This window comes from Triticum urartu, chromosome 1A (assembly GCF_056163025.1).
Source record: "Triticum urartu cultivar PI428250 chromosome 1A, HENAU_Tu73, whole genome shotgun sequence".
Lineage (NCBI taxonomy): Eukaryota > Viridiplantae > Streptophyta > Magnoliopsida > Poales > Poaceae > Triticum > Triticum urartu.
In genome coordinates this window covers 25,989,187-26,133,365 of record NC_141873.1, presented here as the reverse complement: position 1 = coordinate 26,133,365, position 144,179 = coordinate 25,989,187, and the positions used below count along the sequence as shown (strand labels likewise).

Below are 144,179 nucleotides of genomic sequence, written 5' to 3'. Positions count from 1 at the left end.
GACAGAGCAATGCTTGCAACGATGGTGGGACACCGGTGACATTGCTCTTCTCAATGTGAGTCATGGAGGGGAGGCGTGTGGGGGAGATGTTTGGTGTCTTTTTCGTTGTGTCACAGGGGTGTACCCAGTCTGCAACTCATCCAAGGACAACACCTGTGGTCATTCAACAACTCGGTAGGATGCTGGTCAATGCTTCCCATCACCCGGCCCGCCCCTAGCATCGGCAAAACAAGAGTCACAGACCTAGGCTTGAGAATAATACCATTCTCTCCATGAGCTTATTTTTTTAGATTTGGATGTACTTATTTTTTTAGTTCAATGGCAACAATGGTGTCATTTTGCGGCGATTCAAATGTGCAAATGCCCTTTGGCATGATTTTCAACATACTTTTATTTTCAGTACTAAAAAATGCCATTTTACCTTACTCAAAACCTTCTTCATAAATCATATTTTTAACGGCAACAACGGTGTAATTTTGTGATGATTCGAATGTGCAAATGGCCTTTGACATGATTTTCAACATATTATGATTTTCACTTCTAAAAAAAGTCATTTTATATAATTCAAAATTGTCATCGTAGATAATATTTTGAACCTTTGTGAGTTCATACAACATTGGTAATAGGGTTGCAAAAAAAATTGGACGTAGCAGCAAAAACCATATGGTGCAATTTACAAGGCTAACAAGTAGTAAAAAGTGTGTCGCGATTTGTGGATAGAGGTTTAAATTGCACTATGTTTGTATATATTGTTTTTATAATGGTTATATGCCAAGTGCAAATAGGGTCAATGGCGAGCGATAGTTGGGGATAGCTCAAGTTTGGGAGAGGGAATAAGTTTGTGGAGAGAGAAAATCCTGATAGCGGATACATCACCTTTATATGCATCATCGTGGCCCTATCTAATAGCCTATTCCCGTGCTGCCTTCTGACAGTGGGATCCACCTTAGCCTGATGGCACCATATGTGTCGCAATGCGTGCGGCTCACTCACCGGCCTTCCAAACTGAGCTATTTGGTTTCATGGTTGAAGCAACGACATCATCCATCACGTACGCAACAAGGTATCACGCCCACAACTTCTACGCTTATGTTCTATTGTATATGCACTAATGTCTTGCTTGGAGATGAGGAACTTGAAAGCTCAACTGTTGAGATGCTTCTGGATGTCCTTCCTGACATGTATTTGATTGCACTAGACCGGCTGAAATGTATGTCTGTCCAAATGTTATAGGACAATTTGTCGGTAGATGCAGTATCCCTAGAGTTGAAAAAAGTGCATTTTCCCAGCAAAATAAGAAAATGAAAAGGTGCATTGAATTCTTGGTTGGGGAGAAGAATTCAAGATGGTTGTCTCCGGGCACGAGTCATCGATGCGGCTCACTCACACCAAGTACACACACAGACACGACGCTCATGCACTGATTACGAGGAGTTTAGCGCCTCAGCGGGAGAAAACGTTTCGTTTGCGCACGGGTGGATGGGCATGTCCGCGACTTTTTTGCGTGCGCGTGGAGCCGGATTTCAGAGGTATATTCCAAGCATATGGCTATCATTATCTCATCTCATCCCAGTTCGCCCACAAACCAAACGGCTGCTATCCAGTAAAAAAATGGCTATCCCTGTCCCTTGGATGGCTATCTCGTGAACCAAACGCACCCTAAAAGAACCGGCATTTTTTAGGACTTCTTCTAGACCCTAGTTAGAATGGACATAACAACAAGAGTTAGCTCGCGAGAGGGGGGTAACCTATCACAGTGGAGGTTCTTCATAGATATCTAATCCATATAATTCTCTACATGCATGTGTTTTCAAATATTTCTACAGTTTTTAAGGTTCATAGTTATTTCAATTAAAGAAAATAGATGCATAAGATCCAATAGCATAAAATCACTATGTCACGGAACACAAAAGATAATAACTACGTATGAAAGATAACACAAGCAATAACTATGAGACTTGTATGTTAATTTTCCTCAGTATTACCTATTGCATGCCACAGAACACAAATGGCAATACTCCTTTACCTTTATCAGTTTTGCCAGATTTTTGGGAACCGAGCCAACCGAGGTGGGGGGGGGGGGGGCATGTTGTGCTAACAGGAAAGTTTCATGTACAAGAAGTTAAGACGGAAGAGTTGCTTCGGATTTTTATGATACCCCACTAGTTTCACATTGGAATTTCTTATCTACTATTTCGTTTTAACTGGCGGGGTGGGTTTTATGGGAATCCGCTAGAACTACCATTATAAAATAAACTCCTAGCCACTTTTATTACAAAAAATGTGTATGCAAATATAATTACTTCTCTATCCATTTGAGTTTCCGTCGGTCAGTCGATGTCGAATGTGATGAGTTGAAGAGTTCTTTTGTACCTATGCGTTGCCTAAGAGCGAGGCTTTACTGAAAGAACTAGCATATTTGGTACTTAATCTGGACACTAATTAAAATTGATTAATTGACTCACCGGAGGTCATGTGCTGAAATTGTCTCAATAAAGTACACAAATATTGTTTCAGTGAAACTATCAGCTAACTGCCTGCAAAGTATTCAACATGTCCACACGGTATGCTTGTCATTTAATTTTTCTTCACAACAAATAGTATGTATACTAAGATACTCTAGTGGAAAGCGCATATCCTAGATACCTTATTGTTTTCCTAATACTACAACAGAAACCATGGTAGTATTCATTTCTACGTCTCATTTATCCCTTCCATTTCTCCTGTCTATTTCTTCAACCCTTTGCCCCAGCAAATTTCTGCTGCTCATTCCCCTCCCCCTATTATCCCAGCCGATTTCTCCCTCATTTGTCACGCCTTTTCCCCATAGATTTACCCTCTCATTCCTCTCACAATTTTTTTCGTTCTGATATCTCCCACCCTATTTTCTCAGAATTTCTCCCATCCTATCTTCTCACAAATTTCTCCCGCTCATTACTTGTTCCCTATTTTCCCTCAAAATTCTTCCTCTCATTTTCCCTTCCCATTTCCCTGCTCCTTTCTCGCCCCTTTTTCCCGCCAATTTGTTACCCTCATTTCTCCTTCCCTATTTTCTCTACCAATTTTCTCGCTATTTATAATACCATATTTTACAGTCATACTTCTAGTCATTCTCCTGCCCTTTTCATCACGCCGTTTTGCCCCACCCTTTTTTCCCGCTCATTTTTATTGCCGTATTTTCTCGCCGATTTCTCCCGCTCATTTCTCCTAGCCATCTTTTCCTTCGATGTATCCGGTTCTTTTTCCTGACCCAATTCACCGGCTAGATTTTCCCACCAATTATCCCGTTAACTTATCATACCCTATTTTTTTGGTCGACTTCCACACTTAATTTTGCTCGGACATTTTCCTATCGTTTTTCTTTTCATTTTTTCCACCCTTTCTTTTTCATTTGTCTTCCTCTATTTTACCGCCAGTATATCACTCTTGTTTCTACGACCCTTTTATTCATGTCTATTCTTCAACAATTTTCCCCACCTATTTCTCCCGCTAATTTATTCAAACCTAGTCTCTCGCCAATTTCTCCCAGTCATTTGCCACCCTCATTTTCACGCCAAATTTTCCTCCTCATTTCTGCCACATTTTCATCGGCAAGACAATCAACATAAGAAATTCATTGATTTATCCAATGCATGTAGTTAAGAATATTATTCCTAAGTCCAATCCATTGCAAATGCAACAGCTGGGATGTGGGCTATTTTAATAGCCATAGCTAGATTAGCAGTATTAATTAGCTAGATGTGTATCATAAACATCTCATAAGCATCATATTTAATTAATGTTAGTTTCAAAATAAGAATAATTCTAACCCTCATCTTTTAAAGGGGTTGAAACCTGATATTTTTGGCCTAAACTTTGCATATGTGCATATGACTCAGCCAAAAGATCACATAGGTTGGAATGGTGGAAATCCTCAAACAATATTTAAAAGTCCCAGTTAAATTAAAATATAGATATTTGATCTATTTATATTGAGGGACTTTCACTTGGCGGAATATCTTGAAAGACTATATTTAGCCTTCCAATATTATTAGGAAGGAACCAAAACTATTCCAAGATCTTTGGAACCATCTATCACAGATTGGTATATTCAACCCTATTAAATAAATAATTGTGTTTATATTTCTACAAAATATAAATATAAAACTTAAAATGTTGAATATTTTGTGTGGCTTGGATCTCGAACTTTTTTGAATAATTTGGATTGGGTAGCACATATGTCACCAACTAATTTCAAACATGATCCATATTTTTTAGTGGGAGAGATAGAGAACTAGAGAGAGAGAGAGAGTACTAGGAGAGAGAGAGAGCACTGCGTGGGCCAGCCCAACAAGCTATAGGTGGCAGATGACCATCCAACGCCTAGTAGAGACACTGATCCTATTTATGGCGCACCACGACTGATACACAAGAGACACACACCCTCCTCAAACGCTGGGTGCATATCAGCAATGTAGGTCCGCAAAGCTGCATATCAACGATGGAGCCACGCCGAGCTCGGATGCGTAGGTGATTTTTCATTCTTTTCTTCGGTGGTTGTTGTGGTGGTGCTAGAGGCAGGTGATGGGCGTTGATGTCAAGCTTAGATATGTTCTTCTATCTTTTCAGTTTTGTCATGTCGGTGTTTACGTGACTTATACTTTGATCTTATGGTTTCTCCTGTATGAGCTTCCCGCCGTTCTTGGTAAGCTTCTCGAACCTTCCTTGATTCGGGTTTCTTTTCTTCTATGTTTCTTTCTATTGGTTTTTTTCCCAGTTTTTCTGGCATTTTTATTTTCTATATTCTTTCTTTATTTTTTCCTTCCGTTGTTTATTTTAAATTCTTGAAGATTTTTTTAGATTCATATTTCATTAACTTTTATTTGATTCTTGAATATTTTCTCAAATTCGTCAACATTTTTAAAATTTGCAGAAGAAATTGAGTCCATGAACATTTCAAATATTCATAACATTCTTTTGAGTTGTGAACACTTTCTAAAATTCAGGAATATCTTCTAATCTCAGATTCATTAATACTTTTCAAATTCATGATTATTTTTAGAATTCAGGAACATTTTTTCAAATTCATGATTTTTGTTGAATTCACGAACATTTTCCTCTATCCATGAACATTTTTGCAAATTCATGAACAACCTTTCAATAAAGGAACACTTTCTGAATTCAAATATATATATTTGAATTCACCGATATTTCCTGAAATTCACGAAGATTTTCTTGCAGAGCATTCTTTCAACTTCAAAACATATTTTAAATGTAGATACAGTAGCGATCAGAAACAGTCGAACGAGGACCAAAGAAAAATGAAACCGTCGAGTGAAACGTTAGCTCTAGAGCGTCTACTAGTGAGGGAATATGGGCCATCGCGCGTGTGCGATAGAGGTGCTGCCGGGAAGTAAGTAGAGTGAGAGCGACTAATGAAGGGGTAGTAGAGTGAGTACAGAGTAGCACATCAGCTAGTGGGCAGCAAGTCGGCCCAACTCAGGAGCCATCCCGCCTCTGCATGTGCCGCTCATCCCACGTGCGTGTGCGCTGCTAGCCACTGGATGGCTGCCGTACCGCCGCCCCAGCCGAATAAAGTTGTCGCCCGATGCCCTAGGGTTTCCGCCCTCGCCCCCAACCCTAGTCCCCCGCCTCCAACATCTCTCCCGCTCTCTACCTACCCACTCTTGCCTTCGGCCACCCACCTTCCTAAGCCAATGCATGATTATAGTTGATTTTTTTGGCAAGATTTGATTTGATTTGGGTATAAGTAATGGAAGGCATGGAAAGTTTGGATTTAGTTGATATTTTATTAAGATTTGATTCAAATGAATTAATGCATGATGTTCTTTTTATTAAATGTCCATTTTTTTTAAGATTTTCTTAAGATTTGATTTGAATGAGTCAATGCCTAGCATTACTTTGGGAAAGTGTCGCTTGATTTGAATGAGTTAATGATTATGTTGTTTTTTCTAATTGTACATTTGATTGAGAATTTCTTAAGATTTGATTTTGAATGAGTTAATGCATGACCTTTGTTTTGCGAAAGTGCCAATTTGATTAAGTTCATGCATGCGTCAAATGGGCCAGCCCAGATTGGTTGCGCTTGAGCGAAATGTCGCATGTAAGACGCTCACAGACAAAATATAAGGATGGTTGAAAGTGAGGCGAGACTAGTAACTCCTCCTTTAGGAGTAGAGATTTTGTCGTTCGAAAATTAGCTTTTGCGTTTATAAAATTCTTGAACATTCAAATTCATCAATAATTTTTTAATTCAGAATATTTTCATAATTCATGATGTTTTTTCTATTGGGGAACGTAGCATGCAATTTCTAAAAAATTCCTACTATCACCCAAGATCTATCTAGGAGATGCATATCAACGAGATGGGGAGAGTGTGTCCACATACCCTCGTAGACTGAAAGTGGAAGCATTAGTTTAACACGGTCGATGTAGTCGAACATCTTCTTGATTTAAGCGATCAAGTATCGAACGTACGGCACCTCTGAGTTATGCACACGTTTAGCTCGATGACTTCGCTCGAACTCTTGACCCAGCAAAGTGTCGAGGGAGAGTTTCGTCCGCACGACAGCACCCTGCCACCGTATATAAAGGAGGGAGAGGGGAGGAGGCCGGCCTAGGGGCGTGCGAAGTGGGGGGAGTCCCACTTGGACTTGGGACTCCTAGTCCAATTCGCCCCCCCTTTCCTTTTACTGGAAGGGGAAAGGGGGAAGGAGAAGGAGGAGGAGAAGCAAAGGTGGGCTCCTGATACGTCCCCGTCGTATCTATAATTTTTGTTTTTTCCATGCCAATATTATACGACTTTCATATACTTTTGGCAACTTTTTATACTATTTTCGGGGACTAACATATTGATCCAGTGCCCAGTGCCAGTTCCAGTTAGTTGCATGTTTTTTGTTTCACAGTAAATCCATATCAAACGGTGTCCAAATGGGATAAAAATTGAGAGAGATTTTTTTGGAATATATGTGATTTTTGGGAAGAAAATTCAACGCGAGACAATGCCCGTGTGGGCCACGAGGCAGGGGGCATGCCACAGGGGTCAGGCGCGCCCTGGGCCCTTGTGGCCACCCCGTAAGGCAGTTAACGCCCTTCTTTCGACACAAGAAATCTAATACCCGGATAGAGATCATGTTAAAATTTCAGCCCAATCGGAGTTACGTATCTCCTGGAATATAAGAAACGGTAAAAGAGCAGAATCTGAGAACGCAGAAACAGAGAGAGACAGATCCAATCTCGAAGGGGCTCTCGCCCCTCCGCCTCCATGGAGACCATGGACCAGAGGGGAAACCCTTCTCCCACCTAGGGAGAAGGTCCAGGAAGAAGAAGAAGAAGAAGGGGGGCTCTCTTCCCCTCGCTTTCGGTGGTGCCGGAACGCCGCCAGGGGCCATCATCATCACCGCAATCTACACCAACACCTCCGCCAACTTCACCAACATCTCCATCACCTTCCCCCCTCTATCTACAGCGGTCCACTCTCCCGCAACCCGCTGTACCCTCTACTTGAACATGGTGCTTTATGCTTCATATTATTATCCAATGATGTGTTGCCATCCTATGTTGTCAGAGTAGATTTTCGTTGTCCTATCAGTGGTTGATGAATTACTATGATTGATTTAATTTGCTTGTGTTTATGTTGCTGTCCTTTGGTGCCCATCATATGAGCGCGCGCGTGGATCCCACCATAGGGTTAGTTGTATGTTGATAGGACTATGTATTGGAGGGCAAGAGTGACAGAAGCTTCAACCCAGCACAGAAATTGATGCATACGGGATTGAAGGGGGACCAGTATATCTTAATGCTATGGTTGGGTTTACCTTAATGAATGTTAGTAGTTGTGGACGCTTGCTAATAGTTCCAATCATAAGTGTATAGAATTCCAAGTCAGGGATGACAAGCTAGCAGTGGCCTCTCCCACATAAAACTTGCTATCGGTCTAGTAACGTTGTCAATTTCTCAAGGACAATTTCGCAACTCCTACCACCACTTTTCCATACTCGTTATACTAACTTTATTGCTTCTTTACCTAAACAACCCCTTGCTTTTATTTACTTGAATTTCCTCTTCCTACCGTCAAGAAGAAATATGATATTCTTATTGTTGGGGATGTGCATATCCCCGTTGAGGTAACCTAGTGTCCTTCGAAAATTCTCCGGTTCCATGTTAGTCAGAATGAATTTGTTAACAAGACTTGATCAATCTTGTTAGTGGATTCCTTTTGATGATCATGAGATGGATGAATTTAGAAAACACAACTCTCCGTACCCTCCTTTTACTTTCTGTTATTTATATTAAATAAAATAAAAAATATTTGCTGTCTCTTATCTGAATTATCCGTGCAATATAAAAATACCCCAAAAAATAAAAGTTCTCCAAATGCCCTGAAATTTAATTTTTTTTCTGGAATATTTGAGAATATTTGGCACTGAGAACACATCACGAGGGGCATCCACCTGGCCACGAGGGTGGAGGGTGCGCCCTACCCCCCTGGGCGCGTCCGCCTGCCCACGGTGGCCCTCCTCCACTTATTCCTGCACCCACACACTCCTTCTTCCTCCCACAAACACCATTATCCAGCTCAAACCCGAGTCCAAGCTCATTTTGCTGCCATTTTCGATCTCCTTGCTCAAAGCACCTCCCACAAAACTGCTTGGGGGATTGTTCCTTGGTATGTGACTCCTCCATTGGTCCAATTAGTTTTTGTTCTAGTGCTTTATTCATTGCAAATTTTTGCTACCTAGGTGACCCTGTTCTTGAGCTTGGATGTCAAATTTATATGGTTCCAAGTAGTTTTGATGCATGATATAGGCTCCAGGCACTTGTAGGAGTGGTTGCTATCAATATTGTTGAGTTTGGTTTACTTTTATTTGAAGTTGCTTCTGCTACTGTCACCTCCTTTGATGCTGCAGGTACTTATGGCACTTCCACGCACCTTTGGTCTCTTGCTGACACTGAAGCTCTCAATGTTCAGGCCAACACTGTCACAATTACTGAGCTCAATGATGATCTGGTGGCACCTTCTGATGCTTTAGCGCTGACTGGTTCAGATTCGGTGCCTGGGACCTCCTCTGCTGGAGTGCCTAAGGGCAAGCGTGGTAAAAACAAAGCCCCAATCTCTGTCATGCAGGTTCACCGCAGCAACCGCTCGAACAAGTACGACGGCTTCAGGGTGCCTCTCATCTCTGATAGCAAGGCCAAGACCTCCAAAGTGAAGTCAAGAGTGATCCCAAATATGGCCTCTGCAGTTGTCATAACTGAATTATCTGACGACCACGATGCTGAAGTGCCCCCACCACTGTCTATCCAGGAGATACAGCAGATTGGATCCACTTGGTGTGCCATTCCCCCTGAAGAACTCACTGAAGAGGTGCTTCTCGCTGATCAGGAGGGTGGCCCATCCAATGCTTAATTTCCTCTTGTTTCTTATCTAGCTTTTAAATGGTACTTCTTTCGAACTGGAATGTGCTTTGTTGGAACGTCAGGGGCCTGAACTCCGACCCTAAGCTTTTGGCCTTATCGAATGCTGTTTCCTCTAGTGGATGTGCCGTGATTTTCATGCAAGAAACCAAAAAGCCCTCTTTTGATAATATGTTCCTTAAGTCTTGCTGTCCTAAAAGATTCGATAAATATGCCTATATTCCCTCTCAAGGAGCCTCTGGAGGTATTGCAACCATTTGGAACAGCTCTATTTTTCACAGGTACGGTACTTATGGAGGAAGAATTCGCTCTAGTAATTAAATTCAAATCCACACAATCGGCCCAAGAATGGACCCTAGTGAACATTTATGGACCCTGTCAAGGTGATCTCAGAGTGGATTGCACAAATTGGCTTCTGAACTTAAACATTCCTTCTTCTGAAGATTCGCTCCTACTTGGCGATTTTAATTACATACGAAGCCCTTCTAATCGCAATAAACCAGGTGGTAACATTAATGACATGATCACATTCAATGACTTTATACGGTCTCAGGGACTTATTGAACTACCAATTAAGGGCAGGGCATATACATGGAGTAACATGCAACAACAACCTTTACTTGAACAATTGGATTGGTTTCTAACTTCCACTAATTGGACTATCACATATCCAAAGACTTTGGTTAAACCCCTCGGGAAGCCAGTCTCTGATCACATTCCCTGTGTAGTGACCATTGAAACTACTATTCCAAAAAGCAATATATTCAGGTTCGAATCCTTCTGGGTGCAGCACCCGGGGTTTATGGAGCTAGTCTCAGAGGTTTGGAATAGACCAGTTAACTCTACAAATGCTGCCACTGTGCTCTGCCGCAAGTTTAAAATGCTAAGATATGAACTCAAGCACTGGAGTAAAAGGATATCTAAACTTAGCATTGCAATCGAAAATTCAAACTCCACTCTGGCAGATCTAGATGCTCGAGAAAATAAAAGGGTTTTGACAATTCCAGAACGCAACTTTAGGACAATCCTTAAAAAACACATTCTTCGTCTATTAAACTATCAGCAACAATACTGGAAGAAAAGTTGCACAATTCGATGGGTTCAGTTTGGTGATGAGGACCCTAAATTTCTCAAAGCCCTTGCTTCTGAAAGGTATAGAAGGAATAATATAACAAATCTTCGCCATGACAATGGCACATCTGTGTAAGACCATGCTGGTAAAGAAGACCTTATTTACCATACATACAAGAACAGGCTAGGCTCCTCTCGAGGCTACTCTATGAAATTTGATCTCCCTAATATCATCAAATGATCAGATGACTTGGACCTGCTTACTGCTCCTTTCTCCAAACAAGAAATTGATGATGTTGTGAAAGAAATGCCGGCTGATAGAGCTCCGGGCCCTGATGGATTCACGGGTAACTTCATTAAATCTTGCTGGCATATAATCAAAGAAGATTTCTACAATCTTTGTGAACCGTTTCATGAAGGGACCATCAACCTGGAAAGTATAAATGAGGGTTTCATCACACTAATTCCAAAAGTCCCCTCGCCTGAGACCCTCAATGACTTTCGGCCTATCACATTACTAAATTGTTGTCTCAAAATAATCACCAAACTTTTGGCCAATCGACTGCAAAAGATCATCCTCAAGTAGGTTCATCGCAATCAATACGGTTTCATCAAGCGAAGAACTATACAAGACTGCCTTGCTTGGGCATTCAAGTACATCCATCAATGCCAAGTGTCCAAGAAGGAAATAATTCTACTGAAGCTTGATTTCGCCAAGGCATTCGACACAATTGAACATGGTGCTATGCTTGAGATTATGAGGCATATGGGATTCAATGACAGGTGGCTTTCATGGATCAGTTCTATCTTTTCTTCTGGTAAATCCTTTGTGCTTCTAAATGGTGTTCCAGGCAGACAATTCCAATGCAAAAGTGGTGTTCGGCAAGGAGACCCCTTGTCCCCACTCCTGTTTGTTATTGCAGCCGATCTCCTTCAAGCTGCAATTAATGACGCCTTCCGACAAGGAAAGATCCGCCTACCCTTTGAAAGACAACGACAGCTTGATTACCCTGTTATTCAATATGCGGATGACACAATAATTATCATGCCAGCATGCCCAGCTCAAGCACATACTATGAAAGGGATCCTTAATGATTTCGCCACTTCCATTAGTCTTAAGATAAATTTCCACAAGTCCACACTCATACCGATGAACTATGACGATGCCCTTACAAATGAACTTGCTGACATCTTTGAATGCAAAGTTGGCACTATGCCTTTCACTTACCTTGGTCTTCCCTTGGGGACCGGTAAGCCCTCTGTTCAAGACCTAATGCCGATGGTATGCTCTGTGGAAAGAAGATTATCCTCTACTCTATCTATGATGTCGTATGGGGCCAAACTTTCACTGCTAAACACTGTCATCACCTCTCTCATCATCTTTGCTCTATGCACACTCAAATTTCCTCCAAAAATCTTGGAACTACTGGACAAGCTTCGGCGGAGATGTCTTTGGACAAAAAAGACGGAGCAGGGGGAGAAATGCAACTCTTTGGCTGCCTGGGACAGGATCTGTCGCCCAAAAGAAAGTGGAGGCCTCGGGATCATCAATTTAAAACATCAAAGTGACGCTCTTCTCATTAAATATTTGCACAAATTCTATAATTAGCATGACCTCCCCTGGGTTGATCTCATTTGGTCCACATACTACACAGACAAGATTCCGCATGCTTCTGATCCATGTGGCTCATTTTGGTGGAGGGATGTCCTCAAACTAACTCCAATCTATCGTGGCATCTCCAAAGTTGAGGTTAACCGGGGTGATAAAGTACTCATGTGGAAAGATCTCTGGCTTGATCAGCCCCTAGCAGACTCACACCCGCGGGCCTTCTCATTTGCCAATAACGAGGATGTCTCAGTCCAAAATTTTCTGCGCATCTCTTCCTTAGATGAGGCGTTTCATCTACCCCTCTCCATTGAGGCCCATGCAGAAGTTCGTGACATCCAGCGTCTTGTGGCCAATATTGTCTTAAATGATGACCCGACCACTAAAGACTTCTGGTCTTATTCCTGGGGCTCTACAAAATATACTGCACGAAGATTTTATAAGTTCTGCTTCAGAGATGTCAAAGCTCACAAGACATACCATTGGCTGTGGAAATCCAAAGTTACAATCAAGATAAAAGTTTTCGGTTGGCTTCTCCTCTCAGATCGCCTCAATGCAAGAGAAATGCTCAAGAGAAGACACTATAATGTGGGAGATGACCTAACCTGCCTCCTTTGCGGGCAAACAGAAGAAGATGTGGACCACATGATCCTGAACTACCCGTTCAGCAAGTACTGTTGGACAAAACTTGGGATGAACCCCGAACATCATACCACTCGACTGACATGGTTGGAAACAGAAAAACGTAATTGGCACAAACCCATGTTCATGGAGGCCTTTCTACAAGCATCTTGGAGTATATGGAAGGAGAGGAATGACAAGCTTTTCAGAAATATCAGCCCCTCCTACAACTCCTGGCTAACTAGATTCAAAACAGACTTTGGCTTACTTCAGTATAGAGTGAAAGATAACATGAAGGATTTCATCTTCCTACTCCTAGACTCTCTACCTTCTGACTAGTTTTGTTTTCTAATTTTTTCTCCCCCCCAATAACCACAAAAGTGGTAGGGGGTGCTCTATGTAAATTTTGAAAAGTAATATATCATAGTGGGAGCCTCTCCCACTGTCACAGGTTTCAAAAAAAAGTTACTAAAAAATTTAGAAATTTTTCAGAGGAAGAAATATGTTTAGGAAAATGTACCAAGGTTGCTCTTCAAGGAAACAAGAACCCAGGCTTGCAATGCGTGATGCTGATGATGAGCCACCAAAGGACGCTCCAGTGCGGCCCTGTGAATGGCCTTCATAGGACTTTATGGATCGAGCGGAAATCAAGGAAGAATTTAACGCATATTTGCGTAATGCTGATCTTGTGAGCTTCGAGGAGGAAAAGTGCCGCCAGTACCATTATCTCACTAGTTCCTTTGTGAGGAGGTTTGAATTTTCATCTTCACGCAATTCTCGAACTGTCCTGTTTGATCTTTATGAAAAATCTAATACGATGGACTTAGAGGATTTTACCACTGCTTGCAAACTTCCACAACGGAGTAGTGTTAGGGAACCTTGCAAATCTGAATTTAGAGATTTTCTTGCTAGTATAACTGTGGGGGAATCTAGAGATATAATACAAGCTACCATAGGGAGCATTCACTTTCCTGCTATACATTATTTTGCTCTCTTCATAGGTAGATGCATTAATGGTAAAGATGAGGCATGTCATATGTGTGTCCCTGACCTCAGTATTCTTAGGAGTGCTGTGTTATGAGATAAATCTTATAATTTGGGAGCCATTGTTGCACGTAGGTCGCATCTTAATAGATTTAATGGAGATTTTTTTATTGGAATTTATGTAACCCGCATAGCTAATTTTCTTGGTATAACCATACGTGAGGATGATATTGAGTTGCCTCCTGCTTATTTGGATTATGAGGCTATGGTTCGTCATCAGTTTGTTGAGAGGAACGACCAGTTCCTCCAGTACGGACTAATCTTTGACAGACGATGCACCTATCACGTCGCTCTCCCTGCCTCTACTTTCTTTGACTTTCAGGCAAAAGGGAGATATTTTATAACCAGAGAGGAGGCAGAAGAGTATAAGAGGAGAGCTGAGATAGCTCGCCTCCAAGCTGCAGCCCACGATGCAATGACTGCTGCATCACAGTACGACCCCAACTATTATTATGGATATCCGCCAGGCCAACCGTGGCCATAGACCAACTTAGGCTAACAGCCTAAGCATGGGGGAGTACGTATTTCTCACGGACATTACATTTATGTTCACACACTCATTGCTAGATGTCGGTGCTCATAATTTTTCATTGTATCATCCATGCTAATTTATTTTCTATTTTTATGCTTTCTTTTTGTGTGTTTAATAAACCTTAAGAAAAACCAAAAAAATTAGTGGTAGCTTTTAGCTAGTTTTAATTTACATGCTTGTAGTAGTAATTAAAAAGAAAACCCAAAAAGATTTCCTATTCTTCTTTTGCTTGTTGGGAGCTTTCCCGTGTAAATAGTTTTATTTCTTTTCTTTTCTTTGGGGGTCGATAGGAGAAGATCATGATTAAATTGTTGAGGGGGCTCTTATATGCATTATTGTTAATCTGACAAAAGAGCCCATATTGCCTTGTCTTCTCTTGTTTACTGAATGCTTGCAGATTCCAGTTTAGTCCAATGCACGTGCACTATTATTATTATCCACATCGTTCGGTCGTGCAAATGAAAGGCAATTATGACGATATATGATGGACTGACTGAGATGAGAAAAGCTGGTATGAACTCGACCTCTCTTGCTTTTGTAAATATGATTAGTTCATTGTTCCTGATTCAGCCTATTATGAATAAACCTGTTTGCAATGACAACTAGAGATCATAGTTTCTTGTGCCATGCTTGATTAGCTAGGAGCTTATAATGGCTTACCTTGCATGCAAACATGCTATTAAAATGATTGTGATGTGGTATGATAGGGTGGTATCCTCCTCTGAATGATTTAAGTGACTTGACTTGGCACATGTTCACGCATGTAGTTGAAACAAAATCAACATAGCCTTCACGATATTTACGTTCATGGTGGATTATATTGTACTCATGCTTGCATTCGGTGTTGATTAATTTTAATGCATGTTCATGACTGTTGTCGCTCTCTAGCTGGTCGCTTCCCAGTCTTTTTCTAGCCTTCACCTGTACTAAGCGGGAATACTACTTGTGCATCCAATCCCATAAACCCCAAAGTTATTCCATATGAGTCCACCATACCTACCTATATACGGTATCTACCTGCCGTTCCAAGTAAATTTGTATGTGCCAAATTCTAAACCTTCAAATAAACATTCTGTTTTGTATGCTCGAATAGCTCATGTATCAACTAGGGCTGTCCGTATCTTCCATGTTAGGCGGGTTATTCTCAAGAGGAGTGGACTCCGCTCCTCACTCACGAGAAAATGGCTGGTCACCGGGATGCGCAGTCCCATGCTTTATGCAAATCAAATCAAAATAATTGCAAACAAAACTCCCCCTCGGACTATTGTTTGTTGGAGGCACTCGTTGTTTCGAGGAAGCCATGGATTGATGTTTGTTGGTGGAGGGGGAGTATAAACTTTACCATTCTGTTTGGGAACCGCCTATAATGTGTGTAGCATGGAAGATATCTCCATCTCTCGGTTGTTATGTTGACAATGAAATTATACCGCTCAAAATATTATTCATATCTGTTTCAAAACCGAGCTCTGGCACCTCTACAAATCCCTGCTTCTCTCTACGAAGGGCCTATCTATTTACTTTTATGTTGAGTCATCATCCTCTTATTAAAAAGCACCTGTTGGAGAGCACTTTTGTCATTTCCATTACTGTTAGTTTACATTGAGTATGACTTGACTGGATCTCTTTTACCATGAATTACAATGTCTAGTTAGTCCTTGATCTTTAAAGGTGCTATGCATTTATGTTTTGCGGTCTCAGAAAGGGCTAGCGAGATATCATCTTGTTATATCATATTATGATTGTTTTGAGAAAGTGTTGTCATCCGAGATTTATTATTATTCCTTGATAGTTGATTATACCATTGATATGAGTAAACATGAGACCTATGCGTTATTGTGAATATGGTTAGTTCATAATCTTTGCTGAAAACCTGAATGCTAGCTTTACATATTTATAACAACAAGAGCAAACAGGGTTTGTAAAAGTTTTTCTTTATCACTTTCAGTTTGTCAACTGAATTGGTTGAGGACAAGCAAAGGTTTAAGCTTGGGGGAGTTGATACGTCTCCGTCGTATCTACTTTTCCAAACACTTTTGCCCTTTTGGACTCTAACTTGCATGATTTGAATGGAACTAACCCGGACTAATGCTATTTTCAGCAGAATTGCTATGGTGTTATTTATGTGCATTAACAAAAGTTCTCTGAATGACCTGAAACTTCACGGAACGTATTTTTGCAAATAATAAAAAATCCTGGCAAAAGATCAAGACCAGGGGGCCCACACCCTAGCCACGAGGGTGGGGGCGCGCCTCCTACCTCGTGGGCCCCCTGGAGCTCCTCTGACCTCAACTCCAACTCTATATATTTGCTTTAGGGGAGAAAAAATAGAGAAGAAGGATTCATCACGTTTTACCATACGGAGCCGCCGCCAAGCCCTAAAACCTCTCGGGAGAGGTGATCTGGAGTCCGTTCGGGGCTCCGGAGAGGGGAATCCGTCGCCATCATCATCATCAACCTTCCTACATCACCAATTCATGATGCTCACCGCCGTGCGTGAGTAATTCCATCGTAGGCTTGCTGGACGGTGATGGGTTGGATGAGATTTATCATGTAATCGAGTTAGTTTTGTTAGGGTTTGATCCCTAGTATCCACTATGTTCTGAGATTGATGTTGCTATGACTTTGCTATGCTTAATGCTTGTCACTAGGGCCCGAGTGCCATGATTTCAGATCCAAACCTATTATGTTTTCATGAATATATGTGAGTTCTTGATCCTATCTTGCAAGTCTATAGTCACCTACTATGTGTTATGATCCGGCAACCCCGAAGTGACAATAATCGGGACCACTCCCGGTGATGACCGTAGTTTGAGGAGTTCATGTATTCACTATGTGTTAATGCTTTGGTCCGGTACTCTACTAAAGGGAGGCCTTAATCCCTTAGTTTCTGCTAGGACCCCGCTGCCATGGGAGGGTAGGACAAAAGATCTCATGCAAGTTCTTTTCCATAAGCACGTATGACTATATTCGGAATACATGCCTACATTACATTGATGAATTGGAGCTAGTTCTGTGTCACCCTCGCTTATTTACTTTCCCGTTGCTATTGTTACAATCACTACAAAATACCAAAAACATTACTTTTGCTATCGTTACCTTTTTCCACCATTACCACTACTATCATATTACTTTGCTACTAAATACCTTGCTGCAAATATTAAGTTTCCAGGTGTGGTTGAATTGACAACTCAGCTGCTAATACTTGAGAATATTCTTTGGCTCCCCTTGTTTCGAATCAATAAATTTGGGTTGAATACTCTACCCTCGAAAACTGTTGTGATACCCTATACTTGTGGGTTATCAGTTGCGGGGGAGCCATAGTGTGGGGTGAATATTCTCGTGTGTGCTTGTTTGCTTTATCACTAAGTAATTTTTATTTGCTGTTCTAAGTGTTTTTCTATCTTTAGTTATGGATAGGAAATGCAAAATACCAAAAAAATTAGTTGTACCTGCTACACCAATGGTTGAAGAACCACTCAAAATCTATCACACAACTAAAGCTTTTTACTTGTATCATCTTCGATCACTTTGTGCTCGTGTTGAAACCCCAACTAGCTTAGTTGAGGGCAAATCTTTAGATGAGCATGCTTGTTATGTGTGACACCGCTTATCTCAAAAAGGGAAACTTTACTGGATCAAATTCATCATTTGGAGTGTTATGCTTGGAATTATGTGAAATATATGATGTTACTTGTTGTTCTGAAAACCCTAAGAAACACCTTCCCTACCAATGTGAGTTTAGCGATAATGGAATCGTATCTTCGTATGCTACGGGTATTTATAATTACTATGATGTTCAACAAATTAAAGAATTTGATGCTTTTAAGGGTGCTTATGAAATTGCTTCTTTGATTGAAAAGTATGATGCTACTCTTTACAAATCTGAAAATTTTGCCATACTTAAATATTGTTATGATAATTATGCTTCTAATGCCTATGTTAAACCATATATTGAGGACTCCTCCGCTGTCCAAGAAGAGACTAATATTTTGCATGAGTTTATGGAAGAAGAAATTAATGAAACTGTGAGCTCATTGGATGAAAAAGATGAGGAGGAGAGTGAAGAACAAAAGCAGGAAGAGCGGATTGATCACCCGTGCCCACCTTCTAATGAGAGTAACTCTTTATCCCATACAATGTTTAATTTCCCTTCATTCTTACCGAAGGATGAATGCTATGATGATTGTTTTGATCTCGTTGATTCTCTTGAAATATCCCTTTTTGATGATGCTTGCTATGCTTGTGGCCAAGATGCCAATATGAATTATGCTTATGGAGATGAACTTGCTATAGTTCCTTATGTTAAACATGAAATTGTTGCTATTGCACCCACGCATGATAGTCCTATTATCTTTTTGAATTGTTCAAACTACACTATATTGGAGAAGTCTACCCTTATTAAGGATTATATTGATGGGTTGCGTTTTACTATTACACATGATGATTTCGATAGATATAATATGCATGTGCTTGATGCTCCTACTTGCAATTATCATGAGAGAGGAACTATATCTCCACCTCTCTATGTTGCCCACACGAAAAAATTGGAAGAAACTGTTTATACTATGCATTGGCCTTTACTATGTGTGCATGAATTGTTCTTTTATGACATGCCTATGCATAGGAAGAGAGTTAGACTTTGTTGTTGCATGATATATGTTACTTTGTGCTCACTACTAAATTACAAATCATTGTTGATTCAAATTGGCTTTGATATACCTTGGGATCTGGGTGGATCCATTACTTGAGCACTATATGCCTAGCTTAATGGCTTTAAAGAAAGCGCAGCCAGGGAGACAACCCGGCAGTTTTAGAGAGTCATTTATTTCTGTTGTGTGCTTTTATAAAGTTTAAAAATAAAAATAATGTTCCAAGGTTTTCCTTTAGGATGTTTTAGATTACTTGTTGGTTTGTACGGTGCAGGACAAAAACTTTGGCTGTAGTGCGCGATTTTACATTTTTTACTGGAACGTCAAACGGTTCTGAAACTTTTTGCACTGTCTTTCTATATAAACTGTTTATTTTTCCTAATTTTGGTAGAATTGTTGGAGTATCAGAGGTATGGTGAATGTTCAGATTATTACAGACTCTTCTGTTTTAGACAGATTCTGATTTTGATGCATAGTTTGCTTGTTCAAATGAAACTATCAATTTATATTAGTGGATTAAGCCATGGAAAAGTTATATTAAAGTAGATACAATGCAAAAAGAAAATATGAATTGGTTTTCAACAGTACTTAGTGTAGTAATTTGCTTTATTATACTAACGGATCTTACCGAGCTTTCTGTTGAGTTTTGTGTGGATGAAGTGTTCGAAGATCGAGGAGGTCTCGATGTGAGAAGAAGGAAGAGAGGCAAGAGCTCAAGCTTGAGGATGCCCGAGGCACCCCAAGTAAATATTCAAGGAGACTCAAGTGTCTAAGCTTGGGGATTCCCCGGAAGGCATCCCATCTTTCTTCAACAAGTATCGGTATGTTTTCGGATTCGTTTCGTTCATGCGATATGTTCAATCTTGGAGCGTCTTTTGCATTTAGTTTTCATTTTTATTTTATGCACCATGCTGGTATGAGATAGTCCTTGGTTGGTTCATAGAATTCTCTTTGCACTTCACTTAAATCTTTTGAGTATGGCTTTATAGAATGATTCATGTGCTTCACTTATATCATTTGAAGTTTGGATTGCCTGTTTCTCTTCACATAGAAAACCGCCATTTATAGAATGCTCTTTTGCTTCACTTATATTTGTTAGAGCGTGGGCATATCTTTTGTAGAAAGAATTAAACTCTCTTGCTTCACTTATATCTATTTAGAGAGATGACAGGAATTGGTCATTCACATGGTTAGTCATAAAATCCTACATAAAACTTGTAGATCACTCAATATGATATGTTTGATTCCTTGCAATAGTTTTACGATATGAAGATGGTGATATTAGAGTCATGCTAGTGAGTAGTTGTGGATTGTAGAAATACTTGTGTTGAAGTTTGTGATTCCCATAGCATGCACGTATGGTGAACTGTTATGTGATGAAGTCAGAGCATGATTTATTTATTGATTGTCTTCCTTATGAGTGGCGGTCGGGGACGAGCGATGGTCTTTTCCTACCAATCTATCCCCCTAGGAGCATGCGTGTAGTACTTTGTTTCGAAGACTAATAGATTTTTGCAATAAGTATGTGAGTTCTTTATGACTAATGTTGAGTCCATGGATTATATGCAGTCTCACCCTTCCATCATTGCTAGCCTCTTCGGTACCGTGCATTGCCCTTTCTCGCCTCGAGAATTGGTGCAAACTTCGTTGGTGCATCCAAACCCGATGATATCATACGCTCTATCACACATAAGACTCCTTATATCTTCCTCAAAACAACCACTATACCTACCTATCATGGCATTCCCATAGCCATTCTGAGATATATTGCCATGCAACTTCCATCATCATCTTATACATGACTTGAGCATTTATTGTCATATTGTTTTGCATGATCGTAAGATAGCTAGCATGATGTTTTCATGGCTTGTCCGTTTTTTGATGTCATTGCTATGCTAGATCATTACACATCCTGGTACAACACCATAGGCATTCATATAGAGTCATATCTTTGTTCTAGCATCGAGTTGTAATATTGAGTTGTAAGTAAATAAAAGTGTGATCATCATTATTAGAGCATTGTCCTAGTGAGGAAAGGATGATGGAGACTATGATTCCCCCACAAGTCGGGATGAGGCTCCGGAGGAAAAAAATAAAAAAAGAAAAAAAAGAAAAAGAAAAAAGGAGAAAGTCCACAAAAAAAGAGAAGGCCCAAAAAATGAGAGAAAAAGGGAGAAGGGACAATGTTACTATCCTTTTACCACACTTGTGCTTCAGAGTAGCACCATGTTCTTCATATAGAGAGTCTCTTGAGTTATCACTTTCATATAGTAGTGGAAATTTTCATTATAGAACTTGGCTTGTATATTCCGATGATGGGCTTCCTCAAATGCCCGAGATCTTCATGAGCAAGCAAGTTGGATGCACACCCACTTAGTTTCAGTTTGAGCTTTCATACATTTATAGCTCTTAGTGCATCCGTTCCATGGTAATCCCTACTCCTCATATTGACATCAATTGATGGGCATCTCCATAGCCCGTTGATTAGCCGCGTCGATGTGAGACATTCTTCCTTTTTGTCTTCTCCACACAACCTCCATCATCATATTCTATTCCATCTATAGTGCTATATCCATGGCTCATGCTCATGTATTGCGTGAAGTTGAAAAGGTTTGAGAACATCAAAAGTATGAAACAATTGCTTGGCTTGTCATCGGGGTTGTGCATGATTTGAATATTTTGTGTGGTGAAGATGGAGTATAGCCAGACCATATGATTTTGTAGGGATAACTCTCTTTGGCCATGTTATTTTGAAAAGACATGATTGCTTTATTAGTATGCTTGAAGTATTATTGTCTTAATGTCAAATGATAGACTATTGCTTTGAATCACTCGTGTCTTAATATGCATGCCATGATTAGATATATTGTCAAGATTATGCTAGGTAGCATTCCACATCAAAAATTATCTTTTTTATCATTTACCTACTCGAGGACGAGCATGAATTAAGCTTGGGGGTGCTGATACGTCTCTCTATAATTTTTTATTGTTCCATGCCAATATTATACAACTTTCATATACTTTTGGCAACTTTTTATACTATTTTTGGGCACTAACGTATTGATCCAGTGCCAAGTGCCAGTTCATGTTTGTTGCATGTTTTTTGTTTCGCAGTAAATCCATATCAAACGGAGTCCAAACGGGATAAAAACTGACGGATATTTTTTTTGGAATATATGTGATTTTCGGGAAGAAAAATCAGCGCGAGACGATGCCTGAGGGGGCCACGAGGCAGGGGGCGCACCCCAGGGGGTCAGGCACGCCCTGGGCCCTCATGGCCACCCCGTAAGGTGATTGATGCCCTTCGTTCGCCGCAAAAAAGCTAATATCCGGATAGAGATCATGTTAAAATTTCAGCCCAATCGGAGTTACAGATCTTCGAGAATATAAGAAACGGTGAAAAGGCAGAATCTGAGAACGCAGAAACAGAGAGACATATCCAATCTCGGAGGGGCTCTCACCCCTCCGCCTCCATGGAGGCCATGGACCAGAGGGGAAACCCTTCTCCCACCTAGGGAGAAGGTCAAGGAAGAAGAAGAAGAAGGGTGGCTCTCTCCCCCTCGCTTCCGGTGGCGCCGGAACGCCGCCGGGGGCCATCATCATCACCACAATCTACACCAACACCTCCGCCATCTTACCAACATCTCCATCACCTTCCCCCCTCTATCTACAACGGTCCACTCTCCCGCAACCCGTTGTACCCTCTACTTGAACATGGTGCTTTATGCTTCATATTATTATCCAATGATGTGTTGCCATCCAATGATGTCTGAGTAGATTTTCGTTGTCCTATCGGTGGTTGATGAATTACTATGATTCATTTAATTTGCTTGTGTTTATGTTGCTGTCCTTTGGTGCCCATCATATGAGCGCGTGCATGGATCACACCATAGGGTTAGTTGTATGTTGATAGGACTATGTATTGGAGGGCAAGAGTGACAGAAGCTTCAACCTAGCATAGAAATTGATGCATATGGGATTGAAGGGGGACCAATATATCTTAATGCTATGGTTGGGTTTTACCTTAATGAACGTTAGTATTTGCGGACGCTTGCTAATAGTTCCAATCATAAGTGCATAGAATTCGAAGTCAGGGATGACATGCTAGCAGTGGCCTCTCCCACATAAAACTTGCTATCGGTCTAGTAACGTAGTCAATTGCTTAGGGACAATTTCGTAACTCCTACCACCACTTTTCCACACTCGTTATACTGACTATATTGCTTCTTTACCTAAACAGCCCCTAACTTTTATTTACTTGCTCTTTATTATCTTGCAAACCTATCCAAAAACACCTACAAAGTACTTCTAGTTTCATACTTGTTCTAGGTAAAGCAAACATCAAGTGTGCGTAGAGTTGTATCGGTGGTCGATAGAACTTGAGGGAATATTTGTTCTACCTTTAGCTCCTCGTTGGGTTCGACACTCTTACTTATCGAAAACTGTTGCGATCCCCTATACTTGTGGGTTATCAGCGCCGCCCCCTCCTCTAGTCCAATACAAACTACGAAGCATCTTCAGTCAACAAAACACATAACTCATAATACAAATCGTCATCGAACGTTAAGCGTGCGGACCCTACGGGTTTGAGAACCATGTAGACATGACCGAGACACCTCTCCGGTCAATAACCAACAGTGGAACCTCGATGCTCATATTGGTTCTCACATATTATACAAAGATATTTATCGGTCAAACCGTAATGACAACATACGTCATTCCCTTTGTCATTGGTATGTTACTTGCCCGAGATTAGATCATTGGTATCTTCATACCTAGTTCAATCTCGTTACCGGGAAGTCTCTTCACTCATTCCATAATGCATCTTCCCGTGACTAACTCATTAGGCACATTGCTTGCAAGTCTTATCATGATGTGCATTACCGAGAGGGCCCAGAGATACCTCTTCGATACTTAGAGTGACAAATCCTAATCTCGATCTATGCCAACCCAACAAACACCTTCAGACATACCTGTAGAGCATCTTTATAATCACCCATTTACATTGTGACGTTTGATAGCACACAAGGTATTCCTATGGTATTCGGGAGTTGTATAATCTCATAGTCAAAGGAATATGTATAAGTCATGAAGAAAGCAATAGCAATAAAACTTAACAATCATTATGCTAAACTAACAGATGTATCTTGTCCATCACATCATTCTCCTAATGATGTGATCTCGTTCATCAAATGAGAACATATGTCTATGGTTAGGAAACTTAACCATCTTTGATTAACGAGCTAGTCTAATAAAGGCATTCTAGGGACACTTTGTTTTGTCTATGTATTCACACATGTATCAAGTTTCCGGTTAATACAATTCTAGCGTGTATAATAAAAATTTATCATGATATAAGGAAATATAAATAACAACTTTATTGTTGCCTCTAGGGCATATTTACTTCATTTTCAAATTCATGATTTTTGTTGGATCCACAAACATTTTCTAGTACTCGTAAACATGGTTGCAAATTCATGAACACTTTTTCAATTCACGAACACCTTTTGAATTAATTTTTTAATTCACGGACATTCTTCGAATCTGCGATCATTTTTTGTAATTCACAAGCATTTTATGAAATTTGTGAACATTCTTTAAACTTCAGAAGATATTTTGAGACATAGAAAAAACAGCGATCCGAAAACACTAGCGATCAGAAAAATAGTAGACTAGAAATAGTCGGACAGAAAAGCGATTGTTTTCTTCCTTCATGTGGAAGAGGACCCTTTTGGCTAGAGTTTCTCGTGCCTCCCGCTGGAACTGCCGCCAGTCTACCTCGTCTCATGTGGTGTTAGGGCCATGGAGGCGTGGTGTAGCGCCCCGTGACCGATGTGACAGGTGTCCTCTAGTTATTCGTTGTTGTTGGCCTTGTCTTTGCTTGCGTGTCATGCATTGCATATCATGTCATCATGTGCATTTCATTTGCATACATGTTCGTCTCATGCATCCGAGCATTTTCCCCGTTGTCCGTTTTGCAATCCAGCGCTCCTATGTCATCCGGTGTCCCTTTCTACCTCTTTTCGTGTGTGGGTGTTAAACGTTTTCAGATTGGACCAAGACTTGTCATATGGCCTTGGTTTACTACTGGTAGACCGCCTGTCAAGTTTCGTTTCATTTGGACTTCGTTTGATACTCCAACGGTTAACCGAGGGACCGATAAGGCCTCATTTGTGTTGCAGCCCAACACCCTTCCAATTTGGCCCAAAACCCACCTAAACCTCCTCCATCATCTCGGTCGTTCGATCACGATCGCGTGGCCGAAAACCGCACCTCATTTGGACTCTCCTAGCTCCCTTTACCTATAAATATCTGCTCCCCCCGAAATTTCTCGCAGTACAAACCCTAGATCCAACTCCCTCCGCGCCGCTGGACATGTCCGCTCGCCGGCGGACGCGTCCATCTTGCCGGCCACATCACTGCAGCCAATCGTGAGGCGCCACGTCGTCACCGCCGCCTCCCTCCTCCACTCAGGCGCCGCCACCTGGCCCTGCCTCGTCGCCTCTCCCGCACGGGCCCGGGAGGCCCAGATCCGCCCCCCCGGCCTGGTGCGCCGCCGCCGCCCGAGGCCCTCGCCTCCCCGTGCGCCTCCTCGCTTCAAGCCGCCCGCCGCCCTTCGCCGCACTTGCGCCGGCCGCCGCGCCTCCTCCTGCCGGCGACTTCCGCCGGATCTGCGCCGCCGCCCGCCGCCTCTCTACCGCGCCGCCGCTCCGGTTCCTCGCCGGTGCCGCCATCCGCATCGCCGCGCCGGTCGCCTTCCGCCGCTGCCCACGGACCTCCTCGCCGGCGTCGTCCAACGGCGCCGCCCCCTGCCCCATGCTCGCTGGAGCTCCACCGCCTCCACGCGCCTCGCCGGAGTTCGAAGTCCGGCCGGATCCGCGGAGTGGGATGAGATCCACCACTCCCCCGAACCAAACGCACCCTCGCCCGATCCGGATCTCGTCGTCTCGGATCCCTCCATACCGTTGACTTTTCGCGGAGGTAGAATTTCACTAAGTCCCCCAAATTTCCAGATTCATATGCCCATATTCATCATGCCCTAACTCCGCATCCGTATCTCCGTTTTGGGCGTGTAGCATATCAAAATGTTCGTCTCGAAGAGTACGTCATTTCATCTCATTGCATCATTTTCATTTGAGCTCATCTTGATGCCCGAAATGCTGTTGGAAGAGGGCTATGTGATAAAATTGCCAGATCTGTTTCATCAAATAGATATTTGTCATTTTTTGCCATGATTATTGTGTGCATGATATGATCCTGAGCTCTACATGAGTTTTGTTATATGCCATGCCATCTTTACAGAGGTGCTTACCATGTATTTTTGTGATATGTGTGGTGACTAGCACAAGCTTGCAAAGTAGCGTAATCGGTAATGCTGATTTCAGGGACTTATAATTTCTCTAAAGTCCTTGTCCTGATTTTGTCGTTATGCCATATGTTCTTATTGTTTCCTAGTGATCCATGCCTCTTTTGAGGTTGATCAGTAATGATGTTTTGTTAATATTGTGGTGCTCTATCCATCCATGTCTTTGTTTGCATTATGGAGCACCCTAGCTTGAGCCAATCGAGCTCTACTTTTGCTATTTCGTGAATCTTGTCAGATTGTTGACTTGTTAGCGATTTTACTGAGGATGTTGCTATTGATCCGTGCATGCTATGTTGTTGTTCTTGCCATGTCTAGCTTTTATACCATGTCTTCTTGATGGGTGTATGCTTAGTTTGTCATGCCATGCTCTGTAGTGAGTGCATCGAGGTCGTAAACATGCCTACTCGTTAACTGTTTTGCATGCTCCAGTTTTTCACTAAGTCTGAATCTGTTTATGTTTTTTTGCCATGTTCACATGCTTGCAATTGTACTTTCTGATCCCTTTTGGCTCAAGGTCACTAAGGGACTTTTGTTAAGTGCTTTGAGTAGCTTCATTCCATGCCTTGCTTTGCCATGTTAAGTTCCTGTAGCATGTAGTTTGCATGCTCTAAAGTGTGCTTCCTGATGATAAATTCCAGACTTGTGTTAATTTTACTAAGTCTGAAACCTATTATCTTTTGCACTTTTGCCATGCTTGTTTGAACCTGTTAATGGATTAATTAGCCGTAGCTCAGTGTTCATCTTTTGTCGAGCATCTTGAGTGGATCCCTGCCATGTATTTTTTTGCCATGTTTAACTGTTGTAGCATATTTATCTTGTTGCATTTAGTTGGTTACTTGCTGTTTATCGCAGACCGGTGCCATATTTGTTTTGCTTGCCATTTCCAAACCGTGCATCCGATTCCGGTGATCTTTATATCGATTTCAACCGAAATCACCTCACCTTTCCAGTGGCACTCTTGGATTTCCAAGTTGAGGCCAGGTTCAATCTTTCCTTTGCAAATCATGCATATCCATCACATACCGCATCCCGCATATCATATCATGTTCATGTGTTGGTTGTTTACTATTGTTGTGTGCTTCTTTCCGGTGTTGCTTCTTCGGGTCGGTTCCGATGACGTCGCATTTGTGAGGACCCGTTCATCTACGTCCGTTTGTCTTCTTAGTGGACTCATTCTTCTTCCTTGCGGGTTTTCAGGCAAGATGACCATACCCTCGAAATCACTTCTATCTTTGCTTGCTAGTTGCTCGCTCTTTTGATATGCCTATGCTGCGATACCTACCACTTGCGTATCATGCCTTGTATATTGTTGAACCAAGCCTCTAACCCACCTTGTCCTAGCAAACCGTTGTTTGGCTATGTTACCGATTTGCTCAACCCCTCTTATAGCGTTGTTAGTTGTAGGTGAAGATTGAAGTTTGTTCCTTGTTGGAACATGGAGATGTTGTTCCTTGTTGGAACATGTTTACTTGTTGGGATAGCACAATATATCTTATTTAATTAATGCATCCATATACTTGGTAAAGGGTGGAAGGATCGGCCTTATGCCTGGTGTTTTGTTCCACTCTTGCCGCCCTAGTTTCCGTCATATCGGTGTTATGTTCCCGGATTTTGCGTTCCTTACGCGGTTGGGTTATAATGGGAACCCCTTGACAGTTTGCCTTGAATAAAACTCCTCCAGCAATGCCCAACATTGGTTTTACCATTCGCCACCTAGCCTCTTTTTCCCTTGGGTTCTATAGACTGAAGGGTCATCTTTATTTTTAACCCCCCCCCCCCGGGCCAGTGCTCCTCTGAGTGTTGGTCCGAACTGGGCAGCCTGCGGGGCCACCTCGGGGCAACTTGATGGTTGGTTTTACTTGTAGCTTGACCTATCTGAGTGTGCCCTGAGAACGAGATATGTGCAGCTCCTATCGGGATTTGTCGGCACGTTCGGGCGGTGTTGCTGGACTTGTTTTACCATTGTCGAGGATGTCTTGTAACCGGGATTCCGAGTCTGATCGGGTCTTCCCGCTAGAAGGAATATCGTTCGTTGACCATGAGAGCTTGTGATGGGCTAAGTTGGGACACCCCTGCAGGGATTTGAACTTCCGAAAGCCGTGCCCGCGGTTATGGGCAGATGGGAATTTGTTAATGTCTGGTTGTAGAAAACCTGAAGTTGACCTTAATTAAAATGCACCAACCGCGTGTGTTACCGTGATGGTCTCTTCTCGGCGGGGTCCAGGAAGTGAACACGGTGTTGGAGTTATGCTTGACGTAGGTTGTTCTAGGATCACTTCTTGATCATAGATGTTCGACTGTGCTTTTGCCTTCCCTTCTCGCTTTCTTTTGCGTATGTTAGCCACAATATATGCTAGTCGCTTGCTGCAGCCCCACCTCATACCTTTTACCCTTCCTATAAGCTTAAATAGTCTTGATCGCGAGGGTGTGAGATTGCTGAGTCCCCGTGACTCACAGATACTTCCAAAACCAGTTTGCAGGTGCCGATGTTACCGAGCAGGTGACGCAACCAAGCTCAAGGAGGAGCTCGATGAAGATCTTGTCCTTTATGTTGTTCCGTTTCCAGTTGATCAGTAGTGGAGCCTAGTCAGGACGATCGGGGATCTATGTAGCTTTTGGGGTAGCCTTCTTTTATTTTGGTTCCGTAGTCGGACCTTGATTGTATCTGGTTGATGTAATGCTTTATTCATGTAATTGTGTGAAGTGGCGATTGTAAGCCAACTATGTATCTTTTTCCCTTATGTATTACATGGGTGGTGTGAAGATTACCTCACTTGCGACATTGCTTTCAATGCGGTTATGCCTCTAAGTCGTGCTTCGACACGTGGGAGATATAGCCGCATCGAGGGCGTTTCACGTGGTGGATCTCGGCCCTTGCCTGTGGAAGGGCTCCGTTTTTCATGCTCTTTTGAGTTTTGCTAGGGTCTGTGTCCTGCTCAGAGAGCGTGAGGTGGCGCGCGGCTCTCTGAAGCTGGAATAAGGTTTTCCCCGCCTAGTCCCCGTCCCTGTGGTGTTTCTAGCATCGTCGGAGGGCGTGTTGAGGTTTGTCTCTAGCAGATCTCGCAGGATTCGGTCGACGTGTGTATTCGATGGATCCACGTGGATCCTGTCTTCGTTCGTCTGTGTTTGCGTGTCTACATGTTTGATCCTTCCGATCTACGCTTCTTTTCATCGGCGGCGGTTGCTGTTCTACCACACTGGTCCTATGGATCTTAGCACCACGACTTGCTGACGGTCAAGTACAACAAGGTTTGCCCGTCACCGATGAGGGAGGGGTGAAGAAGGCGGCACGCCTTCGGCTCACTCCAGTGCTAGTAGTCGTCGCTAGGTGGTCTATAGACATAGATGTAGTTTTACTTCTGCTTAACTAGTCCCTGTCCCTGTGGTGTTTCTAACATCGTCGGAGGACGTGTTCAGGTTTGCCTCCAGCAGATCTCGTGGGTTTCGGTCAGCCTTTGTCTTTGGTGGATGCTGTCTTCATTCGTCTGTGTTCGTGTGTCCTGTGGCAGAGCCAGAAACTCAATATAGAGGGGGCCAAACATGTCATATGATGTTAGAGAGGGCCAAATCACCTAAATCTAGCTAATTTTGCTTGACAAATGAAGGATCTGGAGCACATATAGTTGTGTTTATGAGAGCATGGGGGGGGAGGGGGGGCAGGGCCCCTGCCAGCACCTCTGCCTCCGCCACTGTGTGTGTCTACATGCTGGATCCTTCCAATCTGCGCTTTTCTTTATCGGCGATGCTTGTTGTTCTAGTGCCCTGGTGCTATGGGGTCTTAGCACCATGACTTTCCGACGGTCAATTTTCAAACCTAAGGGTGGATCAAAAGGCACCGGTATTCTCTAATCTAACTTGAATTCAGATCAATAATGAAGGGGCACAAGAAGAAGGCAAGAGCGTGGTCCCGACTAAAACCAACTCCAGTGCTGGTAGTCATCGCTAGGTGGTCTACGGACATAGATATGTTATTTACTTATGTTTACTTCTGGTGTTCTTTGTACTATCTTGTCAGTTGATTATATTTCGAAAGGTATCCCAAGAAAAATAGTCGAAAGAGAAAAAAAAAGAAACAGTCGAATGAAACGTTAGCGCCTAAAAAAAACACTCTAATAGCGAGCGGAATATGGGCCGTAGACTGAGTCGAGTGAAAGCAACTAAAACAAAGGCAGTAGAGTGATTAGACAGCAGCACAGCAGCTAGTGGGCAGCAAGTCGGCCCAACCCAGGAGCCATCCCGCCTCTGCACGTGGCGCTCATCCCACGGGCGCGCGCGCGGCCACCCACCGGATGGCCGCCGTACCCGCCGCTCCGGCCGGATAAAGCCGTCGCCCCGACGCCCTAGGGTTTCCGCCCTCGCCCCCAACCCTAGCCGCCCGCCTCCGACCTCTCCCCCCCCCCCCCCCCCCTCTCCACTCCCGCCGTCGGCCCTCGTCCGCGCGGCCACCCACCTTCCCGATCCCCACCGGCATGCCGTCGAACTCCGCCTGCCTCCCCTGACCCTCCACGCCGGACAAATCGCCTCCTGTCGTCCCCTTGGCCCTGCTTTCCCCCGCCTCCGGCGATTCGTCGCCGTCGCTGCCCCCCTCCCCAAGCTCCTGCGCCCCTCCTCCTTGACTCGTCCGTCCTCGTGTGTTCCCCATCCCATGGCGGACATGTCGTCGCCGACTGGCCAGGCCCGGCCGGCGGCGCCGATGGCGACGGCTGACCTGGAGGCCGCCATCGCGGCGCTCCCCGTCAGGAAGCAGCGCCTGCGGGAGACCTTCGACCGCCTCGTCGCCTGCGCGCCGCCCCATTACCATCTCCCCTTCACCTGGGACGACATCGACGCCCATGTCTCCTCCCTCCACGCCTCCCTCTCCCTCCGCTTCCGCCAGATGCAGCAGCAGCCCCACCCCGGCGCCCCCGTGTCCGCAACCGCGATCCACGACGCCGAGCAGCCCCACCCCTGCGTGCCCGTGCCCGCAACCGCAACCCCCGCCGACGGGCAGCCCGACCCTTGCGTCCCCGTGTCCGCAACCCACGGCGAGTCCATCCAGGAGGACGAGGAGATGGTTATGGAGGATGAGGACGCCTCTCCTGTTCAAGAGGATGATAGAGTGGAGGACGCAGGCATGGGCTTTGTGGGGGCGCCATGGCGCCAGGCCGGAGGAACTCGTGATCAAGAGTTTCCGGTTCCGGCGCGGGCTCACGCCCTGGACGCCGGCAGCCCTATGCTTCGGCAGCCATACACGGCGTTCCCGCCTGAAGTGCATAGCCAGCTGAATCTTCCTATGCTCCAGCGACAACAACCATACATGCGGTACCAGCAGCAGGAGTTTCCTGCCATGGCGGTGGCCAGGAATACCTACAATATTCCTCCGATGGTCCAGCAGCCGTACCCGTACCACAATATTCCTCCGATGGTGCAGCGGCCGTACGTGCCGTACTTCAGGCAAGAATTCTCCCCTGATTTCAGGCAAGAATTCTTCCCTGATGATGATGTGACGAGGCAGCCCTTCAGACAAGAATTCTCCCCTGGTTTCAGGCAAGACTTCTTCCCTGATGATGATGTGACGAGGCAGCCCTTCAGGCAAGAATTCTCCTTCAGGCAAGAATTCTTCCCTGATGTGACGAGGCAGGCCCGGATGGGCATTGACCATGTGCTCCAGGAGCAGTACATGGCAATGGCGCACCATCGACCGTACTCCCCACAGCAGCAGTACATGGCGCACCACCAGCCACACTTCCCTGTTGCACAGGCTCCTAGTGCTCATGGTCAGGGATCAAACACTAAGCGTCGACCACCGAGCAAGACTACCGATACGGACAACATCAATGTTCGTAGTAGCAAGCCAAGTAAGAAGAGCAGGAGGAATTTCCACAAGCACCATGGCAAACCAAAGCCAAACAATGAGCCATTTCAAAAGAAGACCATATATGATTATTTTTGATAGACAGCAGGAGCATTGCCATGATTCCGGGAGACCTCCGTTGATTTAGAGAAACAAGTGAATACCATTACAGATGAAAAAACAAGTGAAGACCATTACAGACGGATTCCCAAACTAGCAAACACAAGTCCAAAGGCACCACCGTGTGGGCAACATCCGCAAGGGCAACATTTGTAAAATTTGCTGTGTTATGACGGTCGGCAGTGGCGGCAGGTCACTACGGAGCAATGCAAGCGTCCACGAAAGTGTGATGCCGACGACATGCTCTTCTGGATGTGAGCCGTGGAGGGGACGTATGCGGGGAAATTGCAGTGGCATCTTTTCCTTCACAAGGATGTGTGGGTGAGAAGGATGACCCACTCTGCATATCATTCTACGCATACACGTGCTTCAATTTGATGGCTTGGTAGGCTGCCGGTCAGTGCCTCGCTTTGCTGGGCCGACACATAGCAATCAAATATGAATCACATGCCTAGCATTGAGAATAATACTATCCTCTCCCTAGGCTTTATCATTATATGTTGACATATGTTTTTAGTTCAACACAAAAAATGGTGTCGTTTTGTGACCATTTGCCTTTTGACATGATTTTCATCATACTATTATTTTCACTATTAAAAAAGTATTTTTTTATAATTGTAAACCGTCATTATAGATGATTCCATGAGCTCATTCGACTGAGGTAATAGGGTTGCAAAAAAATTCGGAGGCAGTAGCAAAAACCATATGTTTTAAATGGCAAACAAGCAGTAGAAATTTGTCGGCCATTTGTGGATAGAGGTTTAAATTGCACTACCCTTGCATGCATTGTTATTACAAGGGTTGTTGCAAGTGGGATCTACTAGAGTACTGCTTCATCAAAGGTGATTAGAGCGATGATTGGGGTTGTGACGAGTTTGCGGAGAGGGAATAAGTTGCTGGAGAGAGAAAAGTACCTTTATATGCACCATCCTAGGCCTATCTGATAGCCTTATTCCCTTGCCACATTTTGACAGTGAGATACATCTCGGCTACCAGCTAGATCAGCGACTGATATGTCATTCATCATCAATGGACAAATGTTCTTAGCATTCCGAGCAATGCATGCGGCTCACTCATCAGCCTTCAAAGCTGAGCTTCTTACTCCATGGTTGAGGCAGATGCATTATACATAACACCCACAACTTTTACACTTGTGTTTTATTTTATATACAATAATGCCTTGCCTAGAGATGACCAACTTGAAGACTCCGTAGTTGAATGCTTCTGATCCCACTAGTAGAAAAAGGGGGCTTTGGTCCAGGCCGGGTAACCCCATTAGTCCCGGTTCGTGCGGCTAAGGCATTAGTCTCGGTTCACCTGGGCCCTTTAGTCCCGGTTCATGCCACGAACCGGGACTAAAGGGTGCGATGCCCATTAGTCCCGGTTGGTGGCACCAACCGGGACTAAAGGTCTAACCTTTAGTACCGGTTGGTGCCACCAACCGGGACTAATGGCCTTTGAGGCATTAGTACCGATTCATGGCACGAACCGGTACTAAAGATCCAATTTTCAAACCCCCCCCCCCCCCCCCGGACCGCCTTTTCAGTTTTAGAAAAAACAAAAGAAAATGATGGAAATGTCAATAAAATAAAATAAAATAAGTTTCCCATGTGATATGTGGTCTAGTTGTTGGGAAAATTTACAAATATGAATTTCGACTTTATTTACAAAATCTCTCTGGAATTTGTAAAATGGGCATAACTTTTGCATACGAACTCGGATTAAAAAGTTTTTTATATGAAAAATCATCTACTCGAAAAGTTACATCCGATGGAGACGGCCTATGGCCTGTTTGCCAATTTGTAGAATCCTCAAATTCCAAAAGGAAAAAAAGTTATTCTCAAATTTTAGTTTTTTTTAATTTTCATTAAATCTGGTCAAACTATGGTCAAACTACTTATTCAAGAAGTATTAGTGTTACTAAATAATTATTCAAGAATATTAGTGTTATTAAATAATTATTTCAGTTTTTTTGAATTTTGGTCAAATCTGGTCAAACTATGGTCAAACTATGGTCAAATAATGGTCAAACTACTTATTCAAGAAATATTAGTGTTACTAAATAATTATTGTTTTTTAGAACAATAGTTTCAAACTCAAACAGTGAAATGTGTGACTTCATGCTCAAGCTAAAATCCTGAGGCTTAATAGGATTAACATCTTACTATTGTCAGGAAAACAACGAGTGCAGACTTGGAAACGAGGGAGAATAGAACCTGGAAGTTAAGCGTGCTCAGGCTGGGGGAGTGGGAGGATGGGTGACCGTCCGGGAAGTTAGATGATTTGGAATGATGAGGGGTGATTAGAGATTAAATTGAGCAGTAATGAGAGGGGTGATTAGAGATTAGAGGTTAAAAAAAAATCAGAAATTTGAAAATAAAAAAGTTTCAAAAAAAATTAAAAAAAATTTCAAAAAAATTTTCAAAAAAAAAATCAGAAAATTACCTTTAGTACCGTTGGTGTTGCCAACCGGGACCAAAGGTGGACCTCCAGGCAGCGGCCACGTGGAGGGCCTTTAGTCCCGGTTCTTGAACCGGGACTAAAGGCCCTTATGAACCGGGACTGCAGGCCCTTTTTCTACTAGTGTCCCCTTTGCTGCCGCAGATTTGTTTGCACCAGACTGGCTGAAATGTATGTGTGTCCAAATGTTATGTGTGTGTTGGTAGATGCAGTATATTTTAGCTTGTGCTAAAATGTACAAATGCCTAGAGTTAATAGAAAAGGTACATTCCCCCGCAAAAAAGATAAAGAAAAGGTGCATTGACATCTTGGTCGAAGAGAGATTTCAAGATGAATGTGCTAACCAAGGGTTTCACGCTGTTAAGGCCATGTTTGGTTCATAAGTCCTATGACTTTTTTAGTCCCAACTTATAAGTCCCAAGTCCCTAAAAAGTCTCTACCTGTTTGGTTCCTGGGACTTATAAGTCTCTATAAGACCATATTACAACTATAAGTTTCTATAAGTCCCTTCTTGAGAGTCTTATTTCATAAGTCCCAAATGCCCACTTTAAGTCCCTATAAGTCCCTCCTGTTTGGTTTAGATGGGACTTATGGGGACTTATTTAAGTCCCTAGACCAATAAGTCCCTGGAAACAAACACCCTCTAAGAAAGAAATTCCCCATGTGTTATTGCTGAATTAGAGAGAGAAGGTTCATGCATAAAATAGTACTGGAGACATCTTTGCATTTTACAGTTTCAAACATTCAAAGATAGGCATGGTGTTCTGATAATTTGTACTTTCGGCGAGTGTCATATCTATTTGCAGTATTGCGAAGTTTTTAGGCTTCTTCAAAAAATAGAGACTCCCAAATCTAAAACAAACTCTCCTGGCCGCGTGAACAACACCTCTGCTTCTGATGAAGTAGGGACGATGGTTCAGAGAAGGAAAACTGATGGTGGCGGCATGAATTTGTTGTCTAGTTTGAGAGAGAGATAGATTTGTTTTCCATGGAGGAGAAAGAGTGAAAGTAGAGATTTCCATGCCGTAATTTTAGATTGATTTTTCTTACTAGAAGAGGATGGGATGCTGGAGCAGAATTGTGGGCTTTATCTCTTTAGGTTTCTTGGTTATAGTATTTGATTTCCTATAGTCGTGGAAAGGATGGTGCTTTTAATCAAAGAATCCAATTGATCTTGCGGCCTCTCTTGCCGTTGGACGGAACATGATGTGCCGTCAACCCTCGGCTGGACGTCTCTTCTTGCGTCGTTGCTGGCATCGTTCGCCATTGTTGCCGGACAAGGACCGACAGACTCAATTTCTGACCAGATCAATGCTCTCCGCCTACCCAGTTGTTGTGGCCACTCTCCCATGGCAGATGATCACAATGCTCGCTGGACACCGCTTCTTCTCGCAACATCCAATGACGAGATGTACAAGTAAGCTGTCAGCACTATCGTTCAATTTCTAGAGCAATCTTGAATCTTCCTCTCCCTGAACACGTGTTATGTTGCTGTTGGTGTATACACCTTTAGTGTGTTAGACGAAATTCCAAACCATGATGGTATATAAACAGGACACCACAACCGTCCTATCTACTTTCCATACATAGCTATGTGCAGTTCACATTGTTGTTAATATATTGTTTCTCTTTTTGTTTATAATTAATATATAAAAATAGGAGCCTCTCTTGCTGTTTTTACTGGTAAAAAAATGTTTCTCTTTTAAAATTAAGCTTGGTCACTCATGCAACCAGTAGTATAGTAAACAGATTGCTTATTAGAAAGGACATCATTGTCCTTAGTGATTACCATGGTAGTTTAGTCAGCTAGAAATAACATCCTGACTATAGGTGCATACATATGCATGTTTCCGAGTTCCACACACTGACATGAAAAGATAATACTCATCCACTCGATCTCCGGAAAAGATGCCAAAATAAAGTGGTGGATGGGATGCATCGAGAATTAACGTGATGTATGTAGTGATGGCAAATCTACAATGCTTCCCTTTTTATGTGTCCCTGCTTAATTAGCATATCTAGTATGTACTGTCTCACATGAATCAATAATAAATGAAAATTCTTGCTTTTATGACAACTTCAGTTTCCTTTACTAGGTCAGCCCACTACTCGGTGCATTCAGCAATATACAGTTCACTTCATAGTCAAGCATGTCACTCCTGTTAAAGTTAAGCTTGGTCTTTATGTAATGCAACTGGCACCATGCTGATTACTTAGAGAGGGAAACTTAGTCTTTTTGTAATTACCGTGGTAGTCTAGTCCATCGGATACCATATTTTACAAATGCACACATAATGTTTAAGGTGTGTATATACAAAGATGGCAACATAATACACATGTTGTAACCGACAAAGTTGTCAAATATTCATTGGTGACGGTACATATATACACGATTATTCTGTCCTTTTAGTATGTGGTGGAAAAGTAGCAATGATTCTGTATCTTGGTGGTACCTTTTCTTTTATCTTAACTAACATATCTCCCATGATTGGTCCAACATGAATCAGTGAAATACAGAAATTAATGCCCACCCCCGCCGAATGATCGGTATATAACTTTTACTCTTTCTAAGCTTTTCTGGAAATTGTGTGCCGTTCATATTTCAACATTTTTCTTCATTTTTGAAAGGTAGTTGTGAGTACGTGATTGTGGTTCAAATAGTTCTTTCACTGGAGATGCCCGGCCACTATAGTTTGCCTGAGAGGCAAAACTATTTCAGTGAATAAAATTCTTGATGGTCATGAAGAAAAGTTCTAATCAAAGTTATTTTCTTATCTGAGCACATTCAGTTTTTTGGTTGCATTCAATATTACTTGCTACACCATTTTCCATTATCAAGTATCATCTACTAATCAGTAATCACCCATGATCAGATCACTTCGACAGTCCAATCTCAACCATCTATTTGATGGGGCTGATTTTAACTATGTTATAAGATATCTTTAGCAAAGTGTACACACAGGATAAATGAGTTGTGCACATGGGAAGAAATTGCAAGTGTTAATAGTTTCTCTAATGATATTCCTATATTTGTTCCAATTGTGTAAAATACAATCGTGCTTACAAAAGATGAAGATTTATCTCAACCTTATAGCTCAGTGAAACTTTTACTCTCAGCAACCGGTTGAAGGAAACAAACTGTGCTGATGCATGGTTTTGGAACTTGCACCCAGCTGCAGCTTATTAACAACAAAAGGAAGTTCATAAGATATATCTGTGGTTAGAAATGAGGTTTACATTGATGCTGTCGTGTGTTTTGTGTAACTGAAATTGGGCTGAATGTTACAATTTGTTTGGTCATCGTACTGTGTTTACTCAATTTAGGATAGTCAAGTTTTGGTTCTTTGTTTTTTCATCAACAATTGTGGGTTGGCAAAACATGTTCAATTGTTTTATGCTACATTGGTTTCCTCAGTTTCAATGAAATTTTCAATCTAGGCTGTCGTGCTTGTGGTGGTGTATTTTCCTAAACAATAGTGGTCTTATATGACCCTTTGCTGTCCATGATAAGCACGGCCATAGATGTTGAGTTACATGATAGCTATTCCTTAGCCATCCAGTGGTTGGCGGTCCTTTGATAGTAATTTCGAAGGTCAAGCGTGAACTGCATCAGGAAGTATATGGTAAAATAGTAATATAAATTTATGCGCGACAGCTTTTGTTTTTGCACACCATGGTGCTGTCTAGCTAAGAATATTTCATAATACACTAATGATTTCTCTTGCGGGTTATTTTTTGTTGTTTTAATTTCTACCATTGGAGATGTTATGATATTTTTTCATTTCGATTGTACCATATATTTAGGAAAGCAAGAATATCAATTTTGACTGGATCAGCTAATGATGTTTTATTACTTCAGCTGTGTCATTTGTGAAAGAATGTCATTTTTTTCAGGCTGCACAACTAATGATAAATACTCCCTCCGTTCCAAAATAGATGACCCAACTTTATAGGGTCATCTTTTTGGAACGGAGGGAGTAAGTATTTCATCGAACTCAGGTTTGTCCTGTATTAGTAAATCAATATTTCCTTCCTGTTGCTGTCAGTTTGTTCTCCACACACTGGTAGAAAAAGGGCCTATAGTCCCGGTTCGTAAGGGCCTTTAGTCCCGGTTCAGGAACCGGGACTAAAGTGTCGGTACTAATACCTCCACCCTTTAGTCCCGGTTCAATCCAGAACCGGGACTAAAGGCCCTCCACGTGGGCAGTGCGCAGAGCCCAGTCAGGAGACCCTTTGGTCCCGGTTGGTGGCACCAACCGGGACCAAAGGGTCTCCTGACTGGGCTCTGCGCACTGCCCACGTGGAGACCCTTTGGTCCCGGTTGGTGGCACCAACCGGGACCAATAGGCATCCACGCGTCAGCACTTCTGTGGCTGGGGTTTTTGTTTTTTTTTTGGGGGGGGGGGGGGGGGGGGTTGGGGGTTTTAGGGGGTTAATTTAGGTGTTTCATATATTGTGTTAGCTAGTTATAATTAATAGAGAGAAGTGTCCTCTGTTATGTCTGTGCTTGGTCGATGCTACGTACTATACATACGTATATAGAGAGGACTAGACACGCTAGCTAGCTAGTAAGCAAACGAAGGAAACAGAAGATCGTCATGAACATATATGCATATATACAGAGAGAAGTGATATCGACCACCTCTCCTTCTCCGAGAGATTGGTCGAACAACAAGTTCTCGTATATCTATCTGACACTACCGGCTACATATATACAGTAATTATCTCTTACAAATATAATCATACGAACTCAGGGTTAACATAGAGTTCTCCGTCTTCAGGGATCACGTGGTCAAGAAAGAATACCGCCAATTCCTCTTGAATTCCTCGCATGCGAGCTGGTGCTAGGAGTTCATCCCGCTTTCGAAACATCTAATTTAAAGAAGGGGGTCAATACATATATATATGAATGAATGAAACTCAACACAAATGATGGTAATAAAATAAAATTGTGAATGTTGTTATTTACGTACTTCATATTGTTCGTCAGTATAGCCCCGCTCACAGGTCGTGTGGCGGATGGACTCGCAAACATAGTAACCACAGAAATCATTCCCTTGTTGCTGCCACAACCACTTTACAAGAAATACAGGTTAATCAAACTGATAAGCAAGAATGCCAAATGGTATTGATGAAACTAGCACTTGAATGACTAGTAGATGCGCTTAAAATGCTACTATAGCTAGTACTTACTTTCGGGTGTCTAAATTGCAGCTCCTTCGGCAGTCCCGGAGCTTTTCTGGTGAATTTTCTCCAAACCCTGCCGGACAAAGAAAACAATTACTTGATATATCAGGAAATGAACAAAGTTGCTGATATGGTGGATAATGATCGATTTAACTTACTTCTCGAGTATTTGAGTCATGTCGGCATAGTCCTTGGGATCTTTTCGTCTTGAGTCTAAGACGGTTACTAGTCCCTGCTCAAGCTTAATATGTAGGAGAATATAGTGGAAACTGCACACGCATGCATAACTCATCAATTACATTACTATAACCTTGACTAATATATAAGGGAAACCGAATACGCACAAGACAGTAACACTCACTTGAAGTTGTAAGGAAAGAGTATTATATCTTTGTTTTGATTTATTATCAACGATTCTAGCATGCTGGCCTCGGTTTCTGCGGCATGAAATTTAACCTGAGTTGCATCTATGAGATTTGTGTTAATGAACCCAATATCACCGACTTGTCTTTTCTTCAATTCGATGATCTTCAATCTGCATAATATAGTGAGGATGATTATAAATACATGCAATGAAAGAGTTAAGCTATATAGAGAAACTTAATGACAGAAGTAGTACTACTTACAGACAGTAGCAGGTGACAGTTGCTTTATCGAGGGCCAATTGATTGAAGAACTGATAGAACTCCTCAAATGGAACAGGCAACAGATCAATTCCAACGAGGTCATGCTCCGGTTTAACTCTCGCATACAAAGTACTCCTCCCCACAGAGTCTCTGCAGATTTTCAAGTACCAATCATGCAATCTTCGCATCATCGTTGATAGAGATCTTTCATCTTTGACGAGAGGCTTCCCATACTCGTATCTTTGTATCTGCACGTCCATGGGGTCATAATGTACTTCGTCGGGCAGGTAATCTGCAGGATTGCTATAACCGGGCACCATCCTCGGATCATTATCGACGTTGTGGCTAGGCACCTTGAGCGGGGGCACGATTGCTTCGCTTGTTTGCCGAGCTGGGCAATTTGTTTCCCAGCTCGTCGTTGTTTCAGCCTTTGATCACTGACAGTAATTCCCGACCGCTCTGCTTCGGCAAATTCCTTTCCAATAATGCGGTCATATTTTCCTTTCGGCGAATCAGACTTCGGTGGTTTTGTCAGGGCAGCCAGAGTGCGCTTCACTTTCACCCGATCTACCTTCTCCTCTGGAGGTGGATGTTTCTTTGCTTTCACCCCTTCAAAGAATTTCTTCACTTCTTCTCGCGCGATCTCGGCGTTCTCCTCCTGGGTCCTCTCGTATGGTAACTTCTCTGGAGTCTTCAGAGAAGGACCGAATCTGTATGTCCTCCCGCCTCTGGTTGTACTGCTAGACGCCGACCGAGCAGACGTAGCGGTTGTCTTCTTTACTTGTTTAAGCGGCGGAGGAGAAGGACTACGACGCGCCGGAGCAGCTGGAGCGGCGGCAGGTCTCTTCCGCCCTTGCTGACGAGGCGGAGAAGGAGGAGGCGGGCTGCTCGGGCGCGTCGGCGCAGGCGGAGAAGGAGGCGGAGTGCCGCCACGCGCCGGAGAAGGAGCCAGCCGAGGGCCCTGATCGTCACTCGCCGGAGGAGGAGGAGGCGGTGGAGGCGGAGTGCCCTGACTCGCCGGAGGAGGAGGAGGAGGCGGTGGCGTCCAGTTCGGAAGGTTGATGAGGTCCTTCCGCCATAGGCATGGAGTCTTCAGAGCAGACCCCAGCTGAGTCTCCCCTTCACCGGTAGGGTGGTCAAGCTGGAGGTCCTCAAATCCCTCCGTTATCTCATCCACCATCACCCTAGCATATCCTTCTGGAATCGGCTGGCAGTGAAAAGTTGCGCCGGGTTCAGTAGGATAAACAGAGCCAACAGCCGCCTTGACCTTCAAATTCATCCATTGCGTCATAAGGTGGCAATTTTGAGACTCCGTGATAGCATCCACGGGATAGCTGGCAGGAGCCGTCAAGGCATGCTCTAGCTGAAGCAGCTCGGTGGAAGCCACGCTGCTTCTGCGCTGAGATGGCGGGGTAGCTTCGGGGGAGGTTTCGGTAGTACGTTTGCTGCGATTTGCTTCTCGTTCCTCTATCGCGTCCACCCTTGCTTGCAGCGCTTGCATTTGGGTCTGCTGCACTTTTTTCCTCCTCTCATGGGATTTGTAACTGCCTGCGTCCGGAAACCCAACCTTCCACAGAACGGAGCCTGGCGTGCCTCGTGTCCGTCCAGGGTGCTCAGGATTCCCGAGGGCCACTGTGAGCTCGTCGTTCTCTCTGTCTGGAAAGAACGTCCCTTCCTGCGCTGCTTCGATATACTGCTTAAGCTTACTGACTGGTATGTCCATTTGATCGTTCGTCCAAATGCACTTCCCTGTTTCAGGGTCCAGGGTTCCGCCAGCCCCGAAGAACCAAGTCCGGCAACGGTCTGGCCAGTTAATTGTCTCTGGTTCGATCCGTATTCAGGGGGCACATAGTTGTCATCGTACTCTTCTTCTTCGCCGTCTTCCATCATAACCCCTATTTCTCCGTGCCTTGTCCAAACATTATAGTGTGGCATGAAACCCTTGTAAAGTAGGTGGGAGTGAAGGATTTTCCGGTTAGAGTAAGACCTCGTATTCCCACATTCAGTGCATGGACATCACATAAAACCATTCTGCTTGTTTGCCTCAGCCGCATCGAGAAACTCATGCACGCCCTTAATGTACTCGCGGGTGTGTCTGTCACCGTACATCCATTGCCGGTTCATCTGCGTGCATTATATATAATTAAGTGTCCAAATTAATAGAAGTTCATCATCACATTAAAACCAAAGTGCATACATAGTTCTCATCTAACAACATATAGCTCTCCAGAGCATCTAATTAATTAAACCATACATTGAAACTATGTAAAACATTTCAATGCGAAAACAAATGCGATCATAATCGCAACCAAGGTAACAATTGATCCAACGGCATAATGATACCAAGCCTCGGTATGAATGGCATATTTTCTAATCTTTCTAATCTTCAAGCGCATTGCATCCATCTTGATCTTGTGATCATCGACGACATCCGCAACATGCAACTCCAATATCATCTTCTCCTCCTCAATTTTTTTTATTTTTTCCTTCAACAAATTGTTTTCTTCTTCAACTAAATTTAACCTTTCGACAATAGGGTCGGTTGGCATTTCCGATTCGCATACATCCTAGATAAATAAAATCTGTCACGTTGGTCGGCATAATTTTCATAAACAATAAATGAACCAATAGTTATGAAGATAATATACATACCAAATCCGAATCATAGACAGGACGAGGGCCGACGGGGGCGGATACCAAAACCATCGCACTATATAAGATGCAATAATAAATGTAAGAAAATGATACAAGTATCTATCTAAACAGACAAGTAAGAATATTTTTCCTTTCAGAAAGAAGATAAGAACAAGAGGCTCACCACGGTGGTGTCGGTGATGAGATCAGCGCGGGTGATCGACGGCGGTGAAGACGGGGACGGGGCGTGACGGACCGCTAAATCTAGAAAAATCTCGAGGAAAATGGAGCTTGGAGGTCGAGCTTCGAGAGGAGAAAGTTTAAGTAGTGTGGCTCGGACATTCCATCGAACACCTCATGTGCATAGGAGGTGAGCTAGAGCACCACAAACCCCTCCCCTCGCCGGCCAGAGAAAAACAGAGCGCTGGAGTGCTCTGCTCGCGGGCGAGGGTATATATAGGCACCTCATTGGTCCCGGTTTGTGGCAAGAACCGGGACTAAAGGGGAGCCTTTGGTCCCGGTTCAGGCCACCAACCGGGACCAATGGTGGTGGGCCAGGAGCGAGGCCCATTGGTCCCGGTTCGTCCCACCAACCGGGACCAAAAGGTCCAGACGAACCGGGACCAATGGCCCACGTGGTACGGCCGCCCCCCTGGGCTCACGAACCGGGACCAATGCCCACATTAGTCCCGGTTCAACACTGAACCGGGACTAATGGGCTGAGCCGGCCTGGACCATAGCCCTGTTTTCTACTAGTGACATCGGATAAATATGTAATACATTTTATATTGATTATAGGAACAAAGCGTATCTTGGACTATGCATCCATGTAAAAACCCATCTTGCCGTTTCCTCAAATTTTGTAAAGTATACATTTTGCATGCATTCAGACTAACCACCAAATTCCCTCATTTATGTATAAACATTGATATCTGAGTTTATTTTCATCATTCCTAAGTCTAACATATATTTATAAGATAATTTATTTCTGATTAATGCACACATGTCTATATGCTTCCTTGATGAATTTCCTTCTATATTAGCTATCCATGCAAGAATCAATCTATCAGTTGTAGGTAAAAGCCACTTTATGGCATTTATATTTTCCATCGGCCCGTCATATGAGTCCAAGTTGATTACTAATTTTCCCCTAATATGTTTATTATGTGCATATGAGGTAAGTACTTCTTTAACAACACGGGAACTTAAATATTGTTTGCAATAAAAAAGCATGTGATGACTTGAGAGTCGACTAGCTGAAGTTGAGTCCAGAGGTGATAACAAGTACCGGGCAAGTATGCCTCCGGATGCCTCTACATAAAATGTCACCCGGTGTAAGTTATCATCATGAAGATATGGTTCATGCACGTGCTAAACCTGTTTTTTTTATTTTCTACATGCACTTTAATTATTTGATATACGATACGATCTCTTACAATTTGCATGATACATGAGCGGTGGATTCTACTGATTGTTTGCAAAAGTGTGGTGGTGGTGATAATTGCTGGCATATATAGCATGTTTATGTTCTCTTTGTGGTCTTCTAAACAGAATAAAACAACACCTAAAAAATATGATTAAGTGCAGAAAATCACATACTAATAAAAACCTGAGTGCATCAGAAGTCATAAATTGATACAGATAAGAGCAAAAATTCTCCACGTCAATCATGAAAGCAAACATCTAGCAGTTTCATGACTAGAAAATTAACTTATGTTCAATTAATTTATCCCACTTAAGGCATCAAAATAATATATAATAACCCTTCTGATGTTCTATGTGCATAGAATATGACATGTTACTGACAGAGCGCCTTGCATAGTTCTTCTATTTTATACACATGTTTTAATCCAATGAAAATGGATGCTATTCTCGGTTGTATATTAGTTGATACTCCATCTGTAAAGAAATATAAGATCGTTCAGATCACTACTTTAGTTCTAAATGATCTTATATTTTTTTTACAGAGGGAGTACTAATCTGCAAATGTACGATTATTACTTCTCCATATTTTAAGCTCAAATTAACTCTGACAAACTCCACCAGGTTTTTATGCCAAAAAGGAAACATATGCTAAAATAGATCATTTGATTTTAGGACATTCCATAGACTATTAGACATAATGTGCATAAACAATATAAGCACAAATTGGACGGAGGCGTGTAACTCCACGCATATGCCTAATTTAAAAACGCTGTTTACATGCATATAAAATCTGATTCCTTATGATCTTTCTAATTCATACAACCTCTCCTCCAACAAATATTAATAGTGCTAGCCCGTGCAGTTGCACGGATTGATCTTAATACAAAATGAGACGTTCAATTCGGTGAGCGTTTGAGGGAAAAAATGCCAAGTTGATGGCGTAGACGATTACTTTAAAAATCAGTTGTAAATTTTCATCTATGAGTGTAACTTTTTATTATTAACATGTTTATTCATAATACAACTAATCTTACTCAGTAAGAAATCCTCTACTAAACTAGAAATTGTCGTTGCTGATCGGCAACTCCCTCACGCTCACAGAGGTGGAAGAGCAAGAACGATACACGCACACACGCTCAGGTTTTTCTTTTGCGTTCTGCCCAAACTGGCTCACAACTTTTCTGTTTTCTCTTCATCTTATTTAGGGCTTACAACGCGGATCGCCGGCTGACCCGGCTCCATCGCCACGCCGCGCTATGATCGCGTTATCCCACGATCTCCACGGCGTGGCCTAACAAACCTAGCGCTAAACCCTTGGTCACAGCGTGAACGCAGCACGCCTCTGACCCAAAGCAAATCTTAATGAATAAGCAAACTTGATGGGCCTACTAACTAATGTAGTCCACTTAACAGAAAAAACAAATAAACTGGCCACGTGATTAACACAACAAATCACCCCCTTAAGCACGTCGCTTCCTCTTGAGCTCGATGATCCCCATCTTCTGTCGCAGCTCCAAGAACCTGACTCGCCCCAATGGCTTTGTTAGAATATCCGCCACCTGCTCACTTGTGCTCACGTGCTCCACCTCAACTTGCCCGTTTTCAACACACTCTCGAATATAATGATATCTGATATCTATGTGTTTAGTGCGCTCATGGAACACTGGATTCTTACTCAAAGCTATGGCAGACTTGTTGTCAATCAGCAGCCTCCATCTGTCAGATTCAGTCTCTTGTAGATCAGCCAACAATCTGCTCAACCAAACTCCCTGGGATGCTGCAAGTGCGGCTGCAATATTGTAACACCCCGGATATGATTTACCTAATATGTAATCCAACTCTTGCCGTTTCCGGCGTTAAGTTATTTCATTTTCTCGGGTTCGGGTTTTTTTGTCTTCGTGTGTTGTTGTTGTTGTCATGCATCTCATATCATGTCATCATGTGCATTGCATTTGCATACGTGTTCGTCTCATGCATCCGAGCATTTTCCCCGTTGTCTGTTTTGCATTCCGGCGTTCCGTTCTCCTCCGATGGTCATTTCTACTTTTCTTTCGTGTGTGGGGGTTAAACATTTCTAGATTGGACCGAGACTTGCCAAGCGGCCTTGGTTTACTACCGGTAGACCGCCTGCCAAGTTTCGTACCATTTGGACTTCGTTTGATGCTCCAACGGTTAACCGAGGGAACGAGAAGGCCTCGTGTGTGTTGCAGCCCAACACCCCTCCAATTTGGCCCAAAACCCACCAAAACCCTCTCCATCATCTAGAGCATTCGATCATGATCGCGTGGCCGAAAATTGCACCTCATTTGGACACTCCTAGCTCCTCCTATGCCTATAAGTAGGTCCTCCTTCGAATTCCCGGATCTCCTTCGTCCCCAAACCCTAAAAATCGCCTGTCGCTAGCCGGACATGTCAGCCGCGACGGACACCGCGTCCGCCGCCGCCCATCGCCACTGAGGCTCTGCCACGTGGCACGCCGGGCTCCTCCCGCAGCCGGCCCGTCCCGGCCCGAAGCCGGCCCTCCGCCGCTCCCGCCTGGGCCAGAGTCGCCGCGCCCCGCCGCCCGGCTTCTTCCCCGCGCCCCGCCGCCACTTCGCCGCCCGGCGCCATCTCCGGCGAACTCCGGCGCCGCCCGGCTGCCTCATCGCTCCGCCGCGCCGCCCCGGCCTCGCGCCGCCCGCCTCCTCCTCCCGCAGCGGCGAGCGCCGCCACCGGACGCCACCACGCCGCCGCAGGCCTCCGGCGCCGACCCTATTGGAAATATGCCCTAGAGGCAATAATAAATTGGTTATTATTATATTTCCTTGTTCATGATAATCGTTTATTATCCATGCTAGAATTGTATTGATAGGAAACTCAGATACATGTGTGGATACATAGACAACACCATGTCCCTAGTAAGCCTCTAGTTAACTAGCTCGTTGTTCAATAGATGGTTACGGTTTCCTGACCATGGACATTGGATGTCGTTGATAACGGGATCACATCATTAGGAGAATGATGTGATGGACAAGACCCAATCCTAAGCCTAGCTCAAAGATCGTGTAGTTCGTATGCTAAAGCTTTTCTAATGTCAAGTATCATTTCCTTAGACCATGAGATTGTGCGACTCCCGGATACCGTAGGAGTGCTTTGGGTGTGCCAAACGTCACAACGTAACTGGGTGGCTATAAAGGTACACTACAGGTATCTCCGAAAGTATCTGTTGGGTTGGCACGAATCGAGACTGGGATTTGTCACTCCGTGTAATGGAGAGGTATATCTGGGCCCACTCAGTAGGACATCATCGTAATGTGCAAAATGTGACCAAGGAGTTGATCACGGGATGATGTGTTACGGAACGAGTAAAGAGACTTGCCGGTAACGAGATTGAACAAGGTATCGGGATACCGATGATCAAATCTCGGGCAAGTATCGTACTGCTAGACAAAGGGAATTGTATACGGGATTGATTAAGTCCTTGACATCGCGGTTCATCCGATGAGATCATCGTGGAACATGTGGGAGCCAACATGGGTATCCAGATCCCGCTGTTGGTTATTGACCGGAGAGTTGTCCCGGCCATGTCTGCATGACTGCCGAGCCCGTAGGGTCTACACACTTAAGGTTCAATGACGCTAGGGTTATAGGGAAAGTATGTACGCGGTTAACGAATGTTGTTCGGAGTCTCGGATGAGATCCCGGACATCACGAGGAGTTCCGGAATGGTTCGGAGGTAAAGATTTATATATGGGAAGTCCTGTTTTGGTCACCGGAAAAGTTTCGGGTGCTATCGGTAACGTACCGCGACCACCGGGAGGGTCCCGGGGGTCCACCAGGTGGGGCTACCTGCCCCAGAGGGTTGTGTGGGCCAAGTGTGAGAGGGGACCAGCCCCAGGTGGGCTGGTGCGCCCCCCCACCAGGGCCCAAGGCGAAGAGAGAAGGGAAAAAGGGGAAACCCTAGCCTCAGATGGGCCTAAGGCCCACCTAGTGGTGTGCCCCCCTCTCTCCCCCCTTGGCCGCCCCCTAGATGGGATCTAGGGCTGGCCGCCACCCCTAGGGGTGGAAACCTAGGTGGGGGCGCAGCCCCTCCCTTTCCCCTATATATAGTGGGTGTTTTGGGCTGCCATACACACGAGTCAATCTCCCTGTTGGCGCAGCCCTACCCCTCTTCCTCCTCGTCTCTCGTAGTGCTTGGCGAAGCCCTGCTGGAGTCCCGCGCTCCTCCACCACCACCACGCCGTCGTGCTGCTGCTGGATGGAGTCTTCCCCAACCTCTCCTTCTCCCCTTGCTAGATCAAGGCATAGGAGACGTCACCAGGCTGTACGTGTGTTGAACGTGGAGGTTCCGTCCGTTCGGCACTAGGATCATCGGTGATTTGGATCACGACGAGTACAACTCCATCAACCCCGTTCACTTGAACTCTTCCACTTAGCGATCAACAAGGGTATGTAGATGCACTCTCCTTCCCCTCGTTGCTAGATTACTCCATAGATTGATCTTGGTGATGCGTAGAAAGTTTTGAATTTCTGCTACGATCCCCAACAGTGGCATCATGAGCTAGGTCTATGCGTAGTTTCTATGCACGAGTAGAACACAAAGTAGTTGTGGGCGTTGATTTTGTCAATTTACTTGCCGTTACTAGTCTTATCTTGATTCGGCGGCATCGTGGGATGAAGCGGCCTAGACCAACCTTACACGTACTCTTACGTGAGACTAGTTCCACCGACTGACATGCACTAGTTGCATAAGGTGGCTAGCGGGTGTCTGTCCCTCCCACTTTAGTCGGATCGGATTCGATGAAAAGGGTCCTTATGAAGGGTAAATAGAAATTGGCAAATCACGTTGTGGTTTTGGCGTTGGTAAGAAACGTCCTTGCTAGAAACCTATAGCAGCCACGTAAAAACTTGCAACAACAATTAGAGGACGTCTAACTTGTTTTTGGAGCATATGCCTTGTGATGTGATATGGCCAAAAGGATGTGATGAATGATATATGTGATGTATGAGATTGATCATGTTCTTGTAATAGGCACGACTTGCATGTCGATGAGTATGACAACCGGCAGGAGCCATAGGAGTTGTCTTAATTTATTCATGACCTGCGTGTCAACATAAACGTCATGTAATTACTTTACGTTATTGCTAAAGCATTAGCCATAGTAGTAGAAGTAATAGATGACGAGACAACTTCAAGAAGACACGATGATGGAGATCATGGTGTCATGCCGGTGACAACGATGATCATGGAGCCCCGAAGATGGAGATCAAAAGGAGCAAAATGATATTGGCCATATCATGTCACTATTTGATTGCATGTGATGTTTATCATGTTTTACATCTTATTTGCTTAGAACGACGGTAGCTTAAATAAGATGATCCCTCACTAAAATTTCAAGAAAGGTGTTCCCCCTAACTATGCACCGTTGAGAAAGTTCGTTTTTTCGAAGCACCACGTGATGATCGGATGTGATAGATTCTAACGTTCGAATACAACGGGTGTAAGCCAGATTTACACAGCCAAAACACTTAGGTTGACTTGACGAGCCTAGCATGTACAGACATGGCCTCGAAACACGGAAGACCGAAAGGTCGAGCATGAGTCGTATAGAAGATACGATCAACATGAAGATGTTCACCGATGTTGACTAGTCCGTCTCACGTGATGATTGGACACGGCCTAGTTGACTCGGATCATGTTTCACTTAGATGACTAGAGGGATGTCTATCTGAGTGGGAGTTCATTAGATGAACTCAATTATCATGAACATAGTATGAATTGTCTTCGCAAATATGTTGTAGATAAATAGCTCACATTGTAGCTCCCTGTTTCAATACGTTCCTAGAGAAAGATTAACTTGAAAGATATTGTAAGCAATGATGCGGACTAGGTTCGTAGTCCGAGGAGTGTCCTCACTACTACACAGAAGGCTTACGTCTTTGATGCACCGCTCGATGTGCAAACCCCTACAACGTCGTCTGTGGATGTTGTGAAGACCTGACAGATACATCCTGATGACTACTTGATAGTTTAGTGCACCATACTTTACGGCTTAGAATCGGGATTCCAATGACGTTTTGAACGCCATAAGACATATGGGATCTTCCAAGAGCTGAAATTGGGATTTCAGGCTCATGCCCGTGTTGAGAGGCGTGAGACCTCTGACAAGTTCTTTTGCCAACAAGATGGAGGAGAATAGCTCAGCTAGTGAGCATGTGCTCAGAATGTCTGGGTGCTACAATCACTTAAATCAAGTGGGAGTTAAACTTCCAGATAAGATAGTGATTGATAGAGTTCTCTAGCCACTATCACTAAGCTACTAGATCTTCGTGATGAACTATGACATGCAAGGGATGGAGTTGATCCCGGAGCTGTTCGCGGTGCTTAAGACCGCAAAAGGTAGAAATCAAAGAAGGAGCATCAAGTGTTGATGGTTTAACAAGACCACTGGTTTCAAGAATGGCAAGGGCTAGAAGGGAAACTTCATGGATGGCAAACCAGTTGCCGCTCCAGTGAATGAACCCGAGGTTGAACCCAAAGCCGAGACTAAGTGCTTCTATTGTAAGGGGAACGGTCACTGGTAGCGGAATTACCCCAAATGCATGGTAGATAAGAAGGCTGGCAACTTCAACAAAGTATATACGTGTTATTAATGTGTACCTCGCTAGTACTCCTGGTAGCACCTGGGTATTGGATACTGGTTCAGTTGCTATTACTGGTGACTTGAAGCAAAAGCTACGGACTAAACGGAGACTGGCTAAGGGCGAGATGACGATGTGTGTTGGAAGTGTTTCCAAAGTTGATGAGATCACCATCGCATGCTCCATCTGCCTTCGGGATTAGTATTGAACCTAGATAAATGTTATCAGGTGTCTACGTTGAGCATGAATATGATCAGATCATGTTCATTGCAATACGGTCATTCATTTAAGTTAGAGAATAATGGTTATTCTGTTTACATGAATGATACCTTTCATGGTCATGCACCCTATGTGAATGGTTCATTGAATCTCGGTCGTGGTAATACACATGTTCATGCCAAAAGATGTAGAGTTAATAATGATAGTACCACTTTCTCGTGGCACTGCCGCTTAGGTCATATTGGCGTAAGATGCATGAAGAAACTCCATGTCGATGGATGTTTGGACTCACTTGATTTTGAATCGCTTGACACATGCGAGCCATGCCTCATAGGCAGGATGACTAAGACCCCGCTTTCAGGTACAATGAAACGGGTAAGTGACTTGTTGGAAATCATACATGCTAATGCGTGTGATCCAATGAGAATTGAAGCGTGCGGTGGATATCGCTATTTTCTCATCTTCACTGACGATTTGAGTAGATATAGGTATATTGACTTGATGAAGCACAAGTCTGAAACGTTTGAAAAGTTCAAGCGATTTCAGAGTGAAGTTAAGAATCATCATAACAAGAAGATCAAATTCCTACGATCTGATCAATGAGAATATCTGAGTTATGAGTTTGGAAAACACTTAAGACATTGTGGAATTGTTTCACAGTTGAAGCCACCTGGAACACCACTGGGTTATGGTGTGTCCAGACGTCGTAATCGAACCTTATGAGATATGGTGCGATCTATGATGTCTCTTATCAATCTACCGTTTTCATTTCGAGGTTATGCGTTAGAGACAGCTGCATTCACTTTAGATAGGACACCATTTAAGTCCGTTGGGACGGCGTCGTATGAACATTAGTTTGCCAAGAAACCAAAGTTGTCGTTTCTTAATGTTTGGGGCTGCGATGCTTAAGGCTTCAGCCGGAGAAGCTCGAACCCAAAGCGGACAAACACATCTTCATAGGATACCCAAAGGTGACAGTTGGGTATACCTTCTATCTCAGATCCGAGGGCAAATTGTTTGTCGCTAAGAACGGGTCCTTTCTCGAGAAGGAGTTTCTCTCGAAAGAATTGAGTGGGAGGAAGATAGAACTTGATGAGGTTGTCGAACCATTATTTCAACCAGAGAATGATGCAACACAGAAAGATGTTTTCTGTGGCACCTACGCCTGTTGAATAGGAAGTTAATGATAGTGATCATGAAGCTTCGGATCAAGTTGCTATCGAACCTCGTAGGTCGACAAGGATATGTACTACTCCTAAGTGGTACGGTAATCCTGTCTTAGACATCATGTTGTTAGACAACAATGAACCTACGATCTATGGAGAAGTGATGGTGGGCCGGTATTCCGACAAATAGTTAGAAGCCATGAAATCCGAGATAGGATTCATATATCAGAACAAAGTATGGACTTTGGTGGACTTGCCCGATGATCGGCAAGCTATTGAGATAAATGGGTCTTTAAGAAGAAGACGGACGTGGGTGGTAATGTTACCGTCTATGAAGCTCGACTTGTGGGAAAGAGTTTCTTCACAAGTTCAAGGAGTTGACTACGATGAGAATTTCTCACCTGTAGTGATGCTTAAGTCCGTCGGAATCATGTTAGCATTAGCTGTATTTTTCGATTATGAAATCTTACAGACGGATGTCAAAACAAGTTTTCTTACCAGTTTTCGTAAGAAAAGTTGTATGTGATACAATAAAAGGTTTTGACGATCCTAAGAATGCTAAAAGGTATGCTAGCTCCAGCAATCCTTCTATGGACTAGAGCAGGCATCTCGGAATCGGAATATATGTTTTGATGGAGTGATCAAAGCTTTTAGGTTTATACAATGTTTGCTAGAAACTTGTATTTACAAGAAAGTGAGTGGGAGCACTACAACATTTCTGATAAGTATATGTGGATGACATATTGTTGACCCGAAATAATGTAGAATTTCTGGAAAGCACAAACGGTTGTTTGAAGAGTGATTTTCAAAGGAAGACCTGGATAAAGCTGCTTACATATTGGGCATCAGGATCTATAGAAATAGATCAAGACGCCTGATGATACTTTCAAAGGACGCACACCTTGACATGTTTTTGAAGGAGTTCAAAATAGATCAGTCAAAGAAGGGGTTCTTACCTGAGTTGTAAGGTGTCAAGTTGAGTAAGACTCAAAGATTGACCACCGCAGAAGAAAGAGGAAGGACGAAGGTCGTCCCCTATGCTTTTGTCATAGGCTCTGTACAGTATGCCATGCTAAGTGCCGCACCTGATGTGTGCCTTGCCACATGTCTAGCAAGAGGGTACAAAGGTGATCTAGGAGTGGATCACCAGATAGCGGTCAAAATTATCCTTAGAGGAATAAGGAAATGTTTCTCGGTTATGGAGGTGATAAAGAGTTTGACATAAAGAGTTACGTCGATGCAAGCTTAACACCTATCCGGATAGCTCTTAGTAGAGATACCGGATACGTATAATGGAGCAACAATTTGGAATAGCTCCAAGTGGAACGTGGTAGCAGCATCTACGATATAAAGTTTTGCGAAATACATAGGGATCTGAATATGGCAAGACCCGTTGACTACAACCTCTCTCACAAGCATAACATGATCAAACCCAGAACTCTTTGAGTGTTTATCACATAGTGATGAGAACTAGATCATTGAGTCTAGTAAACTCTTGGATGTTGGTCACATGGCGATGTGACCTATGAGTGTTAATCACATGGCGATGTGAACTAGATTATTGACTCTAGTGCAAGTGGGAGACTGTTGGAAATATGCCCTAGAGGCAATAATAAATTGGTTATTATTATATTTCCTTGTTCATGATAATCGTTTATTATCCATGCTAGAATTGTATTGATAGGAAACTCAGATACATGTGTGGATACATAGACAACACCATGTCCCCAGTAAGCCTCTAGTTGACTAGCTCGTTGATCAATAGATGGTTACGGTTTCCTGACCATGGACATTGGATGTCGTTGATAATGGGATCACATCATTAGGAGAATGATGTGATGGACAAGACCCAATCCTAAGCCTAGCTCAAAGATCGTGTAGTTCGTATGCTAAAGCTTTTCTAATGTCAAGTATCATTTCCTTAGACCATGAGATTGTGCGACTCCCGGATACTGTAGGAGTGCTTTGGGTGTGCCAAACATCACAACATAACTGGGTGGCTATAAAGGTACACTATAGGTATCTCCGAAAGTATTTGTTGGGTTGGCACGAATCGAGACTGGGATTTGTCACTCCATGTAACGGAGAGGTATCTCTGGGCCCACTCGGTAGGACATCATCATAATGTGCACAATGTGACCAAGGAGTTGATCACGGGATGATGTGTTACGGAACGAGTAAAGAGACTTGCCGGTAACGAGATTGAACAAGGTATCGGGATACCGACGATCGAATCTCGGGCAAGTATCGTACCGCTAGACAAAGGGAATTGTATACGGGATTGATTAAGTCCTTGACATCGCGGTTCATCCGATGAGATCATCGTGGAACATGTGGGAGCCAACATGGGTATCCAGATCCCGCTGTTGGTTATTGACCGGAGAGTTGTCCCGGCCATGTCTGCATGACTGCCGAGCCCGTAGGGTCTACACACTTAAGGTTCAATGACGCTAGGGTTATAGGGAAAGTATGTACGCGGTTAACGAATGTTGTTCGGAGTCTCGGATGAGATCCCGGACATCACGAGGAGTTCCGGAATGGTTCGGAGGTAAAGATTTATATATGGGAAGTCCTGTTTTGGTCACCGGAAAAGTTTCGGGTGCTATCGGTAACGTACCGGGACCACCGGGAGGGTCCCGGGGGTCCACCAGGTGGGGCTACCTGCTCCAGAGGGTTGCGTGGGCCAAGTGCGAGAGGGGACCAGCCCCAGGTGGGCTGGTGCGCCCCCCCCACCAGGGCCCATGGCGAAGAGAGAAGGGAAAAAGGGGAAACCCTAGCCTCAGATGGGCCTAAGGCCCACCTAGTGGTGCGCCCCCCTCTCTCCCCCCTTGGCCGCCCCCTAGATGGGATCTAGGGCTGGCCGCCACCCCTAGGGGTGGAAACCTAGGTGGGGGCGCAGCCCCTCCCTTTCCCCTATATATAGTGGGTGTTTTGGGCTGCCATACACACGATTCAATCTCCCTGTTGGCGCAGCCCTACCCCTCTTCCTCCTCGTCTCTCGTAGTGCTTGGAGAAGCCCTGCTGGAGTCCCGCGCTCCTCCACCACCACCAGGCCGTCATGCTGCTGCTGGATGGAGTCTTCCCCAACCTCTCCTTCTTCCCTTGCTGGATCAAGGCATAGGAGACGTCACCGGGCTGTACGTGTGTTGAACGCGGAGGTGCCGTCCGTTCGGCACTAGGATCATCAGTTATTTGGATCACGATGAGTACGACTCCATCAACCCCGTTCACTTGAACGCTTCCGCTTAGTGATCTACAAGGGTATGTAGATGCACTCTCCTTTCCCTCGTTGCTAGATTACTCCATAGATTAATCTTGGTGATGCGTAGAAAATTTTGAATTTCTGCTACGATCCCCAACAGACCCCCTCACTCCGGCCGCCCCCGACAACTCCGGTGCCGACCTCCCCGGCGATCCTCGGGAACCGTGCTGCTACAGTACCCCCCAGATCCAGATCTGCATCTTGGGTTGACTTTTATCCCCAACCCTAATTATTTTGCTATGTTCATCATGTCGTAACTTTGCATCCGTAGATCCGTTTTGGGCATATAGCATATCGAAATGTTCGTCTCAGAGAGCACATCATTTCATCTCATTGCATCATTTTCATTTGAGTTCATCGTGATGCCCGAAATGCTTTTGGAAGAGTGCTAATTGAGATAATTATCAGATCTGCTGCTCCAAATAGCTATTTGTCATTTTTGCCATGATTATTGTGTGCATGATATGCCCCTGAGCTCTACATGTGTTTTGTTATATGCTTTGTCATCTTTCCAGTGGTGCTATCCATGTATTTTTGTGATGTGTGTGGTGACTAGCACAAGCTTGCAAAGTGGTGCATTCGTTAATGCTGATTTCAGGGACTTAGCAATTCCACCAAGTCCTTGATCTGTTTTTATCAATATGCCATATGTTCATGTTGTTTCCTAGTGATCCGTGCCTCTTTTGAGGATGATCAGTAAGGATGTTTTATAAATATTGTAGTGCTCTATCCATCCATGTCTTTGTTTGCAATTATTGATCACCCTAGCATGAGTCAATCGAGCTCTACTTTTGCTATTTCGTGAATCTGGGCAGATTGTCTACTTGTTAGCGATTTTGCCGAGGATGTTGTAGTTGATCCGTGCATGCTATGTTATTGTTCTTGCCATGTCTAGCTTGTATAATATGTATTCTTGATGTGTGCATGCTTAGATTGTCATGACATGCTCTGTAGTGAGTGCATCGAGCTCGTAAACATGCCTACTTGATATCTGATTTGCATGTTCCAGTTTTTCACTAAGTCTGTGATCTGATTATGTTTTTCCATGTTCACATGCTTGCAATTGTATTTTCTGATCCCTTTTGTCTCAAGGTCACTAAGGGACTTTTGTTAAGCTCTTTGAGTAGCTCCATGCCATACTTTACTTTGCCATGTTAAGTTCCTGTAGCATCTAGTTTTCATGCTCCAAAGTGTGCTACCTGATCTGAAATTCCAAACAAGTGTTAATTTCACTAAGTCTGAAATATGTTTACCAATTGCTCTTTTGCCATGATTGTTTGAACCTGTTAATGGATGAATTGGCCGTAGCTCAGTGTTTATCTTTTGTCAAGCATCATGAGTGGATCCCTGCCATGTATTTTGTGTCATGTGTGAGTGCTGTAGCATATTTATCTTGTTGCATTTAGTTGGCTACTTGCTGTTTATCACAGACTGGTGCCATACTTGTTTTGCTTGCCATTTCCATGTTGAGGCCAGGTTCAGTCATTCCTTGCCAAATCTTGCATATGCATCACATATCGCATCCTGCATAGCATACCATATTTGCATCATGTTGTTCGAGCATTTGCACGTGGTTGATTGTGTTCCTCTTGCTTGTTTGTCTTGTTTGGGTAGAGCCGAGATACGAGTTCGCTAACGAGGAGCTCGTTGAGTTTGCTTTCGAGGATCCAATCAACTCTGACAACTTTGCAGGCAAGATGATCATACCCTCGAAATCACTTCTATCTTTGCTTTGCTAGATGGTCGCTCTTTTGCTATGCCTATGCTACGATGCCTACCACTTGCTTATCATGCCTCTCAAATTGCCTTGTCAAACCTCTAACCCACCATGTCCTAGCAACTCGTTGATTGGCTATGTTACCGCTTTGCTCAGCCCCTCTTATAGCGTTGCTAGTTGCAGGTGAAGATTGGAGATCGTTCCTTGTTGGAACATTATTTTCTTGTTGGGATATCACTATATTATCTTGTTATCTTAATGCATCTATATACTTGGTAAAGGGTGGAAGGCTCGGCCTTTTGCCTAGTGTTTTGTTCCACTCTTGCCGCCCTAGTTTCCGTCATATCGGTGTTATGTTCCCAGATTTTGCGTTCCTTACGCGGCTGGGTAATAATGGGAACCCCTTGACAGTTCGCCTTGAATAAAACTCTTCCAGCAATGCCCAACCTTGGTTTTACCATTTTCCACCTAGCCTCTTTTTCCCTTGGGTTTCCGGAGCCCGAGGGTCATCTTATTTAAACCCCCCCGGGCCAGTGCTCCTCTGAGTGTTGGTCCGATCTAGAGTCCTGTGTAGCGCCCCCTCGGGGAAACTCAAGGTTTGGTTTTAGTTGTATGGAGAGCTCATCTGAGTGTGTCCTGAGAACGAGATATGTGCAGCTCCTATCAGGATTTGTCGGCACATTCGGGCGGTGTTGCTGGATTTGTTTTGACTTGTCGAAGTGTCTTGTAGAACCGGGATACCGAGTCTGATCGGAATGTCCCGGGAGAAGGTATATCCTTCATTGACCATGAGAGCTTGTCATGGGCTAAGTTGGGACTCCCATGCAGGGATTTGAAATTTCGAAAGCCGTGCCCGCGGTTATGGGCAGATGGGAATTTTTTAATGTCCGGTTGTAGATAACTTGAACCTTAACTTAATTAAAATGAATCAACTGTGTGTGTTACCGTGATGGTCTCTTATCGTCGGAGTCTAGGAAGTGAACACGGTGTTGGACTAATGTTTGCCGTAGTTGGTTCTCTAGTTCTTCGTTCGTGCTTTGCCTTCTCTTCTCGCTCTCTTTTGCGAACAGGTTAGCCACCATATATGCTAGTCGCTTGCTGCAGCTCCACATATTACCTTACCTTACCTATAAGCTTAAATAGTCTTGATCGCGAGGGTGCGAGATTGCTGAGTCCCTGTGGCTCACATATTACTTCCAAACCAGATGCAGGGCCTGATGACTCCGTTCCAGATGATGCGCTTGAGCTCAAGTGGGAGTTCGATGAAGCCTCCCGTCGTTACTATGTGTCTTTCCCTGATGATCAGTAGTGGTGCCCAGTTGGGGCGATCGGGACCGTGTCGCATGTTGGGTTGGTCTTTTATTTTGGCACCGTAGTCGGGCCATGAGTGATTGGATGATGTAATGCTATTTATGTACTTTGTTTGACGTGACGAGTGTAAGCCAACTATGTTCCTTCCCCTTTTATTATTTATATTACATGGGATGTTCTGAAGATTGCCTAATTTGCGACATTGCTTTCAATGCGGTTATGCCTCTAAGTCGTGCTTCTACACGTAGGAGATATAGCCGCATCGAGGGCGTTACAAATATACTCAGCCTCGCAAGATGACTGTGCAACTATCCTTTGCTTCTGTGATGCCCAAGAAATCGGACTGCACCCGAGGAAGAAGAAGATCCCCGACGTGCTCTTCCGATCATCGACGTCACCGGCATGATCACTGTCACTGTACCCCATCAATTCAGGCTCTCCGTCAGTATGTTTCTCATATCTCAGCCCATAGTCCGCCGTCCCGCTGATGTACCGAAGTATATGCCTGATAGCCGCCATGTGCTGTGTGGTGGGTGATTCCATGTACCTACTGACGATGCCCACTGCGTAGGCAATATCCGGCCTTGTGTTGACAAGGTATCTGAGGCTGCCCACCACGCTACGATACGCAGTGGCATCCTCCGGCGAGCTGCCATCTTCCTTTGACAGGCTGAGCCGATTCTCCATGGGCGTAGAGCGCGGATTGCACCCCTTCAAGCCAAAATCCTCGACGATCTTGCAGGCGTAGCTGCTCTGACAGATCGTGACCGCCGTCCTGGACTGCTCCACCTCGACACCAAGGTAGTACGACAGCAAGCCAACATCGCTCATGCTGAACTTCTCCATCATCTGGGCCTTGAAATCTTTGATCTTGTCAACACGGCTGCCGGTGATGATCAGGTCATCTACGTACACCCCCACAAGCAGAGATGCATCTCCGGCCAGCTTGCGGTAGACGTCGTGCTCGTATGGGCTGCACTCGAACCCCAGATCTAGAAGGGTGGCGTCCAGCTTGGAATTCCAAGCCCTCGGTGCCTGTCGCAGACCGTAGAGCGCCTTGCGCAGATGGAGCACGCTCCGGCCGCGATCCGCACCGTCGTACCCCGGTGGCTGCTGCACGTACACCTCCTCGGCGAGATCTCCATTGAGAAACGCCGACTTCACATCCATGTGATGTACTTCCCAGCCGTTGTGCGCCGTTAGTGCGAGCAGAACACGCACCGTCTCCATCCGCGCGACCGGCGCGAACACCTCATCATAGTTGATGCCCTGCCTCTGTGCATAACCCTTTGCCACTAAGCAAGCTTTGTACTTGATAATGTTACCTTGGGGATCTTTCTTCACCTTGTAGACCCATTTAAGGCCTATGGCGTGGTAGCCACTCGGGAGCTCGACAAACTCCTAGGTCCGGTTCTCCGTGATCGCCTTCATCTCGGCGTCCATGGCCTCCTTCCAGCACGCCTCGCCCAGGGCCTGCTCGATATTGGCTGGCTCCTCCGCCGCAACGAGGCACAACCCACTGTACTCCAACGTGACAGGCTGGGCGTGCTCGACAGCGTCCTCCACGGTGCGGTACCGAAGAGGGGCACCGTCCTCCACGTACGTCTCGCCCGTGGTTGGTGTGACAAACTGCACCGGCGAGGGCGTGGCTGGTTCTCCTGGTGTCGGTGGTGAGGGCGTCGGCGGTGCAGGCGTGGGTGGAGGTGAGCCTCGAGTGTGCAGCTCCCCGCCGTCGCAGTGGACGGCAGTGGTGTCGATGTGGTACTCCACCGTGAATGTGCTGACCGCTGCACCCGTGGTCACCGCGTCAGGCGCACCGCTCGAAACCCAGGGAACGTGTTCCTCGAACACCACATCCCTGGTGATGTGCAGCTTGCGGGTGGCCGGGTCATACACGCGGTACGCCTTGCTGCCATCCTCATAGCCAAGAAACATCATTGGAGCCGACCGATCAGAGAGCTTGCTAGTACCTGAGCCGAGATGCTTGACATGTACTCTACAGCCAAATGTGCGGAAGTAGCTGACGTTTGGTCGTCGCCCATGCCACGCCTCATATGGCGTGACTCCGTCCAGTGCGCGCGTCGGCGATCGATTTGAGTATGTGGACCGCCGACTTCACCGCCTCTGCCCAGAAGACAGAGGGCACGTTCATCACCTTAAGGAGACAACACGCCATCTCCACCACCGACTGGTTGCGCCTCTCGACGACGCCATTTTGTTGCGGAGAGTAGGGCGCCGTCGTGTAACGCTTCACACCAGACTCATTGCAGAAGCTTGCGAACGCCATGGAGTTAAACTCGCCGCCACGGTGGCTCCCGAAGGCCATTAGCTTCAGGCCAGGCTCATTTTCAGAGATCGCCTTGATCTTGCGGAAGTACTCCAGGGCCTGACCCTTTGTCCGTAACATCTCCACCCACATGAACCTGCTATGGTCATCCACGATGAGCAAAAAATATCGGTTACCGGCTACAGTCGCTGGTGAGATTGGCCCGCAGAGATCTCCATGAAACAGCTCTAGAGGCTGCTCCGCCCTGTACGCCGAGGCTGATGGGAATGGCTTCCTGTGCATCTTGCTAATAGTGCAGCCGGAGCAGACCTGATGCACTTGATCCACTGCAGGCATGCCACTGACCATGCCCTTCGTGCCCAGATCATGGAGAGCACAAAAATGCAGATGCCCGAACCTCGCGTGCCATTGCCACGCAGTGTCACCTGATCTTGCTAGCATGCAGACGGGTTCAGTGATGTTCAGTTTCATTACATAGAGCCTGTTCCTGTCCGCTTGACACGCACCAGTAGGATCCTTTCCTGATCATACACACACATCTCGCCGTCCTCGACAACAGTCTTACAGCCAATCTCATCAAGTTGTCCAATGCTTATGATGTTGCTACAAAGGCTGGGGATATAATATACCTTGGACAGTACACGGTGTGAGCTATTTCTGCATTTGAATAGCACGGAGCCTCTGCCTTTGATCTGTACTGACGAGCCATTGCCAAACTTTACGACGCCGGTCACTGACTCATCTAGAGTGGCAAACGCGACGTGATCGTCTGTCATGTGATTGCTCGCCCCTGTGTCCAGGTACCAGCCATTGCGCGGCGCCTCTTTGGGAACCACTTTCTTCTCGTTGAGGTAGACAAACTGGTTCGCCGGCTCGTCCGGCGTGAGTGTCAGGCCACAGCAGACAGCCAAGAGTAGTCCTGGATCCTCCTCCTGCACTTGCGCCACGTTCGCCTCCTCTTGCCGTGCTTGCGCGGCTTGCGGCAGTCCTTGGACATGTGTCCTTGAATCCCACAATTGTAGCAGGTCCCTTTGAAATGGTTACCGCCACTGGCCGCGTTGCCGTTGGGCGCGGCATCTTTGCCTTTTCTGCCGCGCTGACCTCGGCCACGGCCGCCACCGCGGCCTGCGGCCTTCATGCGAGATGACTCGCCTTGCCCCTTCTCCTTCGTGCGTGCCGCCCATTCTTCGGCAGTGTACAACAGGCTGCCGCCGGCATGCGAGTCGTTGTCATTCCTGTACCGCTCCTCGGCAGCCTTAAGGCGCCCCGTCAGGTCCTCAATGCTCAGTGTGCTGAGGTCAACGAGCCTCTCAATCGCGAGAGCGATCTGCGAGTAGCGCGGCGGCACGACTCGCAGAAACTTGTGGACGGCCCTCTCCTCAGTGACCTTGTCACCAAGGATGTTGAGGCTGGTGATCATGGATCCCAACCGCATCGCGAAATCATCCACGGACTCGCCACCGCGAAACTCGATGGTCTCAAAGTCCCGCGCCAACGACTGAGCCTTAGCCGCGCGCACGCGGTCACCACCGATGCGCATGGTGGCGATCGCGTCCTACGCCGCCTTCGCCGTCGGCTTGATGGCCAGCGTGCCCACCATCTCGGGTGGCACCGCTCCAAGGATGGCCTCCAGCGCCATACAATCCTCGTGGAAGTCGAAGTCGCCGTGCTTGATGGCGTCCCAGTAGCCCCGCGCCTCCAGCTTCACCTTCATCAAGAGCGACCAATCGTTGTAGTTCGTCTTGGTTAGCATCGGCCAGTTCCCCGATCCAGACTCCCGGATCACCTTCTGCACCACCGGCGCCGCCAGCTCGCGGCCGCGGATCGTGCGGCTCCGTCCACGTTGCGGGGGAGAACGGGATGGTGATCGTGAACGGCGCGGCGGCGACTTCGAGGGTGACTTCGACCCTGACCTGTCACCCTTGTCCGTTTGCATCGGCTCCTTGCCGCCGGCCATGTCAATAGGATCTCCGACGAGACTCTGATGCCAGTTGTCGTTGCAGATCGGCAACTCGCTCGTGCTCATAGAGGTGGAAGAGCAAGAACGATACACGCACGCACGCTCAGGTTTTTCTTTTGCGCTGTGCCCAAACTGGCTCACAGCTTTTCTGTTTTCTCTTCAACTTATTCAGTGCTTACAATGCGGATCGGCGGCTGACCCGGCTCCATCGCCACGCCGCGCTACGATCGCGCCATCCCACGATCTCCACGGCGTGCCCTAACAAACCCAGCACTAACCCCTTGGTCGCAGCGTGAACGCAGCACGCCTCTGACCCAAAGCAAATCTCAATGAATAAGCAAACTTGATGGGCCTACTAACTAATGTAGCCCACTTAACAGAAAAAACAAATAAACTGGCGACGTGATTAACACAACAGAAATCATACCTAGTATAGGAATTTAGGAACCAGAAAAGAAATAAATCCCTGATACGCCTTTTCTAAAATCATATCTAGTATAGTGTTATCCTTTGTAGTAGGAAAGGCATTGGTGTATCTGAACTGAAGAATATGTTTGAATTTTGAAGGTCTTATATCGTCCGGTGTGATCCATGACCCAAAAATCTTTGCCTTGAAGACTGGCATGGGAGCTGCAACCATTGCTCAGTTTGCGGGGAAAATCTCGCCGTTGACGATAAATGACGCGTCCGTCCAATATGCCTGATCAAGTAAGTAGACGACACGGTTCTTGGTATCGGAAGGCGACACAGTCGCAGGGGTATAACGCCTGATGATGGCGGTGCATAAGAATGTGGTGTGCCCGTCAATAACATAGTTATCCTCAAGGACCGTTGTGGCCACAAACGGATTCCATCCCTAATCATCAAGGTATCTAGGGTCGCCCATGATGAACTCTTTAAGATCAGTCTTTACTCGTATTTTGGATGGTTTGTCTTCTCTATCCTTTATGAAGGCCACAAAGTTGGTGCGTATGGTTCTGGAGTCACTCATGTGCCCAAGGTAGATAGAAACATGATTTAACATGTCATCCTTGTAGTACCTTGCCGGTCCCCACGGGTAATGTTGATCCTCCACAAGTGTTTGCCGATGGAGAGGACCTGAGAAGAGACGACCTCGTCGATGCTAAGGTGTTTGACTTGTTCATAATCTACCCTGAAGTGCAGGGAAGCAGAATCCAACAAAGTGGTCGTCATCAATGCTGGAAGTGCTGTGATTCTTGTGTGTGCTTTACCCACGGTACTATCAAATCAAACAACAGTTAAGTACACCAGTCCTCAAACCAGAAAATAAAAAGAAACGTTTACACACAGGACGATCCAAATGAGAGTCAATCCACTAGTTGGCTGCTGGCTAGCCACTGGAGGTGGATGCGGGGACGTTTAGTGGTGAGGCTGCTCGCTCCGATCCTTGCCGAAGCCATCGCACATCAGGTGTGTTCGCCTCTTGTGCTCTACTCTCTCTTTGGCTTGCTCCTTTGGTGGCTAGGGTTCGATCTATAGCTGTCCCCAACGTATTGCTCCTGTTCTCCAGAGTCCTATTGTGCTGTTTGTTGTTGATTACTATGCAATAATTATCGTTCAGAATGCTTGGGTTTGTTCCGATGTATATCTGCCGCAAGGAAAAAATAGTGTGCCATGACAAAATAGTAAACCCTTAAAATTTACTATAGCGAAGCTATATCATACTTTAGCGAACGATTGTACGCTAATTTCATTAAGCAAGATATTGCTCAGAATGCTATACGTACCGTGCCATTAGCGGTGCTATAGTGAGCTATTTTTTCTGTGATCTCTTGTAATCTACCATATATACGAGATAAGAGGAACATCACATGTGTGGTGAATTTCCTGAGAGTAGTTTTCCCATACTTATACGAATACCCGAGGCCTATCAAAAGTTCGGAACTAGTTTAAGATTCATACATGTAGGTTTGGCATTTTGAGCCTTGAATAGCAACCTAAGCTCCGGGGCAACCATCCAAGCCTGGGGACCGTTGAGCGAGGGACCCTGGTGAGCGAGATCGTGACACATGGTAGCTCGCGCGGCGGAGGGGGGGGGGGGGGGGGGGGGTGAGTGCACGGACATGTCTACCGTATTTCTGTCTCTTGTTTTACTGTTTCACTAGAACATAGAGGCATGCGTTGCCGCGCCCATCAATTTTAAGAAAAGAAACAATAGAAGTATATGCCAAATGGAGACCACAGTTACAACATATTTATAATGGTTACAATAAATAACACAAATCAGGATCTTTTCTGTCAACAAATCAAAATAATGACTTGAAAAGGACCGACATTGTGAAGTCAAGAAAATCCTTCCATTTTATTGACAAAACATATTATCTTGCTATTGTGCATGATCAGAAAGTAAAAAAAAAAGTGAGAGGCCTTTGTCAGTAATGACAAAAAGATGTGGTTGCTATAACATTTAGTAACTAAAATTGAGGCAATAAATTGACCATGGACCACTCTCTAGGAGTGTGTAGAAAGCATAAAATAACCATTTACGAGCTAATAACAGACATTGTATTCAAGAAATCATAATCAACTCCTAAGATTCTTTTTCTCAAAGACATCATAATGAACTCCTAAGATTATTTTTCTCAAACAAAACCAACTATCATAGGGAAGCATCAATTTATCAGAAAAATATGATCCACATAGTGATGCACATGGAAGGGGAACAACCACTTGAAGCCGAGAAGCATAAATGATCTCTCGTGATAAAAATAATGGAGGGTGCATATGTCACCGGTGTTCAGTGGGAATTGCAGCTGGTTTCCTTGAAAAATTGGTTTATTCTTAAATAATTTTAGCAGTTGTCAGTGTCAAATTTGTTAATCTACATACAAAAAGGAATGAAGCATGACTCGAAATCTGCAATAAATAATTGTGGCTGTAATTATATTAATGAATAGCCACTGCTATTGTTTACAACCAGGTGCTCACTTAACTTTACTATACAAGCTAAACTGAGATTACACACAATGTACCCATTTATTAGTTACTTCATACAACTTAGAAAATAGGCAACAGAAAACAAAGATACAATAGCCAGCTTAGTCCTTGCAGGGTACATAGAGAATATGAGATAAACAGCTTATGCTACCTCTTTTCCCAACCAAATTGTCACAAAACTATGAATATGACATTGGAATTAAAAAAATCCCTTACCAAGAATACCTAAACAATTGATGACTGAGCAAGTTATAAAAAAGAATATCTTCAATCTGCATGCCACTATGATACAATGACACAAATATAGGTTTTCATCAAACACCGAAACTGTACCAGCAAATGGATGCATTCAGGTTCCTAGTTTTCAACCAATCTTTGTACATGTTGTCGCTCCAAATCATGGACACCTGAGACAGGCATTCTGAATAGCAGGTGTTCACTAGTTAATTTTGCTCTAAGTAAGTTGATTAATGGAATATAACCGAGACAGGAAAAATTATGCAAATTCGTACATTGTTTCTTGCAAGGAAAACAAAATAAAATGTGAGGCACACCCAAATGCATGTAGGACAGTACAATTTGCTATGACGTGCAAAACTGGATCTGATATGCGGACGCTGCCGTTCATGCGAAGGTGAGAAGACAACCTGCAGCCTCCCCTCGGTACCCAAGGTGACTTTGGCTGAAGGACTGCCCTTGCTAGGTTTTTGTGAGATGGTACAGACGAACTACATGTCGCCTATTCCATTGGTCGTTTGTGGGACAAGCATGCCGGGTGGCGCATGAGAAGCACCCAATCCCGATGGAGAGTGATGAATTCATAGAAGGAGCACCAACCTTAGCAAGCAGATCTGATGAGTGGTGACATTCACATTGGAACCCCCTCGTCTGGATAGGGGGAAACTCTAGCCACCGCCGGCCGTCTCTCCCCCGCCTCCCTCACCCTCGCCGCCGCCAGCAGTGCCACCCGGCGAAGCCTGGCCGGCAGGGGCGGCGGTGGGGCATCTCTCCCCTACGCGTGATTCGGCTGGCGCGGGACGGTCTGTCCGTGAAGAGGTGCCGAACTACCGTGGGGTTATGCGGCGCTGCAGGCGAATGATGATGGTGGCGTGTGCGATGCGCCGACGGCTGGAGTCCTTGCTTGCGGCGCGGATTAGAGGCTGCGGGAGCGCTAGGAGCTGGTGGCTGCATGAGTCGTCACGTTTGGGTCAGATCCTTCGTGATCTGGCGCTAGGACGCCGGCAGCCTATGCCGGCGGTGGTCTGTTGGGAGGGTTGGGTGTTCGGGGTGAGTTAGTGTGGGTGGTGGACTCTGCGTGGTAGCTGCAGCAGCGGTGACGGTGTGGAGGTTGTCAGTAGGAGCGGCGTTGGATCTACCGCGTCGGCGATGACGTGTATTGGAGGCACGGTGCAGCTGAATCTCTACGATGAATGTGTCTGGCTGGATGAGCGGAGGGCGGCGGCGCTGTTTGGCGCTGTGGTGGCGTCGATAGCACGTCTAGCAAGGTCGTTATATCAGTACCTGCTCTGAAGATGAATAGGTGAAAGACGGTGGCGACGACCCATGAGAGTGCGTCAGACCCGGTATGAGGCTTGGTTGGGGCCTCCGGTTTTAGATATTAGGCTTAGATGATAGGTCTAGGTATCCGGCTCATTATTTCTGCAGCCCTTCATCAAGTGGATATGTGTAGCGACAGATGTTGCCAAGATGGCGGATTCAGACATATTGATGTACTCCTTTGTAATGTCTTTATGAATAATTAATAAAATGGCTGCCTGCATCTCATAATGCAGATGCTGGGGGTCATCCTTCTTTTCTTAAAGAAAATCCCAATGCAAAGAGTACCAGTCGTGGAGGCTCTGCTGCCCTCGGCGGCATTGATGCGAAGGAGGGATGAGCGGATAGGGGAGGCAAGGCGTCCCTCTCGTCAGGCTACTTTAATTAAAGACTAGGTATATGCCCATGTTGCCGCGGGAGCCAACAAATTTTTTAAAATGCAAAAAGTGGATCAAATGGAACAACTCTTATGCAAATCAAAAAGGGAAGAGAAGATTATGTTTTGGTTATAAAGCATATAATTTCTGACAACTTTGTCATAAGACATATTGAGGGCCAACAAACATTAGAGTGAAATCTAATAATCTAAATGACCTGATGTAAGGCATTGGTGCAAATAGATGAGCACACTTGCAGATTAAGACAATTTGAGTATCGCTAATTAATCTAAAATTCTTCTTTAAGTAATTACAGATTTAAGGTATCTTAGTATTTTAATTTGTCAGGCAGCCACCGATCCTGTTCCAGGCCTCTCTCTCCACATTGCCTCCTGCACAGCTAGTCACCACCACCCCCTAATTCCTTGACGGCATCATCACCATTGCTAAGGGCCTCCCGTGAAGAGAGATTGGAGGAGTCATGATGACCGAGCTTGCCTTCACCTGCACATCGCCGCTACCATTGCGGCTGTGATATCATGCATGCTCCTCTCATGTGTAAGTTTTCATACGATAAAGTAAATTGCAACCTATGTGAAGCATCATAGAGAATCAGAAAGCCATATCAGACCAACTTTAAAATGTTTTTTTTCTAGAAAATGGAAATCCTATTACCCCCAACTTCAGGGATTGGAAAATAGAGAGAGACAATCATCTCATAACTATTTCTCAGAAAATAAAATTAAAGCATAATTCATGTGAAGAGATGGGTCAATGAGGAGGGGATGGCAAAGGACAATCAAAACGTTTAGAGGTCAAATAGGGAACCTTTCGTATTTTTTAGACCTGTTACACCACTTTGGATATTTCTGATGTTAAATTTTAGATTCATTTCCTCTAGTCTTCCCACCTTCTAATCTTCAGCATGAACCTCACAACAATTGAGCTAGTCAGCTAGTCAGTAATAAAATTCTCTTGTTAACACAAAAAAAGTAATAAAATTCTCTTGGACTAATTTTCTACAATAATTGATTTCTCCTTTATCATTGGGTTTCCGTAATAAAATAATTATAGCACAAGTCAACCATGAAAAGCCTGGAGTGCAGGTATCATGATGAATCTAATCAAATGCATTATTTTTATGCATATCAGTTTAGAATATACAAGTACTGTTTTGGCTGCAAAGTCCAGAAATGGACATTTACAAGAAACATGGTAATGATGTTATTAACATATCAAACCGAAATTAAAACTTCATAATGTATCAAGTGCATCAAATAGTGATCCATCATTGACCATTGGCTGAACATGCATTTTAATCATAATGTATATTCAAGTATCAACAATACCAGGACATAATTTTGATCTGCTGAAACTCCAGTGGCATTTTTAAAAACTAAAAATACTAATACCATGCCATTCCAGTTCTACTTTTATTCTTTGCATCAGAGAATAGCGACTGTTATTTGCTGGTCTGTCTAAAAATTAGCAACTAAACTTTTATTCTAGTTATTTATTTCCTTTTTGACTACATCTATTCAATGATTTTCCATATTCTCTTTATCCTTGTTGTATATTCAACTCTACAAAGAAGCTGGCAATAACTAGGATACTGCATGTTGCTACCTTCAAAATTAGCCCTTGCGTAAAAATTAGCTTAGGCATATTTTTCATGGAAGTTGCATCATCATGGAAGTTAGATAAGTTAAGAAAAAATAGATGTAGGTGTTGCTGTTAAGCACAAAAAGAAGTAACATAGATACACATAGAAAATTGGAGAATTATGTGAATGATTGGCTGAAGAACAAGCAATAGTATAGTGCATCTCATGTGAATTTCTACACTGCCGACGCGGAAATAAGTCTTATTCATGTTTTGCAAACAATTAAATATCGTCCATGATTTAGAAACAAATTTCAAAATGTAAAGATCCATCCGAGATGATAAGTAACATTGACTAAAAAAAATGCATTTCAATGAAAGCACCTCCACTGTCAAAACTACAAAGTGAAATTTGATGCGTCTTCGTTGAATCATTTATGCTTATTTTCACTTATCATCAGGTTTGTCTTCATCATCTTGATACAGCGGGTTGTTTGCACGTGGCAGAGAATATGCTGCCAAGTCATGTAAACATGCGTCAGCTAATTATATCCAATAAACCATTTTCCTCTTGTCCTTTATATCCAATAAACATGCGTTAGCTTATTAATCCCTACTTTTCCTAACCGAGGCGGTTGCCTCGTGTCCCTTTGGACGCACCCTTCAGAGGCTATATATATGTGTAATCCCATCATCAACGAGGACTACTGGTTCACTTTACATCTATGTCTATTGTCTCTCTCGCTTTACATTACAACACGCTTATCAGCACATAGACTCTATCAAAGACACCGGCTCGCAACGCATGGAAACATGCCATACTACGGACTTCAACCATGAAGCCGCTGCTCCCGGCGGAGGGAGCGCCCAGCAGGCGTGGCGTACTCTGCCGCGACTCCCATGGCACAGCCTACTAACCCACAAGGCGGAGAAAGCAAAGACGGGCATGCATTTGCATGCATGCATCCCTACAGGAAAATCGACCAGGGAGACATTAATTTATTTGTCTTCTTGTGATTAAGATCAACAATCTAACGATTGTGTTCTCACTACGTGAATCTTGCATTTAATCGGATAGTAGCACCTTGATTCTTGTACGTAGCAATTAGATCAAGGCCTTGGTATTTGCTTTGGTTGCTTCAAAGGTTGTCGTTGCTCCATGGCCGTGGTCGTCCCGTCCGTAACCACCTCGTCGGGATGGCCTAGTGGCTCTCGGCAGAGATACTTGTGCGGTTACCAATTCCCCTTTGCAATTAACATTCACTATTTACATTACATAGGTCCACAATTAACATTCAGTTTACATCTGTGTCTATTTCTCTCTCGCTTTACATTACAACACTTTGGTTTCAGCATTGCGTCCCCTGAAATACTTCTTTTGCTTGTTCCGACTTCCAAATCGTCTGTCCTTCGGTTGAAATTGTCGCTTGCTTAAAAAGGTTAGGATTGCAAACAAGATGGACTTCACAACAGGCTTTCCAAAAGCTAACAATTGGTATTCAAGGATGTCGACATGCACAAGATGCAGATGCTGCCAGTGCTGCCCTCATTTAAGTGGTCCAAGCAAGTGTGTCAGTCATTTCTTTTACAACCACCAAACCGAAGCATGCAACTGGAACAAACAATATTCTCTTGTATTTAAATGGCATCCTACTATCCAGTCTAGCTAAACTCACTCTGCCATTAACAATTTTTATGAATACCTAGATAGAGTCTTTCTTTCTTTTCTTGGCAGAGGATCCAAGTATATCGAATCAAGTAACAACTTAGAGGTTTGAGTGGAGCTGACTAGCTCAGGTACGCACACCTAGGTTTGTAGCTATGATCATCAGACACACGCAACGGTGGGCCAACCGGCGGCATCCTTGCAAGGAGGTTCGGCAGCGGAGCCTCGAAGCTTGCGCTGATGGCCTGCCTAATGGAAGGTCTCAGTTTCCGGTCATGGGCAGTGCACCAGAGCCCGACGACAATCACACGCTCCATTTCCACGAAGTCGAACTCCCCAATCAGTCATGGGTCGGTAGCGTCAAGGACTCTTCCCTTGCTATACAGATCCAACACACGTTGAGCCAGGTGGATTACAGTGTCATCCGGAAGGGCCACGACAGGTCTGCTTTCACACGCTATGTCAAGTAGGACAACACTGCATGTGTCGTCTCGAAGGGCAATGACGTCTCCATGGGAACAGTAGAAGCACGCTCCACATGAAGGCTACGTCACGTGAGCTATGTTCGCCAACCTCGCAGGATTACTACAAAAAATCTATCAACTTGCGACCACTAATATTGGTCACTGAATGGTCATTGTTTTTTATTTGCGACATTTTTGTGACCAAAAAGAGTTGGTTAAAAGCTAACCGTCTTTAATAAAACTTGACGACCTTTGTTGTGAAATGGTCGTAGAAGGCAACGACCAAAATAAAAGGTCGTTGGTTCAACGACCAATTGTTTTGGTTGCTGGTTGTCTCTTCGGGCCACGTCGGATCCAACATGACAAGCTGACGTGGCAAAATTGCGACCAGTTGAATTGGCCGTTGATAAGAATCAGACCAGTCCAATTCTGTGTCTATATGGGCCAAACCCATTAATCCATCCCATTTATATATTTTCCTACCAATTTTGGTCAACTACACGGGCCAAGACCTACAATTCGGCCTTTTTATTTTCTGGGCCATGACATTTTAGTACCAACAATTTTAGTTTTCTTTTTTTTATAAAATGGGTCCACTAGTCAAACGGGTCCCACTTGTCAGGTTGTGATAAGTGGGTCCCAGCTATTAGGCTCAGATTCTTCATATTTTAATATGACGGTAAGAAAATAACCAATATTTAAATTGGCAAGGAGAAAACACACACAATACTTCAAATAACAATAGCCAGATTCAGTACAAGCTCTACAAAGGACTCGTAATACAAGCTGTAACATATACAAGCTCTACAAGTGTAATAACTAGATACAAGCTCTACAATTACGGGAATCACAGTTACAAGCTCCACAAGTGTTTCGTTCTTTACCGTGGAACTGCTTCAACATGGACGGCCATAGTCAGGACTGGGCTAACAGAACGACAACATGCCTTCCACGGTTGCCCTGTTACATGAATCAGCTGAGGAGAACTAGAAAAGGTGGTGCCAATATATTATGAACGTTCCATTCAAAAAAATGAGTAAAGGACCATTCTTTATAGAATCACTACTAGGTAAAACTCTAGCAGTAGCGCTGGTTTTAGAGCTAGTAGTAGCGCTTGTACAAGCGCTACCAGTAAGGCGCTACAGCTAACTGGTAGCAGTAGCGCTGGTTAGCCAATGCTACTGCGACACCTAGTTAGCAGTGGCGCTCTTGTTGGAAAAGCGTTGCTGATAGAGGTAAGTAGCAGTAGCATTTCTTCTGAAAAGCATTACTACTTAGTTTTCCTGTTTTTAGTTGCAGCTTATTTTCGTTGTATTTGTATATGTTTTATATACAATACTTTCATCATATGATTTTATGACCACGATTAGTTAGTATATACAACAGTGTGTGAAATGAAGGTGGATTAGGTTCAAGTGGAGGCAACATGTGGTGCACCACATGTTGCCTCCACTTGAATGAAATCCGCCTACACAAGCTATTTAATCATCATCATAGTTATTATGACTAACACTAGCTATTTAATCATCATAGCCATGGTGTAGCACATGATCATCTTCAAACTCATTCATTCTAGCTAGCTAATCACCACCAACCCTAGCTACGGTAGCTATCTAATCACCACAAACACTATCTAATAATAATCATCATAGTCATTACCACCAACACTAGCTATTTAATCACCAGTCATAGTGTAGCACATCATCATCTTCAAACTCATTCTAGCTAGCTAATCACTCCTGCTGCTCTCTCTCAGGTAAAATATCATAGAACATGTGTAGCACTGTTGCTTCATCATATTGAAGCATGCAGATGAATCTGTCTCCTAATTGTGGGCTACGCTTTTGATTGCTGCCCTCTAGTACTTCTCTGCCCTTCACAATTTTGCTCCAGTCTTTGACTATTAAGACTTGGTCGCTTTTAGAAATCCTGAATGCACTCATGTGCAATGTAGGATGTCTTGGCCGTAAGCTAACCATTTTCATGTGACCTTTAGCCTCGATCCAATGAGGCACAACTATCATCGGGAGTCCATATTGAAGAACATCGTAGTAACATACTTAGCAATGAAGTTTAGCTTAAAAAATAATGTGACCGTAGTTCAATACGCAAGCTATTAGTGAAGATATTCTACCTTACTTCTGAGGAAGATAACCGAAGCATCTATGTTGCAGTTCGGATCTGAGCCCTTCTCAGTGGAGCTCGTCTTCGGGGGATCTTCTTCCGGAGATGATGGAGAGCGAAACGCCTCCCCCGGACTCCCCGGCTCAAGAAGCGGGCGACCTTGAAGTGTCATCACGGAGACTTTCTCCGGACCAGAAGGTAATCCCATGGTCACCCAAAACCCTCAGTATCCGGCTCTTGAAGAGAGCAACCAAAAGAATCCGGCACCGTCTGGTATGCGGTTGGATGCACTGAGGGATCTGCTAGGGCGAGCCACTATCTCAGAAGAGCACCGTACATTAATGTGTACGGTGATTGAAAGGATTTCGTCCGCCAAAAACGGGTTGCATGAAGCCTTTATGAGTCTACTAACGGGCTTTGAGGTACGTGGAATGATATGCGTTTGTGGTAGTACCGCACATTTTTAGGTGCACCCTGTGTAGATAGTAGCCCCTGAGGCTCTGGTTGTCGTCGAGAACGGCGGCGAACAGAGGATCGTAGTCCCAGGTAATAACCAGACTTCCGTTATGTGTAGGTGTCTGAAGCTCCGGTGGCTAGCCGGACTGATGGGGTTGCCGAACTAAAACGGCGACTGGATGCGGCGGATGCCGACATCAAGCTTGTTAACAAGCATCTTGACAAGGCACAGGGTAGGTGATATTTATAGTGAATGTCACATAGTAAGAGTAGCGTAATGCCATATCTTTAATATGTTGTGACTGCAGATGGAGCTGCCACCGTGGAGGCCCTGCGGGCAGAGCTTGCCCGAGCCAAGGAGCAAGCAAGGAGTAGTAATGCGGCCGCTTTGAAGGTGGCCGAAGAGTTGAAAGCCGAGAAGGCCTCTCATAGCGAGAGCAAAGAGAAAATGGCCAAAATGGATGAGAAGTTAAAAGACACTGCCGACCACTGCCAGTTTCTTGAAGAAGAAAACCGGGTGAAGGCTACGGACCTTGAAAAGGCCACAATGGCGACCAAAGACACCCGCTCTGCAATGAGAGCGAAGAAGGAGGAATTGCGTGAAGCCGGGGACATTGTGGCTGGGAAGCCCTTTATGCTGCGGAGGAAGTTCGGCGATCCGCGGTATGCCCCTCTAGATCGGCTATGGAGGTCGTCCGACGCATATCTGGACTTAGCGGCGAGCGCTGTCGATGCGGTCGAATACTTCCGAGATCAGACAGACCGTGAAGTGGACAAGCTGTTCTGGTCGCAATTTAACGTTCCAGAGTGTCCGCTTCCATTGACTGATCAGCTTGCCGAATGGGCCGGACTCAATACATTGTCCGGACTCGCCATGAGGTCTGTCGTGGATCATCTGTGGTCGGAAAGGCCAAAGCCGAACAACTATTTTAGCTTGGTGCAGCAGTTCCTTGGTGCGGTGCCGCGCATTAATGCGATGAAGGGGTCGGCGTGCATAGAAGGCTCGCGGATGGCTCTTGCCCGTGTCAAAACATATTGGGCAGAGATGGATGCCACGACTGTCGCGACGCAGGGTTCGTCCATAGGCCGAGTGGCTGCCGAGCACTATTTTGAAGAAGTTCTTGAGGGCGCTCATACGATAGAGGCCGAGTGCTCGAAGAATATTATTTTTGAGTGACATGTATAACCATTGTAAAAACAATGTTTTATTGAATTTATCAAGGCTGTATTTATACTTTTGCCCGAAAGTATTGTGATGCCTCATGTGCGGCCGTTTATCTATACATGTATATAACCTAAAAGATTGCAGTCGTCGGCTTCAGCCCCCACGCATGTAATGCGGGGGTGTTCGTGGAAGACGCGTATTCACACTTAATCCAACGTCTTGGTCCTAATAAGGAGGTGATAGCACAGTGAACTAGGCAACCGGACTATAATGCTTTAACACTTTCACTTAGCCATAGGAGTTTGACGGTGGGGCTACTATATAGCCCCTGGTGGCTCCGCATTCGTCCGGATTCGGGGTGCGTACATGCCTGGCCGGGAAACGGCCCTTCGTTAATGCAGAGGAATCCTGAATATTCCAATAGGTCATCAAGTGGTTGACCAGTCTCATGCTATATCATGACAGTCAGTTTTCGGCTTTCTCTACTGAGGTGCTCGTCCGGATGAACCAGGGCACAATCGCAGTAGTTATACTAGTGCCGCCTTAGCCGATAGAGCGGAACGTAAGGCAGCAAAATACAGCAGCCGGGCAAACCCAACATTTCACCAAAGACATGATTCGGAGCTGATGCATATAAGGACAAACTCGTGACGCCGAACACTCCCTAAGGTATTCGGTCTTTATGGTGTAAACCGGGTATAAACAGTACCCTTTGTAATAAGCCCCTGTTGTCCAGGTACGTGCATTATTCTGGCGTGGCCACATGCCAAGACGTTAGCATCCTTCTCGGTTGTACTGAGAATCCGAGGGATGTAAATCAACAAGAGACGGTAAAAAAGGTTTACGCAGGGTCTTAATCTACAAAGAATCCTTGGAACGGGTCCCTGTTGCACGTCTGTGCCTGTGTCTCCGTTGGGCCGTATCCTAGACGGGTTTAGCACGATGGTCATCTGAAAAGAGAGGAACTTAATTGAAAAGTTGCCGTGCAAAAGTTAAGTTATACTAAATAAACAATATATAGTTGAAAATGAGTAAAGCTGAGCCTTATTGCCACTTTTGCGCGCGCGTTGAGCCACTTGTATTGTAATAGGGGTGTAGCCATGAAACCTATATCAATTACATATAGCTGAGCCGGACTCGTCTAGCCGTGTCTGTGGTCTTAACGACCTGTCAAATGCTTGAGTTGGTGAGGCCGTTTAGTGTGCGACGGCGAAGGCGGCCGCACCGTCTTCGGTGCGCAAGGAGCGCTCAATATTTCCATTTACTGTAATGATGTCGCATGGACCGGGCATCTTGAGCATGAGGGAAGCGTAATGCGGTATTGCGTTAAAGCGAGTGAAAGCTTCGCGTCTGAGTAGTGCTTGATAGCCACTTTGGAACGGAGCGACGTGGAAAGTTAAATTTTCGCTGCGGAAGTTATCGGGGAAGCCGAATATAACCTCTAGTAGCAGGGAGCCCCTGTAGTGAGACTCTGGGCCTGGCGTTACTCCTTCAAAGGTAGCATTGCTGCAGCAAATTTTTGTTGGGTCTATCCCCATTTTGCGGACTGTGTCCTGATATATCAGATTTAAACTGTTGCCGCCGTCCATTAGGACTCGGGTGAAGTGGTATCCGTCAATTATTGGATCTAATACCAAGGTAGCCCATCCTGCGCGCCGGATACTTGCCGAGTAATCCCGATGGTCGAAGGTGATCGGTTGGGACGACCGGTGGCGGAGCTCCGTGGTGATAGGCCCTAGGGCATGTTCCTCTAAAGGTGCTGCTTTGTTTCTCCCTTTTATCACGTGTAACACGTTGACTGTTTTGACTTCTGGTGGGAATTTCTTCTGTTCCCCTGTGCTTAGCTTGTGAGGCTCGTCCTCGTGTTCACTTAGTGTATCCTGCCCCTTGTGTTCGGCGTTGAGCTTGCCGGACTGTTTGAAGACCCAACATTCTCTGTGGGTATGATTTGCAGGTTTAGCAGGGGTGCTATGGATCTGATATATTTGGTCCAGAATTTTGTTTAGGCTGGACAATTCGTCTCTGTTGCCTTTGGAGGGCGGCTTCTGCTGCCCTGGCCGAGAGCTTCTAAATCCGGCGTTTACCGCCATGCTCTTCGGGCTGTCTTCTTTATTCCGACGCTTATTCTTGCTGCGTCATGATTTCCCATTTCCATCCCTGACTTCGGATGTGCTTGGGTCGCTGGTGCTGCATCGGGCTAACCAGCTGTCCTCGCCCATGCAAAAGCTGGTCATGAGGCTTGTTAATGCTGCCATTGTTCTCGGCTTTTCTTGACCGAGGTGTCTGGCAAGCCATTCGTCTCGAACGCTATGCTTGAAGGCTGCTAAGGCTTCGGCATACGGACAGTCAACTATTTGTTTCTTTTTAGTGAGGAACCTGTTCCAAAGTTTTCGGGCTGACTCACCGGGCTGTTGAGTTATATGACTTAAATCGTCTGCATCCGGTGGTCGGACATATGTCCCTTGAAAAATTGCCTGAAAGGCGTCTTCGAGCTCTTCCCAGCTTCCGATGGAGTTTTCAGGGAGGCTTTTAAGCCAGTGCCGAGCTAGCCCTTTGAGCTTGAGGGGTAAGTACTTGATGGCGTGGAGATCATCTCCTCGAGCCGTATGGATATGGAGGATGTAGTCCTCAATCCAGACCCCAGGGTCTGTTGTTCCATCGTACGCCTCTATGTTTACGGGTTTGAATCCCTCTGGAAATTCATGATCCAGCACCTCGTCGGTGAAACATAGAGGGTGTGCGGCACCCCTGTATTTGGGTGTACCGTGGTGTTCGGATGTTTGTTGTGTTGCTTTGTATGTTGGAGCGCGCCTGCGTGGTCCAAAGATGGATCTGGTTGCGCCGTCCTTTTGATGCGAGCCCTTACGCGGATCGCGTACTGGTTTATGTGCGGCATCGATTGCCGCTTTATGTTGGCTATGAGGTCGTCTATCCGATCGGATGGCCGTTTTATTCTTTAATTGTGGAGGATCTAAGGCCTCCTCATCAAATTCGCGTAGCAACTTTCGCTTCGGATAGCTCTTTGTGTGGCCAGGGGAATAACTTTCGATCTGCTCCAGATGGCCAAGCGAGTTGGCTCGCAGTGCGAAGCCGCCCAACACAAAGATCTGTCCGGGGAGAAAAGTCTCACCCTAGACTGCATCGCTATCGGTGATCGTAGGAGCCATCAAGCCTAATGGCGACAACACAAAGGAACTCTCAATTAAAGCACCAATGTCGGTATCAAAAACGGCGGATCTCAGGTAGGGGGTCCCGAACTGTCCGTCTAAGGCGGATGGTAACAGGAGGCAGGGGACACGATGTTTTACCCAGGTTCGGGCCCTCTTGATGGAGGTAAAACCCTACGTCCTGCTTGATTTATTCTTGATGATATGAGTATTACAAGAGTTGATCTACCACGAGATCGGAGAGGCTAAACCCTAGAAGCTAGCCTATGGTATGATTGTATGTTGTCCTACGGACTAAAACCCTCCGGTTTATATAGACACTGGAGGGGGCTAGGGTTACACAAGGTCGGTTACAAAGGAGGAGATATACATATCCGTATTGCCTAGCTTGCCTTCCACGCCAAGTAGAGTCCTATCCGGACACGAGACAAAGTCTTCAATCTTGTATCTTCATAGTCCAACAGTCCGGCCAAAGGATATAGTCCGGCTGTCCGGAGATCCCCTAATGCGCCAAGGAGGACGGAAAGTTGGCCAGTATGTGGATGACTTTAGTAAGCTAGCACGTTATGCCCCAGATGACATTGCTACGGATGCAGCTAAGCGGGAGAAGTTTCTGGAAGGACTAAATGATGAGTTGAGCATGCAGTTGATGGTAGAAAGCTTCAACAACTACCAGGAATTGGTAGATCGTGCTCTTATGATTGAAGGGAAGCAGCACCAGATTGAAAACCATAAGAGGAAGTATGGACAAGGGAAGTACAATTTTGGAGCTCAGCAGAAGCCGCGTTTTACCCCTAAACCGGGAGGACCTTTTCAGCATACCCATGGGGGAGGAAGCTCGCACAATCATAATGGCCCCAAGAAGGTAATGGGAATGGGGGAAGCAACGGCCAGAATCGTACCAACCCATCAACACCAACCAAGAGAGACTTGAGCCAAGTCACTTGTTTAAGTGTCAGAAGACTGGACATTACGCCAATGAATGTCCTGAATCCCAGAATGGAAATGGTAATGGAAGCTCTGGGAAGAAGCCGAACCCTTTCAATAGGGGACAGGTGAACCACATTAACGTGGAGGAGGTCGATGCTCGGCCAGATGCAGTAATAGGTAAGTTTTTGGTTAAGTCATTTATTGCACTTGTTCTTTTTGATACGGGTGCATCGCATTCATACATCTCAAGGGGATTTGTGGATAAGTATAAACTGCCAACCCAAGCCCTTAGGTCACCCATGTTAGTAACCTCGCCTGGAGTAGAGTATATGGCTAGTCTATGGTGTGATCGGTTAGCATTAAGGATTGGTAACTATGTATTTCCCTCGGACCTAATAGTATTGGAATCTCAAGGATTGGATGTGATATTCGGCATGGATTGGTTATCGAAGTATGAAGGGAACAATGAATGCGCTAGTAAGTCAATTTTGCTTACGACGCCAGAAGGAAGAAGGATCAAGTATGTATCCCAGCATGTGCCAAAGAGGACTCAAGTAAATTCCTTATCAGGAGTTGTGCAGGAGGAAGTACAAGTGGTGAAGGATATCCCTGACGTATTTCTAGAGGAGTTGCCAGGCATGCCACCGGATAGAGATATTGAGTTTTTGATTGAGCTTTTGCCAGGCACAGGGCCAATATCTAAGAGACCATACAGGATGCCCGCAAAGGATTTGGAGGAGATTAAGAAGCAGATTAAAGAGTTACTGGATAAAGGTTATATTCACCCAAGTTCTTCGCCTTGGGGATCGCCAATACTTCTAGTGGAGAAAAAGGATGGATCGTTAAGGATGGTTGTTGATTATCGAGGATTGAATGAAGTAACAATCAAGAACAAGTACCCACTACCGATGATCAATGATCTGTTTGATCGATTGCAAGGAGCTAAGGTATTTTCCAAGATCAATCTGCGATCAGGATACCATCAGTTGAAGATTCGAGAACAGGATATACCTAAGACGGCTTTTACCACCAGGAATGGGCTGTATGAGTATACTGTTACGTCATTTGGTCTGACTAACGCACTTGCCTATTTTATGAACATGATGAACAAAGTGTTTATGGAGTTTTTGGATAAGTTCATCGTAGTGTTCATTGATGATATTCTGGTTTACTCGAAGAATGAAGAGGAGCATAAGGAGCATTTGCGTTTGGTACATGAGAAGCTCAGAGAACATCAGTTATATGCCATGTTTAGCAAATGTGAGTTTTGGTTGAAGGAAGTTGGATTCCTCGGACACGTTATATCCGGAGAAGGTATAACAGTAGATCCCACCAAGGTTGTCACTGTGACAAATTGGGAAGGACCAACAACAGTGTGAGAGATCCGGAGTTTTCTTGGACTCGCGGGATACTATTGGAGATTCATTGAAAATTTCTCGAAGATTGCAAAGCCTATGATGGAGTTGTTGAATAAGGATACGAAGTTCAAATGGACTGAGGAATTTGAGGCCAGTTTCCAGGAGTTGAAGAAATGTTTGGTTACATCACCAGTGTTGATTTTGCCGGATCAGAATAAGGATTATGAGGTGTATTGCGACGCTTCACGTCGAGGACTTGGAGCAGTGCTTATGCAGGAGGGAAAAGTTGTTTCATATGCCTCACGACAGCTTAAGCCTCATGAGTTGAATTATGCCACGCATGATTAGGAGTTAGCCGAGGACCTTCGTGAGCTATGTTTGGAGATAGTTCCGAGAGGCTATGTAGTAGCATTGGAGATTCAGTCTACCTTGATGGATAAGATTAGAGAAGCTCAGAAGACTGACAAGGAGGTTGCCTCTATAAAGGAGAAGATGAGCAAAGGAAAAGCTAAAGGATTTCGAGAGGATGAGCATGATACCCTATGGTTTGAAGTCCGTGTTTTTGTGCCCAATGACCCGAAGATCAGGAAGTTAATTCTGCAGGAGGCCCATGATTCACCATATTCGATTCACCCAGGAAATTCCAAGATGTATTTGGATTTGAAGGATACTTTCTGGTGGACCGGAATGAAGAAGGATATTGCAGAGTATGTAGTAGTTTGTGATGTATGTCAGAGAGTAAAGGCAGAGCATCAGAAGCCAGCAGGATTGTTACAGCCATTGCCAATACCCGAATGGAAGTGGGATAAGCTAGGCATGTATTTTATCACAGGTTTGCCCAGAAGTCGTTCAGGCTATGACTCGATTTGGGTTGTAGTCGATCGTTTGACAAAGGTAGCTCATTTCATCTCAGTAAAGACTACTTACACTAGTGCTAAGTTGGCAAAGATATACATTACCAGGATTGTATGTCTGCATGGAGTTCCAAGGAGCATTTTATCAGATAGAGGAACCCAGTTTACCTCAAAGTTCTGGAATCAGTTGCACGGAACTTTGGGTACCAGGCTAGAGTTCAGCACAGCTTTTCATCCACAGACAGATGGACAGACCGAGAGAGTCAATCAAATTTTGGAGGATATGCTGAGAGCTTGCGCGCTAGATTACGGATCTAGTTGGGACGAGAATTTGCCATATGCAGAGTTCTCTTACAACAACATTTATCAATCTAGTTTGAAGATGGCCCCTTTCGAAGCCTTGTACGGAAGGAGGTGCAGGACCCCATTGTCGTGGGATGAAGTTGGAGACCGCCAGTTGTTTGGACCGGATTTGATTAAGGAGTCTGAACAGAAGGTGAAATTGATTCACGACAGGATCAAGGTAGCCCAGTCCAGGCAGAAGAGCTACGCAGATTTTAAACGCCAGGAGACAGTTTACGAAGTCGGAGACCGAGTTTATCTTCGAGTATCTCCACTTCGAGGAGTTAAGCGCTTTGGATTTAAGTGAAAGTTAGCGCCACGTTTTGTAGGACCATACAAGGTTTTGGAGCGTATGGGAGAAGTAGCCTACAAGTTGGAATTTCCTGAAGGATTGTCAGGAGTTCACGATGTATTCCACGTTTCCCAGTTGAAGAAGTGCCATGCTGAGATGGCTGATATACCGCTGAGAGATACAGTGCCGCTAGAAAAGATTCAGTTGGACAGTGATTTGACCTATGAGGAGAAACCAGTCAAGATTCTTGAGTATGCCAGGCGAGTCACCCAAAGCAAGGTTATCAAGTTTTGCAAAGTTCAGTGGAGCCACCACACCGAGGATGAAGCCACCTGGGAGCGAGAGGAAGAACTGCTGAAGGACCACCCTCACCTATTTTCTAGCCAACCCGAATCTCGAAGGCGAGATTCATCTTAAGGGGGTAGGTTTGTAACATCCCAAATTTTCAATTTGGAATGTTATACATTAGATCATCACTGCATATCATATTTTATTTGCTTTTGGGTTTGATCCTAAGAAATTCTACGCAACTCAAGGACCCTCGGAGAGAGTTGGGGATTTCGTAATTTTCATATTTGAGTTTTCTCAAATTTTGAAAATAGAATCATTTGATTTTATTTATTTTATCTTCAATTATTTCTATTATAAAAATATGAGGGAGGGAATAAAATGACTTTCCCGAAATAAAGAAATATTAAGATTTAATAATAAAATCAAATAAGATTTTATTTTGGAGTTTTGCTATTTTATTTGAATTTAGGAAAAATTTACGTTTTTCATAATTGCATTGAGGCCCCAAATAAATGTTCATCTTGTCCGGATTGATTTCGGAAGTCGGGGAAATTTTATTTCGGGATTTTTGGAGTCCACTTAGTATTTCTTTTATTTGTTTTTCTGCGCGTAATTATTTAAAAAAACGCGAACCGACTTTGGGCCGTGTTGCGCCAGGACTCCGTTCGACCGGGCCTTTATAAGGCGCCACCCCCGAGCCCGTCAGCCCAAGACGCGCCACGCCAAAAGAACCCTAACCCTAGCCTCGATCCGCCGCGTGCCGCCGCCGCCGCCGGACCCCGCCGCCCGAGCCGCCGCCACCCGCCGCCGCCGGACCCCGTCGCCCCATCCCGCCGACCCCGCCGCCCGCCGCCGGAGCCGCCCCGCCGAGGTTGACCACCGCCCTGTCGCCGGCGGTTTTCCTCGAGAAAACCGTTCGGTTTTCCGTTTGGTTTTCGTTAAGTTTTTTAGATCCGTTTTTTAATCAGATCGGTTTACTTCCGGTTTAGTTTATTTAGCGAGCGTTCGCTCGTTCGTTGGTTTTAACGGACGCGTTCACCGTTTAGTTCTAGAAAATGAACGTTCGTTTGTTAATCTGTTCGTTGTTTTTCTTTTTCTCGAATTTTCCGATTTTCATTCTAGTATAACGTTTCGCTCGTTTATCGGAATCAAGCGATTCAAGCGCCTGGAGTTTCGTCTCGAAACCCTCTTTCCGTTTAACCAACTCAAACAAGATTTTGCTTCTGTAAAATTTGATTTAGGTCCAGATTAGTAAACAAAGTTTGTTTCTTTTGTCGTTTGACTTTCGTTGCTTCGTTCGATTTGATTCTTTTTGCAAACCGGAGTTCTTAAGTTGAACTTTCTGGTTAGATCTCTTATTTGAGTTTTACCTGTGCTTTATATGAGTACTTATTGTATGCTTGTTTGTTTGCGATAGAGTACCCGGAGTGCGCCGCTTGTTACTTTGAATCTCTAGGTTTCGCGGATCATCGGCAAGGCAAGTAACACTTTGGTCATATCTCTTTACTACCCAGTTTTTATTGCATTAGATCAATCCTCAAACATTTCATGATTATGATCTAATTAGATTGTGGGTTTTGGGAAGTAGATGAGGTAGTACCTATTTCCTGTTTTATTATCAAACTTTTGGGAGTTATTTCCGCGTTTGCTTATATTGCCATGCTATGCTAGTAGACGTGGATTGGGTGAGTGTATCCATGACAGATGTGACATTTGTAAATTAATGGTTTATTTAAGGTGGCAACTTAAACACACATCTGGGTGGATTGAGGCACCGGGGTATTCCAGCGATTGCCTATTTTTCTTTATGGACCGCCACCCAGGCACAAAGGGATCATGAGATTATTCATACTAGAAACTTCCGTGTGCAGCCACAAGCTCGTATGGGCTCTAGCATAGTTGAGTAAGTCGTGCGAATTCTTACAGTGGTAGACTAGCAGATGTAGGGGATGCAGGTTGGTATTGTCTACCCGATCGTAAGGTGATAGCGCTTCTGAAAGACTATGTCTCGGTCATCCGTTTCTCAAACATCATGTAGTACGAGAATCCCAACGGAGGAGATCGAGTTTTGTGGGTAAAAGTGCGCAAACCTCTGCAGAGTGTATAAACTAATCATGGTTAGCCGTGTTCCCAGTTATGGACGTCTTGAGTATCTAGTACTTGGATTATCATGTGAATCTCATCATGTTACTTTAATTAATTTGTTGGGTTTTAATGTTGATGCTTAATTGGGATTGAGAGGATGTCTATCTTCTCAATGTTTAACAACCACCATGATAGTTAAATAAAATTTATTCCGTTGCAGTAGGGAAAAATTGGCTTTATGCAAAAACTATAACCATAGAGCTTTCCACCAGCCATATATGCATGTAGTATGGCTTTATTCTTTCATTACTCTCTATGTGTTACATTGCCAGCATATTCCATGTGCTGACCCGTTTTCGGGCTGCAACGTTCATGTTGCAGACTTTTCAGACGACGAGTAAGGTACCTTTAGGTCGTGGTTCTATACTCAGTGATGCCGTTGGAGTTGATGGACTCGCTTATTTTCCAAGCCTTCCGTTGTTACCGTTGTTAGATGGCTTTAAGCCATATTTATTGTAGTAAGTTCTCTTTTGAGACATTCGATATAATAAGTGTGTGATTGCTACTCTGTTATAAATCCTTCAAGGACTGTGCGTGTCAGCATTACTGATCCAGGGATGATACTGATGCACAGAGATCAGACAGGTTGAGGTCTGGTCGCTACACTACATTTATAGCACTAATAACAAGACTATATCGAACAACATTAACACGGGCCTGGCAAGAGATCATCATGACAACTTCATTGCAGGGGGGACCTGGACCTTGCCCCATGTTTCTTCGGTGGACTCGGCAGAAATAAATGCAATCCGTTATGGGCCGATTCTTGCTGCAAATATGGGATGCACAAAGTTCCCCATTGAATCTGATAGTATGGTGGCTCTCAAAGTGGTTTGCAACCCTGATGCGTACATGGGCACAGATGTGCCGATCAACATGGAAGCAACCCTGCTGGCTATGGATTTTGCAAATATTGCTTTTGTTCGATGATGTAGGGAAGCTAATCTTATTGCCGATTGTTTGGCAAAACACTGTTTTAGATCTAGTGTGTCTGAATTCTGAGATTCTATTGCCCCTGGCTTTATTCTTCTTTTTTTGAGGGAAACTAAGCTTTATTCATTCAAATTCCACAGTTTGTGGGATACAAAAAGGATCATGTGGGACCGACATCCAGACGTGCCTCCCTTGATCCAATGAATAAGCAAACTTGGCTAATCTATCAGTGCCATGATTTGCCGCTCTACCTTCGAACATGAAATTACATAAAAATGAGGAAGATCTAGCTATAATCTCAGTGATGATTGCACCATATCTCCCGTTGTTGCCTTTCTGAATATCACTAACGACTTGCTTTATTATTCTGCAAATTGTAAATGATACGACTATTATTTGAGGAATAAAGTTATCTTATGTAAAAAAACAGGGCAACGATAGGCGCCGGTGCGCCGGCCCAAATTTGGGCCGATCGCTGCCCATATTGTCCGATTTGCCCTGTTACAACCGTCAGATCCGGGTTCTTCTCCTTCCTCCCTTCTGTCAACGCGCGTGATTTAGAAACAAAAAGAAATCCTTCATGTTCGTCGGCCGCCACATTCGTCCCCCTTGCCAGCCACGCTTGCCGGCGACACCAAGCCACCCATGCCCGCCGTTTTGCTGCTCCTGGTCGCCAGCCACCCGTGTCGACCACGCTCGTCCCTCGGCCGCCCCATGCTTCTTACATTGGTGACTGCAGCTCACCCGCCGGCCAGTTCCAGCTCGCAACCATTGTGGCTGCAACATCTCCACGCGTCACGGCCTCCACTCCACTCGACGCCATCGTCCGCTCAGACCATCGTGTTCCCCTGCGAAAAAAAATCTCAGCCAAAACAAATAATCTATTGATTTGCCGGCAGTAGCAAAAACACATGCGAGTTGTAGCAAAAATTATCCATGTTTCCAGCAAAAGCACATTGTCGCCGCCGGTCATAGCAAGAACTCTCACGTGCCCATGCAGCAAAACATCTTGCCGGTTCCAGCAAATTTTTTGCCAGTTCCAGCAAAAACGAACTCATCACCGTCCGGTTCCAGCACATGCCAAAAGTGGTTGCAGCTTTTCTGCCGTCTGGTTCCAGCAATAAAAATCTCTAGTTGCGGCATCAGAGCTCGTCGTCTTCACCGCCGGTCGTGCTGGTTCACCAGCAGCAGCTGGTTGCGACAACAATGGCCGCCAGTGAGAGGAGCTTGTGGTGGTTCGTGAGCAGCATGGAGGAGAGAAAATCGTGGTTGTGGAGAGCAGAGGATGCCGTGGCTGGAGGTTGAAGAAAAGCCAAATGGAAAGGTCAGGAAGAGGATAAGGATAGGAGTGGGGGCGGTTGTGTGAGGTCCACCACGTACACATGTCGTACGCTGGGGTTTGTTTCGTGGGCGTTGGAGCCAGCGTGGCGAGCGAGCCAGCCGAAAGTTCGGCCGATCTGCCGGCTTGCAACGTTTTCCAAAAAAACGTCCACCGGCACATTAGCCAGCATACATCTACCCACCCAGCCTGCCCCTTGACCCTTGACCTAAACCTAACGCAGCGCCCGGGTCGCGCCGCCGGGGACCGCCAGTGCCCGTCGCCCTAGGACTGGACGTACGAGCGAGCTTTTCGGCTCGGCCCGAAGCTCGCTCCAGCTCGGCCCATTACAGCTCGGCTCGATAGGATTATCGAGCGGGCCGAGGTCTGAAAACAGGCCCGTTTCGCGACCGAGCCGAGCCGAGTTTCGGCCGGTCCAGCTCGGTGGCTCGCTTGCGGCCCAGCCCAATTCCACCATCGATCACAATAGCTAGCGCATTAGGGCAGAGCAACCACAACCAGTCTCTCGTCTCTCCCTTTCTCTGCTCTGCGCCGCCTTGCCTCTCTCTCGCCATGCCACAAATCTGGATCGACAGCGACGAGCGACTCCGCGCTTCCTCGCCAACCCGGCACCGACGGCGACGGGCGGCGCGACCGTTCCTCACCACACCGGACGTAGACGGACGCGCCTCCCCTGGTTTCTTGCGGAACGTGACGAGCCGGAGCAGGTACTTCCTTCGTTCCCAAATCCCAATCCCTAGCAGCAGCTCTCTGAACTTAGTACGCATGTGATGGATCAATGGATGGATGGATCCGTGGATGTAGTCATGTAGTTCGAACTTCCCAAACCCTAGCCGTAGTTGTCTGCACTAGTACACATCTGATGGATGGATGGACGGATGGATCGATGGACGTAGCCAGGTAGATGTAGGGCTAGATGGGTGGATCATGGATGGATGTATTGTAGTCTGTACAGCTAGATGTAGCAGCAACAGATGGATGGATCATCGATGGATGGAGTTGTAGTGCAGAATGGATGGATAGATCAAAATTTTCATTGATTCCATGTGTAATTAGTTTTCTGTTGTTGATGAACTAGTTGATGATCTACTTGCTATAGCATAGCAGCTTGAAAAAAAATCTACTTGCTGGAAAATTACATAGACTCCATGTCTAATTAGTTTACTGTTGTTGATGATTGACTTTTTGTTGTTTGCTGATGTGTGCAGACGCCTATCGTCGCAACAATGGACAAGCAAAAGGGGAAGGCGAGTGGGGAGGAGAAGGAGAAAGAGAGGACGTTGGACTCCATTATGAAGAGAAAGTTGCCGGTCTCGGGGATGCAGAAGGGGAACGGGAAGGGCAATGGACAAGCAAAAGGGGAAGTTCTTTGAAACCAGAAATGGTGGAAGCCTTGGTGTGCGGTGCTAGTTATATCAAAGGTTCTCACAAGGACTTCAATGTGGTGGTATGATTCCTATCTTTTTCTTCTATGATTTCTGTCTATTTCTTGTATGTGGCTAACTTACAAATAATTAGGAGAGGGATGAAGATGAGGAGGACGATGTTGAGAATATCAAGTTGACCAAGATTGTTGATGTGGGGGGTGACAACAATTGGTAACTAATGTTTTTACATGTCTCAGTTTTCCTATCTTGACATAGTGAGAATATCAAGTTTACAAATCTGTGTTGCATGTAGATATTCACCATGTGGGTGTTGCTCTTGCAATTTTGAAGATGGATGTCTACATGATCTTCTCATGTGGATTGTTGAGGTCAACGTGATCATCTCGTGCCATTTCTTTTGTTGTGATGAACTTTGAATTATGTGCGCTGTTGTGATGAACTATGGACCTTGAATGATGTTGTGATGAACCATGCACTTTCAACAATGTTGTTGTGAACTTGTGATGAACTATGAACTTTGTATTATGTGGTTTTCGCTAGTCATTGTTTGGCTGTCAACATTTTCTTAGTTTTATGTCAAAGTGAAGTGTTATGCTATGCAAAATTTCCTTGTTTGGCTGTCAATATTTGATGTTTTCTTGTGTAAAGTTCAATTGAAGTGCTGTCCAAAATTCAATAGAAATGGTGCCCAAATCTTTCTCTCATATGTGTTCCATTGTTACAATTTTTGTAGAAGAATTCATATAAGAACATTATTTTTCATTACTATGACCATTTTTTAAAACAATAGACTGCTGGATTGTTCATTTTTAGTAGTATAAACTGTTTGTTTTCCAAAATATAGGTTTAATTGCCGCAAAAAATCAAGTATATGCACTATATACAGAGGTCTGTACTATTAAATGGTTCTGGGAGAAACTGGCTTACGAGCCGGCTCGGTCTGAGCCGAGCCATAGCCAAAGCGAGCCGAGCCGGTTGAAGTAGGCTCGTTGTCTGAGCGAGCCGAGCCGAGCCGAGCCACTCCAGAGCGAGCCAAAGCCAGGCTCGGATCAAGCTCGGCTCGGCTCGGCTCGTGTCCAGCCCTACGTCGCCCTATCTCCTCCCCTTCCTCTTGACTCTCCCTTGCCTTTTCCCGAGCGCCTCGCCTCCTTCCCTGCCCACCTCGTCCGTGCGTCTGCCGCTGGATGCCGGCCACCAATTCTTCTCATCTTATTACGACTCGGACACGGATGCGTCACCGATTCGTATTGCTAGCGATATTCCCTTTGTAAAACTGAGTCACAACAGAGGAAACCCTCCATCGATCGATCAGCCCAATCTCTTGCCTCTCCCATGGTGGCGATGTCGCAGGCTGGCCAGGCCGGGCCGGCGCCTGCGGGAGACCTTCGACCGCCTCGTCGCCTGCGCGCCGCTCCATGCCCGGCTCCCCTTCACCTGGGAGGATATCGATGCCCATGTCTCCTCCCTCCACGCCTCCTTCTCCCTCCGGTTCCGCCAGATGCAGCAGCAGCCCCGTCCCATCGTCCCCGTCCCCGTGTCCGTCTCCTCTACTCACGACGATGAACAGCCCCACCCAAGCACGCCTGTGTACCCTACCGCAACCCCCGACGGCGACCAGCCCCACCCCGGCGTCCCTGTGTCTGCAACCCATGACTCCGAGTCCATCCAGGAGGACGAGGAGATCCTTAACAAGGATGAAGAAAACAGCAAGGATGAAGACGCGTCTCGGGTTCAAGAGAAAAAGGAAGATCAAATGGAGAAAGTTAGGGAGGGCAAGAAGGTGAGCCTCGCTACTCTAGAAGAAGGAATTGGTTCTGTGGTGGCGCCACGCCACAAGGTGGGAAGAACTCGTGAGCATGTGCCGAGGATCAATCAGCGACAACCATACATGGCGTACCATCAAGAGTTTCCTCCTGCATTGCTGATGTATAACAGTATGCCTATAATGGTCCAGTAGCTGCCATACGTGCCGTATTTTAGGCAAGAGTTCCTCCCTGATGTGGTGAGGCAAGAAGCCCCAATGGGCATTGACCATGTACTCCAGCAGCAGCAGTACATGGCGATGGCGCACCATCAACCCTACTTGCCACAGTAGGTGCATCATCAACCTTACTTCCCTATTGCGGCGAGCAATAGCCATGCGCTCGGGCAGCCGCACATGGCCACGCCATCACTCATGGTATCTCACTGGTCGTCATCTGTGACTAAAGGGCACGCCGCTAGTGCTCAGGTATCAAACGGTAAGCATTGTCGACTCAGCAGGACTACTAATGAGGACGTCATCAATGTGCTTGTCAACAAGCCAAGTAAGAAGAGCAAGACTATCAACAAGCACAATGCTAAACGAAAGCCAGACAAGCCAAAACACAATGCCAAACCAATGCCGGAGGAGCCAATTGAGAAGAAGGCCGTATACGATTATTTCTAAGAGACAACAACCAAGCAAAAACCTTTATACATGGATGCGCAAACTAGTTAGCAAAAACTACTCCAAAGGTAGCACCTGGTGGACAACATTGGCAAAGGCCTACTAAACACGAACCAGAAAGACATGACAATCCACACAATGCTACTGATGTGATGGGCTGACGGCGGGCAACGGCAATATATCACGACAGAGCAATGCTTGCAACGATGGTGGGACACCGGTGACATTGCTCTTCTCAATGTGAGTCATGGAGGGGAGGCGTGTGGGGGAGATGTTTGGTGTCTTTTTCGTTGTGTCACAGGGGTGTACCCAGTCTGCAACTCATCCAAGGACAACACCTGTGGTCATTCAACAACTCGGTAGGATGCTGGTCAATGCTTCCCATCACCCGGCCCACCCCTAGCATCGGCAAAACAAGAGTCACAGACCTAGGCTTGAGAATAATACCATTCTCTCCATGAGCTTATTTTTTTAGATTTGGATGTACTTATTTTTTTAGTTCAATGGCAACAATGGTGTCATTTTGCGGCGATTCAAATGTGCAAATGCCCTTTGGCATGATTTTCAACATACTTTTATTTTCAGTACTAAAAAATGCCATTTTACCTTACTCAAAACCTTCTTCATAAATCATATTTTTAACGGCAACAACGGTGTAATTTTGTGATGATTCGAATGTGCAAATGGCCTTTGACATGATTTTCAACATATTATGATTTTCACTTCTAAAAAAAGTCATTTTATATAATTCAAAATTGTAATCGTAGATAATATTTTGAACCTTTGTGAGTTCATACAACATTGGTAATAGGGTTGCAAAAAAAATTGGACGTAGCAGCAAAAACCATATGGTGCAATTTACAAGGCTAACAAGTAGTAAAAAGTGTGTCGCGATTTGTGGATAGAGGTTTAAATTGCACTATGTTTGTATATATTGTTTTTATAATGGTTATATGCCAAGTGCAAATAGGGTCAATGGCGAGCGATAGTTGGGGATAGCTCAAGTTTGGGAGAGGGAATAAGTTTGTGGAGAGAGAAAATCCTGATAGCGGATACATCACCTTTATATGCATCATCGTGGCCCTATCTAATAGCCTATTCCCGTGCTGCCTTCTGACAGTGGGATCCACCTTAGCCTGATGGCACCATATGTGTCGCAATGCGTGCGGCTCACTCACCGGCCTTCCAAACTGAGCTATTTGGTTCCATGGTTGAAGCAACGACATCATCCATCACGTACGCAACAAGGTATCACGCCCACAACTTCTACGCTTATGTTCTATTGTATATGCACTAATGTCTTGCTTGGAGATGAGGAACTTGAAAGCTCAACTGTTGAGATGCTTCTGGATGTCCTTCCTGACATGTATTTGATTGCACTAGACCGGCTGAAATGTATGTCTGTCCAAATGTTATAGGACAATTTGTCGGTAGATGCAGTATCCCTAGAGTTGAAAAAAGTGCATTTTCCCAGCAAAATAAGAAAATGAAAAGGTGCATTGAATTCTTGGTTGGGGAGAAGAATTCAAGATGGTTGTCTCCGGGCACGAGTCATCGATGCGGCTCACTCACACCAAGTACACACACAGACACGACGCTCATGCACTGATTACGAGGAGTTTAGCGCCTCAGCGGGAGAAAACGTTTCGTTTGCGCACGGGTGGATGGGCATGTCCGCGACTTTTTTGCGTGCGCGTGGAGCCGGATTTCAGAGGTATATTCCAAGCATATGGCTATCATTATCTCATCTCATCCCAGTTCGCCCACAAACCAAACGGCTGCTATCCAGTAAAAAAATGGCTATCCCTGTCCCTTGGATGGCTATCTCGTGAACCAAACGCACCCTAAAAGAACCGGCATTTTTTAGGACTTCTTCTAGACCCTAGTTAGAATGGACATAACAACAAGAGTTAGCTCGCGAGAGGGGGGTAACCTATCACAGTGGAGGTTCTTCATAGATATCTAATCCATATAATTCTCTACATGCATGTGTTTTCAAATATTTCTACAGTTTTTAAGGTTCATAGTTATTTCAATTAAAGAAAATAGATGCATAAGATCCAATAGCATAAAATCACTATGTCACGGAACACAAAAGATAATAACTACGTATGAAAGATAACACAAGCAATAACTATGAGACTTGTATGTTAATTTTCCTCAGTATTACCTATTGCATGCCACAGAACACAAATGGCAATACTCCTTTACCTTTATCAGTTTTGCCAGATTTTTGGGAACCGAGCCAACCGAGGTGGGGGGGGGGGGGGGGCATGTTGTGCTAACAGGAAAGTTTCATGTACAAGAAGTTAAGACGGAAGAGTTGCTTCGGATTTTTATGATACCCCACTAGTTTCACATTGGAATTTCTTATCTACTATTTCGTTTTAACTGGCGGGGTGGGTTTTATGGGAATCCGCTAGAACTACCATTATAAAATAAACTCCTAGCCACTTTTATTACAAAAAATGTGTATGCAAATATAATTACTTCTCTATCCATTTGAGTTTCCGTCGGTCAGTCGATGTCGAATGTGATGAGTTGAAGAGTTCTTTTGTACCTATGCGTTGCCTAAGAGCGAGGCTTTACTGAAAGAACTAGCATATTTGGTACTTAATCTGGACACTAATTAAAATTGATTAATTGACTCACCGGAGGTCATGTGCTGAAATTGTCTCAATAAAGTACACAAATATTGTTTCAGTGAAACTATCAGCTAACTGCCTGCAAAGTATTCAACATGTCCACACGGTATGCTTGTCATTTAATTTTTCTTCACAACAAATAGTATGTATACTAAGATACTCTAGTGGAAAGCGCATATCCTAGATACCTTATTGTTTTCCTAATACTACAACAGAAACCATGGTAGTATTCATTTCTACGTCTCATTTATCCCTTCCATTTCTCCTGTCTATTTCTTCAACCCTTTGCCCCAGCAAATTTCTGCTGCTCATTCCCCTCCCCCTATTATCCCAGCCGATTTCTCCCTCATTTGTCACGCCTTTTCCCCATAGATTTACCCTCTCATTCCTCTCACAATTTTTTTCGTTCTGATATCTCCCACCCTATTTTCTCAGAATTTCTCCCATCCTATCTTCTCACAAATTTCTCCCGCTCATTACTTGTTCCCTATTTTCCCTCAAAATTCTTCCTCTCATTTTCCCTTCCCATTTCCCTGCTCCTTTCTCGCCCCTTTTTCCCGCCAATTTGTTACCCTCATTTCTCCTTCCCTATTTTCTCTACCAATTTTCTCGCTATTTATAATACCATATTTTACAGTCATACTTCTAGTCATTCTCCTGCCCTTTTCATCACGCCGTTTTGCCCCACCCTTTTTTCCCGCTCATTTTTATTGCCGTATTTTCTCGCCGATTTCTCCCGCTCATTTCTCCTAGCCATCTTTTCCTTCGATGTATCCGGTTCTTTTTCCTGACCCAATTCACCGGCTAGATTTTCCCACCAATTATCCCGTTAACTTATCCTACCCTATTTTTTTGGTCGACTTCCACACTTAATTTTGCTCGGACATTTTCCTATCGTTTTTCTTTTCATTTTTTCCACCCTTTCTTTTTCATTTGTCTTCCTCTATTTTACCGCCAGTATATCACTCTTGTTTCTACGACCCTTTTATTCATGTCTATTCTTCAACAATTTTCCCCACCTATTTCTCCCGCTAATTTATTCAAACCTAGTCTCTCGCCAATTTCTCCCAGTCATTTGCCACCCTCATTTTCACGCCAAATTTTCCTCCTCATTTCTGCCACATTTTCATCGGCAAGACAATCAACATAAGAAATTCATTGATTTATCCAATGCATGTAGTTAAGAATATTATTCCTAAGTCCAATCCATTGCAAATGCAACAGCTGGGATGTGGGCTATTTTAATAGCCATAGCTAGATTAGCAGTATTAATTAGCTAGATGTGTATCATAAACATCTCATAAGCATCATATTTAATTAATGTTAGTTTCAAAATAAGAATAATTCTAACCCTCATCTTTTAAAGGGGTTGAAACCTGATATTTTTGGCCTAAACTTTGCATATGTGCATATGACTCAGCCAAAAGATCACATAGGTTGGAATGGTGGAAATCCTCAAACAATATTTAAAAGTCCCAGTTAAATTAAAATATAGATATTTGATCTATTTATATTGAGGGACTTTCACTTGGCGGAATATCTTGAAAGACTATATTTAGCCTTCCAATATTATTAGGAAGGAACCAAAACTATTCCAAGATCTTTGGAACCATCTATCACAGATTGGTATATTCAACCCTATTAAATAAATAATTGTGTTTATATTTCTACAAAATATAAATATAAAACTTAAAATGTTGAATATTTTGTGTGGCTTGGATCTCGAACTTTTTTGAATAATTTGGATTGGGTAGCACATATGTCACCAACTAATTTCAAACATGATCCATATTTTTTAGTGGGAGAGATAGAGAACTAGAGAGAGAGAGAGAGTACTAGGAGAGAGAGAGAGCACTGCGTGGGCCAGCCCAACAAGCTATAGGTGGCAGATGACCATCCAACGCCTAGTAGAGACACTGATCCTATTTATGGCGCACCACGACTGATACACAAGAGACACACACCCTCCTCAAACGCTGGGTGCATATCAGCAATGTAGGTCCGCAAAGCTGCATATCAACGATGGAGCCACGCCGAGCTCGGATGCGTAGGTGATTTTTCATTCTTTTCTTCGGTGGTTGTTGTGGTGGTGCTAGAGGCAGGTGATGGGCGTTGATGTCAAGCTTAGATATGTTCTTCTATCTTTTCAGTTTTGTCATGTCGGTGTTTACGTGACTTATACTTTGATCTTATGGTTTCTCCTGTATGAGCTTCCCGCCGTTCTTGGTAAGCTTCTCGAACCTTCCTTGATTCGGGTTTCTTTTCTTCTATGTTTCTTTCTATTGGTTTTTTTCCTAGTTTTTCTGGCATTTTTATTTTCTATATTCTTTCTTTATTTTTTCCTTCCGTTGTTTATTTTAAATTCTTGAAGATTTTTTTAGATTCATATTTCATTAACTTTTATTTGATTCTTGAATATTTTCTCAAATTCGTCAACATTTTTAAAATTTGCAGAAGAAATTGAGTCCATGAACATTTCAAATATTCATAACATTCTTTTGAGTTGTGAACACTTTCTAAAATTCAGGAATATCTTCTAATCTCAGATTCATTAATACTTTTCAAATTCATGATTATTTTTAGAATTCAGGAACATTTTTTCAAATTCATGATTTTTGTTGAATTCACGAACATTTTCCTCTATCCATGAACATTTTTGCAAATTCATGAACAACCTTTCAATAAAGGAACACTTTCTGAATTCAAATATATATATTTGAATTCACCGATATTTCCTGAAATTCACGAAGATTTTCTTGCAGAGCATTCTTTCAACTTCAAAACATATTTTAAATGTAGATACAGTAGCGATCAGAAACAGTCGAACGAGGACCAAAGAAAAATGAAACCGTCGAGTGAAACGTTAGCTCTAGAGCGTCTACTAGTGAGGGAATATGGGCCATCGCGCGTGTGCGATAGAGGTGCTGCCGGGAAGTAAGTAGAGTGAGAGCGACTAATGAAGGGGTAGTAGAGTGAGTACAGAGTAGCACATCAGCTAGTGGGCAGCAAGTCGGCCCAACTCAGGAGCCATCCCGCCTCTGCATGTGCCGCTCATCCCACGTGCGTGTGCGCTGCTAGCCACTGGATGGCTGCCGTACCGCCGCCCCAGCCGAATAAAGTTGTCGCCCGATGCCCTAGGGTTTCCGCCCTCGCCCCCAACCCTAGTCCCCCGCCTCCAACATCTCTCCCGCTCTCTACCTACCCACTCTTGCCTTCGGCCACCCACCTTCCTAAGCCAATGCATGATTATAGTTGATTTTTTTGGCAAGATTTGATTTGATTTGGGTATAAGTAATGGAAGGCATGGAAAGTTTGGATTTAGTTGATATTTTATTAAGATTTGATTCAAATGAATTAATGCATGATGTTCTTTTTATTAAATGTCCATTTTTTTTAAGATTTTCTTAAGATTTGATTTGAATGAGTCAATGCCTAGCATTACTTTGGGAAAGTGTCGCTTGATTTGAATGAGTTAATGATTATGTTGTTTTTGCTAATTGTACATTTGATTGAGAATTTCTTAAGATTTGATTTTGAATGAGTTAATGCATGACCTTTGTTTTGCGAAAGTGCCAATTTGATTAAGTTCATGCATGCGTCAAATGGGCCAGCCCAGATTGGTTGCGCTTGAGCGAAATGTCGCATGTAAGACGCTCACAGACAAAATATAAGGATGGTTGAAAGTGAGGCGAGACTAGTAACTCCTCCTTTAGGAGTAGAGATTTTGTCGTTCGAAAATTAGCTTTTGCGTTTATAAAATTCTTGAACATTCAAATTCATCAATAATTTTTTAATTCAGAATATTTTCATAATTCATGATGTTTTTTCTATTGGGGAACGTAGCATGCAATTTCTAAAAAATTCCTACTATCACCCAAGATCTATCTAGGAGATGCATATCAACGAGATGGGGAGAGTGTGTCCACATACCCTCGTAGACTGAAAGTGGAAGCATTAGTTTAACACGGTCGATGTAGTCGAACATCTTCTTGATTTAAGCGATCAAGTATCGAACGTACGGCACCTCTGAGTTATGCACACGTTTAGCTCGATGACTTCGCTCGAACTCTTGACCCAGCAAAGTGTCGAGGGAGAGTTTCGTCCGCACGACAGCACCCTGCCACCGTATATAAAGGAGGGAGAGGGGAGGAGGCCGGCCTAGGGGCGTGCGAAGTGGGGGGAGTCCCACTTGGACTTGGGACTCCTAGTCCAATTCGCCCCCCCTTTCCTTTTACTGGAAGGGGAAAGGGGGAAGGAGAAGGAGGAGGAGAAGCAAAGGTGGGCTCCTGATACGTCCCCGTCGTATCTATAATTTTTGTTTTTTCCATGCCAATATTATACGACTTTCATATACTTTTGGCAACTTTTTATACTATTTTCGGGGACTAACATATTGATCCAGTGCCCAGTGCCAGTTCCAGTTAGTTGCATGTTTTTTGTTTCACAGTAAATCCATATCAAACGGTGTCCAAATGGGATAAAAATTGAGAGAGATTTTTTTGGAATATATGTGATTTTTGGGAAGAAAATTCAACGCGAGACAATGCCCGTGTGGGCCACGAGGCAGGGGGCACGCCACAGGGGTCAGGCGCGCCCTGGGCCCTTGTGGCCACCCCGTAAGGCAGTTAACGCCCTTCTTTCGACACAAGAAATCTAATACCCGGATAGAGATCATGTTAAAATTTCAGCCCAATCGGAGTTACGTATCTCCTGGAATATAAGAAACGGTAAAAGAGCAGAATCTGAGAACGCAGAAACAGAGAGAGACAGATCCAATCTCGAAGGGGCTCTCGCCCCTCCGCCTCCATGGAGACCATGGACCAGAGGGGAAACCCTTCTCCCACCTAGGGAGAAGGTCCAGGAAGAAGAAGAAGAAGAAGGGGGGCTCTCTTCCCCTCGCTTTCGGTGGTGCCGGAACGCCGCCAGGGGCCATCATCATCACCGCAATCTACACCAACACCTCCGCCAACTTCACCAACATCTCCATCACCTTCCCCCCTCTATCTACAGCGGTCCACTCTCCCGCAACCCGCTGTACCCTCTACTTGAACATGGTGCTTTATGCTTCATATTATTATCCAATGATGTGTTGCCATCCTATGTTGTCTGAGTAGATTTTCGTTGTCCTATCAGTGGTTGATGAATTACTATGATTGATTTAATTTGCTTGTGTTTATGTTGCTGTCCTTTGGTGCCCATCATATGAGCGCGCGCGTGGATCCCACCATAGGGTTAGTTGTATGTTGATAGGACTATGTATTGGAGGGCAAGAGTGACAGAAGCTTCAACCCAGCACAGAAATTGATGCATACGGGATTGAAGGGGGACCAGTATATCTTAATGCTATGGTTGGGTTTACCTTAATGAATGTTAGTAGTTGTGGACGCTTGCTAATAGTTCCAATCATAAGTGTATAGAATTCCAAGTCAGGGATGACAAGCTAGCAGTGGCCTCTCCCACATAAAACTTGCTATCGGTCTAGTAACGTTGTCAATTTCTCAAGGACAATTTCGCAACTCCTACCACCACTTTTCCATACTCGTTATACTAACTTTATTGCTTCTTTACCTAAACAACCCCTTGCTTTTATTTACTTGAATTTCCTCTTCCTACCGTCAAGAAGAAATATGATATTCTTATTGTTGGGGATGTGCATATCCCCGTTGAGGTAACCTAGTGTCCTTCGAAAATTCTCCGGTTCCATGTTAGTCAGAATGAATTTGTTAACAAGACTTGATCAATCTTGTTAGTGGATTCCTTTTGATGATCATGAGATGGATGAATTTAGAAAACACAACTCTCCGTACCCTCCTTTTACTTTCTGTTATTTATATTAAATAAAATAAAAAATATTTGCTGTCTCTTATCTGAATTATCCGTGCAATATAAAAATACCCCAAAAAATAAAAGTTCTCCAAATGCCCTGAAATTTAATTTTTTTTCTGGAATATTTGAGAATATTTGGCACTGAGAACACATCACGAGGGGCATCCACCTGGCCACGAGGGTGGAGGGTGCGCCCTACCCCCCTGGGCGCGTCCGCCTGCCCACGGTGGCCCTCCTCCACTTATTCCTGCACCCACACACTCCTTCTTCCTCCCACAAACACCATTATCCAGCTCAAACCCGAGTCCAAGCTCATTTTGCTGCCATTTTCGATCTCCTTGCTCAAAGCACCTCCCACAAAACTGCTTGGGGGATTGTTCCTTGGTATGTGACTCCTCCATTGGTCCAATTAGTTTTTGTTCTAGTGCTTTATTCATTGCAAATTTTTGCTACCTAGGTGACCCTGTTCTTGAGCTTGGATGTCAAATTTATATGGTTCCAAGTAGTTTTGATGCATGATATAGGCTCCAGGCACTTGTAGGAGTGGTTGCTATCAATATTGTTGAGTTTGGTTTACTTTTATTTGAAGTTGCTTCTGCTACTGTCACCTCCTTTGATGCTGCAGGTACTTATGGCACTTCCACGCACCTTTGGTCTCTTGCTGACACTGAAGCTCTCAATGTTCAGGCCAACACTGTCACAATTACTGAGCTCAATGATGATCTGGTGGCACCTTCTGATGCTTTAGCGCTGACTGGTTCAGATTCGGTGCCTGGGACCTCCTCTGCTGGAGTGCCTAAGGGCAAGCGTGGTAAAAACAAAGCCCCAATCTCTGTCATGCAGGTTCACCGCAGCAACCGCTCGAACAAGTACGACGGCTTCAGGGTGCCTCTCATCTCTGATAGCAAGGCCAAGACCTCCAAAGTGAAGTCAAGAGTGATCCCAAATATGGCCTCTGCAGTTGTCATAACTGAATTATCTGACGACCACGATGCTGAAGTGCCCCCACCACTGTCTATCCAGGAGATACAGCAGATTGGATCCACTTGGTGTGCCATTCCCCCTGAAGAACTCACTGAAGAGGTGCTTCTCGCTGATCAGGAGGGTGGCCCATCCAATGCTTAATTTCCTCTTGTTTCTTATCTAGCTTTTAAATGGTACTTCTTTCGAACTGGAATGTGCTTTGTTGGAACGTCAGGGGCCTGAACTCCGACCCTAAGCTTTTGGCCTTATCGAATGCTGTTTCCTCTAGTGGATGTGCCGTGATTTTCATGCAAGAAACCAAAAAGCCCTCTTTTGATAATATGTTCCTTAAGTCTTGCTGTCCTAAAAGATTCGATAAATATGCCTATATTCCCTCTCAAGGAGCCTCTGGAGGTATTGCAACCATTTGGAACAGCTCTATTTTTCACAGGTACGGTACTTATGGAGGAAGAATTCGCTCTAGTAATTAAATTCAAATCCACACAATCGGCCCAAGAATGGACCCTAGTGAACATTTATGGACCCTGTCAAGGTGATCTCAGAGTGGATTGCACAAATTGGCTTCTGAACTTAAACATTCCTTCTTCTGAAGATTCGCTCCTACTTGGCGATTTTAATTACATACGAAGCCCTTCTAATCGCAATAAACCAGGTGGTAACATTAATGACATGATCACATTCAATGACTTTATACGGTCTCAGGGACTTATTGAACTACCAATTAAGGGCAGGGCATATACATGGAGTAACATGCAACAACAACCTTTACTTGAACAATTGGATTGGTTTCTAACTTCCACTAATTGGACTATCACATATCCAAAGACTTTGGTTAAACCCCTCGGGAAGCCAGTCTCTGATCACATTCCCTGTGTAGTGACCATTGAAACTACTATTCCAAAAAGCAATATATTCAGGTTCGAATCCTTCTGGGTGCAGCACCCGGGGTTTATGGAGCTAGTCTCAGAGGTTTGGAATAGACCAGTTAACTCTACAAATGCTGCCACTGTGCTCTGCCGCAAGTTTAAAATGCTAAGATATGAACTCAAGCACTGGAGTAAAAGGATATCTAAACTTAGCATTGCAATCGAAAATTCAAACTCCACTCTGGCAGATCTAGATGCTCGAGAAAATAAAAGGGTTTTGACAATTCCAGAACGCAACTTTAGGACAATCCTTAAAAAACACATTCTTCGTCTATTAAACTATCAGCAACAATACTGGAAGAAAAGTTGCACAATTCGATGGGTTCAGTTTGGTGATGAGGACCCTAAATTTCTCAAAGCCCTTGCTTCTGAAAGGTATAGAAGGAATAATATAACAAATCTTCGCCACGACAATGGCACATCTGTGTAAGACCATGCTGGTAAAGAAGACCTTATTTACCATACATACAAGAACAGGCTAGGCTCCTCTCGAGGCTACTCTATGAAATTTGATCTCCCTAATATCATCAAATGATCAGATGACTTGGACCTGCTTACTGCTCCTTTCTCCAAACAAGAAATTGATGATGTTGTGAAAGAAATGCCGGCTGATAGAGCTCCGGGCCCTGATGGATTCACGGGTAACTTCATTAAATCTTGCTGGCATATAATCAAAGAAGATTTCTACAATCTTTGTGAACCGTTTCATGAAGGGACCATCAACCTGGAAAGTATAAATGAGGGTTTCATCACACTAATTCCAAAAGTCCCCTCGCCTGAGACCCTCAATGACTTTCGGCCTATCACATTACTAAATTGTTGTCTCAAAATAATCACCAAACTTTTGGCCAATCGACTGCAAAAGATCATCCTCAAGTAGGTTCATCGCAATCAATACGGTTTCATCAAGCGAAGAACTATACAAGACTCCCTTGCTTGGGCATTCAAGTACATCCATCAATGCCAAGTGTCCAAGAAGGAAATAATTCTACTGAAGCTTGATTTCGCCAAGGCATTCGACACAATTGAACATGGTGCTATGCTTGAGATTATGAGGCATATGGGATTCAATGACAAGTGGCTTTCATGGATCAGTTCTATCTTTTCTTCTGGTAAATCCTTTGTGCTTCTAAATGGTGTTCCAGGCAGACAATTCCAATGCAAAAGTGGTGTTCGGCAAGGAGACCCCTTGTCCCCACTCCTGTTTGTTATTGCAGCCGATCTCCTTCAAGCTGCAATTAATGACGCCTTCCGACAAGGAAAGATCCGCCTACCCTTTGAAAGACAACGACAGCTTGATTACCCTGTTATTCAATATGCGGATGACACAATAATTATCATGCCAGCATGCCCAGCTCAAGCACATACTATGAAAGGGATCCTTAATGATTTCGCCACTTCCATTAGTCTTAAGATAAATTTCCACAAGTCCACACTCATACCGATGAACTATGACGATGCCCTTACAAATGAACTTGCTGACATCTTTGAATGCAAAGTTGGCACTATGCCTTTCACTTACCTTGGTCTTCCCTTGGGGACCGGTAAGCCCTCTGTTCAAGACCTAATGCCGATGGTATGCTCTGTGGAAAGAAGATTATCCTCTACTCTATCTATGATGTCGTATGGGGCCAAACTTTCACTACTAAACACTGTCATCACCTCTCTCATCATCTTTGCTCTATGCACACTCAAATTTCCTCCAAAAATCTTGGAACTACTGGACAAGCTTCGGCGGAGATGTCTTTGGACAAAAAAGACGGAGCAGGGGGAGAAATGCAACTCTTTGGCTGCCTGGGACAGGATCTGTCGCCCAAAAGAAAGTGGAGGCCTCGGGATCATCAATTTAAAACATCAAAGTGACGCTCTTCTCATTAAATATTTGCACAAATTCTATAATTAGCATGACCTCCCCTGGGTTGATCTCATTTGGTCCACATACTACACAGACAAGATTCCGCATGCTTCTGATCCATGTGGCTCATTTTGGTGGAGGGATGTCCTCAAACTAACTCCAATCTATCGTGGCATCTCCAAAGTTGAGGTTAACCGGGGTGATAAAGTACTCATGTGGAAAGATCTCTGGCTTGATCAGCCCCTAGCAGACTCACACCCGCGGGCCTTCTCATTTGCCAATAACGAGGATGTCTCAGTCCAAAATTTTCTGCGCATCTCTTCCTTAGATGAGGCGTTTCATCTACCCCTCTCCATTGAGGCCCATGCAGAAATTCGTGACATCCAGCGTCTTGTGGCCAATATTGTCTTAAATGATGACCCGACCACTAAAGACTTCTGGTCTTATTCCTGGGGCTCTACAGAATATACTGCACGAAGATTTTATAAGTTCTGCTTCAGAGATGTCAAAGCTCACAAGACATACCATTGGCTGTGGAAATCCAAAGTTACAATCAAGATAAAAGTTTTCGGTTGGCTTCTCCTCTCAGATCGCCTCAATGCAAGAGAAATGCTCAAGAGAAGACACTATAATGTGGGAGATGACCTAACCTGCCTCCTTTGCGGGCAAACAGAAGAAGATGTGGACCACATGATCCTGAACTACCCGTTCAGCAAGTACTGTTGGACAAAACTTGGGATGAACCCCGAACATCATACCACTCGACTGACATGGTTGGAAACAGAAAAACGTAATTGGCACAAACCCATGTTCATGGAGGCCTTTCTACAAGCATCTTGGAGTATATGGAAGGAGAGGAATGACAAGCTTTTCAGAAATATCAGCCCCTCCTACAACTCCTGGCTAACTAGATTCAAAACAGACTTTGGCTTACTTCAGTATAGAGTGAAAGATAACATGAAGGATTTCATCTTCCTACTCCTAGACTCTCTACCTTCTGACTAGTTTTGTTTTCTAATTTTTTCTCCCCCCCAATAACCACAAAAGTGGTAGGGGGTGCTCTATGTAAATTTTGAAAAGTAATATATCATAGTGGGAGCCTCTCCCACTGTCACAGGTTTCAAAAAAAAGTTACTAAAAAATTTAGAAATTTTTCAGAGGAAGAAATATGTTTAGGAAAATGTACCAAGGTTGCTCTTCAAGGAAACAAGAACCCAGGCTTGCAATGCGTGATGCTGATGATGAGCCACCAAAGGACGCTCCAGTGCGGCCCTGTGAATGGCCTTCATAGGACTTTATGGATCGAGCGGAAATCAAGGAAGAATTTAACGCATATTTGCGTAATGCTGATCTTGTGAGCTTCGAGGAGGAAAAGTGCCGCCAGTACCATTATCTCACTAGTTCCTTTGTGAGGAGGTTTGAATTTTCATCTTCACGCAATTCTCGAACTATCCTGTTTGATCTTTATGAAAAATCTAATACGATGGACTTAGAGGATTTTACCACTGCTTGCAAACTTCCACAACGGAGTAGTGTTAGGGAACCTTGCAAATCTGAATTTAGAGATTTTCTTGCTAGTATAACTGTGGGGGAATCTAGAGATATAATACAAGCTACCATAGGGAGCATTCACTTTCCTGCTATACATTATTTTGCTCTCTTCATAGGTAGATGCATTAATGGTAAAGATGAGGCATGTCATATGTGTGTCCCTGACCTCAGTATTCTTAGGAGTGCTGTGTTATGAGATAAATCTTATAATTTGGGAGCCATTGTTGCACGTAGGTCGCATCTTAATAGATTTAATGGAGATTTTTTTATTGGAATTTATGTAACCCGCATAGCTAATTTTCTTGGTATAACCATACGTGAGGATGATATTGAGTTGCCTCCTGCTTATTTGGATTATGAGGCTATGGTTCGTCATCAGTTTGTTGAGAGGAACGACCAGTTCCTCCAGTACGGACTAATCTTTGACAGACGATGCACCTATCACGTCGCTCTCCCTGCCTCTACTTTCTTTGACTTTCAGGCAAAAGGGAGATATTTTATAACCAGAGAGGAGGCAGAAGAGTATAAGAGGAGAGCTGAGATAGCTCGCCTCCAAGCTGCAGCCCACGATGCAATGACTGCTGCATCACAGTACGACCCCAACTATTATTATGGATATCCGCCAGGCCAACCGTGGCCATAGACCAACTTAGGCTAACAGCCTAAGCATGGGGGAGTACGTATTTCTCACGGACATTACATTTATGTTCACACACTCATTGCTAGATGTCGGTGCTCATAATTTTTCATTGTATCATCCATGCTAATTTATTTTCTATTTTTATGCTTTCTTTTTGTGTGTTTAATAAACCTTAAGAAAAACCAAAAAAATTAGTGGTAGCTTTTAGCTAGTTTTAATTTACATGCTTGTAGTAGTAATTAAAAAGAAAACCCAAAAAGATTTCCTATTCTTCTTTTGCTTGTTGGGAGCTTTCCCGTGTAAATAGTTTTATTTCTTTTCTTTTCTTTGGGGGTCGATAGGAGAAGATCATGATTAAATTGTTGAGGGGGCTCTTATATGCATTATTGTTAATCTGACAAAAGAGCCCATATTGCCTTGTCTTCTCTTGTTTACTGAATGCTTGCAGATTCCAGTTTAGTCCAATGCACGTGCACTATTATTATTATCCACATCGTTCGGTCGTGCAAATGAAAGGCAATTATGACGATATATGATGGACTGACTGAGATGAGAAAAGCTGGTATGAACTCGACCTCTCTTGCTTTTGTAAATATGATTAGTTCATTGTTCCTGATTCAGCCTATTATGAATAAACCTGTTTGCAATGACAACTAGAGATCATAGTTTCTTGTGCCATGCTTGATTAGCTAGGAGCTTATAATGGCTTACCTTGCATGCAAACATGCTATTAAAATGATTGTGATGTGGTATGATAGGGTGGTATCCTCCTCTGAATGATTTAAGTGACTTGACTTGGCACATGTTCACGCATGTAGTTGAAACAAAATCAACATAGCCTTCACGATATTTACGTTCATGGTGGATTATATCGTACTCATGCTTGCATTCGGTGTTGATTAATTTTAATGCATGTTCATGACTGTTGTCGCTCTCTAGCTGGTCGCTTCCCAGTCTTTTTCTAGCCTTCACCTGTACTAAGCGGGAATACTACTTGTGCATCCAATCCCATAAACCCCAAAGTTATTCCATATGAGTCCACCATACCTACCTATATACGGTATCTACCTGCCGTTCCAAGTAAATTTGTATGTGCCAAATTCTAAACCTTCAAATAAACATTCTGTTTTGTATGCTCGAATAGCTCATGTATCAACTAGGGCTGTCCGTATCTTCCATGTTAGGCGGGTTATTCTCAAGAGGAGTGGACTCCGCTCCTCACTCACGAGAAAATGGCTGGTCACCGGGATGCGCAGTCCCATGCTTTATGCAAATCAAATCAAAATAATTGCAAACAAAACTCCCCCTCGGACTATTGTTTGTTGGAGGCACTCGTTGTTTCGAGGAAGCCATGGATTGATGTTTGTTGGTGGAGGGGGAGTATAAACTTTACCATTCTGTTTGGGAACCGCCTATAATGTGTGTAGCATGGAAGATATCTCCATCTCTCGGTTGTTATGTTGACAATGAAATTATACCGCTCAAAATATTATTCATATCTGTTTCAAAACCGAGCTCTGGCACCTCTACAAATCCCTGCTTCTCTCTACGAAGGGCCTATCTATTTACTTTTATGTTGAGTCATCATCCTCTTATTAAAAAGCACCTGTTGGAGAGCACTTTTGTCATTTCCATTACTGTTAGTTTACATTGAGTATGACTTGACTGGATCTCTTTTACCATGAATTACAATGTCTAGTTAGTCCTTGATCTTTAAAGGTGCTATGCATTTATGTTTTGCGGTCTCAGAAAGGGCTAGCGAGATATCATCTTGTTATATCATATTATGATTGTTTTGAGAAAGTGTTGTCATCCGAGATTTATTATTATTCCTTGCTAGTTGATTATACCATTGATATGAGTAAACATGAGACCTATGCGTTATTGTGAATATGGTTAGTTCATAATCTTTGCTGAAAACCTGAATGCTAGCTTTACATATTTATAACAACAAGAGCAAACAGGGTTTGTAAAAGTTTTTCTTTATCACTTTCAGTTTGTCAACTGAATTGGTTGAGGACAAGCAAAGGTTTAAGCTTGGGGGAGTTGATACGTCTCCGTCGTATCTACTTTTCCAAACACTTTTGCCCTTTTGGACTCTAACTTGCATGATTTGAATGGAACTAACCCGGACTAATGCTATTTTCAGCAGAATTGCTATGGTGTTATTTATGTGCATTAACAAAAGTTCTCTGAATGACCTGAAACTTCACGGAACGTATTTTTGCAAATAATAAAAAATCCTGGCAAAAGATCAAGACCAGGGGGCCCACACCCTAGCCACGAGGGTGGGGGCGCGCCTCCTACCTCGTGGGCCCCCTGGAGCTCCTCTGACCTCAACTCCAACTCTATATATTTGCTTTAGGGGAGAAAAAATAGAGAAGAAGGATTCATCACGTTTTACCATACGGAGCCGCCGCCAAGCCCTAAAACCTCTCGGGAGAGGTGATCTGGAGTCCGTTCGGGGCTCCGGAGAGGGGAATCCGTCGCCATCATCATCATCAACCTTCCTACATCACCAATTCATGATGCTCACCGCCGTGCGTGAGTAATTCCATCGTAGGCTTGCTGGACGGTGATGGGTTGGATGAGATTTATCATGTAATCGAGTTAGTTTTGTTAGGGTTTGATCCCTAGTATCCACTATGTTCTGAGATTGATGTTGCTATGACTTTGCTATGCTTAATGCTTGTCACTAGGGCCCGAGTGCCATGATTTCAGATCCAAACCTATTATGTTTTCATGAATATATGTGAGTTCTTGATCCTATCTTGCAAGTCTATAGTCACCTACTATGTGTTATGATCCGGCAACCCCGAAGTGACAATAATCGGGACCACTCCCGGTGATGACCGTAGTTTGAGGAGTTCATGTACTCACTATGTGTTAATGCTTTGGTCCGGTACTCTACTAAAAGGAGGCCTTAATCCCTTAGTTTCTGCTAGGACCCCGCTGCCATGGGAGGGTAGGACAAAAGATCTCATGCAAGTTCTTTTCCATAAGCACGTATGACTATATTCGGAATACATGCCTACATTACATTGATGAATTGGAGCTAGTTCTGTGTCACCCTCGCTTATTTACTTTCCCGTTGCTATTGTTACAATCACTACAAAATACCAAAAACATTACTTTTGCTATCGTTACCTTTTGCCACCATTACCACTACTATCATATTACTTTGCTACTAAATACCTTGCTGCAAATATTAAGTTTCCAGGTGTGGTTGAATTGACAACTCAGCTGCTAATACTTGAGAATATTCTTTGGCTCCCCTTGTGTCGAATCAATAAATTTGGGTTGAGTACTCTACCCTCGAAAACTGTTGTGATACCCTATACTTGTGGGTTATCAGTTGCGGGGGAGCCATAGTGTGGGGTGAATATTCTCGTGTGTGCTTGTTTGCTTTATCACTAAGTAATTTTTATTTGCTGTTCTAAGTGTTTTTCTATCTTTAGTTATGGATAGGAAATGCAAAATACCAAAAAAATTAGTTGTACCTGCTACACCAATGGTTGAAGAACCACTCAAAATCTATCACACAACTAAAGCTTTTTACTTGTATCATCTTCGATCACTTTGTGCTCGTGTTGAAACCCCAACTAGCTTAGTTGAGGGCAAATCTTTAGATGAGCATGCTTGTTATGTGTGACACCGCTTATCTCAAAAAGGGAAACTTTACTGGATCAAATTCATCATTTGGAGTGTTATGCTTGGAATTATGTGAAATATATGATGTTACTTGTTGTTCTGAAAACCCTAAGAAACACCTTCCCTACCAATGTGAGTTTAGCGATAATGGAATCGTATCTTCGTATGCTACGGGTATTTATAATTACTATGATGTTCAACAAATTAAAGAATTTGATGCTTTTAAGGGTGCTTATGAAATTGCTTCTTTGATTGAAAAGTATGATGCTACTCTTTACAAATCTGAAAATTTTGCCATACTTAAATATTGTTATGATAATTATGCTTCTAATGCCTATGTTAAACCATATATTGAGGACTCCTCCGCTGTCCAAGAAGAGACTAATATTTTGCATGAGTTTATGGAAGAAGAAATTAATGAAACTGTGAGCTCATTGGATGAAAAAGATGAGGAGGAGAGTGAAGAACAAAAGCAGGAAGAGCGGATTGATCACCCGTGCCCACCTTCTAATGAGAGTAACTCTTTATCCCATACAATGTTTAATTTCCCTTCATTCTTACCGAAGGATGAATGCTATGATGATTGTTTTGATCTCGTTGATTCTCTTGAAATATCCCTTTTTGATGATGCTTGCTATGCTTGTGGCCAAGATGCCAATATGAATTATTCTTATGGAGATGAACTTGCTATAGTTCCTTATGTTAAACATGAAATTGTTGCTATTGCACCCACGCATGATAGTCCTATTATCTTTTTGAATTCTTCCAACTACACTATATTGGAGAAGTCTACCCTTATTAAGGATTATATTGATGGGTTGCGTTTTACTATTACACATGATGATTTCGATAGATATAATATGCATGTGCTTGATGCTCCTACTTGCAATTATCATGAGAGAGGAACTATATCTCCACCTCTCTATGTTTCCCACACGAAAAAATTGGAAGAAACTGTTTATACTATGCATTGGCCTTTACTATGTGTGCATGAATTGTTCTTTTATGACATGCCTATGCATAGGAAGAGAGTTAGACTTTGTTGTTGCATGATATATGTTACTTTGTGCTCACTACTAAATTACAAATCATTGTTGATTCAAATTGGCTTTGATATACCTTGGGATCTGGGTGGATCCATTACTTGAGCACTATATGCCTAGCTTAATGGCTTTAAAGAAAGCGCAGCCAGGGAGACAACCCGGCAGTTTTAGAGAGTCATTTATTTCTGTTGTGTGCTTTTATAAAGTTTAAAAATAAAAATAATGTTCCAAGGTTTTCCTTTAGGATGTTTTAGATTACTTGTTGGTTTGTACGGTGCAGGACAAAAACTTTGGCTGTAGTGCGCGATTTTACATTTTTTACTGGAACGTCAAACGGTTCTGAAACTTTTTGCACTGTCTTTCTATATAAACTGTTTATTTTTCCTAATTTTGGTAGAATTGTTGGAGTATCAGAGGTATGGTGAATGTTCAGATTATTACAGACTCTTCTGTTTTAGACAGATTCTGATTTTGATGCATAGTTTGCTTGTTCAAATGAAACTATCAATTTATATTAGTGGATTAAGCCATGGAAAAGTTATATTAAAGTAGATACAATGCAAAAAGAAAATATGAATTGGTTTTCAACAGTACTTAGTGTAGTAATTTGCTTTATTATACTAACGGATCTTACCGAGCTTTCTGTTGAGTTTTGTGTGGATGAAGTGTTCGAAGATCGAGGAGGTCTCGATGTGAGAAGAAGGAAGAGAGGCAAGAGCTCAAGCTTGAGGATGCCCGAGGCACCCCAAGTAAATATTCAAGGAGACTCAAGTGTCTAAGCTTGGGGATTCCCCGGAAGGCATCCCATCTTTCTTCAACAAGTATCGGTATGTTTTCGGATTCGTTTCGTTCATGCGATATGTTCAATCTTGGAGCGTCTTTTGCATTTAGTTTTCATTTTTATTTTATGCACCATGCTGGTATGAGATAGTCCTTGGTTGGTTCATAGAATTCTCTTTGCACTTCACTTAAATCTTTTGAGTATGGCTTTATAGAATGATTCATGTGCTTCACTTATATCATTTGAAGTTTGGATTGCCTGTTTCTCTTCACATAGAAAACCGCCATTTATAGAATGCTCTTTTGCTTCACTTATATTTGTTAGAGTGTGGGCATATCTTTTGTAGAAAGAATTAAACTCTCTTGCTTCACTTATATCTATTTAGAGAGATGACAGGAATTGGTCATTCACATGGTTAGTCATAAAATCCTACATAAAACTTGTAGATCACTCAATATGATATGTTTGATTCCTTGCAATAGTTTTACGATATGAAGATGGTGATATTAGAGTCATGCTAGTGAGTAGTTGTGGATTGTAGAAATACTTGTGTTGAAGTTTGTGATTCCCATAGCATGCACGTATGGTGAACTGTTATGTGATGAAGTCAGAGCATGATTTATTTATTGATTGTCTTCCTTATGAGTGGCGGTCGGGGACGAGCGATGGTCTTTTCCTACCAATCTATCCCCCTAGGAGCATGCGTGTAGTACTTTGTTTCGAAGACTAATAGATTTTTGCAATAAGTATGTGAGTTCTTTATGACTAATGTTGAGTCCATGGATTATATGCAGTCTCACCCTTCCATCATTGCTAGCCTCTTCGGTACCGTGCATTGCCCTTTCTCGCCTCGAGAATTGGTGCAAACTTCGTTGGTGCATCCAAACCCGATGATATCATACGCTCTATCACACATAAGACTCCTTATATCTTCCTCAAAACAACCACTATACCTACCTATCATGGCATTCCCATAGCCATTCTGAGATATATTGCCATGCAACTTCCATCATCATCTTATACATGACTTGAGCATTTATTGTCATATTGTTTTGCATGATCGTAAGATAGCTAGCATGATGTTTTCATGGCTTGTCCGTTTTTTGATGTCATTGCTATGCTAGATCATTACACATCCTGGTACAACACCATAGGCATTCATATAGAGTCATATCTTTGTTCTAGCATCGAGTTGTAATATTGAGTTGTAAGTAAATAAAAGTGTGATCATCATTATTAGAGCATTGTCCTAGTGAGGAAAGGATGATGGAGACTATGATTCCCCCACAAGTCGGGATGAGGCTCCGGAGGAAAAAAATAAAAAAATAAAAAAAAGAAAAAGAAAAAAGGAGAAAGTCCACAAAAAAAGAGAAGGCCCAAAAAATGAGAGAAAAAGGGAGAAGGGACAATGTTACTATCCTTTTACCACACTTGTGCTTCAGAGTAGCACCATGTTCTTCATATAGAGAGTCTCTTGAGTTATCACTTTCATATGGTAGTGGAAATTTTCATTATAGAACTTGGCTTGTATATTCCGATGATGGGCTTCCTCAAATGCCCGAGATCTTCATGAGCAAGCAAGTTGGATGCACACCCACTTAGTTTCAGTTTGAGCTTTCATACATTTATAGCTCTTAGTGCATCCGTTCCATGGTAATCCCTACTCCTCATATTGACATCAATTGATGGGCATCTCCATAGCCCGTTGATTAGCCGCGTCGATGTGAGACATTCTTCCTTTTTGTCTTCTCCACACAACCTCCATCATCATATTCTATTCCATCTATAGTGCTATATCCATGGCTCATGCTCATGTATTGCGTGAAGTTGAAAAGGTTTGAGAACATCAAAAGTATGAAACAATTGCTTGGCTTGTCATCGGGGTTGTGCATGATTTGAATATTTTGTGTGGTGAAGATGGAGTATAGCCAGACCATATGATTTTGTAGGGATAACTCTCTTTGGCCATGTTATTTTGAAAAGACATGATTGCTTTATTAGTATGCTTGAAGTATTATTGTCTTAATGTCAAATGATAGACTATTGCTTTGAATCACTCGTGTCTTAATATGCATGCCATGATTAGATATATTGTCAAGATTATGCTAGGTAGCATTCCACATCAAAAATTATCTTTTTTATCATTTACCTACTCGAGGACGAGCATGAATTAAGCTTGGGGGTGCTGATACGTCTCTCTATAATTTTTTATTGTTCCATGCCAATATTATACAACTTTCATATACTTTTGGCAACTTTTTATACTATTTTTGGGCACTAACGTATTGATCCAGTGCCAAGTGCCAGTTCATGTTTGTTGCATGTTTTTTGTTTCGCAGTAAATCCATATCAAACGGAGTCCAAACGGGATAAAAACTGACGGATATTTTTTTTGGAATATATGTGATTTTCGGGAAGAAAAATCAGCGCGAGACGATGCCTGAGGGGGCCACGAGGCAGGGGGCGCACCCCAGGGGGTCAGGCACGCCCTGGGCCCTCATGGCCACCCCGTAAGGTGATTGATGCCCTTCGTTCGCCGCAAAAAAGCTAATATCCGGATAGAGATCATGTTAAAATTTCAGCCCAATCGGAGTTACAGATCTTCGAGAATATAAGAAACGGTGAAAAGGCAGAATCTGAGAACGCAGAAACAGAGAGACATATCCAATCTCGGAGGGGCTCTCACCCCTCCGCCTCCATGGAGGCCATGGACCAGAGGGGAAACCCTTCTCCCACCTAGGGAGAAGGTCAAGGAAGAAGAAGAAGAAGGGTGGCTCTCTCCCCCTCGCTTCCGGTGGCGCCGGAACGCCGCCGGGGGCCATCATCATCACCACAATCTACACCAACACCTCCGCCATCTTACCAACATCTCCATCACCTTCCCCCCTCTATCTACAACGGTCCACTCTCCCGCAACCCGTTGTACCCTCTACTTGAACATGGTGCTTTATGCTTCATATTATTATCCAATGATGTGTTGCCATCCAATGATGTCTGAGTAGATTTTCGTTGTCCTATCGGTGGTTGATGAATTACTATGATTCATTTAATTTGCTTGTGTTTATGTTGCTGTCCTTTGGTGCCCATCATATGAGCGCGTGCATGGATCACACCATAGGGTTAGTTGTATGTTGATAGGACTATGTATTGGAGGGCAAGAGTGACAGAAGCTTCAACCTAGCATAGAAATTGATGCATATGGGATTGAAGGGGGACCAATATATCTTAATGCTATGGTTGGGTTTTACCTTAATGAACGTTATTATTTGCGGACGCTTGCTAATAGTTCCAATCATAAGTGCATAGAATTCGAAGTCAGGGATGACATGCTAGCAGTGGCCTCTCCCACATAAAACTTGCTATCGGTCTAGTAACGTAGTCAATTGCTTAGGGACAATTTCGTAACTCCTACCACCACTTTTCCACACTCGTTATACTGACTATATTGCTTCTTTACCTAAACAGCCCCTAACTTTTATTTACTTGCTCTTTATTATCTTGCAAACCTATCCAAAAACACCTACAAAGTACTTCTAGTTTCATACTTGTTCTAGGTAAAGCAAACATCAAGTGTGCGTAGAGTTGTATCGGTGGTCGATAGAACTTGAGGGAATATTTGTTCTACCTTTAGCTCCTCGTTGGGTTCGACACTCTTACTTATCGAAAACTGTTGCGATCCCCTATAATTGTGGGTTATCAGCGCCGCCCCCTCCTCTAGTCCAATACAAACTACGAAGCATCTTCAGTCAACAAAACACATAACTCATAATACAAATCGTCATCGAACGTTAAGCGTGCGGACCCTACGGGTTTGAGAACCATGTAGACATGACCGAGACACCTCTCCGGTCAATAACCAACAGTGGAACCTCGATGCTCATATTGGTTCTCACATATTATACAAAGATATTTATCGGTCAAACCGTAATGACAACATACGTCATTCCCTTTGTCATTGGTATGTTACTTGCCCGAGATTAGATCATTGGTATCTTCATACCTAGTTCAATCTCGTTACCGGGAAGTCTCTTCACTCATTCCATAATGCATCTTCCCGTGACTAACTCATTAGGCACATTGCTTGCAAGTCTTATCATGATGTGCATTACCGAGAGGGCCCAGAGATACCTCTTCGATACTTAGAGTGACAAATCCTAATCTCGATCTATGCCAACCCAACAAACACCTTCAGACATACCTGTAGAGCATCTTTATAATCACCCATTTACATTGTGACGTTTGATAGCACACAAGGTATTCCTATGGTATTCGGGAGTTGTATAATCTCATAGTCAAAGGAATATGTATAAGTCATGAAGAAAGCAATAGCAATAAAACTTAACAATCATTATGCTAAACTAACAGATGTATCTTGTCCATCACATCATTCTCCTAATGATGTGATCTCGTTCATCAAATGAGAACATATGTCTATGGTTAGGAAACTTAACCATCTTTGATTAACGAGCTAGTCTAATAAAGGCATTCTAGGGACACTTTGTTTTGTCTATGTATTCACACATGTATCAAGTTTCCGGTTAATACAATTCTAGCGTGTATAATAAAAATTTATCATGATATAAGGAAATATAAATAACAACTTTATTGTTGCCTCTAGGGCATATTTACTTCATTTTCAAATTCATGATTTTTGTTGGATCCACAAACATTTTCTAGTACTCGTAAACATGGTTGCAAATTCATGAACACTTTTTCAATTCACGAACACCTTTTGAATTAATTTTTTAATTCACGGACATTCTTCGAATCTGCGATCATTTTTTGTAATTCACAAGCATTTTATGAAATTTGTGAACATTCTTTAAACTTCAGAAGATATTTTGAGACATAGAAAAAACAGCGATCCGAAAACATTAGCGAGCAGAAAAATAGTAGACTAGAAATAGTCGGACAGAAAAGCGATTGTTTTCTTCCTTCATGTGGAAGAGGACCCTTTTGGCTAGAGTTTCTCGTGCCTCCCGCTGGAACTGCCGCCAGTCTACCTCGTCTCATGTGGTGTTAGGGCCATGGAGGCGTGGTGTAGTGCCCCGTGACCGATGTGACAGGTGTCCTCTAGTTATTCGTTGTTGTTGGCCTTGTCTTTGCTTGCGTGTCATGCATTGCATATCATGTCATCATGTGCATTTCATTTGCATACATGTTCGTCTCATGCATCCGAGCATTTTCCCCGTTGTCCGTTTTGCAATCCAGCGCTCCTATGTCATCCGGTGTCCCTTTCTACCTCTTTTCGTGTGTGGGTGTTAAACGTTTTCAGATTGGACCAAGACTTGTCATACGGCCTTGGTTTACTACTGGTAGACCGCCTGTCAAGTTTCGTTTCATTTGGACTTCGTTTGATACTCCAACGGTTAACCGAGGGACCGATAAGGCCTCATTTGTGTCGCAGCCCAACACCCTTCCAATTTGGCCCAAAACCCACCTAAACCTCCTCCATCATCTCGGTCGTTCGATCACGATCGCGTGGCCGAAAACCGCACCTCATTTGGACTCTCCTAGCTCCCTTTACCTATAAATATCTGCTCCCCCCGAAATTTCTCGCAGTACAAACCCTAGATCCAACTCCCTCCGCGCCGCTGGACATGTCCGCTCGCCGGCGGACGCGTCCATCTTGCCGGCCACATCACTGCAGCCAATCGTGAGGCGCCACGTCGTCACCGCCGCCTCCCTCCTCCACTCAGGCGCCGCCACCTGGCCCTGCCTCGTCGCCTCTCCCGCACAGGCCCGGGAGGCCCAGATCCGCCCCCCCGGCCTGGTGCGCCGCCGCCGCCCGAGGCCCTCGCCTCCCCGTGCGCCTCCTCGCTTCAAGCCGCCCGCCGCCCTTCGCCGCACTTGCGCCGGCCGCCGCGCCTCCTCCTGCCGGCGACTTCCGCCGGATCTGCGCCGCCGCCCGCCGCCTCTCTACCGCGCCGCCGCTCCGGTTCCTCGCCGGTGCCGCCATCCGCATCGCCACGCCGGTCGCCTTCCGCCGCTGCCCACGAACCTCCTCGCCGGCGTCGTCCAACGGCGCCGCCCCCTGCCCCATGCTCGCTGGAGCTCCACCGCCTCCACGCGCCTCGCCGGAGTTCGAAGTCCGGCCGGATCCGCGGAGTGGGATGAGATCCACCACTCCCCCGAACCAAACGCACCCTCGCCCGATCCGGATCTCGTCGTCTCGGATCCCTCCATACCGTTGACTTTTCGCGGAGGTAGAATTTCACTAAGTCCCCCAAATTTCCAGATTCATATGCCCATATTCATCATGCCCTAACTCCGCATCCGTATCTCCGTTTTGGGCGTGTAGCATATCAAAATGTTCGTCTCGAAGAGTACGTCATTTCATCTCATTGCATCATTTTCATTTGAGCTCATCTTGATGCCCGAAATGCTGTTGGAAGAGGGCTATGTGATAAAATTGCCAGATCTGTTTCATCAAATAGATATTTGTCATTTTTTGCCATGATTATTGTGTGCATGATATGATCCTGAGCTCTACATGAGTTTTGTTATATGCCATGCCATCTTTACAGAGGTGCTTACCATGTATTTTTGTGATATGTGTGGTGACTAGCACAAGCTTGCAAAGTAGCGTAATCGGTAATGCTGATTTCAGGGACTTATAATTTCTCTAAAGTCCTTGTCCTGATTTTGTCGTTATGCCATATGTTCTTATTGTTTCCTAGTGATCCATGCCTCTTTTGAGGTTGATCAGTAATGATGTTTTGTTAATATTGTGGTGCTCTATCCATCCATGTCTTTGTTTGCATTATGGAGCACCCTAGCTTGAGCCAATCGAGCTCTACTTTTGCTATTTCGTGAATCTTGTCAGATTGTTGACTTGTTAGCGATTTTACTGAGGATGTTGCTATTGATCCGTGCATGCTATGTTGTTGTTCTTGCCATGTCTAGCTTTTATACCATGTCTTCTTGATGGGTGTATGCTTAGTTTGTCATGCCATGCTCTGTAGTGAGTGCATCGAGGTCGTAAACATGCCTACTCGTTAACTGTTTTGCATGCTCCAGTTTTTCACTAAGTCTGAATCTGTTTATGTTTTTTTGCCATGTTCACATGCTTGCAATTGTACTTTCTGATCCCTTTTGGCTCAAGGTCACTAAGGGACTTTTGTTAAGTGCTTTGAGTAGCTTCATTCCATGCCTTGCTTTGCCATGTTAAGTTCCTGTAGCATGTAGTTTGCATGCTCTAAAGTGTGCTTCCTGATGATAAATTCCAGACTTGTGTTAATTTCACTAAGTCTGAAACCTATTATCTTTTGCACTTTTGCCATGCTTGTTTGAACCTGTTAATGGATTAATTAGCCGTAGCTCAGTGTTCATCTTTTGTCGAGCATCTTGAGTGGATCCCTGCCATGTATTTTTTTGCCATGTTTAACTGTTGTAGCATATTTATCTTGTTGCATTTAGTTGGTTACTTGCTGTTTATCGCAGACCGGTGCCATATTTGTTTTGCTTGCCATTTCCAAACCGTGCATCCGATTCCGGTGATCTTTATATCGATTTCAACCGAAATCACCTCACCTTTCCAGTGGCACTCTTGGATTTCCAAGTTGAGGCCAGGTTCAATCTTTCCTTTGCAAATCATGCATATCCATCACATACCGCATCCCGCATATCATATCATGTTCATGTGTTGGTTGTTTACTATTGTTGTGTGCTTCTTTCCGGTGTTGCTTCTTCGGGTCGGTTCCGATGACGTCGCATTTGTGAGGACCCGTTCATCTACGTCCGTTTGTCTTCTTAGTGGACTCATTCTTCTTCCTTGCGGGTTTTCAGGCAAGATGACCATACCCTCGAAATCACTTCTATCTTTGCTTGCTAGTTGCTCGCTCTTTTGATATGCCTATGCTGCGATACCTACCACTTGCGTATCATGCCTTGTATATTGTTGAACCAAGCCTCTAACCCACCTTGTCCTAGCAAACCGTTGTTTGGCTATGTTACCGATTTGCTCAACCCCTCTTATAGCGTTGTTAGTTGTAGGTGAAGATTGAAGTTTGTTCCTTGTTGGAACATGGAGATGTTGTTCCTTGTTGGAACATGTTTACTTGTTGGGATAGCACAATATATCTTATTTAATTAATGCATCCATATACTTGGTAAAGGGTGGAAGGATCGGCCTTATGCCTGGTGTTTTGTTCCACTCTTGCCGCCCTAGTTTCCGTCATATCGGTGTTATGTTCCCGGATTTTGCGTTCCTTACGTGGTTGGGTTATAATGGGAACCCCTTGACAGTTTGCCTTGAATAAAACTCCTCCAGCAATGCCCAACATTGGTTTTACCATTCGCCACCTAGCCTCTTTTTCCCTTGGGTTCTATAGACTGAAGGGTCATCTTTATTTTTAACCCCCCCCCCGGGCCAGTGCTCCTCTGAGTGTTGGTCCGAACTGGGCAGCCTGCGGGGCCACCTCGGGGCAACTTGATGGTTGGTTTTACTTGTAGCTTGACCTATCTGAGTGTGCCCTGAGAACGAGATATGTGCAGCTCCTATCGGGATTTGTCGGCACATTCGGGCGGTGTTGCTGGACTTGTTTTACCATTGTCGAGGATGTCTTGTAACCGGGATTCCGAGTCTGATCGGGTCTTCCCGCTAGAAGGAATATCGTTCGTTGACCATGAGAGCTTGTGATGGGCTAAGTTGGGACACCCCTGCAGGGATTTGAACTTCCGAAAGCCGTGCCCGCGGTTATGGGCAGATGGGAATTTGTTAATGTCTGGTTGTAGAAAACCTGAAGTTGACCTTAATTAAAATGCACCAACCGCGTGTGTTACCGTGATGGTCTCTTCTCGGCGGGGTCCAGGAAGTGAACACGGTGTTGGAGTTATGCTTGACGTAGGTTGTTCTAGGATCACTTCTTGATCATAGATGTTCGACTGTGCTTTTGCCTTCCCTTCTCGCTTTCTTTTGCGTATGTTAGCCACAATATATGCTAGTCGCTTGCTGCAGCCCCACCTCATACCTTTTACCCTTCCTATAAGCTTAAATAGTCTTGATCGTGAGGGTGTGAGATTGCTGAGTCCCCGTGACTCACAGATACTTCCAAAACCAGTTTGCAGGTGCCGATGTTACCGAGCAGGTGACGCAACCAAGCTCAAGGAGGAGCTCGATGAAGATCTTGTCCTTTATGTTGTTCCGTTTCCAGTTGATCAGTAGTGGAGCCCAGTCAGGACGATCGGGGATCTATGTAGCTTTTGGGGTAGCCTTCTTTTATTTTGGTTCCGTAGTCGGACCTTGATTGTATCTGGTTGATGTAATGCTTTATTCATGTAATTGTGTGAAGTGGCGATTGTAAGCCAACTATGTATCTTTTTCCCTTATGTATTACATGGGTGGTGTGAAGATTACCTCACTTGCGACATTGCTTTCAATGCGGTTATGCCTCTAAGTCGTGCTTCGACACGTGGGAGATATAGCCGCATCGAGGGCGTTTCACGTGGTGGATCTCGGCCCTTGCCTGTGGAAGGGCTCCGTTTTTCATGCTCTTTTGAGTTTTGCTAGGGTCTGTGTCCTGCTCAGAGAGCGTGAGGTGGCGCGCGGCTCTCTGAAGCTGGAATAAGGTTTTCCCCGCCTAGTCCCCGTCCCTGTGGTGTTTCTAGCATCGTCGGAGGGCGTGTTGAGGTTTGTCTCTAGCAGATCTCGCAGGATTCGGTCGACGTGTGTATTCGATGGATCCACGTGGATCCTGTCTTCGTTCGTCTGTGTTTGCGTGTCTACATGTTTGATCCTTCCGATCTACGCTTCTTTTCATCGGCGGCGGTTGCTGTTCTACCACACTGGTCCTATGGATCTTAGCACCACGACTTGCTGACGGTCAAGTACAACAAGGTTTGCCCGTCACCGATGAGGGAGGGGTGAAGAAGGCGGCACGCCTTCGGCTCACTCCAGTGCTAGTAGTCGTCGCTAGGTGGTCTATAGACATAGATGTAGTTTTACTTCTGCTTAACTAGTCCCTGTCCCTGTGGTGTTTCTAACATCGTCGGAGGACGTGTTCAGGTTTGCCTCCAGCAGATCTCGTGGGTTTCGGTCAGCCTTTGTCTTTGGTGGATGCTGTCTTCATTCGTCTGTGTTCGTGTGTCCTGTGGCAGAGCCAGAAACTCAATATAGAGGGGGCCAAACATGTCATATGATGTTAGAGAGGGCCAAATCACCTAAATCTAGCTAATTTTGCTTGACAAATGAAGGATCTGGAGCACATATAGTTGTGTTTATGAGAGCATGGGGGGGGAGGGGGGGCAGGGCCCCTGCCAGCACCTCTGCCTCCGCCACTGTGTGTGTCTACATGCTGGATCCTTCCAATCTGCGCTTTTCTTTATCGGCGATGCTTGTTGTTCTAGTGCCCTGGTGCTATGGGGTCTTAGCACCATGACTTTCCGACGGTCAATTTTCAAACCTAAGGGTGGATCAAAAGGCACCGGTATTCTCTAATCTAACTTGAATTCAGATCAATAATGAAGGGGCACAAGAAGAAGGCAAGAGCGTGGTCCCGACTAAAACCAACTCCAGTGCTGGTAGTCATCGCTAGGTGGTCTACGGACATAGATATGTTATTTACTTATGTTTACTTCTGGTGTTCTTTGTACTATCTTGTCAGTTGATTATATTTCGAAAGGTATCCCAAGAAAAATAGTCGAAAGAGAAAAAAAAAGAAACAGTCGAATGAAACGTTAGCGCCTAAAAAAAACACTCTAATAGCGAGCGGAATATGGGCCGTAGACTGAGTCGAGTGAAAGCAACTAAAACAAAGGCAGTAGAGTGATTAGACAGCAGCACAGCAGCTAGTGGGCAGCAAGTCGGCCCAACCCAGGAGCCATCCCGCCTCTGCACGTGGCGCTCATCCCACGGGCGCGCGCGCGGCCACCCACCGGATGGCCGCCGTACCCGCCGCTCCGGCCGGATAAAGCCGTCGCCCCGACGCCCTAGGGTTTCCGCCCTCGCCCCCAACCCTAGCCGCCCGCCTCCGACCTCTCCCCCCCCCCCCCCCCCTCTCCACTCCCGCCGTCGGCCCTCGTCCGCGCGGCCACCCACCTTCCCGATCCCCACCGGCATGCCGTCGAACTCCGCCTGCCTCCCCTGACCCTCCACGCCGGACAAATCGCCTCCTGTCGTCCCCTTGGCCCTGCTTTCCCCCGCCTCCGGCGATTCGTCGCCGTCGCTGCCCCCCTCCCCAAGCTCCTGCGCCCCTCCTCCTTGACTCGTCCGTCCTCGTGTGTTCCCCATCCCATGGCGGACATGTCGTCGCCGACTGGCCAGGCCCGGCCGGCGGCGCCGATGGCGACGGCTGACCTGGAGGCCGCCATCGCGGCGCTCCCCGTCAGGAAGCAGCGCCTGCGGGAGACCTTCGACCGCCTCGTCGCCTGCGCGCCGCCCCATTACCATCTCCCCTTCACCTGGGACGACATCGACGCCCATGTCTCCTCCCTCCACGCCTCCCTCTCCCTCCGCTTCCGCCAGATGCAGCAGCAGCCCCACCCCGGCGCCCCCGTGTCCGCAACCGCGATCCACGACGCCGAGCAGCCCCACCCCTGCGTGCCCGTGCCCGCAACCGCAACCCCCGCCGACGGGCAGCCCGACCCTTGCGTCCCCGTGTCCGCAACCCACGGCGAGTCCATCCAGGAGGACGAGGAGATGGTTATGGAGGATGAGGACGCCTCTCCTGTTCAAGAGGATGATAGAGTGGAGGACGCAGGCATGGGCTTTGTGGGGGCGCCATGGCGCCAGGCCGGAGGAACTCGTGATCAAGAGTTTCCGGTTCCGGCGCGGGCTCACGCCCTGGACGCCGGCAGCCCTATGCTTCGGCAGCCATACACGGCGTTCCCGCCTGAAGTGCATAGCCAGCTGAATCTTCCTATGCTCCAGCGACAACAACCATACATGCGGTACCAGCAGCAGGAGTTTCCTGCCATGGCGGTGGCCAGGAATACCTACAATATTCCTCCGATGGTCCAGCAGCCGTACCCGTACCACAATATTCCTCCGATGGTGCAGCGGCCGTACGTGCCGTACTTCAGGCAAGAATTCTCCCCTGATTTCAGGCAAGAATTCTTCCCTGATGATGATGTGACGAGGCAGCCCTTCAGACAAGAATTCTCCCCTGGTTTCAGGCAAGACTTCTTCCCTGATGATGATGTGACGAGGCAGCCCTTCAGGCAAGAATTCTCCTTCAGGCAAGAATTCTTCCCTGATGTGACGAGGCAGGCCCGGATGGGCATTGACCATGTGCTCCAGGAGCAGTACATGGCAATGGCGCACCATCGACCGTACTCCCCACAGCAGCAGTACATGGCGCACCACCAGCCACACTTCCCTGTTGCACAGGCTCCTAGTGCTCATGGTCAGGGATCAAACACTAAGCGTCGACCACCGAGCAAGACTACCGATACGGACAACATCAATGTTCGTAGTAGCAAGCCAAGTAAGAAGAGCAGGAGGAATTTCCACAAGCACCATGGCAAACCAAAGCCAAACAATGAGCCATTTCAAAAGAAGACCATATATGATTATTTTTGATAGACAGCAGGAGCATTGCCATGATTCCGGGAGACCTCCGTTGATTTAGAGAAACAAGTGAATACCATTACAGATGAAAAAACAAGTGAAGACCATTACAGACGGATTCCCAAACTAGCAAACACAAGTCCAAAGGCACCACCGTGTGGGCAACATCCGCAAGGGCAACATTTGTAAAATTTGCTGTGTTATGACGGTCGGCAGTGGCGGCAGGTCACTACGGAGCAATGCAAGCGTCCACGAAAGTGTGATGCCGACGACATGCTCTTCTGGATGTGAGCCGTGGAGGGGACGTATGCGGGGAAATTGCAGTGGCATCTTTTCCTTCACAAGGATGTGTGGGTGAGAAGGATGACCCACTCTGCATATCATTCTACGCATACACGTGCTTCAATTTGATGGCTTGGTAGGCTGCCGGTCAGTGCCTCGCTTTGCTGGGCCGACACATAGCAATCAAATATGAATCACATGCCTAGCATTGAGAATAATACTATCCTCTCCCTAGGCTTTATCATTATATGTTGACATATGTTTTTAGTTCAACACAAAAAATGGTGTCGTTTTGTGACCATTTGCCTTTTGACATGATTTTCATCATACTATTATTTTCACTATTAAAAAAGTATTTTTTTATAATTGTAAACCGTCATTATAGATGATTCCATGAGCTCATTCGACTGAGGTAATAGGGTTGCAAAAAAATTCGGAGGCAGTAGCAAAAACCATATGTTTTAAATGGCAAACAAGCAGTAGAAATTTGTCGGCCATTTGTGGATAGAGGTTTAAATTGCACTACCCTTGCATGCATTGTTATTACAAGGGTTGTTGCAAGTGGGATCTACTAGAGTACTGCTTCATCAAAGGTGATTAGAGCGATGATTGGGGTTGTGACGAGTTTGCGGAGAGGGAATAAGTTGCTGGAGAGAGAAAAGTACCTTTATATGCACCATCCTAGGCCTATCTGATAGCCTTATTCCCTTGCCACATTTTGACAGTGAGATACATCTCGGCTACCAGCTAGATCAGCGACTGATATGTCATTCATCATCAATGGACAAATGTTCTTAGCATTCCGAGCAATGCATGCGGCTCACTCATCAGCCTTCAAAGCTGAGCTTCTTACTCCATGGTTGAGGCAGATGCATTATACATAACACCCACAACTTTTACACTTGTGTTTTATTTTATATACAATAATGCCTTGCCTAGAGATGACCAACTTGAAGACTCCGTAGTTGAATGCTTCTGATCCCACTAGTAGAAAAAGGGGGCTTTGGTCCAGGCCGGGTAACCCCATTAGTCCCGGTTCGTGCGGCTAAGGCATTAGTCTCGGTTCACCTGGGCCCTTTAGTCCCGGTTCATGCCACGAACCGGGACTAAAGGGTGCGATGCCCATTAGTCCCGGTTGGTGGCACCAACCGGGACTAAAGGTCTAACCTTTAGTACCGGTTGGTGCCACCAACCGGGACTAATGGCCTTTGAGGCATTAGTACCGATTCATGGCACGAACCGGTACTAAAGATCCAATTTTCAAACCCCCCCGGACCGCCTTTTCAGTTTTAGAAAAAACAAAAGAAAATGATGGAAATGTCAATAAAATAAAATAAAATAAGTTTCCCATGTGATATGTGGTCTAGTTGTTGGGAAAATTTACAAATATGAATTTCGACTTTATTTACAAAATCTCTCTGGAATTTGTAAAATGGGCATAACTTTTGCATACGAACTCGGATTAAAAAGTTTTTTATATGAAAAATCATCTACTCGAAAAGTTACATCCGATGGAGACGGCCTATGGCCTGTTTGCAAATTTGTAGAATCCTCAAATTCCAAAAGGAAAAAAAGTTATTCTCAAATTTTAGTTTTTTTTTAATTTTCATTAAATCTGGTCAAACTATGGTCAAACTACTTATTCAAGAAGTATTAGTGTTACTAAATAATTATTCAAGAATATTAGTGTTATTAAATAATTATTTCAGTTTTTTTGAATTTTGGTCAAATCTGGTCAAACTATGGTCAAACTATGGTCAAATAATGGTCAAACTACTTATTCAAGAAATATTAGTGTTACTAAATAATTATTGTTTTTTAGAACAATAGTTTCAAACTCAAACAGTGAAATGTGTGACTTCATGCTCAAGCTAAAATCCTGAGGGTTAATAGGATTAACATCTTACTATTGTCAGGAAAACAACGAGTGCAGACTTGGAAACGAGGGAGAATAGAACCTGGAAGTTAAGCGTGCTCAGGCTGGGGGAGTGGGAGGATGGGTGACCGTCCGGGAAGTTAGATGATTTGGAATGATGAGGGGTGATTAGAGATTAAATTGAGCAGTGATGAGAGGGGTGATTAGAGATTAGAGGTTAAAAAAAAATCAGAAATTTGAAAATAAAAAAGTTTCAAAAAAAATTTAAAAAAATTTCAAAAAAATTTTCAAAAAAAAAATCAGAAAATTACCTTTAGTACCGTTGGTGTTACCAACCGGGACCAAAGGTGGACCTCCAGGCAGCGGCCACGTGGAGGGCCTTTAGTCCCGGTTCTTGAACCGGGACTAAAGGCCCTTATGAACCGGGACTGCAGGCCCTTTTTCTACTAGTGTCCCCTTTGCTGCCGCAGATTTGTTTGCACCAGACTGGCTGAAATGTATGTGTGTCCAAATGTTATGTGTGTGTTGGTAGATGCAGTATATTTTAGCTTGTGCTAAAATGTACAAATGCCTAGAGTTAATAGAAAAGGTACATTCCCCCGCAAAAAAGATAAAGAAAAGGTGCATTGACATCTTGGTCGAAGAGAGATTTCAAGATGAATGTGCTAACCAAGGGTTTCACGCTGTTAAGGCCATGTTTGGTTCATAAGTCCTATGACTTTTTTAGTCCCAACTTATAAGTCCCAAGTCCCTAAAAAGTCTCTACCTGTTTGGTTCCTGGGACTTATAAGTCTCTATAAGACCATATTACAACTATAAGTTTCTATAAGTCCCTTCTTGAGAGTCTTATTTCATAAGTCCCAAATGCCCACTTTAAGTCCCTATAAGTCCCTCCTGTTTGGTTTAGATGGGACTTATAGGGACTTATTTAAGTCCCTAGACCAATAAGTCCCTGGAAACAAACACCCTCTAAGAAAGAAATTCCCCATGTGTTATTGCTGAATTAGAGAGAGAAGGTTCATGCATAAAATAGTACTGGAGACATCTTTGCATTTTACAGTTTCAAACATTCAAAGATAGGCATGGTGTTCTGATAATTTGTACTTTCGGCGAGTGTCATATCTATTTGCAGTATTGCGAAGTTTTTAGGCTTCTTCAAAAAATAGAGACTCCCAAATCTAAAACAAACTCTCCTGGCCGCGTGAACAACACCTCTGCTTCTGATGAAGTAGGGACGATGGTTCAGAGAAGGAAAACTGATGGTGGCGGCATGAATTTGTTGTCTAGTTTGAGAGAGAGATAGATTTGTTTTCCATGGAGGAGAAAGAGTGAAAGTAGAGATTTCCATGCCGTAATTTTAGATTGATTTTTCTTACTAGAAGAGGATGGGATGCTGGAGCAGAATTGTGGGCTTTATCTCTTTAGGTTTCTTGGTTATAGTATTTGATTTCCTATAGTCGTGGAAAGGATGGTGCTTTTAATCAAAGAATCCAATTGATCTTGCGGCCTCTCTTGCCGTTGGACGGAACATGATGTGCCGTCAACCCTCGGCTGGACGTCTCTTCTTGCGTCGTTGCTGGCATCGTTCGCCATTGTTGCCGGACAAGGACCGACAGACTCAATTTCTGACCAGATCAATGCTCTCCGCCTACCCAGTTGTTGTGGCCACTCTCCCATGGCAGATGATCACAATGCTCGCTGGACACCGCTTCTTCTCGCAACATCCAATGACGAGATGTACAAGTAAGCTGTCAGCACTATCGTTCAATTTCTAGAGCAATCTTGAATCTTCCTCTCCCTGAACACGTGTTATGTTGCTGTTGGTGTATACACCTTTAGTGTGTTAGACGAAATTCCAAACCATGATGGTATATAAACAGGACACCACAACCGTCCTATCTACTTTCCATACATAGCTATGTGCAGTTCACATTGTTGTTAATATATTGTTTCTCTTTTTGTTTATAATTAATATATAAAAATAGGAGCCTCTCTTGCTGTTTTTACTGGTAAAAAAATGTTTCTCTTTTAAAATTAAGCTTGGTCACTCATGCAACCAGTAGTATAGTAAACAGATTGCTTATTAGAAAGGACATCATTGTCCTTAGTGATTACCATGGTAGTTTAGTCAGCTAGAAATAACATCCTGACTATAGGTGCATACATATGCATGTTTCCGAGTTCCACACACTGACATGAAAAGATAATACTCATCCACTCGATCTCCGGAAAAGATGCCAAAATAAAGTGGTGGATGGGATGCATCGAGAATTAACGTGATGTATGTAGTGATGGCAAATCTACAATGCTTCCCTTTTTATGTGTCCCTGCTTAATTAGCATATCTAGTATGTACTGTCTCACATGAATCAATAATAAATGAAAATTCTTGCTTTTATGACAACTTCAGTTTCCTTTACTAGGTCAGCCCACTACTCGGTGCATTCAGCAATATACAGTTCACTTCATAGTCAAGCATGTCACTCCTGTTAAAGTTAAGCTTGGTCTTTATGTAATGCAACTGGCACCATGCTGATTACTTAGAGAGGGAAACTTAGTCTTTTTGTAATTACCGTGGTAGTCTAGTCCATCGGATACCATATTTTACAAATGCACACATAATGTTTAAGGTGTGTATATACAAAGATGGCAACATAATACACATGTTGTAACCGACAAAGTTGTCAAATATTCATTGGTGACGGTACATATATACACGATTATTCTGTCCTTTTAGTATGTGGTGGAAAAGTAGCAATGATTCTGTATCTTGGTGGTACCTTTTCTTTTATCTTAACTAACATATCTCCCATGATTGGTCCAACATGAATCAGTGAAATACAGAAATTAATGCCCACCCCCGCCGAATGATCGGTATATAACTTTTACTCTTTCTAAGCTTTTCTGGAAATTGTGTGCCGTTCATATTTCAACATTTTTCTTCATTTTTGAAAGGTAGTTGTGAGTACGTGATTGTGGTTCAAATAGTTCTTTCACTGGAGATGCCCGGCCACTATAGTTTGCCTGAGAGGCAAAACTATTTCAGTGAATAAAATTCTTGATGGTCATGAAGAAAAGTTCTAATCAAAGTTATTTTCTTATCTGAGCACATTCAGTTTTTTGGTTGCATTCAATATTACTTGCTACACCATTTTCCATTATCAAGTATCATCTACTAATCAGTAATCACCCATGATCAGATCACTTCGACAGTCCAATCTCAACCATCTATTTGATGGGGCTGATTTTAACTATGTTATAAGATATCTTTAGCAAAGTGTACACACAGGATAAATGAGTTGTGCACATGGGAAGAAATTGCAAGTGTTAATAGTTTCTCTAATGATATTCCTATATTTGTTCCAATTGTGTAAAATACAATCGTGCTTACAAAAGATGAAGATTTATCTCAACCTTATAGCTCAGTGAAACTTTTACTCTCAGCAACCGGTTGAAGGAAACAAACTGTGCTGATGCATGGTTTTGGAACTTGCACCCAGCTGCAGCTTATTAACAACAAAAGGAAGTTCATAAGATATATCTGTGGTTAGAAATGAGGTTTACATTGATGCTGTCGTGTGTTTTGTGTAACTGAAATTGGGCTGAATGTTACAATTTGTTTGGTCATCGTACTGTGTTTACTCAATTTAGGATAGTCAAGTTTTGGTTCTTTGTTTTTTCATCAACAATTGTGGGTTGGCAAAACATGTTCAATTGTTTTATGCTACATTGGTTTCCTCAGTTTCAATGAAATTTTCAATCTAGGCTGTCGTGCTTGTGGTGGTGTATTTTCCTAAACAATAGTGGTCTTATATGACCCTTTGCTGTCCATGATAAGCACGGCCATAGATGTTGAGTTACATGATAGCTATTCCTTAGCCATCCAGTGGTTGGCGGTCCTTTGATAGTAATTTCGAAGGTCAAGCGTGAACTGCATCAGGAAGTATATGGTAAAATAGTAATATAAATTTATGCGCGACAGCTTTTGTTTTTGCACACCATGGTGCTGTCTAGCTAAGAATATTTCATAATACACTAATGATTTCTCTTGCGGGTTATTTTTTGTTGTTTTAATTTCTACCATTGGAGATGTTATGATATTTTTTCATTTCGATTGTACCATATATTTAGGAAAGCAAGAATATCAATTTTGACTGGATCAGCTAATGATGTTTTATTACTTCAGCTGTGTCATTTGTGAAAGAATGTCATTTTTTTCAGGCTGCACAACTAATGATAAATACTCCCTCCGTTCCAAAATAGATGACCCAACTTTATAGGGTCATCTTTTTGGAACGGAGGGAGTAAGTATTTCATCGAACTCAGGTTTGTCTTGTATTAGTAAATCAATATTTCCTTCTTGTTGCTGTCAGTTTGTTCTCCACACACTGGTAGAAAAAGGGCCTATAGTCCCGGTTCGTAAGGGCCTTTAGTCCCGGTTCAGGAACCGGGACTAAAGTGTCGGTACTAATACCTCCACCCTTTAGTCCCGGTTCAATCCAGAACCGGGACTAAAGGCCCTCCACGTGGGCAGTGCGCAGAGCCCAGTCAGGAGACCCTTTGGTCCCGGTTGGTGGCACCAACCGGGACCAAAGGGTCTCCTGACTGGGCTCTGCGCACTGCCCACGTGGAGACCCTTTGGTCCCGGTTGGTGGCACCAACCGGGACCAATAGGCATCCACGCGTCAGCACTTCTGTGGCTGGGGTTTTTGTTTTTTTTTTGGGGGGGGGGGGGGTTGGGGGTTTTAGGGGGTTAATTTAGGTGTTTCATATATTGTGTTAGCTAGTTATAATTAATAGAGAGAAGTGTCCTCTGTTATGTCTGTGCTTGGTCGACGCTACGTACTATACATACGTATATAGAGAGGACTAGACACGCTAGCTAGCTAGTAAGCAAACGAAGGAAACAGAAGATCGTCATGAACATATATGCATATATACAGAGAGAAGTGATATCGACCACCTCTCCTTCTCCGAGAGATTGGTCGAACAACAAGTTCTCGTATATCTATCTGACACTACCGGCTACATATATACAGTAATTATCTCTTACAAATATAATCATACGAACTCAGGGTTAACATAGAGTTCTCCGTCTTCAGGGATCACGTGGTCAAGAAAGAATACCGCCAATTCCTCTTGAATTCCTCGCATGCGAGCTGGTGCTAGGAGTTCATCCCGCTTTCGAAACATCTAATTTAAAGAAGGGGGTCAATACATATATATATGAATGAATGAAACTCAACACAAATGATGGTAATAAAATAAAATTGTGAATGTTGTTATTTACGTACTTCATATTGTTCGTCAGTATAGCCCCGCTCACAGGTCGTGTGGCGGATGGACTCGCAAACATAGTAACCACAGAAATCATTCCCTTGTTGCTGCCACAACCACTTTACAAGAAATACAGGTTAATCAAACTGATAAGCAAGAATGCCAAATGGTATTGATGAAACTAGCACTTGAATGACTAGTAGATGCGCTTAAAATGCTACTATAGCTAGTACTTACTTTCGGGTGTCTAAATTGCAGCTCCTTCGGCAGTCCCGGAGCTTTTCTGGTGAATTTTCTCCAAACCCTGCCGGACAAAGAAAACAATTACTTGATATATCAGGAAATGAACAAAGTTGCTGATATGGTGGATATTGATCGATTTAACTTACTTCTCGAGTATTTGAGTCATGTCGGCATAGTCCTTGGGATCTTTTCGTCTTGAGTCTAAGACGGTTACTAGTCCCTGCTCAAGCTTAATATGTAGGAGAATATAGTGGAAACTGCACACGCATGCATAACTCATCAATTACATTACTATAACCTTGACTAATATATAAGGGAAACCGAATACGCACAAGACAGTAACACTCACTTGAAGTTGTAAGGAAAGAGTATTATATCTTTGTTTTGATTTATTATCAACGATTCTAGCATGCTGGCCTCGGTTTCTGCGGCATGAAATTTAACCTGAGTTGCATCTATGAGATTTGTGTTAATGAACCCAATATCACCGACTTGTCTTTTCTTCAATTCGATGATCTTCAATCTGCATAATATAGTGAGGATGATTATAAATACATGCAATGAAAGAGTTAAGCTATATAGAGAAACTTAATGACAGAAGTAGTACTACTTACAGACAGTAGCAGGTGACAGTTGCTTTATCGAGGGCCAATTGATTGAAGAACTGATAGAACTCCTCAAATGGAACAGGCAACAGATCAATTCCAACGAGGTCATGCTCCGGTTTAACTCTCGCATACAAAGTACTCCTCCCCCCAGAGTCTCTGCAGATTTTCAAGTACCAATCATGCAATCTTCGCATCATCGTTGATAGAGATCTTTCATCTTTGACGAGAGGCTTCCCATACTCGTATCTTTGTATCTGCACGTCCATGGGGTCATAATGTACTTCGTCGGGCAGGTAATCTGCAGGATTGCTATAACCGGGCACCATCCTCGGATCATTATCGACGTTGTGGCTAGGCACCTTGAGCGGGGGCACGATTGCTTCGCTTGTTTGCCGAGCTGGGCAATTTGTTTCCCAGCTCGTCGTTGTTTCAGCCTTTGATCACTGACAGTAATTCCCGACCGCTCTGCTTCGGCAAATTCCTTTCCAATAATGCGGTCATATTTTCCTTTCGGCGAATCAGACTTCGGTGGTTTTGTCAGGGCAGCCAGAGTGCGCTTCACTTTCACCCGATCTACCTTCTCCTCTGGAGGTGGATGTTTCTTTGCTTTCACCCCTTCAAAGAATTTCTTCACTTCTTCTCGCGCGATCTCGGCGTTCTCCTCCTGGGTCCTCTCGTATGGTAACTTCTCTGGAGTCTTCAGAGAAGGACCGAATCTGTATGTCCTCCCGCCTCTGGTTGTACTGCTAGACGCCGACCGAGCAGACGTAGCGGTTGTCTTCTTTACTTGTTTAAGCGGCGGAGGAGAAGGACTACGACGCGCCGGAGCAGCTGGAGCGGCGGCAGGTCTCTTCCGCCCTTGCTGACGAGGCGGAGAAGGAGGAGGCGGGCTGCTCGGGCGCGTCGGCGCAGGCGGAGAAGGAGGCGGAGTGCCGCCACGCGCCGGAGAAGGAGCCAGCCGAGGGCCCTGATCGTCACTCGCCGGAGGAGGAGGAGGCGGTGGAGGCGGAGTGCCCTGACTCGCCGGAGGAGGAGGAGGAGGCGGTGGCGTCCAGTTCGGAAGGTTGATGAGGTCCTTCCGCCATAGGCATGGAGTCTTCAGAGCAGACCCCAGCTGAGTCTCCCCTTCACCGGTAGGGTGGTCAAGCTGGAGGTCCTCAAATCCCTCCGTTATCTCATCCACCATCACCCTAGCATATCCTTCTGGAATCGGCTGGCAGTGAAAAGTTGCGCCGGGTTCAGTAGGATAAACAGAGCCAACAGCCGCCTTGACCTTCAAATTCATCCATTGCGTCATAAGGTGGCAATTTTGAGACTCCGTGATAGCATCCACGGGATAGCTGGCAGGAGCCGTCAAGGCATGCTCTAGCTGAAGCAGCTCGGTGGAAGCCACGCTGCTTCTGCGCTGAGATGGCGGGGTAGCTTCGGGGGAGGTTTCGGTAGTACGTTTGCTGCGATTTGCTTCTCGTTCCTCTATCGCGTCCACCCTTGCTTGCAGCGCTTGCATTTGGGTCTGCTGCACTTTTTTCCTCCTCTCATGGGATTTGTAACTGCCTGCGTCCGGAAACCCAACCTTCCACAGAACGGAGCCTGGCGTGCCTCGTGTCCGTCCAGGGTGCTCAGGATTCCCGAGGGCCACTGTGAGCTCGTCGTTCTCTCTGTCTGGAAAGAACGTCCCTTCCTGCGCTGCTTCGATATACTGCTTAAGCTTACTGACTGGTATGTCCATTTGATCGTTCGTCCAAATGCACTTCCCTGTTTCAGGGTCCAGGGTTCCGCCAGCCCCGAAGAACCAAGTCCGGCAACGGTCTGGCCAGTTAATTGTCTCTGGTTCGATCCGTATTCAGGGGGCACATAGTTGTCATCGTACTCTTCTTCTTCGCCGTCTTCCATCATAACCCCTATTTCTCCGTGCCTTGTCCAAACATTATAGTGTGGCATGAAACCCTTGTAAAGTAGGTGGGAGTGAAGGATTTTCCGGTTAGAGTAAGACCTCGTATTCCCACATTCAGTGCATGGACATCACATAAAACCATTCTGCTTGTTTGCCTCAGCCGCATCGAGAAACTCATGCACGCCCTTAATGTACTCGCGGGTGTGTCTGTCACCGTACATCCATTGCCGGTTCATCTGCGTGCATTATATATAATTAAGTGTCCAAATTAATAGAAGTTCATCATCACATTAAAACCAAAGTGCATACATAGTTCTCATCTAACAACATATAGCTCTCCAGAGCATCTAATTAATTAAACCATACATTGAAACTATGTAAAACATTTCAATGCGAAAACAAATGCGATCATAATCGCAACCAAGGTAACAATTGATCCAACGGCATAATGATACCAAGCCTCGGTATGAATGGCATATTTTCTAATCTTTCTAATCTTCAAGCGCATTGCATCCATCTTGATCTTGTGATCATCGACGACATCCGCAACATGCAACTCCAATATCATCTTCTCCTCCTCAATTTTTTTTATTTTTTCCTTCAACAAATTGTTTTCTTCTTCAACTAAATTTAACCTTTCGACAATAGGGTCGGTTGGCATTTCCGATTCGCATACATCCTAGATAAATAAAATCTATGTCACGTTGGTCGGCATAATTTTCATAAACAATAAATGAACCAATAGTTATGAAGATAATATACATACCAAATCCGAATCATAGACAGGACGAGGGCCGACGGGGGCGGATACCAAAACCATCGCACTATATAAGATGCAATAATAAATGTAAGAAAATGATACAAGTATCTATCTAAACAGACAAGTAAGAATATTTTTCCTTTCAGAAAGAAGATAAGAACAAGAGGCTCACCACGGTGGTGTCGGTGATGAGATCAGCGCGGGTGATCGACGGCGGTGAAGACGGGGACGGGGCGTGACGGACCGCTAAATCTAGAAAAATCTCGAGGAAAATGGAGCTTGGAGGTCGAGCTTCGAGAGGAGAAAGTTTAAGTAGTGTGGCTCGGACATTCCATCGAACACCTCATGTGCATAGGAGGTGAGCTAGAGCACCACAAACCCCTCCCCTCGCCGGCCAGAGAAAAACAGAGCACTGGAGTGCTCTGCTCGCGGGCGAGGGTATATATAGGCACCTCATTGGTCCCGGTTTGTGGCAAGAACCGGGACTAAAGGGGAGCCTTTGGTCCCGGTTCAGGCCACCAACCGGGACCAATGGTGGTGGGCCAGGAGCAAGGCCCATTGGTCCCGGTTCGTCCCACCAACCGGGACCAAAAGGTCCAGACGAACCGGGACCAATGGCCCACGTGGTACGGCCGCCCCCCTGGGCTCACGAACCGGGACCAATGCCCACATTAGTCCCGGTTCAACACTGAACCGGGACTAATGGGCTGAGCCGGCCTGGACCATAGCCCTGTTTTCTACTAGTGACATCGGATAAATATGTAATACATTTTATATTGATTATAGGAACAAAGCGTATCTTGGACTATGCATCCATGTAAAAACCCATCTTGCCGTTTCCTCAAATTTTGTAAAGTATACATTTTGCATGCATTCAGACTAACCACCAAATTCCCTCATTTATGTATAAACATTGATATCTGAGTTTATTTTCATCATTCCTAAGTCTAACATATATTTATAAGATAATTTATTTCTGATTAATGCACACATGTCTATATGCTTCCTTGATGAATTTCCTTCTATATTAGCTATCCATGCAAGAATCAATCTATCAGTTGTAGGTAAAAGCCACTTTATGGCATTTATATTTTCCATCGGCCCGTCATATGAGTCCAAGTTGATTACTAATTTTCCCCTAATATGTTTATTATGTGCATATGAGGTAAGTACTTCTTTAACAACACGGGAACTTAAATATTGTTTGCAATAAAAAAGCATGTGATGACTTGAGAGTCGACTAGCTGAAGTTGAGTCCAGAGGTGATAACAAGTACCGGGCAAGTATGCCTCCGGATGCCTCTACATAAAATGTCACCCGGTGTAAGTTATCATCATGAAGATATGGTTCATGCACGTGCTAAACCTGTTTTTTTTATTTTCTACATGCACTTTAATTATTTGATATACGATACGATCTCTTACAATTTGCATGATACATGAGCGGTGGATTCTACTGATTGTTTGCAAAAGTGTGGTGGTGGTGATAATTGCTGGCATATATAGCATGTTTATGTTCTCTTTGTGGTCTTCTAAACAGAATAAAACAACACCTAAAAAATATGATTAAGTGCAGAAAATCACATACTAATAAAAACCTGAGTGCATCAGAAGTCATAAATTGATACAGATAAGAGCAAAAATTCTCCACGTCAATCATGAAAGCAAACATCTAGCAGTTTCATGACTAGAAAATTAACTTATGTTCAATTAATTTATCCCACTTAAGGCATCAAAATAATATATAATAACCCTTCTGATGTTCTATGTGCATAGAATATGACATGTTACTGACAGAGCGCCTTGCATAGTTCTTCTATTTTATACACATGTTTTAATCCAATGAAAATGGATGCTATTCTCGGTTGTATATTAGTTGATACTCCATCTGTAAAGAAATATAAGATCGTTCAGATCACTACTTTAGTTCTAAATGATCTTATATTTTTTTTACAGAGGGAGTACTAATCTGCAAATGTACGATTATTACTTCTCCATATTTTAAGCTCAAATTAACTCTGACAAACTCCACCAGGTTTTTATGCCAAAAAGGAAACATATGCTAAAATAGATCATTTGATTTTAGGACATTCCATAGACTATTAGACATAATGTGCATAAACAATATAAGCACAAATTGGACGGAGGCGTGTAACTCCACGCATATGCCTAATTTAAAAACGCTGTTTACATGCATATAAAATCTGATTCCTTATGATCTTTCTAATTCATACAACCTCTCCTCCAACAAATATTAATAGTGCTAGCCCGTGCAGTTGCACGGATTGATCTTAATACAAAATGAGACGTTCAATTCGGTGAGCGTTTGAGGGAAAAAAATGCCAAGTTGATGGCGTAGACGATTACTTTAAAAATCAGTTGTAAATTTTCATCTATGAGTGTAACTTTTTATTATTAACATGTTTATTCATAATACAACTAATCTTACTCAGTAAGAAATCCTCTACTAAACTAGAAATTGTCGTTGCTGATCGGCAACTCCCTCACGCTCACAGAGGTGGAAGAGCAAGAACGATACACGCACACACGCTCAGGTTTTTCTTTTGCGTTCTGCCCAAACTGGCTCACAACTTTTCTGTTTTCTCTTCATCTTATTTAGGGCTTACAACGCGGATCGCCGGCTGACCCGGCTCCATCGCCACGCCGCGCTATGATCGCGTTATCCCACGATCTCCACGGCGTGGCCTAACAAACCTAGCGCTAAACCCTTGGTCACAGCGTGAACGCAGCACGCCTCTGACCCAAAGCAAATCTTAATGAATAAGCAAACTTGATGGGCCTACTAACTAATGTAGTCCACTTAACAGAAAAAACAAATAAACTGGCCACGTGATTAACACAACAAATCACCCCCTTAAGCACGTCGCTTCCTCTTGAGCTCGATGATCCCCATCTTCTGTCGCAGCTCCAAGAACCTGACTCGCCCCAATGGCTTTGTTAGAATATCCGCCACCTGCTCACTTGTGCTCACGTGCTCCACCTCAACTTGCCCGTTTTCAACACACTCTCGAATATAATGATATCTGATATCTATGTGTTTAGTGCGCTCATGGAACACTGGATTCTTACTCAAAGCTATGGCAGACTTGTTGTCAATCAGCAGCCTCCATCTGTCAGATTCAGTCTCTTGTAGATCAGCCAACAATCTGCTCAACCAAACTCCCTGGGATGCTGCAAGTGCGGCTGCAATATTGTAACACCCCGGATATGATTTACCTAATATGTAATCCAACTCTTGCCGTTTCCGGCGTTAAGTTATTTCATTTTCTCGGGTTCGGGTTTTTTTGTCTTCGTGTGTTGTTGTTGTTGTTGTCATGCATCTCATATCATGTCATCATGTGCATTGCATTTGCATACGTGTTCGTCTCATGCATCCGAGCATTTTCCCCGTTGTCTGTTTTGCATTCCGGCGTTCCGTTCTCCTCCGATGGTCATTTCTACTTTTCTTTCGTGTGTGGGGGTTAAACATTTCTAGATTGGACCGAGACTTGCCAAGCGGCCTTGGTTTACTACCGGTAGACCGCCTGCCAAGTTTCGTACCATTTGGACTTCGTTTGATGCTCCAACGGTTAACCGAGGGAACGAGAAGGCCTCGTGTGTGTTGCAGCCCAACACCCCTCCAATTTGGCCCAAAACCCACCAAAACCCTCTCCATCATCTAGAGCATTCGATCACGATCGCGTGGCCGAAAATTGCACCTCATTTGGACACTCCTAGCTCCTCCTATGCCTATAAGTAGGTCCTCCTTCGAATTCCCGGATCTCCTTCGTCCCCAAACCCTAAAAATCGCCTGTCGCTAGCCGGACATGTCAGCCGCGATGGACACCGCGTCCGCCGCCGCCCATCGCCACTGAGGCTCTGCCACGTGGCACGCCGGGCTCCTCCCGCAGCCGGCCCGTCCCGGCCCGAAGCCGGCCCTCCGCCGCTCTCGCCTGGGCCAGAGTCGCCACGCCCCGCCGCCCGGCTTCTTCCCCGCGCCCCGCCGCCACTTCGCCGCCCGGCGCCATCTCCGGCGAACTCCGGCGCCGCCCGGCTGCCTCATCGCTCCGCCGCGCCGCCCCGGCCTCGCGCCGCCCGCCTCCTCCTCCCGCAGCGGCGAGCGCCGCCCCGGCCTCGCGCCGCCCGCCTCCTCCTCCCGCAGCGGCGAGCGCTGCCACCGGACGCCACCACGCCGCCGCAGGCCTCCGGCGCCGACCCTGTTGGAAATATGCCCTAGAGGCAATAATAAATTGGTTATTATTATATTTCCTTGTTCATGATAATCGTTTATTATCCATGCTAGAATTGTATTGATAGGAAACTCAGATACATGTGTGGATACATAGACAACACCATGTCCCTAGTAAGCCTCTAGTTAACTAGCTCGTTGATCAATAGATGGTTACGGTTTCCTGACCATGGACATTGGATGTCGTTGATAACGGGATCACATCATTAGGAGAATGATGTGATGGACAAGACCCAATCCTAAGCCTAGCTCAAAGATCGTGTAGTTCGTATGCTAAAGCTTTTCTAATGTCAAGTATCATTTCCTTAGACCATGAGATTGTGCGACTCCCGGATACCGTAGGAGTGCTTTGGGTGTGCCAAACGTCACAACGTAACTGGGTGGCTATAAAGGTACACTACAGGTATCTCCGAAAGTATCTGTTGGGTTGGCACGAATCGAGACTGGGATTTGTCACTCCGTGTAATGGAGAGGTATCTCTGGGCCCACTCAGTAGGACATCATCGTAATGTGCAAAATGTGACCAAGGAGTTGATCACGGGATGATGTGTTACGGAACGAGTAAAGAGACTTGCCGGTAACGAGATTGAACAAGGTATCGGGATACCGATGATCAAATCTCGGGCAAGTATCGTACTGCTAGACAAAGGGAATTGTATACGGGATTGATTAAGTCCTTGACATCGCGGTTCATCCGATGAGATCATCGTGGAACATGTGGGAGCCAACATGGGTATCCAGATCCCGCTGTTGGTTATTGACCGGAGAGTTGTCCCGGCCATGTCTGCATGACTGCCGAGCCCGTAGGGTCTACACACTTAAGGTTCAATGACGCTAGGGTTATAGGGAAAGTATGTACGCGGTTAACGAATGTTGTTCGGAGTCTCGGATGAGATCCCGGACATCACGAGGAGTTCCGGAATGGTTCGGAGGTAAAGATTTATATATGGGAAGTCCTATTTTGGTCACCGGAAAAGTTTCGGGTGCTATCGGTAACGTACCGCGACCACCGGGAGGGTCCCGGGGGTCCACCAGGTGGGGCTACCTGCCCCAGAGGGTTGTGTGGGCCAAGTGTGAGAGGGGACCAGCCCCAGGTGGGCTGGTGCGCCCCCCCACCAGGGCCCAAGGCGAAGAGAGAAGGGAAAAAGGGGAAACCCTAGCCTCAGATGGGCCTAAGGCCCACCTAGTGGTGTGCCCCCCTCTCTCCCCCCTTGGCCGCCCCCTAGATGGGATCTAGGGCTGGCCGCCACCCCTAGGGGTGGAAACCTAGGTGGGGGCGCAGCCCCTCCCTTTCCCCTATATATAGTGGGTGTTTTGGGCTGCCATACACACGAGTCAATCTCCCTGTTGGCGCAGCCCTACCCCTCTTCCTCCTCGTCTCTCGTAGTGCTTGGCGAAGCCCTGCTGGAGTCCCGCGCTCCTCCACCACCACCACGCCGTCGTGCTGCTGCTGGATGGAGTCTTCCCCAACCTCTCCTTCTCCCCTTGCTAGATCAAGGCGTAGGAGACGTCACCAGGCTGTACGTGTGTTGAACGTGGAGGTTCCGTCCGTTCGGCACTAGGATCATCGGTGATTTGGATCACGACGAGTACAACTCCATCAACCCCGTTCACTTGAACTCTTCCACTTAGCGATCAACAAGGGTATGTAGATGCACTCTCCTTCCCCTCGTTGCTAGATTACTCCATAGATTGATCTTGGTGATGCGTAGAAAGTTTTGAATTTCTGCTACGATCCCCAACAGTGGCATCATGAGCTAGGTCTATGCGTAGTTTCTATGCACGAGTAGAACACAAAGTAGTTGTGGGCGTTGATTTTGTCAATTTACTTGCCGTTACTAGTCTTATCTTGATTCGGCGGCATCGTGGGATGAAGCGGCCTAGACCAACCTTACACGTACTCTTACGTGAGACTAGTTCCACCGACTGACATGCACTAGTTGCATAAGGTGGCTAGCGGGTGTCTGTCCCTCCCACTTTAGTCGGATCGGATTCGATGAAAAGGGTCCTTATGAAGGGTAAATAGAAATTGGCAAATCACGTTGTGGTTTTGGCGTTGGTAAGAAACGTCCTTGCTAGAAACCTATAGCAGCCACGTAAAAACTTGCAACAACAATTAGAGGACGTCTAACTTGTTTTTGGAGCATATGCCTTGTGATGTGATATGGCCAAAAGGATGTGATGAATGATATATGTGATGTATGAGATTGATCATGTTCTTGTAATAGGCACGACTTGCATGTCGATGAGTATGACAACCGGCAGGAGCCATAGGAGTTGTCTTAATTTATTCATGACCTGCGTGTCAACATAAACGTCATGTAATTACTTTACGTTATTGCTAAAGCATTAGCCATAGTAGTAGAAGTAATAGATGACGAGACAACTTCAAGAAGACACGATGATGGAGATCATGGTGTCATGCCGGTGACAACGATGATCATGGAGCCCCGAAGATGGAGATCAAAAGGAGCAAAATGATATTGGCCATATCATGTCACTATTTGATTGCATGTGATGTTTATCATGTTTTACATCTTATTTGCTTAGAACGACGGTAGCTTAAATAAGATGATCCCTCACTAAAATTTCAAGAAAGGTGTTCCCCCTAACTATGCACCGTTGAGAAAGTTCGTTTTTTCGAAGCACCACGTGATGATCGGATGTGATAGATTCTAACGTTCGAATACAACGGGTGTAAGCCAGATTTACACAGCCAAAACACTTAGGTTGACTTGACGAGCCTAGCATGTACAGACATGGCCTCGAAACACGGAAGACCGAAAGGTCGAGCATGAGTCGTATAGAAGATACGATCAACATGAAGATGTTCACCGATGTTGACTAGTCCGTCTCACGTGATGATTGGACACGGCCTAGTTGACTCGGATCATGTTTCACTTAGATGACTAGAGGGATGTCTATCTGAGTGGGAGTTCATTAGATGAACTCAATTATCATGAACATAGTATGAATTGTCTTCGCAAATATGTTGTAGATAAATAGCTCACATTGTAGCTCCCTGTTTCAATACGTTCCTAGAGAAAGATTAACTTGAAAGATATTGTAAGCAATGATGCGGACTAGGTTCGTAGTCCGAGGAGTGTCCTCACTACTACACAGAAGGCTTACGTCTTTGATGCACCGCTCGATGTGCAAACCCCTACAACGTCGTCTGTGGATGTTGTGAAGACCTGACAGATACATCCTGATGACTACTTGATAGTTTAGTGCACCATACTTTACGGCTTAGAATCGGGATTCCAATGACATTTTGAACGCCATAAGACATATGGGATCTTCCAAGAGCTGAAATTGGGATTTCAGGCTCATGCCCGTGTTGAGAGGCGTGAGACCTCTGACAAGTTCTTTTGCCAACAAGATGGAGGAGAATAGCTCAGCTAGTGAGCATGTGCTCAGAATGTCTGGGTGCTACAATCACTTAAATCAAGTGGGAGTTAAACTTCCAGATAAGATAGTGATTGATAGAGTTCTCTAGCCACTATCACTAAGCTACTAGATCTTCGTGATGAACTATGACATGCAAGGGATGGAGTTGATCCCGGAGCTGTTCGCGGTGCTTAAGACCGCAAAAGGTAGAAATCAAAGAAGGAGCATCAAGTGTTGATGGTTTAACAAGACCACTGGTTTCAAGAATGGCAAGGGCTAGAAGGGAAACTTCATGGATGGCAAACCAGTTGCCGCTCCAGTGAAGGAACCCGAGGTTGAACCCAAAGCCGAGACTAAGTGCTTCTATTGTAAGGGGAACGGTCACTGGTAGCGGAATTACCCCAAATGCATGGTAGATGAGAAGGCTGGCAACTTCAACAAAGTATATACGTGTTATTAATGTGTACCTCGCTAGTACTCCTGGTAGCACCTGGGTATTGGATACTGGTTCAGTTGCTATTACTGGTGACTTGAAGCAAAAGCTACGGACTAAACGGAGACTGGCTAAGGGCGAGATGACGATGTGTGTTGGAAGTGTTTCCAAAGTTGATGAGATCACCATCGCATGCTCCATCTGCCTTCGGGATTAGTATTGAACCTAGATAAATGTTATCAGGTGTCTACGTTGAGCATGAATATGATCAGATCATGTTCATTGCAATACGGTCATTCATTTAAGTTAGAGAATAATGGTTATTCTGTTTACATGAATGATACCTTTCATGGTCATGCACCCTATGTGAATGGTTCATTGAATCTCGGTCGTGGTAATACACATGTTCATGCCAAAAGATGTAGAGTTAATAATGATAGTACCACTTTCTCGTGGCACTGCCGCTTAGGTCATATTGGCGTAAGATGCATGAAGAAACTCCATGTCGATGGATGTTTGGACTCACTTGATTTTGAATCGCTTGACACATGCGAGCCATGCCTCATGGGCAGGATGACTAAGACCCCGCTTTCAGGTACAATGAAACGGGTAAGTGACTTGTTGGAAATCATACATGCTAATGCGTGTGATCCAATGAGAATTGAAGCGTGCGGTGGATATCGCTATTTTCTCATCTTCACTGACGATTTGAGTAGATATAGGTATATTGACTTGATGAAGCACAAGTCTGAAACGTTTGAAAAGTTCAAGCGATTTCAGAGTGAAGTTAAGAATCATCATAACAAGAAGATCAAATTCCTACGATCTGATCAATGAGAATATCTGAGTTATGAGTTTGGAAAACACTTAAGACATTGTGGAATTGTTTCACAGTTGAAGCCACCTGGAACACCACTGGGTTATGGTGTGTCCAGACGTCGTAATCGAACCTTATGAGATATGGTGCGATCTATGATGTCTCTTATCAATCTACCGTTTTCATTTTGAGGTTATGCGTTAGAGACAGCTGCATTCACTTTAGATAGGACACCATTTAAGTCCGTTGGGACGGCGTCGTATGAATATTAGTTTGCCAAGAAACCAAAGTTGTCGTTTCTTAATGTTTGGGGCTGCGATGCTTAAGGCTTCAGCCGGAGAAGCTCGAACCCAAAGCGGACAAACACATCTTCATAGGATACCCAAAGGTGACAGTTGGGTATACCTTCTATCTCAGATCCGAGGGCAAATTGTTTGTCGCTAAGAACGGGTCCTTTCTCGAGAAGGAGTTTCTCTCGAAAGAATTGAGTGGGAGGAAGATAGAACTTGATGAGGTTGTCGAACCATTATTTCAACCAGAGAATGATGCAACACAGAAAGATGTTTTCTGTGGCACCTACGCCTGTTGAATAGGAAGTTAATGATAGTGATCATGAAGCTTCGGATCAAGTTGCTATCGAACCTCGTAGGTCGACAAGGATATGTACTACTCCTAAGTGGTACGGTAATCCTGTCTTAGACATCATGTTGTTAGACAACAATGAACCTACGATCTATGGAGAAGTGATGGTGGGCCGGTATTCCGACAAATAGTTAGAAGCCATGAAATCCGAGATAGGATTCATATATCAGAACAAAGTATGGACTTTGGTGGACTTGCCCGATGATCGGCAAGCTATTGAGATAAATGGGTCTTTAAGAAGAAGACGGACGTGGGTGGTAATGTTACCGTCTATGAAGCTCGACTTGTGGGAAAGAGTTTCTTCACAAGTTCAAGGAGTTGACTACGATG

The 144,179-nt window shown here is 44.4% G+C and overlaps 1 protein-coding gene and 2 pseudogenes across 1 annotated transcript; 1 reads left to right on the top strand and 2 right to left on the bottom strand.

Moving 5' to 3' along the window:
- Positions 1 to 30,705: 30,705 nt before the first annotated feature.
- On the top strand, positions 30,706 to 123,995 carry LOC125543363 (uncharacterized). Its single transcript, XM_087545064.1, has 2 exons — positions 30,706 to 31,895; positions 122,918 to 123,995. Exons 1-2 carry the CDS (start codon positions 30,952 to 30,954, stop codon positions 123,390 to 123,392), a joined length of 1,419 nt encoding a protein of 472 aa, XP_087401190.1. The 5' UTR covers positions 30,706 to 30,951; the 3' UTR covers positions 123,393 to 123,995.
- LOC147988671 (uncharacterized) lies at positions 62,064 to 63,200 on the bottom strand (annotated as a pseudogene).
- Positions 63,562 to 86,638, bottom strand: LOC147988670 (BTB/POZ and MATH domain-containing protein 3-like; annotated as a pseudogene).
- Positions 123,996 to 144,179: the final 20,184 nt, after the last annotated feature.

Coding starts and splice junctions, on each gene's coding strand:
- LOC125543363 (XM_087545064.1), top strand. CDS start 30,952: ATGGCGGACATGTCGTCGCCGACTGGCCAGGCCCGGCCGGCGGCGCCG. Junction 31,896..122,917: donor AGGCAAGAATTCTCCTTCAG/GCAAGAATTCTT, acceptor CCCTGATTTCAG/GCAAGAATTCTTCCCTGATG.